We start from the raw sequence: 144179 nt of genomic DNA on the forward strand, positions 1-144179 counted from the left end.
TGAATCTGACTGCCTCTCATTCTCCAAGATCTGAATCTGACTGCCTCTCATTCTCCATGGTCTGAATCTGACTGCCTCTTATTCTCCATGATCTGAATCTGACTGCCTCTCATTCTCCATGGTCTGAATCTGACTGCCTCTCATTCTCCATGGTCTGAATCTGACTGCCTCTCATTCTCCAAGATCTGAATCTGACTGCCTCTCATTCTCCATGGTCTGAATCTGAATGCCTCTCATTCTCCATGGTCTGAATCTGACTGCCTCTCATTCTCCAAGATCTGAATCTGACTGCCTCTCATTCTCCATGGTCTGAATCTGACTGCCTCTTATTCTCCATGATCTGAATCTGACTGCCTCTCATTCTCCATGGTCTGAATCTGACTGCCTCTCATTCTCCATGGTCTGAATCTGACTGCCTCTCATTCTCCATGGTCTGAATCTGACTGCCTCTCATTCTCCAAGATCTGAATCTGACTGCCTCTCATTCTCCAAGATCTGAATCTGACTGCCTCTCATTCTCCATGGTCTGAATCTGACTGCCTCTTATTCTCCATGATCTGAATCTGACTGCCTCTCATTCTCCATGGTCTGAATCTGACTGCCTCTCATTCTCCATGGTCTGAATCTGACTGCCTCTCATTCTCCATGGTCTGAATCTGACTGCCTCTCATTCTCCATGGTCTGAATCTGACTGCCTCTCATTCTCCATGGTCTGAATCTGACTGCCTCTCATTCTCCATGGTCTGAATCTGACTGCCTCTCATTCTCCATGGTCTGAATCTGACTGCCTCTCATTCTCCATGGTCTGAATCTGACTGCCTCTCATTCTCCATGGTCTGAATCTGACTGCCTCTCATTCTCCATGATCTGAATCTGACTGCCTCTCATTCTCCAAGATCTGAATCTGACTGCCTCTCATTCTCCATGGTCTGAATCTGACTGCCTCTTATTCTCCATGATCTGAATCTGACTGCCTCTCATTCTCCATGGTCTGAATCTGACTGCCTCTCATTCTCCATGGTCTGAATCTGACTGCCTCTCATTCTCCATGGTCTGAATCTGACTGCCTCTCATTCTCCAAGATCTGAATCTGACTGCCTCTCATTCTCCATGGTCTGAATCTGACTGCCTCTTATTCTCCATGATCTGAATCTGACTGCCTCTCATTCTCCATGGTCTGAATCTGACTGCCTCTCATTCTCCATGGTCTGAATCTGACTGCCTCTCATTCTCCATGGTCTGAATCTGACTGCCTCTCATTCTCCATGGTCTGAATCTGACTGCCTCTCATTCTCCATGGTCTGAATCTGACTGCCTCTCATTCTCCATGGTCTGAATCTGACTGCCTCTCATTCTCCAGCCACTGTGGGATATAATAGATAAAACATTCTCCTGGGGGGGGATTAGGTCTTAAAAATATAAAAACCAACATAAGAAACACTGCAACAAGGTTATTGGCACTTACTAGGCAGGTTTGTAAGCACTCTTACGTCTTTTTTCCTTATATTAACCTTAGAACGCATCATCTGGTCGCGTTTAAACTTGTTATTCTCAAACGAAGCGTTTCCTCGATTTTCCGAAGTACAAGTTTTAATTTAGTAATGTTAACAAAGTAGTTTCCACGAAGCACTTGAGTATGTCTCTCATCAGAATAAATAACATTGTTCGGCTTTATTGGGTTATTCTATTTTAAAATTGTAAAATTAAATTTTATTTACCCCTAAGAGTTGTTTAATTTACCCCTAAGAGCTGTTTAATTTACCCCTAAGAACTGTTTAATTTTCCCCTAAGAGCTGTTTAATTTACCCCTAAGAGCTGTTTAATTTACCCCTAAGAGCTGTTTAATTTACCCCTAAGAGCTGTTTAATTTACCCCTAAGAACTGTTTAATTTTCCCCTAAGAACTGTTTAATTTTCCCCTAAGAGCTGTTTAATTTACCCCTAAGAGTTGTTTAATTTTCCCCTAACACCTATTTAATTTTCCCCTAACACCTATTTAATTTTACCCTAACAGCTGTTTAATTTTCCCCTAACAGCTGTTTGCTCTAAACAGACCATAGTAAACTATTTTAATGTTATATACCCAAAGCCTAAATAGAAATTAATTATTGACTTATGCCTTAAACAAGTCACGACTCACGAAATTGTAATAACACGATTGGAAAAGACTCACGGTACGGGATGGGTTAGAATTATTATAATCAAAAAGAAGCGCTAAGCCACAAGGGCTATACAGCGCTGGGATGGGTTAGAAGCCTCGTCCTGGCCTGCAGTTTTACGACTCACTTGTCGTGGGCTCTAAACCCACCCATACCGTTTTTTTTAACTAGTCACTCCTCCTTAGAGAAGAGTTTGGATTAATTTTTGTCAGTGTAGGTCCCAATTTGCATTTTTATGGAAGAAATTGGGAAAACTGAAATGTCGACATTCAAACATTAAAATTTGAGTGCGTTATTCAAGTGCCTTCAACACTTCAGTGCTGATTACTTGATAATGCAACTTCCGAGCGGCTTCAAATCTGAACACTTTTAAGAGTCACTTTTTATTTGCTTCAAATAAAAAGTCCATGGTTGACAGAAATATAATTGAATCTTGTTTCATAAAAAGCAGTTTTGAAAATAATATGAATATTTCCTTAGGTTTATATAAATTAGATTCATTTATAATTAATAAAATTTGGTTAGAGTTTAATAATACATTGGACAAGTAGAATATTTTGTTAGTGGGATGTCGTGAGGGCCTGTCTAGTTGGACCAGCGGACCTACTGCAGTGTTCCTCTTTTCTTATGAGTCCGGTATTGTCGCGCGTCAGGGGTTTGTTGTGGGAGTTGACTGTGAGGTGTGGTCTTAGCCCTTTAATTGCCTTCCTTTGATGTATTACTTTCATACTTCCTTGACAATGTGAGTAGTCACGAAAGCTCTTGGAATTTCATTACTCTTTCACAGTGGTTGTTTTTCATATATATATATATATATATATATATATATATATATATATATATATATATATATATATATATATATATATATATATATATATATATATATATATATATGGTACCACCTCTAGAACTGGACTGGGGACCCTCATCCTCAGATAAGACAATAAACGTACTTCAGGGAAAACTCAAGGTTCTCCCCGGAGCTGTTTGAATATTTTCTTCTCCTACCACCCCCTATATTTTAAAGGTACAAGTGAACTTTATACAGAATACATTGATAGAAAGCACAAACATGAATACCTTGGTACAATATATCAAAGGTTATTAATCTCCTCCAGCTCCTCCGAAGCTGGACGCGAGCCCAGTATGCAGCATGCATATACTGTTGAAGATTGAGACACTTATGCAGCATATGGGAATCTTTATTCAGGAAACGTTTCGCCACACAGTGGCTTCATCAGTCCAATACAAAGAGGTGGGGGGGGGGACCCCATGATGCTGCCGTGTCTGACAGTTGTGATGAATGGTTTGAAAAACCGACAAGTTGAAGATTGTCGGTTTTTCAAACCATTCATCACATGCATATACTGTGTATGTCTTGTGCATAGCGAATGCAAAGCATTCTTAGTATTTAACTCTTTATTATATGTATGCACAGAGACAGCACACTATATAGATCATCCTACATTTGGTCTTGACAACTATATATAATATATCAGGAACACATTGTATCTCCAGCGAGACCACTCTGCTCTTTGACGACCATGCTTGTATTATATCTCGGAGATACAGTGTCTCTTCTCTCCTTTTATGTGTAGACGTTTTTTTAATACCTGCAGTTATTTATCGGTGGCCTGGTGGCCTGGAGGCTAAAGCTTCCGCTTCACACACGGAGGGCCCGGGTTCGATTCCCGGCGGGTGGAAACATTTCGACACATTTCCTTACACCTGTTGTCCTGTTCACCTAGCAGCAAATAGGTACCTGGGTGTTAGTCGACTGGTGTGGGTCGCATCCTGGGGGACAAGATTAAGGACCCCAATGGAAATAAGTTAGACAGTCCTCGATGACGCACTGACTTTCTTGGGTTATCCTGGGTGGCTAACCCTCCGGGGTTAAAAATCCGAACGAAATCTTATCTTATCATTCTGGGCTTTACAGCAGCCTAGGGAGCTCATGGGGCTAGAAATCGCAAATCACAGTAAAATGCTCTTGTTCAGAATAATAGATGCGAATTTTTGCTGTTTTTGTTGTTTTTCTAATATTGTTTTTGGTCTCTGCCGTAGCTTGTTTACCTGTCTTCAGCACTATATTGTCCTTGGATTGTGTTAATTATTTGTGCTTTTTTATTTCACGTTAGGTCTATAGTGTTCCTGTTCAGCGAAACAAAATCTATTGTGAATATTTTATTATCGTTGATGTTTAATTTTTATTTGTTCGAATTAGTTGTTTGTGCACCTACCAGTTTTTGGCTGTTACTGTCGATAGGTAGCTCCTGGCCTCGCCTCTTAACCGATCCAGTACGGGTGGAAACGTTAGGAATTGTTTCCTTAAGATACCTGCTGTTCCTATTCTCACAGTAGTAAAATAGGTACTTGGATGTTAGCCAACTGGTGTGGGTCGCATCCTGGGAACAAAATTGACTTAATATGCCCGAAATGCTCTGTATAACAAAGGGTTTTCTTTACTGTAATACAGTGGACCCCCGCATAACGATTACCTCCAAATGCGACCAATTACGTAAGTGTATTTATGTAAGTGCGTTTGTACGTGTATGTTTGGGGGTCTGAAATGGACTAATCTACTTCACAATATTCCTTATGGGAATAAATTCGGTCAGTACTGGCACCTGAACATACTTATGGAGTGAAAAAATATCGTTAACCGGGGGTCCACTGTATGTCACTGATGTCAGCTAGGCCTGTATACCACGTACATGTACTTTTAGAAATAAAGATTAATGATAATAATAATAATATTATTATTATTATTATTATAAATGAGATAGTCTTAATGGTGTGCAGCGTCAATGGCACTGCAAGACCTCTTCTCAAAACTGATAATGGTACTTTGATGTTTCTTTTCAACGTCTCCCCATTTCCTGACGTACTTCATGAAACCTTTGCCTCATATGTTCTTTTAACTTTCAGCTACGCCACCTCGTCTCTAATATCCGCCTCTTAAATAACATTCATGATTATTTTTCTCTGATTAGCGACATTTCGTTTTGACGCTGATTTTAGTTATTTGATGTCATACGCAGTCGAGTTTCCTATCTTATTATTATTATTAAATATTAGCCGGTATTCTCCCGGCCCGGGCCTTTTCCAAGTGGTGGCCCGGCCTTGGCTCCCTCTTTAGGGAGTGTCTGAGACCTAAGTCTCCCATGGGAGGAGGCACAAGTACCTCCTCATCTTTGGGACCAACTGTCCCCAGGCCTAGCCACAAGCTAGGCCTCTCTGGTCTACCATCCCCGCCCCAAGGGGGCAAATGGGAATGACAGTCTTATGAGCTAAAGGCTCGGGCTCAGGCACCTACCCTACCCTAGAAGGGTTAGGCATGGTGACGATGAGTTTCCTATCTTATGACCGTAGACTTTCATGGAATTCGCTCCTCAGAAAAAATAAATAAATATGCATCTATGTATCCATATATATATATATATATATATATATATATATATATATATATATATATATATATATATATATATATATATATATATATATATATAATTAGAATATGTATTAGACATGAGAATATTAGACATGAATATTAGACGTGAGAATATTAGACATGTCTCCCCTATCGCCGGGAACATTCAGGGAGTAGTAAACTCAGACTGTTTTTCTTGTCCTCCCGTTTGAATACAAATCTCACGAGCAGTCCACAAATCAATGCTTCCACGGAAGCCTCTTCCTCAGTTGAAAGTATTGTGTCCAACGCTCCCTGTTGCACTCTATCACTTCAGCTCGCTGGTAACTTTTCTGTTTCCTCTGAGAATACGCCCTTATATTTCTTGCTAAGCTGCTCACAGACTTCAGTGTCGTTACTTGTCAGGTCTTCTCCGTCCTTCATCACCTTGAATGCCTTGTCCCTTACTGTTGATTTTCTTTTGGGTTAGGTTTGGTTTTCGATGCTGTTATTCACCAATTGCCATCGATCTACCCTTTTTATGTACGTGTATTAGTGTTAGGTTCTTTGGATCAGTTCCTTGTTTTCTTAACTTATTTGTCATTTATCTTATTTTCATTCTCAAGCTTTGGCTTCCGCACATCTTCGTAACCCGAGATCTCATTTTTTTTCCATCCCTTCTTTTGTTCCTTGATAAGAATTTGTCGTCTGCCTCCCTGCACTTTCCAGCCACATATCCCATCATCTCATTCATGTCTTTCTCTCTAGTTCCCATTCCCACTGCACCTTATTCAGGAATTATCTCATGTTTGTGTAGTCCCCTCTTTAAAAATTTCACTTGTCACTTTCTTCTCGTAATGCTTTCTCTCTTTCTCTCTCTCTCTCTCTCCACGTTTATTTCCACAAGGAATTTAAAACTCAGGACCATGTAGTCACCACTAACACCGAGGTGCCAACCATATGTAACATCCTGTATGTCAGAATGACTCAGAGAGAATATAATATCTAGCCTTGTTGGTTCATCATTTCATCTCTTTCTTGTTGTATATTTAACAAGTTGGTGCACGATGTTTTGCATTACCGCATTGCCAGCTCCTGCATCTTAAGCTTCACGTTTCTGGCCTCCCTGTCTGGTTATAATTACCTATGATATGCATCTCTACCATGCTGTTGATTACTGTGTGTGTGTGTGTGTGTGTGTGTGTGTGTGTGTCATCCAAGCACCTTTACTGAAAAGGTTGATAGAGTAGAGCTGCAGTTCATGTTATTTAAATTTTATGAGGTATATTATTAAAGCGACCCAGAAGCTGTGACAGTCAGTCTTTGTCTGCCCAGTCAGGTTCTCTCTTCATTTTATACCTCCAGTTTCTGAATATTGCTTTCTGTATGATTAATTACCACTTTATTCGGATTGCTCGTTTAAGTATGATTAATTATACTTTCTGTATGATAAATAATGATTTCTGTTTGATTCATAATTCATTCTCTATTTTAAATAATGTTTTGCATATGATAATTTAATCTTACAGAATGATGAATGATTTCTGTACGTCTCCCTGAGAGCCCAACAAAATTCCGAGATGCCCTTGTCCAGTCGGCTTTCAGTGCTTCAAACATCAGGTCCCAAGTACGACATGCCACCCCTTATGCGAGCATATACGTGGCCAAGAAAGCTTCAGGGCTAATTTAATTTTTATCCCGTTTGGAATACCAGTCTACGAGAGTAGTGCACATATTAATGTATCCAAGAACGAGTGATTTTAAGCAAATAACAATACTTCGACTGACCAGGAGTCGAACCTCCGATATTTTTGGGGGAGAAAACTTTTTTTTTAGTATCGCAATTGCATTTTAAGAATTTCTTTTCCTAAAAAGATCGATTTTTTTGTAATACGAATAATTACGAAAATGTGTGGAGACCCATATGACTAAGAAAACTTAACTTTCTTTAATTAACTGGGACCACTAGTGAGGTAAGAAATAAATGGTAATTTACGAAGTCCAGTGAAAAGGGAAGGTGAAGCAAGTGACAAATAACGAGGCCCAGTACAGGAGTAAAAAGAGACAAGTGTCAATTAATGAGGTTCATTAAAAGGGTAAAAAGATTTAAGAAACACTAAACGAAACCCAGTAAAGAGAGGCATGCAACAGTTAAAGCCCAGTAACGAGGTAAGTAGCAACAAGGGATAAGGAACGAGGGATTAGAATGAGGTAAAGAGAAGCATATGGTAGGTAAAGTGCACCATTAACAAGGCAACGAATGCCAGATGTAAGTTAACAAGGCCCGGTAACGAGGTAAGGAGAGACGAGTGGTAACTAAAGAGATCCATTAACAATGTGATGAGTGACATGTGATAAATAACGAGAACAAGTAACGAGGTATGAAGACACAAAGGAAGGTAACAATGCTCAGTAACGAGGTAAACAGAGGCAAGTATCAACTGATGATGCCCTTAAAAAACAAGACCTTTTCATTATTATTATTCTACCATTATTATTATTATTATTATTGTTGTTGTGTTGTTGTTGTTGTTGTTGTTGTTGTTGTTGTTGTTGTTGTTGTTGTTGTTGTTGTTGTTGTTGTTGTTGTTGTTGTTGTTGTTGTTGTTATACCTATGATGGTGACGACTAACGATGACTCCTACTAAGGTAAGGCGTGGAAAGTGACAGGAAATTATTAGCAACGAAATGTTAATCCAAGACACTTGACGTCTAGCAGTGATACAACGTTAGTGGTTACTTGTTCTCGTTATTTGTCACATGTCACTCATTAAACTATGACACAATTTAAGGTAATGAGAGGAATTTGACCTACAGTAACGTAAGTAGAATCACTTGACATCTAACAGTAACAGTCACTCAAAATAAGTTAAGGAGAGGAATATGTCATCGAATTATGTCCCAAATTCAGATTATGCGGGGATTTTGCCCTATTACAGTGACTCAGATTTAGGTAACGAGAAGTACATTACATCTGACAGTGACACAAATTAAGGTAAGGTAAGGAAAGGTACATCTAACAGTGGCACAAATTAAGGTAAGATAACGAGAGGTACATGACAGCTAACAGTGACACAAATATTCGTAACGAGAAGCACTTTACTTCTAACAGTGACCCAAACTAAAATAAAAAATGTATACCTGAGGCAATTAGTGGCGAACTTAAAATATGGAAATCATGTTGGACTAAATAGAAAGCAAACCGCAGAGGAAGAGGGTAGAAAGCAGGCAGGAATAAATGCAGTGAAGAAACGGAAAGAAAAGAGGCATAGAGGGAGAAAAGAAGACTGGAAGGCAAGTAGTGAAGAAATGATAAAGCGATGTTAGTAGGTAGAAAGAGAGGGTAGTAGGGGGTTAGGAAGACAGAGGAAGGAAGGAAAGAGGAAAGCAAACAGACGGGAGGGGAGAAAGGTGAACAGGAAAGCTGGGGAGGATGATGGTAGGCAAAAAGGGAGGAAGAGGGAATAAGGAAACTGGGAGAGAGAAAGCCAGAGAGAGTGGAGGTAGGAGGGATAGAGGAAGAAAGACAGGTAGAAAATCAAGTAGAAGAACGGGAAAGGTAAGAAGACTGGTAGAGAGGAAGGAAAAGATGGAAAGAAGAAAGCCGAACAAGCAAAGAGAATAAAGGCAAAATATCGTGACTGGAACAATTCACAGATAACCCACACATAGGAGACTGAAATCTACGACTAAGATTCTATCCGAATTGGAGCACTAACTATCCTGTGTGACTAGTTAATGGTCCAAGTCGGACCGAAACGTCGTCATAAGTTTCAGTCTTCTACGTCCGAGTTATCTGGGAAGTGAGCAAGCAGAGAAAAGGGAAGGAAGGTGAAGGGCGACAGAAAATTAATTAAGCAAGGACACGTGGAGAGAGGCATGGATGTAGGAAGCTAGAGAGACGGAAAGAAGAAAAATAGGAGATAGGGAGGGAGAGAAACTGGCTAGGAGGAAGGGAGAAAGTAAGTTAGGGTGAGGGAGGAGGAAAGCAGGGATGCAGGCACCAAAACGTTCACCCTCTCCCTCATTTTAAAGAACAAAGATGGTACACCCTCATCCCGCCCATACTAGTTATTCATCACATTTACTCTCATAAATTTCAGAGTAAGACATTCATCGTGGCAGCTGTTACAGCTGTCTGTTGCTTGACATTACAAGATTTCATTTATATATTTTGTGGAGTTAGGAAAATAAGGCTGTTCTCACAAGCCTTGGACCTGACGTATCAATTATTTGTGGCTTGCAACCAGTACAAGGATAAAGCCATCCTGTAAATCCATATAGTCAAAAATAATATGGAGGGTGTAAATTAAACTGAGATTACAGGAGAAAAGAAGACAGGAGAAGTGATCACTACTATCTCACTTCCAAGTATTACAAAACCTTCCTCTCTCTCTCTCTCTCTCTCTCTCTCTCTCCCACGATTGAGGAAACGTTTACCCTATTTTGTTAAGACCTCATTTATCACCCATTCAAACACATTAGTCATCAGTACCTAAAACTAATTTACACTTGACCAAACCATCAATAAGTCATCCCCCATCCCACCACTGACGCAATTTCAGTGCTTACCATAGGCGGTTTTCCATTCTGTGTCCCTGGGCTCATTGTTCTTATTAGCAACAGATCCTCGATGTAAGTGTTTTTATCGGGTTATGAAGAAGACTGGACCTGTGAGTATGCTACTCATCTGTTTAAGAATAATTATTGCATAGAGAAATAAAAATACTTCACCCAGAATATAATTTAAACACTGGACTGTATTTAGTAACTGAAAATCTTCAAGAAACGTCACACAGATAAGGAATTAAGTCATTTTTATAGAACTCCCATGGCTAGGGCTCATGACTAGGGCTCATGACTAGGGATCATGGCTAATGCTCATGACTAGGGCTCATGACTAGAGCTCATGACTAGGGATCATGACTTTGGTTCATGACTAGGGATCATGACTTTGGTTCATGACTAGGTATCATGACTATGGTTCTTGACTAGGGATCATGACTATGGTTCATGACTAGGGATCATGACTATGGTTCATGACTAGGGATCATGACTATGGTTCATGACTAGGGATCATGACTATGGTTCATGACTAGGGATCATGACTATGGTTCATGACTAGGGATCATGACTATGGTTCATGACTAGGGATCATGACTATGGTTCATGACTAGGGCTCATGACTATGATTCATGACTAGGTATCATGACTATGGTTCATGACTAGGGATCATGACTATGATTCATGACTAGGGATCATGACTATGGTTCATGACTAGGGATCATGACTATGGTTCATGACTAGGGCTCATGACTATGATTCATGACTAGGGATCATGACTATGGTTCATGACTAGGGCTCATGACTATGATTCATGACTAGGTATCATGACTATGGTTCATGACTAGGGATCATGACTATGATTCATGACTAGGGATCATGACTATGGTTCATGACTAGGGATCATGACTATGGTTCATGACTAGGGCTCATGACTATGATTCATGACTAGGGATCATGACTATGGTTCATGACTAGGGCTCATGACTATGATTCATGACTAGGTATCATGACTATGGTTCATGACTAGGGATCATGACTATGATTCATGACTAGGGATCATGACTATGGTTCATGACTAGGGATCATGACTATGATTCATGACTAGGGATCATGACTATGGTTCATGACTAGGGATCATGACTAGGGCTCATGACTAGGGCTCATGACTATGGTTCATGACTAGGGCTCATGACTAGGGCTCATGACTATGATTCATGACTAGGTATCATGACTATGGTTCATGACTAGGGATCATGACTATGATTCATGACTAGGGATCATGACTATGGTTCATGACTAGGGATCATGACTATGGTTCATGACTAGGGATCATGACTATGATTCATGACTAGGGATCATGACTATGGTTCATGACTAGGGATCATGACTATGGTTCATGACTAGGGCTCATGACTATGATTCATGACTAGGGATCATGACTATGGTTCATGACTAGGGCTCATGACTATGATTCATGACTAGGTATCATGACTATGGTTCATGACTAGGGATCATGACTATGATTCATGACTAGGGATCATGACTATGGTTCATGACTAGGGATCATGACTATGGTTCATGACTAGGGCTCATGACTATGATTCATGACTAGGGATCATGACTATGGTTCATGACTAGGGCTCATGACTATGATTCATGACTAGGTATCATGACTATGGTTCATGACTAGGGATCATGACTATGATTCATGACTAGGGATCATGACTATGGTTCATGACTAGGGATCATGACTATGATTCATGACTAGGGATCATGACTATGGTTCATGACTAGGGATCATGACTAGGGCTCATGACTAGGGCTCATGACTATGGTTCATGACTAGGGCTCATGACTAGGGCTCATGACTATGATTCATGACTAGGTATCATGACTATGGTTCATGACTAGGGATCATGACTATGATTCATGACTAGGGATCATGACTATGGTTCATGACTAGGGATCATGACTATGGTTCATGACTAGGGATCATGACTATGATTCATGACTAGGGATCATGACTATGGTTCATGACTAGGGATCATGACTATGATTCATGACTAGGGATCATGACTATGATTCATGACTAGGGATCATGACTATGATTCATGACTAGGGATCATGACTATGGTTCATGACTAGGGATCATGACTATGATTCATGACTAGGGATCATGACTATGATTCATGACTAGGGATCATGACTATGGTTCATGACTAGGTATCATGACTATGGTTCATGACTAGGGATCATGACTAGGGATCATGACTATGGTTCATGACTAGGGATCATGACTATGGTTCATGACTAGGGATCATGACTATGGTTCATGACTAGGGATCATGACTATGGTTCATGACTAGAGACCACGACTAGAGGTCATGACTTTCTGCTTTATAATATAGCATATCCATATTATAGCATATTTATAAAATAGCATATCTATAGGAAATGAAAAAGGATGTACCAGTGATGATAACATCTTAGTATGTCATAACAGATATATTTTTTTCAATGTTATGCATTTTTAACTCTCATTACTATTTGTTACTCTTCCTGCTTGACTCTTCGTAGCATCTCTGAGGTAATATTGCACACACCCATTCTCTCTCTGATCTCGTAGCCGGAGACAACAGAGAATGATAGTGTTTTCCACCAGAGGAACGAGGTACGGCAGGTAGCAACAAACGAGTTCGGAAAAATGCTCACTGAAACTTTGGTCCCCCGCTAAAAGTTAGCCTGTACTTCATCATGCGCCATTAAGCACAAGACTCTTGATAACAGCCCTAGGGAGACAAGTCTTTATAATGGGATAATGTCTCCCACCCCCACCCCATCAACCTACTTGGAATCTCAACATCTTTTGCCAACTGGACATCTGTAAAAGATATATTTACTAAATTCGTTTCATTTCATTCCTGGCAAATAACTAATATCATGTGCTAAAATCAGTATTTTTCTTATTTAACTGTGAACATAAGAAAATGTATTTTAATACGATAATCAGCGAAAAAGTATCTTATCTGCACCTTAAAATAATTTAATAATCAAGAAACACAATGAAATATATTTTTTTCGTTACGTTCATAATTATTTTTGCGAAATTATTACATACACAAAATTTCGCTTGCCTTATATATATATATATATATATATATATATATATATATATATATATATATATATATATATATAGCCTAGAGGATTGAATATCTTGTAGTATATTAGTTAAATGTTAAGGTGAAAATCTTCAGGAAAACTGTAATTTCATCTTTTGAACGATAAATTTTTAATAATGTAAATGTTAATGGTCGGAACGAAACATCGTCATATGTTTGATTCATCTACTATATGGGAGGGTTGATAGATTATATATTTACATATTTTTAATATTAGCCGACGTTTGGTCACATATTTGATGGCACCCTGTTTATATATTTAATGATCAGATATTAGTTTATTAATTTATATCATGTTCTCTCTCAGATAAACACTTTACACTCAGTCTCGACTAGTGTGAGTTTGGGGATGGTAAGTGGAAGATATTTCTTTTTAATATCCTCAGCTGGAAAAGAACTTCTTCAAAGAGTTTGAACTTGGGTTCAAGTGGATTAGCCTCGGCTTTCCTACTTGCATTAAAAACCTCACCAGAGTTCTTATCGATCGTGTAGTGTATCGGTGAAGTGGTATTTCCTTAGGATATCTTGTGGATCAACACGTAAGTATAAATATTTTTTCTCTCGAAGCAATACAGGTAATAACTCAGTAACTAACCTAGATAAAAGAAATCATCAAATGCATTTGCAAGAAAACTTATAGGATGGATAATGAGAACATTCAAGACAAGAGATGCTAAGTCAGTGATCATCCTTTTTAAATCACTTGTTCTCTCTAGGTTGGAATACTGCTGTTCATTAACGTCTCCATTCAAGGCAGGTGAAACTGCAGATATAGAGAATGTACAGAGAACCTTTACTGCACATATAAGTTCCATCAAACACCTTAACTACTGAGAACGCTTGGAAGTACTTGACGCGTACTCACTGGAGCGCAGGCGAGAGAGATACATCATAATCTACACCTGAAAGATCCTGGAGGGACTGGTCCCTAATCTGCACACAAAAATCACTCCCTACGAAAGCAAAAGACTTAGCAGGCGCTGTAACATACCCCCAGTGAAAAGTAGGGCCTCCATAATACACTAAGAGAAAACACAATAAGTGTCTGGGGCCTAAGACTTTTCAACAGCCTCCTGCCAGCCATAAGGGGAATTACCAATAGACCCCAGGTTGTCTTCAAGAGGGAGTTGGACAGATACCTCAATTCAGCGCCGGATCAGCCGGGCTGTGGTTTGTACATTGGACTACGTGCGGCCAGTAGTAACAGCCTCGTTGATCAGGTCCTGATTCATCAGGAGGCCTGGTCATGGACCGGGCCTCGAGGCGTTGATCTCCGGAATACCCTCCACATAGACTCCAGGTAGGTATGCTTTAATAGGGTAGAATTTGACAGGTTCAATACCGGTTTGTGTATTCTCTGGCGAGTGGCACACGTCCTGTCATGAGCAATAACATTATACTCTTATCACTGGCCAATAAAAGTTCTTGGCTATTTTTGCCAACTGTTATGCGTGGCTCTCACCGCGTGGTGTTACAGGGGTAACGGGAACTTCAGGATATTTTTATTTACCTTCCATGGCTGACTTTCCTTATTACCAGGTTGTGTACCCTGAATAAGAATTGCAGAGGGAATCTTTAAATAAACTACATTCATATTTGCTAGGCTGTGAACTAGCTGATATAAGTGAATCGTCTTGTCATTGCTCTCTACCTACAGGTTGACATAGCTACAGAGGGTGAGGTTGATTTGAGACGCTGCTGCTCCAACACCTGATCAAACTGGCATCGAAGCTGATGTCACCGTCATGAACTGTAACCAGAATATTTCGCCGCAATGCGGCAAAATATTCTGGTTGATAGTTCCATATATATATTTCCCAACTTGTTTATCATTAACGGGGATTTCACATAAAATATGTGAAGTATATGTCTTTAATTAAAAGACTGTGCACAGGGACGCCCTAGATATGCATAACTAAATGACTTAAACGAAATATAAACTTCAGAATGAGTAAAAGATGTCACACTTAATTCTGAGGACTCGAGTAAATTACAATACGTCTCAAAATCCCTGAAGGAGATAACTTCAGTTAATTAAGCTCTCCTGTGAGAAAATGCGGCTCTCGCAGTATTATAAAACAGATGCATCGCTACGGCCTTAATTTTCTAACTAGATGTGTGTAACTAGTGGTGTCGATGACAGTTATTACCGAGAAAGATTTCACATGAGGCCTATATTTTATTTTGCTTGCCATATGAAGCAGAAGTGACATGTGGCTAAAGTACAGAGAAGTGTCTTTCACGGTACGATCTGCTCATTTTGCAGTTGAAAATATTACTGGTAAACATGAATCAGTCTCTTGCAGTAACTACAATAGAACCTCTGAGATGCCTGTGTTTGGGATCTATCATTGTTGATTCATGCATTTTGGCATAACTCTGAGACACCTGTCGTCTGGCAATACATACCTCAGCAGGCAGTGTTGCCTTCGGAATGTATGGCCTTTCATTCTTATTTGTGCAGCTGTGACGTTGACAGTCTATGGCTGGTACGAGAGGCGGATTGAATATTTTTATAGTCTTTAAAATTATTAGCGATTTCAGAGAAAACTTCGTCGACGTACTCTCTTGACTCTAACCCACATGGGTTAGGAGCAGCCCAGTACTGACTTGGACAATTCAAAACAGATGCCTGTTTCCGAAAATTATCAAGATATCTCTTCAGGATTGCTACGTGGTTGATAAAAATTAAGACACATGTGCAACATCTGGGTATCTTTATTGTAGACGTTTCGCCATCCAGTGGCTTTATCAATACAGATTATAGGACATAATTTGAAGACAGTAGAACTATATACAAAAGATGAGATAATAAGTCCCTCAGCCTTGGAGTTGGTGTGAAGAGCACCGTAGTCGTGAAGATTCTGGAGCAGAGGCAAGAAGGCTGGTGCTTATATACAAACGTCAGGTGGAAAGGAACGGGTAGCAGACGAGGGCTAGTCATTGGTAAGCGGAATTCCCCAGTGGAATTAGGTCATACCCAAAGAGATGGGTTAGCTGTAGTAGTAGTTGTAGTAGTAGTTGTAGTAGTTCATGATGCATTGTTCTTTGGGACCAGAGCTGCAGTATAGTGGATATTAATATTATTTTTGTTAGCATCACTACCTTCATTCAATCTACTTTCATACATTAACTCCCCAAGCTGCCACTATTCAGCTGCCACTATTCAGCTGCCACTATTCAGCTGCCAGTGATTGCCTGAGCGCTGCTACATAGTTTACGAGCCGCTGACAAGTAATTCTGTGATATCTCCTCTCATTCTACGTCTCTAAAGAGAGTGCAGATTCAAGTTTATCTTTATGTGGGAGATTTCGTATACAGTGGATGAACTTTGTCATCTTCTCTGTATGTTCTCCAATGAATTTATATCTATTCTGTGTTAAGGAGACCAAAACTGAACAGCATAATCTAAGTGAGGTCTTACTAGCGATGTACAGAGCTGTAAAATAACTTTTGGACTCATGTTACTTATGCTTCTTGATATAATTCCATGTAATCCGTTAGCCTTATTACGCACACTTATGCACTGTTGTCTTGGCTTTAGATCTCTGCTTACCACGACTCTCAAGACTTTTTCACATTCTATGTGATCAATCTCGACACTACCTAGTTTATAGCTACAACGGTTATTTCCTTTATAAAGGATTATGACTTTACACTTGTCCACACTGGACTGCATCTGTCACTTTTCAGACCATGACATTAATTTGCCCAAAACCTCCTGGAGTTCATTGGTATCCACCTCAGAATCTATCATTCGGCCTATTTTTGTCATCAGCGAATTTACTCATATCACTCGCAATTCCTTCATCAAGGTCAGTAATGTAAATCATGAAGAGTGATGGGCCTGGAACGCCACCAGTGACCGGTTCCCATTCACATTTGACTCCCGTTATTGCAAACTCTGTTTTCTATTCATAAGTCATGTCTCGATCCATATTAAAACTTTACCTCCTATACCATGAGCTGCCATTTTTCGTAAGAATCTTTTGTCAGGTGCTCTATTGAAGGCCTCACTGAAATCCAAACAAACAACATCATATTGTTCATCGTTGCCCACTGCCTCAGTTCTTTTATTAAAGAATATCAGTAAATTTGTTTCAGTTTATCTGCTTGTCTCATAGCCATTTCCTTCGTGACGGTAATATTTTTTAGTTTTCTTCAGGACCTGAATAATTATTAATTGCTGGGATATTATTTACGTTTTCTTCTGTAAAGATTGACAAAAAATAATCAATAAAAATAGAACACTTTTCCTGCTCATTATCAGTCAGCTGTCCATCTCCAGTTGTTAGTCGTCCTACTTTTTCCTCTTGTCTTTGTCCTATACACTTCAGAGAATCCATTTGGATTAGTCTTTGATTAATTAGCAACATTAATTACATAGCTATGTTTAGCCTTTCTTATTCTCTTATTTATCTCTCTTTTAAACTGAACATATTGGTCAATAAGGTTAACCTTTCTTTTGAAGCGCCTATGAATTCCTCTTTTCTCTCCCAATAGATGCTTTAGTCTCTGATTTATCCATTTGAAATCGTCTTTATTTGACAAATTCTCTCTGGGGAATATATATACTTTGAGCATGTACATTATTAAGAAAAAATAATGAACGCAGACCCATTCGTTATCGTCAATAAAATCATTAGTTAGATTACCCATGTCGAGACTAGACAGGTGTTCTCTAAGCCCATTATAATTGGTAGAACGAAAATCTGAAACATTTACCGTATTATTCTTATTCTCGCACTACCAAATTATATTAAAGGTAGTGATCTCTAGATTATTTACGAGGGTTTCCTTATTTGACAAGACTAAGTCAAGCAAATTATTACCTCTGGTAGGGTCTGTTACACACTGTTTCAAAAAGCAGTCCTGAACTAATTCCAGAAAGTCACTGGACTCCAGATTACAGGTCAAAGAAGTCCAATCAATTTGACTATACTTAAAATCCCATAATATTACTACGTTATCGTGTCTAGAAGCCCTAACAAAATTTCACCCTGAAGAAGTCTCCCTCTATTGTTTTCTAAGCCTGGATGTCGGTATATTACTCCTAAAATTAGTTTTTGTTTACATTCTAGAATTCTACCTAAACAAACTCTGTGACTAATCCATCTATTTTTATACCTTTTTTCCAATAATTTATATTTTCTCTTACAAATAATGCTACTCCACCTCCTTTCCCGTTATGTCTATTTACATGGCCTCTTATGTGGAAACGGAAATAAAGTCCCTCTTCTCAAAAAGAGCAGAGCGAAAATTACTAGCTTCTGACCCGTGTCACTCCTGTCAATTATTGGCAGATTTCTTGAGAAAATAACCTCACGGCAAATGACAGCGGTTTTTGACTTTCTTCAGGAAAGGTTCTAATGCGTGTCTGTGTCTGTTAAATCGCTACACAATACGGCACCAGCCTCTTGAGGGATGCGACGAGCTATGTAGTTGCACTGAACATTGTTGAGATCTGGTACGGCATTATACCTCCTTTCAAAGTAGATCTCATGTAGTGGTTCTCAAAGGGATAGAATCAACAAGTCACGCAATCTGTGCCAGTGTTCCACAGGGAAGTGTTCTTGGTCCGTTGTTATGAAATATTCATTTCAGTAACCTTTTTCATCTCATCCTTGAATCCCCTGCGTATGTAGACGATTCCAGCAAGGTCAGTTGGAAAGTATTTTTCCTTCACAACGGCAACGAAAAAGCATAGGTGCGGGTGTCTCATTCCGTAGGATTAAATGAAACATAGAGATCCAAGGAAATTCTGCTTAAATTAACAAAATACAACGATCACAGGTCGAATATATGTAGGACCTAAAAGTGATAAGGATAGCATTTGCTCTCTAACGTGGCTATACAGACTACAAATGATTCTCTGTTGAATAACTGACTATTCTAGCCACTACAAGATCAAAGAATTGTCGACAAGACAAGACTCTACCAGAAAAATTCAACACATAACGTATGCCACTGGTACATGATCAAGATATTTCTTTCAACAGTTGGGCCAGATAAAAAACTTTATAAAGGTTGTGGATGGTGAGGGAAAAAAATGGAGAAGTGTTAACGAAAGCACAACTTCAGACCGAAGTATTTGTTGGACCACAAATACTTAACCCAGTCTTCCTATCAAATCTGACCCCATTGGAGTTGGATGCATGTGAAGCTTTCAAGCAACCTCCACAACGTCCTAGGAAGTCGCAGAGTGGACAATTACACCAAGTTCTTAGAAAACAGAGCCCTGGGTTGTCTTATATCCCTGAAAAGGCATTTTCTTCACTCACATCTCGACTACTTTCCTTCCAGCCCTGGTGCTGCTAGTGATGATCATAGTTAAATGTTTCCTGAGGATATCAGGATATCAGTATAATGAAGGTACACTATCTGGGACATTTCAGTAACAACATGATGGGGACTACTGTTGATTTCTTAAGAAAGTCACCACTGATAGTCATAAGACACCACTGTTAGTCTTAAGACATCACTGTTAGTCATAAGACATCACTGCTAGTTATCAGACATCACTGTTAGATCATAGGACACCACTGTCAGTCATAAGACACCACTGTCAGTCGTAAGACACCACTGTCAGTCGTAAGACACCACTGTCAGTCGTAAGACACCACTGTCAGTCGTAAGACACCACTGTCAGTCGTAAGACACCACTGTCAGTCACAAGACACCACTGTCAGTCGTAAGACACCACTGTCAGTCGTAAGACACCACTGTCAATCGTAAGACACCACTGTTAGTCATAAGACACCACTGTTAGTCATAAGACACCACTGTCACTCATAAGACACCACTGTCACTCATAAGACACCACTGTCACTCATAAGACACCACTGTCAGTCGTAAGACACCACTGTCAGTCGTAAGACACCACTGTCAGTCGTAAGACACCACTGTCAGTCGTAAGACACCACTGTCAGTCGTTAGACACCACTGTCAGTCGTAAGACACCACTGTCAGTCGTTAGACACCACTGTCAGTCGTTAGACACCACTGTCAGTCGTAAGACACCACTGTCAGTCATAAGACACCACTGTTAGTCATAAGACATCACTGTCAGTCATAAGACACCACTGTCAGTCATAAGACACTATTGTCAGTCGTAAGACACCACTGTCAGTCATAAGACACCACTGTCAGTCATAAGACACCACTGTCAGTCGTAAGACACCACTGTCAGTCGTAAGACACCACTGTCAGTCATAAGACACCACTGTCAGTCGTAAGACACCACTGTCAGTCGTAAGACACCACTGTCAGTCGTAAGACACCACTGTCGGTCGTAAGACACCACTGTCAGTCGTAAGACACCACTGTCAGTCATAAGACACCACTGTCAGTCATAAGACACCACTGTCAGTCGTAAGACACCACTGTCAGTCGTAAGACACCACTGTCAGTCATAAGACATCACTGTCAGTCATAAGACACCACTGTCAGTCATAAGACACCACTGTCAGTCATAAGACACCGCTGTCAGTCATAAGACACCACTGTCAGTCGTAAGACACCACTGTCAGTCGTAAGACACCACTGTCAGTCGTAAGACACCACTGTCAGTCATAAGACACCACTGTCAGTCGTAAGACACCACTGTCAGTCGTAAGACACCACTGTCAGTCGTGAGACACCACTGTCGGTCGTAAGACACCACTGTCAGTCGTAAGACACCACTGTCAGTCATAAGACACCACTGTCAGTCATAAGACACCACTGTCAATCGTAAGACACCACTGTCAGTCGTAAGACACCACTGTCAGTCATAAGACATCACTGTCAGTCATAAGACACCACTGTCAGTCATAAGACACCACTGTCAGTCATAAGACACCACTGTCAGTCATAAGACACCACTGTCAGTCGTGAGACACCACTGTCAGTCGTAAGACACCACTGTCAGTCATAAGACACCACTGTCAGTCGTAAGACACCACTTTCAGTCGTAAGACACCACTGTCAGTCGTAAGACACCACTGTTAGTCATAAGACACTATTGTTAGTCGTAAGACACCACTGCCAGTCATAAGACACCACTGTCAGTCATAAGACACCACTGTCAGTCATAAGACACTATTATCAGTCGTAAGACACCACTGTCAGTCGTAAGACACCACTGTCAGTCGTAAGACACCACTGTCAGTCGTTAGACACCACTGTCAGTCGTAAGACACCACTGTCAGTCGTTAGACACCACTGTCAGTCGTTAGACACCACTGTCAGTCGTAAGACACCACTGTCAGTCATAAGACACCACTGTTAGTCATAAGACATCACTGTCAGTCATAAGACACCACTGTCAGTCATAAGACACTATTGTCAGTCGTAAGACACCACTGTCAGTCATAAGACACCACTGTCAGTCATAAGACACCACTGTCAGTCGTAAGACACCACTGTCAGTCGTAAGACACCACTGTCAGTCATAAGACACCACTGTCAGTCGTAAGACACCACTGTCAGTCGTAAGACACCACTGTCAGTCGTGAGACACCACTGTCGGTCGTAAGACACCACTGTCAGTCGTAAGACACCACTGTCAGTCATAAGACACCACTGTCAGTCATAAGACACCACTGTCAGTCGTAAGACACCACTGTCAGTCGTAAGACACCACTGTCAGTCATAAGACATCACTGTCAGTCATAAGACACCACTGTCAGTCATAAGACACCACTGTCAGTCATAAGACACCACTGTCAGTCATAAGACACCACTGTCAGTCGTAAGACACCACTGTCAGTCGTAAGACACCACTGTCAGTCATAAGACACCACTGTCAGTCGTAAGACACCACTGTCAGTCGTAAGACACCACTGTCAGTCGTGAGACACCACTGTCGGTCGTAAGACACCACTGTCAATCGTAAGACACCACTGTCAGTCATAAGACACCACTGTCAGTCATAAGACACCACTGTCAGTCGTAAGACACCACTGTCAGTCGTAAGACACCACTGTCAGTCATAAGACATCACTGTCAGTCATAAGACACCACTGTCAGTCATAAGACACCACTGTCAGTCATAAGACACCACTGTCAGTCATAAGACACCACTGTCAGTCGTGAGACACCACTGTCAGTCGTAAGACACCACTGTCAGTCGTAAGACACCACTGTCAGTCATAAGACACCACTGTCAGTCGTAAGACACCACTTTCAGTCGTAAGACACCACTGTCAGTCGTAAGACACCACTGTTAGTCATAAGACACTATTGTTAGTCGTAAGACACCACTGCCAGTCATAAGACACCACTGTCAGTCATAAGACACCACTGTCAGTCATAAGACACTATTATCAGTCGTAAGACACCACTGTCAGTCGTAAGACACCACTGTCAGTCGTAAGACACCACTGTCAGTCATAAGACACCACTGTTAGTCTTAAGACATCACTGTTAGTCATAAGACACTATTGTCAGTCGTAAGACACTATTTTCAGTCGTAAGACACTATTGTCAGTCGTAAGACACCACTGTCAGTCGTAAGACACCACTGTCAGTCGTAAGACACCACTGTCAGTCGTAAGACACCACTGTCAGTCGTAAGACACCACTGTCAGTCGTAAGACACCATTGTCAGTCATAAGACACCACTGTCAGTCATAAGACACCACTGTCAGTCATAAGACACCACTGTCAGTCATAAGACACCACTGTCAGTCATAAGACACCACTGTCAGTCATAAGACACCACTGTCAGTCATAAGACACCACTGTCAGTCATAAGACACCACTGTCAGTCATAAGACACTATTGTCAGTCGTAAGACACTATTTTCAGTCGTAAGACACTATTGTCAGTCGTAAGACACCACTGTCAGTCGTAAGACACCACTGTCAGTCGTAAGACACCACTGTCAGTCGTAAGACACCACTGTCAGTCGTAAGACACCACTGTCAGTCGTAAGACACCACTGTCAGTCGTAAGACACCATTGTCAGTCATAAGACACCACTGTCAGTCATAAGACACCACTGTCAGTCATAAGACACCACTGTCAGTCATAAGACACCACTGTCAGTCATAAGACACCACTGTCAGTCATAAGACACCACTGTCAGTCATAAGACACCACTGTCAGTCATAAGACACCACTGTCAGTCATAAGACACCACTGTTAGTCATAAGCGAAAAGCCAAAAAGTTAAGACATTCTTTACCAACTAATTTTCAATAAAGAAAAAGATTTATTAATTACTCATTACATTACCTAAGTTGTAAATTATGAGAGAACGATATATTCATATAAATAATTTTTGAAATTATGTGATTTCCAATGACTAAAATTTCTAACATGTTGGACAATTTTCGACATCTAATTTACATAAGAACATTACACAAAATAACCCGCACATAGGAGAGAAGCTTACGACGACGTTTCGGTCGGACTTGAACAGAAACGTTGTCGTTAGCATCTCCCTCGTATGTGCCGGTTATTTGTTGTTCCAGTCAGGGTATTGAGCCCTGTTATTTACTACGTAAGAACACATTAATCTCAGTAGCAGATTGAACATTTATTTGATACTCTCTGTTGTCCACAAATTTGTGGGACCATCACGATATATTCTTAAGAATAATATGACTTTCATTTAATATACCTGCTATTTTACATTGTATTATTACCTCCATGAAGAAAAATATGTGACTTGCATTATATATTATATATATTACTGCTCTTGAAATATCTTTCCCGTAGCTCGATTGTTAGAGCACTTAGCCTACACGTTGAGGTTCGATCCCCGGTACGAGTGCAAACATCAAGACGTGTTTCCTTAAGACACCTGCTGTCCCTGTTTACCTATCAGTAAAATAGGTACCTGGATTAGCCGACTGATGTAGGTCACATCCTGGGGACATAATTGACCAAATTTGTCCGAAATGCTCTCCATTAGGAGAGTCTTTCTACATAGTACGTCAGTGACGTCAGCTAAGTCTGTATAAGATGTATCATGTACTAGAAGAAATAATGATTTGTCATTATTATTATTAATTTCATTATTATTATTATTAATTTCATCATTATTATTATTAATTTCATTATTATTATTATTACTAATAATTTCATTATTATTATTAATAATTTAATTATTATTAATTTCAATTATGACTATTATTATGACTATCATAATTATTATTATTATTATTAGGGCTATTATGTTATTATTGTTATTATTATTATTATTATTATTATTATTATTATTATTATTAATATTATAATATTGAAGAGAGAAGTGGCGAGGCGTCAGTAACTTCAGTGGAGTTCCCAAGATTAATTATTCCCGGAGGATTCGAACCTTCACATCTTCGTTCCTCGGAAAAATTCTCAAAGGATTCCACTCTTTTATTTTCTGTGATTTTTTGTTTGGTGGGAACCTGAAACTTTCTATTTCCCGCGGAGCCCCAATATCTTGCATTTTCACCAATTTGTCACCAGATCTGCCACCAGAATCACCAGCGTAATTTCCTGCAGTAAACCGGCTCACCAGCCTTCCTCGTAGTCCCTTTTATCCTAACTCATCTCTCTCTCTCTCTTTCCCTCTCTCTCTCTCTCTCTCTCTTTCCCTATCTCTCTATATATGTATCTCATATACAGACTACAAACGCACACGCGCGAGCACACACACACACACGTACACACACACACGTACACACACACACATACACACACACGTACACACACACACGTACACACACACACGTACACACACACACGTACACACACACACGTACACACACACACGTACACACACACACACGTACACACACACACGTACACACACACACGTACACACACACGTACACACACACACGTGGGAATGGAGGAGACAGACAGGAGAGCCAAGACCCAGGAAGAAGATCAAATACAGCCTCCCTCACAACTTCCTATAGAAGCCCCCCAACCAGGTCGACCCCAGTGCAACCAAACACTAAACCAAAACACCCTGCCATATGCAATGCCCCCACCCACTGAATTACAAACTCCACCCCCACAGGAACCACCCATAGTTCCTTATCAGGTCTCCCACTTCCCCAACCCCAATATACCTCCCAGACCACAGTCTTAGAAAAGAAGTTGAAGGTGTGGTACACAAATGCAGATGGAGTAACAAATAAGTATGAGGAGTGGCATGAAAGAATAAAGGAGAGATCCCCAGACATAATAGCACTCACAGAAACGAAACTCACCAGAATAATAACAGATTCAATCTTTCCATCCGGATACCAAATCCTCACGAAAGACAGAGGGAGGAGAGGGAAAGGAGGAGTTGTACTGTTCATTAAAAACCAGTGGGGGTTTGAGAAAATGGAAGGAATGGATGGCACGGGCGAAAGGGACTACTTAGTAGGAACAATCCAGTCTGAGGGATATAAGGTGATAATTGCAGTAATGTACAACCCACCACATAACTGCAGGAGGCCAAGAGAAGAATACGATGAGAGCAACAGAGCAATGGTCAACACACTAGCCGAGGTGGCCAGGAGAGCACACATGGGGGGAGCAAAGTTACTAGTTATGGGTGATTTCAATCACAAGGAGATTGACTGGGAAAACCTGGAGCCCCATGGGGGTCCCGAAACATGGAGAGCCAAGATGATGGATATGGTACTGGAAAACCTCATGCATCAACATGTTAGAGACACTACCAGAGAGAGAGGAGAGGATGAACCAGCAAGACTGGACCTTGTATTCACCTTGAGTGGTTCGGACATCGAGGACATCATGCACGAAAGGCCCCTGGGAGCTAGTGATCATGTGGTTCTGTGCTTCGACTACATAGTTGAGCTTCAAGTGGAGAGAGTAGCAGGAATAGGTTGGTTAAAACCAAACTACAAAAGGGTGAACTACCCAGGCATGAGGAACTTCCTGCATGACATTCAGTGGGAGAGGGAACTGACAGGAAAACCAGTACAAGAAATGATGGACTATGTGGCAACAAAATGCAAGGAGGCAGAGGAGAGGTTTGTTCCCAAGGGAAACAGAAATAATGGGACGAACAGAACGAGTCCTTGCTTCACCCAAAGGTGTAGGGAGGCAAAAACTAGGTGAACTACAGAATGGAAAAGGTACGGAAGACAGAGAACTCAAGAAAATAAAGAGATTAGCAGAAGACCCAGAAACGAATATGCACAGATAAGAAGGGAGGCTCAGCGACAATATGAAAATGACATAGCATCGAAAGTCAAGTCTGACCCGAAGCTGTTGTATAGCCACATCAGGAGGAAAACAACAGTCAAGGACCAGGTAATCAGACTTAGGATGATGGGGAGTTGACAAGAAACGACCGAAAGGAATGTCAGGAGCTCAATACGAGATTTAAAGAAGTATTTACAGTGGAAACCAGTAGGGCTCCAGGAAATCAGAACAGGAGGGTACACCAGCAAGTGCTGGATGAGGTACATATAACCAAGGAGGAGGTGAAGAAGCTGCTATGCGAACTTGAGACCTCAAAGGAAGTGGGACCAGATATCATCTCTCCGTGGGCCCTTAAAGAGGGAGCAGAGATACTGTGCGTGCCATTAACAAAGATCTTCAACACATCAATTGAAACTGGGCAACTCCCTGAGGTATGGAAGATGGCAAATGTAGTCCCAATTTTTGAAAAGGGAGACAGACATGAGGCACTAAACTACAGACCTGTATCACTAACGTGTATAGTATGCAAGGTCATGGAGAAGATCATCAGGAGGAGAGTGGTGGAGCACCTGGAAAAAAACAAGTGTATAATTGACAACCAGCACGGTTTTAGGGAAGGTAAATCCTGTGTCACAAACCTACTGGAGTTTTATGAAAAGGTGACAGAAGTAAGACAAGAGAGAGATGGGTGGATCGACTGCATTTTTTTGGACTGCAAGAAGGCCTTTGACAGTCCCTCACAAGAGGTTACTGCAAAAGCTAGAGGATCAGGCACACATAACAGGAAAGGCACTGCAATGGATCAGAGAATACTTGACAGGGAGGCAACAACGAGCCATGGTACGTGACGAGGTGTCAGAATGGGCGCCTGTGACAAGCGGGGTTCCACAGGGGTCAGTCCTAGGATCTGTGCTGTTCTTGGAATATGTGAATGACATAACGGAAGGGATAGACTCAGAAGTGTCCTTGATTGCAGATGATGTGAAGTTAATGAGAAGAATCAAATCGGATGAGGATCAGGCAGGACTACAAAGAGACCTGGACAGGCTACAAGCCTGGTCCAGCAACTGGCTCCTTGAGTTTAACCCTGCCAAATGCAAAGTCATGAAGATTGGGGAAGGGCAAAGAAGACCGCAGACACAATATAGTTTAGATGACCAAAGACTGCAAACCTCACTCAAGGAAAAAGATCTGGGGGTGAGTATAACACCGAGCATATCTCCTGAGGCACACATCAATCAGATAACTGCTGCAGCATACGGGCGCCTGGCAAACCTACGGATAGCGTTCCGATACCTCAGTAAGGATTCGTTCAAGACTCTGTATACTATTTACGTCAGGCCCATGCTGGAGTATGCAGCACCAGTTTGGAATCCACACCTAGACAAGCACGTCAAGAAGTAAGAGAAAGTGCAAAGGTTTGCAACAAGACTAGTCCCAGAGCTACGGGGATTGTCCTACGAAGAAAGGTTGGGCGAAATCGGCCTGATGACACTGGAGGACAGGAGGGTCAGGGGAGGCATGATAACGGCATATAAAATCGACAAGGTGGACAAAGACGGGATGTTCCAGAGAAGGGACAAAGACACAAAAGGTCACAATTGGAAGTTGAAGACTCAGATGAATCAAAGGGATGTTAGGAAGTATTTTTTCAGTCATAGAGTAGTCATGCCATGGAATAGCCTAGAAAGTGACGTAGTGGAGGCGGGAACCATACATAGTTTTAAGGCGAGGTATGATAAAGCTCATGGGGCAGGGAGAGAGGACCCAGCAGCAATCAACGAAGAGGCGGGGCCAGGAGCTTTGACTCGACCCCTGCAACCACAAATACAAATAGGTGAATACACGTACATACACACACGCACACACACACACACACACACACACACACACACAAACACACACACACACACACACACACACACACACACACACGGAAATAGGTGAAGAGATGGACGAGATTGTAAATTTTCACAGAATAGGGGGGTACTCGAAGGGGAGAAACCAACTAATCAAGCTGATTCTCAGGACGGAAACAGGATCCTCCAAGAGAAACCACGGTTGAAATACTCGGAAGAGTACAAGAAGGTGTTCCTAGACAGAGACAGAACACAATTAGAATGACAGCAACTGAGGGAGAGGACAAAAAAACGAAAGGAGCTAGGAAAAGAGACAAGGATGGAACCAGCAGAGGTCAGTCAGAGCAGAACAGAACAGCAAGGGCAAGCACACACACAACTATTCTCAGAACCATACAACCTATCACACCATCCCAACACACACACTACAATCCATACACACAGCCTCCACCCAACACCGAGCTATAGAATCCCACAGTATGCTACCAGGTCTCCCACCCTCACAGGCCCCCCAAACCACAGTGTTGGAAAGGAAACTGAAGGTATGGTACACAAACGCTTATGGAATAACAAATAAGTGGGAGGAGTGGCATGAAAGAGTCAAAGAGGCATCACCGGACATCATAGCTCTCACAGAAACCAACCTTACAGGTATGATAACAGATGCCATCTTTCCAACGGGATACCAAATCCTGAGGAAAGACAGAGGGAACAGGGAGGGGTGGAGGAGTGCCATTGCTGATCAAAAATCGCTGGAATTTTGATGAGCTGGAGAGAGGAGACAGCGGAGAAGGAAGTGATTACATAGCGGGAACGCTTCACTCTGGAGGTCCCAAGGTGGTAATAGCAGTGATGTATAACCCACCACAGTACAGCAGGAGGCCAAGGCAAGAGAACGACGAGAGCAATAGAGCGATGGTTGACACACTGGCTACAGTGGCCAGAAGAGCTCATGCATGCAGGGCAAAGCTCCTGATCATGGGTGACTTTAACCACAAGGAGATCGATTGGGAGAACTTGGTCCCACATGGGGGCCAAGATACATGGAGGGCTAAGATGATGGAGGTGGTACTGGAAAACTTTATGTACCAACACGTAAGGGACACTACAAGAGAGAGAGGAGAGGATGAACCAGCAAGGCTGGACTTGGTATTCACCTTGAGTAGTGCAGATATCGAGGACATCACATATGAAAGACCCCTTGGGGCCAGTGACCATGTGGTTTTAAGCTTCAAATACACAGTAGAGCTACAAGTGGAGGGAGAAGCAGGAAGGCCAGGACGAATGAAGCCAAACTACAAGAAAGGGGATTACACAGGAATGAGGAACTTCCTGAACGGGGTTCAGTGGGACAGAGAACTGGCAGGGAAGCCAGTTAATGAGATGATGGAATATGTAGCAGCAAAATGCAAGGAGGCTGAGGAGAGGTTTGTACCCAAGGGTAACAGGAATAATGAAAAAGCCAGGATGAGCCCATGGTTTACCCAAAGGTGCAGGGAGGCAAAAACCAAGTGTGCTAGGGAATGGAAGAAATATAGAAGGCAAAGGACCCAGGAGAATAAGGAGAGCAGTCGTAGAGCCAGAAACGAATATGCCCCAATAAGAAGGGAGGCCCAAACACAATATGAAAATGACATAGCAGCGAAAGCCAAATCTGACCCGAAACTGTTGTACAGCCACATCAGGAGGAAAACAACAGTGAAGGACCAGGTAATCAGGCTAAGGAAGGAAAGAGGAGACACAACAAGAAATGACCGTGAAGTATGTGAGGAACTCAACAAGAGATTCAAAGAAGTGTTCACAGAGGAGACAGAAGGGGCTCCAGAAAGACGGAGAGGTGGGGCACACCACCATGTGCTGGACACAGTGCACACAACCGAGGAAGAAGTGAAGAGGCTTCTGAGTGAGCTAGATACCTCAAAGGCAATGGGGCCAGATAACATCTCCCCATGGGTATTGAGAGAGGGAGCAGAGGCGCAATGTGTACCCCTAACAACAATATTCAATACATCTATCGAAACAGGGAGATTGCCTGAGGCATGGAAGACAGCAAATGTAGTCCCAATCTTTAAAAAAGGAGACAGACATGAAGCATTAAACTACAGACCAGTGTCACTGACATGTATAGTATGCAAAATCATGGAGAAGATTATCAGGAGAAGAGTGGTGGAACACCTAGAAAGGAATGATCTCATCAACAGCAGCCAACATGGTTTCAGGGACGGGAAATCCTGTGTCACAAACCTACTGGAGTTCTATGACATGGTGACAGCAGTAAGACAAGAGAGAGAAGGGTGGGTGGATTGCATATTCTTGGACTGCAAGAAGGCGTTTGACACAGTTCCACACAAGAGATTGGTGCAAAAACTGGAAGACAAAGCAGGGATAACAGGGAAGGCACTACAATGGATCAGGGAATACTTATCAGGAAGACAGCAGCGAGTCATGGTACGTGGCGAGGTGTCAGAGTGGGCACCTGTGACCAGCGGGGTCCCACAGGGGTCAGTCCTAGGACCAGTGCTGTTTCTGGTATTTGTGAACGACATGACGGAAAGAATAGACTCTGAGGTGTCCCTGTTTGCAGATGACGTGAAGTTGATGAGAATAATTCACTCGATCGAAGACCAGGCAGAACTACAAAGGGATCTGCACAGGCTGCAGGCCTGGTCCAGCAATTGGCTCCTGGAGTTCAATCCCACAAAATGCAAAGTCATGAAGATTGGGGAAGGGCAAAGAAGACCGCAGACGTAGTACAGTCTAGGGGGCCAGAGACTACAAACCTCGCTCAAGGAAAAAAATCTTGGGGTGAGTATAACACCAGGCACATCTCCTGAAGCGCACATCAACCAAATAACTGCTGCAGCATATGGGCGCCTAGCAAACCTCAGAACAGCATTCCGACATCTTAATAAGGAATCATTCAGGCCCCTGTACACCGTGTACGTTAGGCCCATATTGGAGTATGCGGCACCAGTTTGGAACCCACACCTAGTCAAGCACGTAAAGAAACTAGAGAAAGTGCAAAGGTTTGCAACAAGACTAGTCCCAGAGCTAAGAGGTATGTCCTACAAGGAGAGGTTAAGGGAAATCAACCTGACGACACTGGAGGACAGGAGAGATAGGGGGGACATGATAACGACATACAAAATACTGAGAGGAATTGATAAAATGGACAAAGACAGGCTGTTCCAGAGATTGGGCACAGTAACAAGGGGACACAGTTGGAAGTTGAAGACACAGATGAATCACAGGGATGTTAGGAAGCATTTCTTCAGCCACAGAGTAGTCAGTAAGTGGAATAGTTTCGGAAGCGATGTAGTGGAGGCAGGATCCATACATAGCTTTAAGCAGAGGTATGATAAAGCTCACGGCTCAGGGAGAGTGACCTAGTAGCGATCAGTGAAGAGGCGGGGCTAGGAGCTCGGACTCGACCCCCGCAACCTCAACTAGGTGAGTACAACTAGGTGAGTACACACACACACACACACACACACACACACACTGATATCAAAAGCTTTATCTGACCCTGAGTCGTTTTTCAGTCAGAACAGGAAGAAAACAATGGTTAAGAACTAGATAATTAGACTGAGGAAGGAATGGGGGCTCACAAACAGTGACCAGGAAGTAAATGCAGAGCTTAATACAAGATTTAAAGAAGTATTAACAGTGGAGAGAGGCGGTAGGGTGCACCACCAAGTGCTGGACACACTGCACATAACCAAGGAAGAGTTGAAGAAACTGCTAGGTGAGCTAGAGACCTCGAAGGCGGTGGGACCAGATAACATATCTCCATGGGTCCTGAGAGAGGAAGCGGAGGAACGGGTGTGTCACTAGCAGCAATCTTCAATAAATCTATCGAAACAGGGCAACTGCTTGAGGTGTGGAAGACAGCAAATGTAGTTTCAATTTTTAAGAAAGGAGACAGACAGGCAGCATTAAAATACAGACCAGCATCACTGACTAGCACAGTTTGCAAAGTCATGGAGAAGATTATCAGAAGAGTGGTAGAGCACGTAGAAAGGATTGGGCTTATACATGACAATCAGCACGTCTTCACAGATGGGAAATCCTGTGTCACTTGAGTTCTACGACAAGGTAACGGAAGTAAGACAGGAGAGGGATGGGTAGATTGCATCTTTTTGAACTGTAAGAAGGCTTTTGACACAGTACCACACAAGAGACTGGTTCAAAAACTAGAGGAGCAGGCAGGAATAGTTACGAAAGCACCAAGGAATACCTGACAGGAACGAAACAACGAGTGGTGGGACGTGCTGAGGTGTCAGAATGGGCAATGTGTCGAGTTGGGTTCCACAAGGGTCAATTCTATGTCCGGTGTTGTTTTTTTGTATAAGTGTATGATATGACAGGACGAATAAATTCAGAGGTGTCTCTGTTCGCTGATGATGTGAAACTAACGAGGGAAATACAAACGGAAGAGGATCAGGTAAGATTAAAAACGAAGCTGGACAAGCTGCAAGACTCGTCCGACAATTCGCTTCTGGAGTTTAACCCATGTAAGTGCATAGTTATGAAGCTTGGGGAAGGGCAAAGAAGACCGCAGACTAAGTACAGATTCGGTGGTCAAAGGCTGCAAGTCTAAATCAAGGAAAAGGATCTTGGGGTGAGCATTACACCGAGCACGTCCCCTGAAGCGACAATCATATGGGCAAATCTGAGAATAGCATTCGCGACATATAAGTAAGGTGTCACACACGTCAATGTACACCGTGTACGTCAGGCCCATATTGAAATATGCAGCACTAATGTGGAACACACACCTGCTCAAACACGTCAAGAAATTGAGGAAAGTGCAAAAGTTTGCAACAAGACTAATCCCGGGGCTTATGGGAACTCAACCTGATGACACTAACGGATAGGAAGGATAGGGGGGACATGATAACGACACATAAAATACTGAGGGCAACTGACAAGTTGGGCAGCGCTAGAATGTTTCTGAGATGGGACACATTAACAAGGGGCCACAACTAGAAGTTGAAAACTGAGATGAGCCATAGGGATCCTAGAAGTACTTCTTTAGCCTTCGAGTTGTCAGGAAGTGGAATAATCTGGAGAGTAAAATAGTGGAGGCAATATCTATACTTAATTTTAAGATGAATAGGGCTCACAAACCACGGTACGGGCTAGGTTTGAATTCACGGCTAGCGAGTCGTAAAACTAAAGGCCGACTCGTTAGCCACTGGGCCAGCTGGCTACAATAAGATTCGTCTGGCCCACTGGCTAACGAGTTGGTCTTGAGATTTACGACTCACTAGCCGCAGGTTCAATACCCACCCGTTCCGCGGTTTATTTACAGTCGTGTCATTACGATTTCGTGAGTCATGAATAGGCCTTGGAGAGTGACCTAGTAGTGACTAGAAAAGAGGCGGGACCACGAGTTGTGAATCGACCCCCGCAACCACTTATAGGTGAGTACACACACACACACACACACACACACACACACACACACACACACACACACACACACATGTTAGGAAGTATTTCTTCAGCAACAGAGTAGTCAGGAAGTGGAATGCTTTGGGAAGCGATGTAGTGGAGGCAGGATCCATACATAGCTTTAAGCAGAGGTACGATAAAGCTCATGGTTCAGGGAGAGTGACCTAGTGGCGACCAGTGAAGAGGCGGGGCCAGGAGCTTGGACTCGACCCCTGCAACCTCAACTAGGCGAGTACAACTAGGTGAGTATACACACACACACACACACACACACACACACACACACACACACACACACACACACACACACACACACACACACAAAGCTTCAAACTCAAGGCAGTAACCCTGGCCTGGGTGAGTATAAGTGCGTTTATTTTGCAAGCGAAGAACAGTTAACTTACTGTGAGAGGAAACTTGTGCCTCGTAGATAGTTTTCAAGTATTTTCTGTCGAGGAAGTTCTAGATACGTCTGAACTTTGTAAATTTCTTGCCTCTTCTTGCTAACAAGGCTCACAACTTGCTTAATTTTTTATAATCACTGCAGACTTAACTTTCAAAACTTCTGGGTATCATTAACATCACTAAATATTTTGTCTCTATTATTTATTCACACTTCACGATTCGGAGCATAAACGAGTATTATTTAAAGAAGAGAAGGAAGGCTTGTTCAGGTAGCTTGGCCATTTAAAGTGAATGGAACAGTGTAGGAAATCCAAGTGGTTGTATAAATCTGGGGCTAAGTGTAGGAAATGCAAGTAGATGTATAAATCTGGGGTTTAAGGAAATAGGAGTCAAGGACATTCCAAGAAAGTTTGGAGGCTATGAGGAAAGTTGTAAGTGGTAGAGTCAGAGCATCCAGCAGGCGAGTGTGACCATCTTCCAGGGAAGTAGAGACAACATCCAGCAGGCGAGTGTGACCATCTTCCAGGGAAGTAGAGACAACATCCAGCAGGCGAGTGTGACCATCTTCCAGGGAAGTAGAGACAACATCCAGCAGGCGAGTGTGACCATCTTCCAGGGAAGTAGAGACAACATCCAGCAGGCGAGTGTGACCATCTTCCAGGGAAGTAGAGACAACATCCAGCAGGCGAGTGTGACCATCTTCCAGGGAAGTAGAGACAACATCCAGCAGGCGAGTGTGACCATCTTCCAGGGAAGTAGAGACAACATCCAGCAGGCTAGTGTGACCATCTTCCAGGGAAGTAGAGACAACATCCAGCAGGCGAGTGTGACCATCTTCCTGGGAAGTAGAAACATCCAGCAGGCTAGTGTGACCATCTTCCAGGGAAGTAGAGACAACATCCAGCAGGCTAGTGTGACCATCTTCCAGGGAAGTAGAGACAATTGCTTCGAAAAGCTTCAAGCGCAGTTATAATAAACAACCTAACATGTAATGAAAAGATTCATTAAACCGAGTAACACAGTTTGAGTCCTGGAAAAGGGTATTACAATGCCTGAACTCTGTACGAGTGATGCATAGGTTACAATTTAGAGGGTCAATTGAGTTGTAGTATCTGCTCGATACTGGCAAGATAGCTAATAAATTCATCATTAGGGAATATTTACGTTTTTTCTGGCCATGCTGTATTGGTAGGAGTCGACTGGTTAGGTAAACTAGACGTATTTCAGTCCCTGCGCGATCCAACAAATGTATTAGAGAGTGGTCATAAAGTTTACAAATTTAACCGCCTATATTAATACGTGTGTGTATGTTTGTGCATATGAGTATCAGTATAAGTAAACTTTTATATACATAAAGTACTTGTCTGTAAGAGTTTACGAGAAATTTAATGCTTATTGTAATACATAAATGTATATGTAATTTTTTAACTTGTACGCGTCTGCAGATGCATGCTTATGCATACGTGGACATGCGCACACACACACACACACACACACACACACACACACACACACACATATACAGGATTTTACACCTTCCTGTGAAGTGACCCTATAACCCTTCCTTTCCCCCCCATCTCTCTCCCTCTCCTCTCCTCTCTCTTCCTCTCTCTCTCTCTCTCTCTCTCTCTCTCTCTCTCTCTCTCTCTCTCTCTCTCTCCCCCTTTCTCTCATCCTCTCTCTCTCTCTCCCCCTTTCTCTCATCCTCTCTCTCTCCCTCTCCCTCTCTCTCTTCCTCTCTTACTCTCTCTCTTCCTCTTCTTTTATCTCTCTCTCTCTTCCCTTGTCACTCCCCCCTCTCTCTTACCTTTTCCCTCTCTCTCACTTTCTCCCCCTTTTTCCCTTCTTTTCCCCTCCTTCTAGGCTCCCCTTCTCTCTCTCCCTATCTCTCACTCTCTCCCCCTTTTTATTTTTCTCTTTCTCTCTCTCTTTCACTAAAAAAAAATGGTTGGGACTCGCAGGAATCAGGGATCAGATGACAATGGTACTGGTAGGGAGGAATGGATGGAGGAACAGTGGAAAAGGATAGAGCAAGAATGGGAGAGAAAATTAGGAGAGCTTTCTGAAAAAATGGAGAAAGAGCTCTCTGTGAAATGGGAAAAGAGGTTGGAGAAGGAGACGAAGAATTGGGAGGCACAAGTCGAAACTGCAGTAGCCAGCATAAAGGTCCTAGAATTTGAGGTAAACAGGCTGAAGCAAGTCTCAGGGGTAGTGACCAGAGAAAACACACCATACGAAGATGAGAGGCTGAACAGGAAGGAAGGAGATATGAATTATGCTAAGGTCATATCAGCCTGCAAAGAAGGGCCAGGGAGTGGAAGGGAAGAGCAGATGGGTGCAGATGGAGAGGTCGAATGCTGAGGCACAACCATTCTACCAAGAGCCACTGGAAAAATCAAGGGAGAAAATGACCACATACAGACAGGAACCAGAGTCACAGAGGGAGAGGCAATGGGAGAAGGAAAGGGCAAAATCAGTGATTATCCATGGGCTTCGGGAGAGAGAGGAAAGGACACACACTGAAAGACGGCAGGAAGAAAGAAAGGAGATTGAGAAAATCATCACAGAAATAGGGGGAGAAGACATGGATGAGATTGTAAATTTTCAGAGAATAGGGGGGTACTTGAAGAGGAGAAACCGACCGATCAAGCTGATTCTCAGGACAGAAACAGTGCGGAACAGGATCCTCCAAGAGAAACCACGGTTGAAAACCTTGGAAGAGTACAAGAAGGTGTTCCTAGACAGAGACAGAACACAAACAGAGAGACGGCAGCTGAGGGACAGGACAAAAAAGCGAAAGGAGCTAGGAAAGGAGACAAGGATGGAACCAGCAGAGGTCAGTCAGAGCAGAACAGAGAAGCAAGGGCAAGCACACACACAACTATCCTCAGAACCCCACAACCTATCACACCATCCCAACACACAATACAATCCATACCCACAGCTTCCACCCAACCCCCAACCATAGAATCCCATAGTATGGTACCAGGTCTCCCACCCCCACAGGCCCCCCAAACCACATTGTTGGAAAGAAAACTGAAGGTATGGTACACAAACGCTGATGGAATATCAAACAAGTGGGAGGAGAGGCACGAAAGAGTCAAAGAGGCATCACCAGACATCATAGCGATCACAGAAACCAAGCTTACAGGTATGATATCAGATGCCATCTTTCCAGCGGGATACCAGATCCCGAGAAAAGACAGAAGGAACAGGGGGGGGTGGAGGAGTGGCATTGCTGATCAAACACCGATGGAATTTTGATGAGCTGGAGAGAGGAGACAGCGGAGAAGAAAGTGATTACATAGCGGGAACGCTTCACTCTGGTGGTCCCAAGGTGATAATTGCAGTGATGTACAACCCACCTCAAAACAGCAGGAGGCCAAAGCAATAGTATGACGAGAGCAATAGAGCGATGGTTGACACACTGGCTGCAGTGTCGAGAAGAGCTCATGCATGCAGGGCAAAGCTCCTGATCATGGGCGACTTTAACCACAAGGAGATCGAATGGGAGAACTTGGAGCCACATGGGGGCCAAGATACATGGAGGGCTAAAATGATGGAGGTGGTATTGGAAAACTTCGTGTACCAACACGTAAGGGACACTACAAGAGAGAGAGGAGAGGATGAACCAGCAAGACTGGACTTAGTATTCACCTTGAGTAGTGCAGATATTGAGGACATCACATATGAAAGACCCCTTGGGGCCAGCGATCATGTGGTTTTGAGCTTCGAATACACAGTAGAGCTACAAGTGGAGGGGGAAGCAGGAAGGCCAGGACAAATGAAACCAAACTACAGGAAAGGGGACGACACAGGAATGAGGAACTTCCTGAATGAGGTTCAGTGGGACAGAGAACTGGCAGGGAAGCCAGTTAATGAGATGATGGAATATGTAGCAACAATGTGCAAGGAGGCTGAGGAGAGATTTGTACCCAAGGGTAACAGGAATAATGGAAAAGCCAGGATGAGCCCATGGTTCACCCAAAGATGCAAGGAGGCAAAAACTAAGTGTGCTAGGGAATGGAAGAAATATAGAAGGCAAAGGACCCAGGAGAATAAGGAGAGCAGCCGTAGAGCCAGAAACGAATATGCACAGATAAGAAGGGAGGCCCAACGTCAATATGAAAACGACATAGCAGCAAAAGCCAAATCTGACCCGAAACTGTTATACAGCCACATCAGGAAGAAAACAACCGTCAAGGACCAGGTCATCAGGCTAAGGAAGGAAGGAGGAGAGACAACAAGAAATGACCGTGAAGTATGTGAGGAACTCAACAAGAGATTCAAAGAAGTGTTCACAGAGGAGACAGAAGGGGCTCCAGAAAGACGGAGAGGTGGGGTACACCACCATGTGCTAGACACAGTACACACAACCAAGGAAGAAGTGAAGAGGCTTCTGAGTGAGCTAGATACCTCAAAGGCAATGGGGCCAGATAACATCTCTCCATGGGTCCTCAGAGAGGGAGCAGAGGCGCTATGTGTACCCCTAACAACAATATTCAATACATCTATCGAAACAGGGAGATTGCCTGAGGCATGGAAGACAGCAAATGTGGTCCCAATCTTTAAAAAAGGAGACAGACATGAAGCACTAAACTACAGACCAGTGTCACTGACATGTATAGCATGCAAAATCATGGAAAAGATTGTCAGGAGAAGAATGGTGGAACATCTAGAAAGGAATGATCTCATCACCAGCAGCCAACATGGTTTCAGAGACGGGAAATCCTGTGTCACAAACCTACTGGAGTTCTATGACATGGTGACAGCAGTAAGACATGAGAGAGATGGGTGGGTGGATTGCATTTTCTTGGACCGCAAGAAGGCGTTTGACACAGTACCACAGAAGAGATTAGTGCAAAAACTGGAGGACCAAGCAGGGATAACAGGAAAGGCACTGCAATGGATCAGGGAATACTTGTCAGGAAGACAGCAGCGAGTAATAGTACGTGGCGAGGTGTCAGAGTGGGCACCTGTGACCAGCGGGGTCCCACAGGGGTCAGTCCTAGGACCAGTGCTGTTTCTGGTATTTGTGAACGACATGACGGAAGGAATAAACTCCGAGGTGTCCCTGTTTGCAGATGACGTGAAGTTGATGAGAAGAGTTCATTCGATCGAAGACCAGGCAGAAATACAAAGGGATCTGGACAGGCTGCAGAACTGGTCCAGCAACTGGCTCCTGGAGTTCAATCCCACCAAGTGCAAAGTCATGAGGATTGGGGAAGGGCAAAGAAGACCGCAGATGGAGTACAGTCTAGGGGGCCAGAGACTACAAACATCACTCAAGGGAAAAAGATCTTGGGGTGAGTATAACACCAGGCACATCTCCTGAAGCGCACATCAACCAAATAACTGCCGCAGCATATGGGCGCCTGGCAAACCTCAGAACAGCATTCCGACATCTTAATAAGGAATCGTTCAGGACCCTGTACACCGTGTACGTTAGGCCCATATTGGAGTATGCGGCACCAGTTTGGAACTCACACCTAGCCAAGCATGTAAAGAAACTAGAGAAAGTGCAAAGGTTTGCAACAAGACTAGTCCCAGAGTTAAGAGGTATGTCCTATGAGGAGAGGTTAAGGGAAATCAATCTGACGACACTGGAGGACAGGAGAGATAGGGGGGACATGATGATGACTTACAAAATACTGAGAGGAATTGACAAGGTGGACAAAGACAGGATCTTCCAGAGACTGGACACAGCAACACGGGGACACAGTTGGAAGCTGAAGACACAGATGAATCAAAGGAATGTTAGGAAGTATTTCTTCAGCCACAGAGTAGTTAGGAAGTGGAATAGTTTGGGAAGCGATGTATTGGAGACAGGATCCATACATAGATTTAAGCAGAGGTACGATAAAGTTCATGGTTCAGGGAGAGTGACCTAGTAGCGACCAGTGAAGAGGCGGGGCCAGGAGCTTGGACTCGACCCCTGCAACCTCAACTAGGTGAGTACAACTAGGTGAGTACACACACACACACAGGTCAGGTCAGGTATCCCGTGCAGACGTGGGCGCACAAGGCTCTGAGAACCTTAGTGTTTTAAGGCGTGCAGCAACTGCTAGCAGCAATCAGTGGTAGTGACAACGTCAGTGAACAATCCTATGAGTGATAACCAAAGTGATTAGTTAAAAAAAAGTCGAGAGGAAGCCTGAAATCAGTAATATTTCAAAGTGACAAACCGTTGTGGGTCTACTAGGCGCTGTTGCCACACAGTTTCAAATATACAAAGATCAAAGTGAATGTGGAAGCGGGAGTTCAAGAATTACCAGCGTTTGGTTAACAAGTGTAATGTGGGGCACCATACAGTGAGAGGGAAAAAGTTAAAAAGCAAAAGGAGAAAGGAAAAATAAAATATACAACAAGGGAAGGTGGCAGTCGTAGGCCTGCTGAGGCAGTGACGTCACAACAAGTTGCGTGCCATTATACACAAAGTGAAGTGTATATAATGTGAAGTGTATACTATCATAAGTGAAAAGTGATATCGAGTGATGAACGCGGGATGTATGAGCATATATGGTTATAAACATCACGGGTGAAGGATCTCCAAAATAGTGATAGAAGGCCTAAGTACGACGACTACGTCATCAGCATCTGGCAACTTGTCACCGCACCACTGCAGCGCAAGTATTCACTCACCTATTGTGGTTTGCATGTTGCAGGCCCTGGCTTCTGGCCTTGCATCACTGTTAGATACTGGTCACTCACTCCTGCAAGCTATTACCAGAATTAGTGTAGAAATAGCATAGTTAAAGTGAAGATAGTGTTGAGGAGAGTGTGAGGAAGACAGCAGTCTAGCGAGGGTTAACGTAGGGGTAAGGCAGTGTTACTACCGGTAGTTATTAGCAGTATGAATACTTAGGAAGCTAGGAAGTCCTCTCTCAATGTGAACAAGGAATAGGATAATAAAAAGCAATAATTGATACTTAAATCCAGAAAGGGCAATAAGTGGAGAGAGTAGCATTACTAGGAAAGATAGCTGAGACTAAATTTGACAGAGAGGTATAACGGATCTTTCAACCACACCACCTACCCCCCCCCCCCACTAACCATCCGTCCCTCACACACATGCACACACAAGGGTAGACACTCATAGAAGCTTTAGACCCTAGTAGCAAGTTCCGCTTTTTATAACCCAGAATTACTGGTATGTATTAGCAGTATCTCCCCCTCACACCTCCCCTATACACACGAACACACACATATACACACATACACACCTGCACTAGGACAATATTGTAACTAACTAGGCGAATACACACACACACACACACACACACACACACACACACACACACACACACACACACACACTAGGTGAGTACACACGCACATACACACACATATATACTGTCACGGTCACTTTACCCTTGACCCTCTTTTCCCCTCCCTCCCCTGCTAATCCCATACACACCTCCCCCTAATTCTAAGGGTCACTCATCCTTCTCCCCCCTCTGCCCCTTTATCCCACCCCTCTCTCTCCCACACATGCACACACACATACACAAGCACACATACACAAGCACAGACACTTGACACAAACATGTACCCCCCCTCCCCTAACCACCGCTCCCCCTTCCCTAACCACCTAACCTTAGCCACCTACCCCTCCCCCAAACCATCTAACCCCTCCCCCAAACCATTTAACCCCATCCCCCAACTACCTCCCCCCCTCCAATAACCACCCTCCCCCTCCCCTATAACAATCCATCCCCTCTCTCTCTCTCAAGCACGTACTCCCCCCACCCCTAACCACCTCTCCCCCTTCCCTAACCACCTCACCCTAGCCACCTACCCGTCCCCCAAACCATCTAACCCCTCCACCAAACCATCTAACCCCCTCCCCCAACTACCTCTCCCCCTCCAATAACCATCCTCCCCCTCCCCATAACCATCCACCCCCTCTCCCCCAACCATCTATTCCCCTCCCCCTAACCACTCCTCCCCCTTCTGTGGAGCACCGGGGGAACCTAGAACTAGGATGAGAACAAGGGGCTCGAAGGACGAATCTGGGAGGGGGAACTGGGAGGCAGAGCTCAAAAAAAGGAAGACTGGGGAAGGAGACTAGATGAGCTGGCAAGGAAGATGGAAGAGAGGTTAGCGGCAGAATGCAGAAGGTGGAAGCAACATGCCACAGCAGCAGAAAACAAGATAAACAGATTAGAAGAGGAGCTGAGACGTCTGAAACAGCATAGAGACAAAGATATTACAGAAGTAGCATCGGCAATGGCTACATCAGACACAGACAACGGGTATGAAGGGAGCATGGAAACTTTGTATGCAGAGGTCCTGTCAAACCCACATGGGGCCAAAACAAAGACAGGGAGTACACTAGGACAGAATGAGAGGTTGGAAGAAATTGAAGGAACTAGGACATGCACAGGGACCTTACCACACACCTGTGGGGGCCAGGAACAGGTGAGCAGGAAAGACAAACCAAGGAGCATAGGGGCCATAGCTAGGGAAGGGACTGAAGGAAGGAACACTCAACAGGAAGGGACTGAAGGAAGGAACACTCAACAGGAAGGGACTGAAGGAAGGAACACTCCACGGGAAGGAACTAAAACACATCAGAGGATGCAATGGGAGTCACAGTGGGAGGTGGAAAGGGAGAGATCGGTGTTTGTCTATGGGCTAGACGAAGCTAAAGGGGAAACTTATGATGAAAGAAAGCAGGAAGAGAAAAAAGCAATTGAAGGTATGAAGGTAATAGGCGAGGGGGACATGACCCAGGTGGCAAATTCTCGGAGAATCGGGTGGTTCACAAAGAAAAGGAATCGGCCTCTCGAAGTAATTTTCAAGGCAGAATCAACCCAAACCATGATCCTGCAGGAGAAAGCACGGCTGAGAGGCAGGCAGGAGTTCATGAGTGTGTACCTCGATCGAGAGAGAACACAGGAGGAAAGGAGGACGATGAAAGAGAGAGTTCAAAAACGAAAGGAGAAATGGGAGGAAATGAAAAAGGAGAGCAGAATAACCCAGGAACAAGTGGAAGGACAAGCACACCCCCAGAAACACCTGCAGAAGGACCCCAGCCACGACACCCCCAAGGCAACTGAACAATCCAAACCAACCATCACACACCGATCCCTCTGTTCCCACCCCCCGCACCACAGTTACAGTATTAGAACAGAAGTTGAAGGTTTGGTACACAAATGCAGATGGATTAACGAATAAACATGAGGAATGGCAAGAAAGAATGAGAAATCCCCAAACATCATAGCAGTTACAGAAACAAAACTCACGGAGACAATAACAGATGAAATCTTCCCACCAGGATACCAGATCATGAGGAAAGATAGAAGGGGCAGAGGGGGAGGTGGGGTTGCTCTGCTCGTAAAAAAACAGATGGAAATTCGAGAAAATGGAAGGCATAGATGAGATGGGAGAAAGAGACTACATAGTAGGTACACTTCAGTCTGGGGAACACAAGGTGGTCATTACAGTGATGTATAATCCACCACAGAACTGCAGGAGGCCAAGAGAGGAATATGAAGAGAGCAACAGAGCAATGGTGGACACGCTTGCTGAGGTGGCAAGAAGAGCTCACTCCAGCAGAGCAAAGTTGCTGGTTATGGGGGATTTCAACCACAGGGAGATTGACTGGGAAAACCTGGAGCCACATTGGGGTCCCACAACATGGAGAGCCAAGATGTTGGACGTGGTGCTGGAAAACCTCATGCACCAACATGGTAAGGACACTACCAGATAGGGGAAGATGAACCAGCAAGATTGGACCTTGTGTTCACCCTGGGCAGTTCAGACATAGAGGACATCATGTATAAGAGTCCCCTAGGAGCTAGCGACCACGTGGTTCTGTGCTTTGAATATATAGTAGAGCTGCAAGTGGAGAGAGTAACAGGAGTTGAATGGCAAAAGCCTGACTATAAAAGAGGGGACTACATAGGGTTGAGGAACTTCCTGCGGGAGGTCCCGTGGGACAGAGAACTGGCAGGAAAGTCAGTAAACGAAATGATGGAATATATAACAACAAAATGCAAGGAGGCAGTGGAAAGGTTTATTCCCAAGGGCAACAGAAACAACGGGAAGACCAGAACGAGCCCCTGGTTTACCCGACGGTGTAAGGAGGCAAAAACTAAGTGCAATAGAGAATGAAAAAAGTACAGAAGGCAGAGAACACACGAAAATAGGGAGATCAGTCGCAGAGCCAGGAACGAGTACGCACAGGTAAGGAGGGAGGCCCAGCGACAGCATGAAAATGACATAGCATCGAAAATCAAGACTGACCCGAAACTGTTGTATAGCCACATCAGGAGGAAGACAACAGTCAAAGACCAGGTGATCAGATTAAGGACAGAAGGTGGAGAACTCACAAGAAATTATCAGGAGGTATGTGAGGAGCTAAACAGGAGATTTAAGGAAGTTTTTACAGTAGAGACAGGTATAAAATACCGACAGGTTGTTAGGTAAGACACATATGCAACAGTTAGATATCTTTATTTCGAAACGTTTCGCCTACACAGTAGGCTTCTTCAGTCGACTACAGAAAAGTTGATAGAAGCAGAAGAGACTTGAAGACGATGTAATCAGTCCATCACCTACTAGTGAGAACGGCTGGATTTGAGAGGGACCTGACCTCCCAAAGTGACCTACGTCTCACCTCCTGGCGCTATATAAGGCTCCATCCTGTCACTTCAACTCCATATTGTTTCAGACTACGGAACAATGCTCTTCTCCAGACTGAGGGACTGACCACCTCAAAACTTTAAGGGTGATGGACTGATTACATCGTCTTCAAGTCTCTTCTGCTTCTATCAAATTTTCTGTACTCGACTGAAGAAGCCTACTGTGTAGGCGAAACGTTTCGAAATAAAGATACCTAACTATTGCATATGTGTCTTACCTAACAACAGAGACAGGAAGGGCTGTGGGAAGACAGCACAGAAGGGAACATCAAGAGGGAATATACCAACAAGTGTTGGATGACATTCGAACAACCGAGGAGGAGGTGAAGAAGCTACTAAGTGACCTTGATACCTCAAAGGCGATGGGACCGGACAACATCTCCCCATGGGTCCTTAGAGAAGGAGCAGAGATGCTGTGCGTGCCTCTAACCACAATCTTCAACACATCCCTTGAAACTGGGCAACTACCTGAGAAATGGAAGACAGCAAATGTAGTCCCCATATTTAAGAAAGGAAACAGAAACGAGGCGCTAAACTACAGACCTGTGTCTCTGACATGTATTGTGTGCAAAGTCATGGAGAAGATTATCAGGAGAGTGGTCGAAAACCTGGAACGGAACAAGATTATAAATGAAAACCAGCATGGGTTCATGGAAGGCAAATCTTGTATCACAAACCTCCTGGAGTTTTATGACAAGGTAACAGAAGTAAGACACGAGAGAGAGGGGTGGGTTGATTGCGTTTTCCTAGACTGCAGGAAGGCCTTTGATACAGTTCCCCACAAGAGACTAGTGCAGAAGCTGGAGGATCAGGCGCATGTAACAGGGAGGGCACTGCAATGGATCAGGGAATACCTGACAGGGAGGCAGCAACGAGTCATGGTACGTGAAGAGGTATCACAGTGGACGCCTGTGACGAACGGGGTCCCACAGGGGTCAGTTCTAGGACCAGTGCTATTTTTTATATATGCGAACGACATGATGGAAGGAATAGACTCTGAAGTGTCCCTATTCGCAGATGATGTGAAGTTGATGAGAAGAATTAAATCGGATGAGGATGAGGCAGGACTGCAAAGAGACCTGGACAGGTTGGACATGTGGTCCAGAAACTGGCTTCTCGAATTCAATCCTGCCAAATGCAAAGTCATGAAGATTGGGGAGGGGCAAAGATGACAGAGTATAGGCTAGGTGGACAAAGACTACAGATCTCACTCGGGGAGAAAGACCTCAGGGTGACCATAACACAGAGCACGTCACCGGAGGCACACATCAACCAAATAGCTGCTGCAGCATACGGGTGCCTGGTAAACCTGAGAATAGCGTTCCGATACCTTAATAAGGAATCGTTCAAAACACTGTACACTGTGTATGTTAGGCCCGTATTGGACTATGCAGCACCAGTCTGGAACCCACACCTGGTCAAGCACGTCAAGAAGTTAGAGAAAGTACAAAGGTTTGCAACAAGGCTAGTCCCAGAGCTCAGGGGAATGTCGTACGAGAAAAGGTTGAGAGAAATCGGACTGACGACACTGGAGGACAGAAGGGTCAGGGGAAACATGATAACGACATACAAAATACTGCGGGGAATAGACAAGGTGGACAGAGATAGGATGTTCCAGAGAGGGGACACAGGAACAAGGGGTCACAACTAGTTTTAAGAAGAGGCAGGAAGCAGAGAGAGAGAGGACCAAGTAGCAATTAGTGAAGAGGCGGGGCCAGGAGCTGAGTCTCGACCCCTGCAACCACAATTAGGTGAGTACAATTAGGTGAGTACACACACACACATTGAGGAAGGAAGATGGGGAGCTCATCTGAAACGATCAAGAAATATGTGAGGAGCTCAACATGAGATATATAGAAGTATTTACAGTGGAGACAGGAAGGACTCCAGGAAGTCAGAATAGGGAGGTACACCAACAAGTGCTGGATGAGGCACACACACCCGAGGAGGAGGAGAGGAAGCTATGTGAACTTGATACCACAGGGACGGTGAGACCAGATAACATCCTCCATAGGTCCTTAGAGAGGGAGCAGAGATGCTGTGTGTGCCACTAACAAAATTCTTCAACATATCCATTGAAACTGGGCAAGTACCTGACGTATTCAAGATGGCAAATGTAGTCCCAATTTTTAAGAAAGGAGACAGACACGAGGCATTAAGCTACAGACTTATGTCACTGAGGTGTATAGTATGCATAGTCATGGAGAAGATTATCAGAAGGAGAGTGGTGGTACAGCTAGAAAGAAACAAGCTTATAACGACAACCAGCACGGATTCACGAAAGGAAATTCCTGTGCCACAAACCTACTGGAGTCTTATGAGAAGGTAATGGAAGTAAGACACGAGAGGGGTTGATAGACTGTAGTTCTTGGACACTGTAGTTTTTTCGACACAGTTCCTCACAAGAGGTTAATGCAAAAGCCAGAGGATCAGGCTCGCACAACTGGAAAGGCACTGCAATGGATCAGAGAATATCTGACAGGAAGGCAACAACGAGTCATGTCATGGTACGCGACGAGGTGTCAGAGTGGGCGCCTGTGACGAGCGGGGTTTCCACAGGAGACAGTCTTAGGACCTGTGCTGTTTTGGTATATGTGAATGACATGATGGAAGGGATAGACTCAGAAGTGTCCCTGTTGGCAGATGATTTGAATTTAATGAGGAGATTTAAATCGAATGAGGATCAGGAAAGGTCTACAAAGAGACCTGGACAGGCTGCAAGCCTGAATTTAACCCCGTCAAATGCTAAGTCATGAAGATCGGGGAAGGGCAAAGAAGACCTCAGACAGAGTATAGTCTAGGTGGTCTAAGACAGCAAATCTTAATCAAGAAGAAAGCTCGTAGGGTGAGTATAATTTCGAGTACATCTGAGGCGTACATCAGTGAGATAACTGCTGCAACATATGGGCGTCTGGCAAACCTAAGAATAGCGTTCCAATACCTCAGTAAGGAATTGTTCAAGACTCTGCACATCATGCACATCAAGCCCATATTGGAGTATGCAGCACCAGTTTGGAATCCATACCTGGTCAAGCACCTCAAGAAATTGAAGAAAGTGCAAAGGTTTGCAACAAGACTAGTTCCAGAGCTAAGGGGATTGTCCAACGAAGAAAGGTTAAGGAGAGACTTGATAACGACGTATAAAATACTGCGAGGAATTGACATGGTGGACAAAGGCAGGATGTTCCAGAGATGGGACAGAGTTGAAGACTCCGATGAGTCAAAGGGATGTTAGGAAGTATTTCTTCAGTCATAGAGTTGCCAGGAAGTGGAATAGCCTAGAAAGTGACGTAGTGGACGCAGGAACCAAACATAGTTTTAAGACGAGGTTTGATATAGCTCATGGAGCAAGGAGAGAGAGGACCTAGTAGCGATCAGTGAATAGGCGGGGCCAGGAGCTATGAATCGACCCCTGCAATCACAAATAGGTGAGTACACACACATACATACACACACACACACACACACACACACACACACACACTCACAAGAGCTCAAGATCCTCTGCAATCTCTGTGCGTCGTCAGGAGCAAGGCTAGCAGCAGTTAATAAGAGGAAAAAATCTCTCTGAGGAAAGGCAGAAGCGTAATGCGTCAGGCCATGTCACACTGTGTCGGTGCCATCCTCTCATCAACTACCTCGAGGTAGTTGATGACTGTTGGCCAGAGGCTTGAAAGGGCCATTTGCCTCCTTTCCTCCGTCACGACTGTGCATCATTACATGTAGTTGTACAGGCCTGTTACCTCTGTTTTTAGTGATCTATATTTCTCTTTGTTTCCGTTCACTCATGTCAACATTCTAGAAACTTCTGAAAATGCCACGTTGCTCGAGGCTTTCCTGTCATGCTGCTAAAATATCTGGAGCTTGTCCTTGATCCTGCCTGAACGTGATGCTTCTCACGGCATTCGTCTCCAGGCTGCTTCTTTGCCTCAGTTTATCCTTTCTTGATTCTGTATGGCTGTAGATATTTAGGATGCTGAGTTAGAGTTAGATCTGGTTTCCTCGGGTATTTACCCTTCATGGATCGAATTTATGGTGTACTTAGTTTTGACTGTTGCAAGTTGTTTCTGCCTTGATTATGACCTCTCCACAGCCTTGCTCCAGAGTGTCGACGAAGTTGACTATCTGTGAACATTCAGTGGCATAGCTTTGAATCTGTGACACTGAGTGGTATTCGGATCTTTTATATTTCCACCTGAGAGTTTTTGTGATTTTTTTCGTTTATATTTCAACTGAATTTCCGTGATCTTGCAGTGGCACTGCAAAACAATTCATGCCTTGTGCAATGATGATTACGTATTAGTGTGTAACTGGGCTTGAAGGAAATCGAGTACACGAGGGTTCTTAAGTTTGTTCATTGGTCAAATTCTTGGCTACTGCTTCACAACCTTGTATCTCTCTTGGATAGGGTATTTAGAATGTCATAGATGTTAGGCTCATTTGTAATTGTACACCAATAACCATCAAATAGGAGAAAGAAATGACAACGTTTCGGTCCGACTTGGACTATTTATTAGTCACACTAACACAAGAAGGTGAGGGAGCCAGTATATAGGAGAGGAGAGAAGGGATGGGACAAAGAGAGGAGGAAAGAAGGAAGTGGAGAAAGTAGTGGAAGAGGTGAGGCTGGTAGTGGAAGCAGTAGTAGAGGGATTACTAGTAGCAGTAGAAGTAGTAGAGAAGTAAGTTAAAGAACATCAGCAGGAGCGCTAATGGCCCACAAGAATGGGACCAAAAATCTAGGCAGAAGAAAGGAAGACGTAGAAAATATGAGAAATGAGAAGAGGTAGGAAGCAGAGGAGAAGATATAATCAGGGCAAGTCACGAGTGTTCTGAAGGTTGGAGCATTTGACAATGTAATGAGAGAGAGACAAAGCTAGGACTAAGATTCATATTAAGAAAGCTGTGTATAAGGAATGCTTCAACAAGACGGAGACTGTGAAGGCTAGAAGGGTACAAAGTTCTCGCAAGGGACCAGTTAATAGGTTGCCTGTGAAATCGAACATGGCAAAAAAAAAAAAAAGTTTATTGGTGTTGGTAAGTCAAACACTTCTTTTGTGTTAAGTCTGTCAGAGAGCTGTCAGTTTCTTCAAAGTATTGGAAAGAACAAGAGGAACAGAAAATGGAGTATACTCCAAAGGCGTCAATAGCTGGAGGAGAGGTGCGAACTAATTTACTGCGAAGGGTATTCGTCTGGCGAAAAGTGAATTTGATGACTAAGGAAGGGAGAGAGTTGATGAAATTAGAAAGACTGGAGATATAGGTTAGTTAGAAAACAGATTTTATAGGAGAGCTTGGGAGAGAAGAAAGTCCGTTTAACATGTGAAAAGGCAGAGTTTATAAAACAGGAAGAGTAGGCAAGACGAGAGAACGAATTGCGAAGATTCAAAATTTCCGATTCAAAGAACTGAGAGTCACAAATGCGGAAGGGGCAGAGAAAGAGCGAAATAAGAACATTTGACAGAGGGAGCATGGTAAGAAAAATAGTGAATGTACATGCTACTGTGCATGCGATAAAGGGAAAAAGAAAAGCCTGCAGCCAAGCGAAGGACATGTACATCAAGGAAGCAAAGAGTGAGATTCCCATTCAGCTTTAAATTTGATGGAATAAGCAGTATTGTTAGGGGCATCGAGAAATGGTTGGAAGAGACTAGAGTCATGGCTCCCTCACCTTCGTGTCTTAGTGTGACTAGTAAATGGTCCCAGTCGGACCCTGTTGGTTTAGTCACGGTACTGTGCCTTTGTGTTCTACATGAATGTTTCCACACAATTTTGTCTTAAAATCTACATAAACTTATGTACATACACTTGCCTACTATATTACCCGAGTATAAAACAAGAGCATTGTTTGTTCTCCTGTGAGTATTGATTCGTTAAATGTGTCAACTGATTAACTGTAGTGCTGTCTTTGTTATATCCCTGTCTGTTCTTCTATCTTAATGTATGTTCCAGTCTCTTGTGAGATACTGTGCAAATGTTTTCTTTCAACCCAATAGTATGCACTCCAACATGTCTCTCTGTCTCTGTCTCTCTCTCTCTCTCTGTCTCTGTCTCTGTCTCTGTCTCGCTCTCTCCCTCTTGATACTCTTCTCCATAACTTTACATATTCCGCAAATCAATGACATTGGTCAGTAATTTAATGCTTTCTGGCTGTCCCCTTTTTCTTATATATTTAGACTTACATTTACTGATTTCTTCACCTCCTTCAGGTATCCCATTGTTGAAGATTAAACTAGTGGTTCACACATATCTTTTGTTTCCTCTCTCACAACTCATGGAGAGATGAGTTTCATCATCTCTACTCCCGTTGTTTGTACTATGTCCACCATTCATTGGTGCTCATTTCCTCCTCTCGGGAAATGCTCTTGTTTCCACTGATATAATCTCCCAAAATCTTTGGTTCAGCTCCTTGATTATTATAATCAAAAAGAAGCGCTAAACCAAAAGGGTTATACAGCGCTGCAGGGCAGGAAGGAAGCGAGGGTATCAGGTGGCAAAAGGGAGATGTATGAGTAATAGGTTACGGAGAACAGCGGGGCAGTGGATGGTGAAAGGGTAGAGGGCAGCAAGAGATTGAGGTAGAAAGGTAGATAAGACACATAGGCAACATTTAGGCAACTTTATTCCGAAACGTTTCGCCTACACAGTAGGCTTCTTCAGTCGAGTACAGAAAGTAGGCAGGAGCAGTAGAGATAAGAAGACGATGTAATCAGTCCATCGCCCTTGAGGTTGTCAGTCCCTCAGCCTGGAGAAGTTCTGTTCCAAAGTCTGGAACTAACTGAAGATCAAGCGACAGTGTGAGACTTAAATTACTGTCGGAAGGAGAGGTGCAGAGTAGTAGTAGTAGTGAGACTGTAGCCACTGGGAGGTCATGTCCCTCTCAGATCAAACGATTTTCACTTGAAAAGGTTGACCAAGGTGTTTTCTCTTCTGTACCAAGATGCCATTGTGTTGCAGTGTCTGACAGAGTCATTATCAAATGGTATACAATACCGACAAGTTGGTAGATAAGACACATAGGCAACATTTAGGCAACTTTATTCCGACTTTTTTACGACTTCAAGGGTGGACTGATTACATCGTCTTCTCATCTCTACTGCTCCTGCCTACTTTCTGTACTCGACTGAAGAAGCCTACTGTGTAGGCGAAACGTTTCGAAGTTACATTCACAAGTTCTTGGCTGTCGAAAGTTAATCTAGCCACACTGCAAGGGTATCGTCTCCGCCCGCGGGCAGGAATGACACAAGTGTCTACTTTATTACCTAAGAACCAGCATGCCTGTGGGAAGAATCCTACAGGCCAAAAAGAGGAAGGGAATAAGGGAGGGACAGGGAGGTGGAGGAGGAAAGGGAAAAGGGAGGGTTGGGAGGATGGGATAGGGAAGGGGGGATTGGGGGGTAATTAGGTTCGGTCTGAGGAAGGAGACCAACAGGTTTAATTCCTCAGACCAAGAGCCTCTTCACCACGCCAAGGAGCCCCCCTTGAAGAGGTCAGCTCCTTGAGTTTCCTGTTAATTTCATGTGACCTTCACTCCTTCATTCTTCAGCATTATTACCATTGTTTTTTCTTCTTATGTGGCTGTATAGCAACTTTGGTTCAGACTTGGGTTTTGCTGCTGTCATTTTCAAGTTGTCGTTCAGCCATTCTTTTAATCATCCATATTTGGTTTTAGCTCCTCTGTTCGCTTCCCTATCATCCAGCATTTCTTTTTTTTCTATTTTATATTTTTACACTTTGGCACATCAAAGTCAACTTTGTTGGTTCGTTTCCTCTGTTTCTAGATTTGTCGTTGACATTCTGTTGCATGAAAATTTCCATTGCCACCTCCAGCAGCTTAGCTTCTTCCTTTCCAGCCCCCCCCCCCTAGTGTGGATCCAGATTCTCCCAGTCTATTTCTTTGTGGTAAAATTCTCCTGTGATCAGAAGTTTTCCATTGCCTGTGTGGGTTCTTTTACCTACCTCCGTTAATATATTCACTATTGCTATGGTGTTGTCATTATAATCCTGACTTGGTCTCTTGCTGTTTAATGGTAAATTCTACATCACTGCTATCATTTATATGTTTATAGTATGTAATCATCTGATTCCTCTCCATTTCTCTCATTTTCTCTAAAATCCACTGATTCCTGGTTTTCTCTGTTCTTTCCCACTATATAATGTCGTGCTGGGAATATTGCATCCATTATCACTTCATTTCTGTGAGCTTTGTCTCGATTAGTGGTATGATCTCCTAGGATTTCACCACCATTCACTGTTCTCTTCATAACTAGTTTTCGTTATTTCACCTGTATTTGCTTACTCCACTTTCAGTTTCCTTTCTTTTACTTTGCTTAAATTTTTGGCAAGGGGAGTAGATGATGTATGGGGATAAAGGTGAGGGCTGGATGTGAGGAAAGTTCCTGCATTGAAGGAGAGTGGGTGGAGAAGGGCAGGTCTAGGACTGAGAGTTCAGGTGGGGAGGATGGGGCATAGGCTATAGTTTTCTTTGAGGCATTTTGTTTCAACTTGATGGATTGTGTTCGTCTGAACTTCGTGTACATAGTAAGGTTGAACTTCTATACAGTGAGGGTGAACGTGGTGTCTCACTGGATACGAAGCATCTTCTTTGGTCATTGTGTTTGCCGGTTGTCTTTCCTGTTTTTGACGTCTTCTTATTGTCTCATTTAGCAGTTGCCTCTCCTTATCTGTGAAATCCGTTTCATGGTCCTGTCTATTGCCATTTCTGTACCAGGGGTCAATTTGACTGATCATATTTTGTCCCATACGTACCTTCCAGTTTTCTGAAAATTTGATACTTTCTGCTCCCCAGCCTCACCACCTGTCTGTTCAATGATACATTGAATATTCCTTTCATCCACTGCTTATATTTCATCATTTGACCTCCATCTGGCCTCTTGATGGACAAGAATAATTAATCAACGATCGCCCTTTTTTCTCCCATTTCATATATATCCTGAATTTGTTGTCCTTTTTTTATTAGTTCCTTTTCTGCAGTCCTTACCATTTCCTTCGTCTCAAGGGTGCTTAAAAGCTTTTCCAGAACTCCCTTAATCTTCCGTTTTCCCTTCCTACTCACAATTTGTATTTGGTTTTGTCTCCACCCCTCAGTTCTTTCCCTTTATCTCCTCTAGGTCCATTGTCATTTTCTTTTGCAGCAAAAGCTGCTTTTTTTTCTTGCTTGCAGACAATGGAATTTTCTTCCGCGGTCTTCATCCATCATGTATTTGAATCCAGCCAACATTATTTCCTTCTATGTCCACTGATATCCTGAGCCTTCCTCCTCTAATTTTGCTGGAAGCTGCTGTGATGAATGTAGTATAACAGTGATGGTAGCATTGTGTTTGTGATGGTACACTTTGGAGATGAAGAAAATGTGTGAGAAAAGTGAAATTAGTGAGAGAAGAGCAGTGATTTAGGGCATATGAGCAAATTACAGAAGGGGAGTAAGAGCAGCATAGTGATGGTAGCAGAGATATATATAGAGAGAGATAGACTGAGTAAGAGTAAGAGACCGAAAGCATGAGAGAGAGAGAGTAGTGAGGGTGAAAGAAAACAAGGTAGAAATAAAAAGAAAGTATATTAAAAGAATCCTCACTGATCATTTGCTTCTTGCCTTAATGACAATTTTGGAATGCCATTTCAGAAGAAAATGATTTCTAGAAACGAACTGATATGGCCAATACAAAGCTCCGTCTCACTGATTGCTCCAGCCATCAATGAGAACCAAAACCAGTGCTAATAATCAATTTATATTGCTTGATTCTGCGCTGTAACGAGGTAGCGTCGAATCCTACAGATCTTGAAACCTATCAGGGAGAAAATACACAGAGGAGTGAAAGAGAAAACTTGTAAATAGAAGGAAGGAGAGAGAAGTGGGGTATATGAATGAGAGAGGAAAAGAGAAAAGATATTGGAAAGGAATGATAGATTAACGATGGGAAATAAAAGAGCGACAGCTTGAAAATAAAGATAATAAAATGAGATAGAGAAACGTGAAGATAGTGGAAGACTATTGAACATAAAATATGAAAAATTAAAGAAAAAAAAGTAAATCATAGAGAGAAATAAAGGAAGGAAATTAGCAGAAAAAGAGGCATAGTAAAAATAATGAAAATAAAAAGACAATCTGGAAAAATGAAGAGCAACCTGAAACCGGGTTAAAGTTCAGGAAAGTATGACAAGACTTGTGGGAGAAATAACTTAGGGAAAAGAGGTCTTTTGTAGTGGTTATGGTGGTGATGGTGTAGACGAGATGGTAGTGGTGTAGATGGGATGGTAGTGGTGTAGATGGGATGGTAGTGTAGACGAGATGGTAGTGGTGTAGATGGGATGGTAGTGGTGTAGATGGGATGGTAGTGTAGACGAGATGGTAGTGGTGTAGACGGGATGGTAGTGGTGTAGATGGGATGGTAGTGTAGACGAGATGGTAGTGGTGAAGACGAGATGGTAGTGGTGAAGACGAGATGGTAGTGGTGAAGACGAGATGGTAGTGGTGAAGACGAGATGGTAGTGGTGAAGACGAGATGGTAGTGGTGTAGATGGGATGGTAGTGGTGTAGATGGGATGGTAGTGGTGTAGATGGGATGGTAGTGGTGTAGAAGGGATGGTAGTGGTGTAGACGGGATGGTAGTGGTGTAGACGGGATGGTAGTGGTGTAGACGGGATGGTAGTGGTGTAGACGGGATGGTAGTGGTGTAGATGGGATGGTAGTGGTGTAGACGGGATGGTAGTGTAGACGGGATGGTAGTGGTGTAGACGGGATGGTAGTGGTGTAGAGAGGATGGTAGTGGTGTAGAGAGGATGGTAGTGGTGTAGAGAGGATGGTAGTGGTGTAGACGGGATGGAAGTGGTGTAGACGGGATGCTAGTGGTGTTGTTGTGGTGGTAGTGGTGTTGTTGTGGTGGTAGTGTTGTTGTGGTGGTAGTGGTGTTGTTGTGGTGGTAGTGGTGTTGTGGTGGTAGTGGTGTTGTTGTGGTGGTAGTGGTGTTGTTGTGGTGGTAGTGGTGTTGTTGTGGTGGTAGTGGTGTTGTTGTTGTGGTAGTGTTGTTGTGGTGGTAGTGTTGTTGTGGTGGTAGTGTTGTTGTGGTGGTAGTGGTGTTGTTGTGGTAGTGTTGTTGTGGTGGTAGTGTTGTTGTGGTGGTAGTGGTGTTGTTGTGGTGGTAGTGGTGTTGTTGTGGTAGTGGTGTTGTGGTGGTAGTGGTGTTGTTGTGGTAGTGGTGTTGTTGTGGTAGTGGTGTTGTTGTTGTGGTGGTAGTGTTGTGGTGGTATTGGTATTGTTGTGGTCGTAGTGGTGTTCCTGTGGGGGTTAGGGGTGGTGATGTAGTGGTAGTGTTGTTGTTGCATTGGTAGTGGTGTTGTGGTGGTAGTGGTGTTGTGGTGGTAGTGGTGTTGTTGTGGTGGTAGTGGTGTTGGTGTGGTGGTAGTGTTGTTGTGGTGGTAGTGTTGCTGTGGTGGTAGTGTTGCTGTGGTGGTGTTGTTGTGGTGGTAGTGTTGCTGTGGTGGTAGTGTTGCTGTGGTGGTAGTGTTGCTGTGGTGGTAGTGTTGCTGTGGTGGTAGTGTTGCTGTGGTGGTAGTGTTGTTGTGGTGGTAGTGTTGTTGTGGTGGTAGTGTTGCTGTGGTGGTAGTGGTGTTGTTGTGGTGGTAGTGGTGTTGTTGTGGTAGTGGTGTTGTGGTGGTAGTTGTGTTGTTGTTGTGGTAGTGGTGTTGTGGTGTTAGTAGTGTTGTGGTGGTATTGGTATTGTTGTGGTCATAGTGGTGTTCCTGTGGGGTTTAGGGGTGGTGATGTAGTGGTAGTGGTGTTGGTGTGGTGGTAGTGTTGTTGTGGTGGTAGTGTTGTTGTTGTGGTGGCAGTGGTGTTGTTGTGGTGGTAGTGTTGTTGTGGTGGTAGTGGTGTTGTTGTGGTGGCAGTGGTGTTGTTGTGGTGGAAATGTTGTAATGGTGTTAGTGGCGTTGTTGTGGTGGTAGTAGTGTAGTTGTGGTGGAAATGTTGTAATGGTGTTAGTGGCGTTGTTGTGGTGGTAGTAGTGTTGCTGTGTTGGTAATGATGTTGTGGTGGTAATGGTGTTGTTGTGGTGGTAATGGTGTTGTTGTGGTGGTAATGTTGTTGTGGTGGTAATGGTGGTGTTGTGGTGGTAATGGTGTTGTGGTGGTAATGGTGGTGTTGTGGTGGTAATGGTGGTGTTGTGGTGGTATTGGTGGTGTTGTGGTGGTATTGGTGGTGTTGTGGTGGTATTGGTGGTGTTGTGGTGGTAGTGGAGCTGTTGTGGTGGTAGTGGAGCTGTTGTGGTGGTAGTTGAGCTGTTGTGGTGGTGGAAGAGGTGTTGTTGTGGTGGTGGTAGTGGTGGTGTTGTGGTGGTAGTGGTGTTTTTGTGGTGGTGGTCGTGGTGGTGTTGTGGTGGTAGTGGTGTTTTTGTGGTGGTGTTGTTGTGGTGGTAGTGGTGTTTTTGTTGTGGTGGTGGTAGTGGTGTTGTTGTGGTGGTAGTGTTGTTGTGGTGGTAGTGTTGTTGTGGTGGTAGTGTTGTTGTGGTGGTAGTGTTGTTCTGGTGGTAGTGGTGTTGTTGTGGTCGTAGAGGTATTTTTGTGTTGGTAGCGGTGTTGTTGTGTTGGTAGTTGTGTTGTTAATGGTGGTAGTTGTGTTGTTAATGGTGGTAGTGTTGCTGTGGTGGTAGTGTTGCTGTGGTGGTAGTGTTGCTGTGGTGGTAGTGTTGCTGTGGTGGTAGTGTTGCTGTGGTGGTAGTGTTGCTGTGGTGGTAGTGTTGCTGTGGTGGTAGTGTTGCTGTGGTGGTAGTGTTGCTGTGGTGGTGGTAGTGTTGTTGTAGTGGTAGCGTTGTTGTTGTGTTGGTAGTGGTGTTGTTGATGTTGGTAGTGGTGTTGTTTTGGTGGTAGTGGTGGTGCTGTAGTAGTAGTCGTGTTGGTGTGGTGGTAGTTGTGGTGCTGTAGTGGTAGTGGTGTTGCTGTAGTAGTAGTCGTGTTGGTGTGGTGGTAGTTGTGGTGCTGTAGTGGTAGTGGTGTGGTTGTAGTGGTAGTGCTGTTGTAGTGGTAGCGGTGTTTTTGTGGTGGTAGTGGTGTTCTTGTGGTGGTAGTGGTGTTATGGTGGTAATGGTTTTGTGGTGGTAATGGTGTTGTGGTGGCAATGGTGTTGTGGTGGTGGTAGCTGTGGTGTTCTAGTGGTTTTGGTGGTGGTGTGATGGTTTTGGTGGTATTGTAGTGTTAGTGGTGGTACTGTAGTGGTAGTGGTGTTGGTGTGGTGGTAGTGGTGATGCTGTAGTGGTAGTAGTGATCGTGTGGTGGTAGTTGCGATGTTGTAGCGGTAGTGGTGTTGATGTGTTTGTAGTGGTGATGCTGTAGTGGTAGTGGTGTTGGTGCGGTTGTAGTGATGCTGTAGTGGTAGTGGTGTTGGTGTGGTGGCAGTGGTGTTGTTGTGGTGGTAGTTGTTTGTGTGTGGTGGTAGTGGTATTGTTGTGGTGGTAGTAGTGCTGGTGTGGTGGTAATGGTGGTGCTGCAGTGGAAATGGTGTTGGTGTGGCCGTAGTGGTGGTGTGGTTGTAGTGGTGGTGTGGTCGTAGTGGTGGTGTTGTGGGGGTAGCGGTGTTATTGTGGTGGTCGTGGTGGTGCTGTAGTGGTGGTGGTGGTAGTGTTGTTGTGGTGGTAGTTGTGGTGCTGTAGTGGTAGTGGTGTTGGTGTGGTAGTAATGGTATTGTGGTGGTAGTGGTGTTTTTGTGGTGGTAGTGGTGTTGTGGTGGCGCTGAAGTGGTAGTAGTGTTGGTACTTGTGGTGCTGCAGTGGAAGTGGTGTTGGTGTGGTCCTAGTGTTGTTGTATATGTAGTGGTGATATTGTGGTGGTAGTGGTGATATTGTGGTGGTAGTGGTGATATTGTGGTGGTAGTGGTGATATTGTGGAGGTAGTGGTGATATTGTGGTGGTAGTGGTGATATTGTGGTGGTAGTGGTGATATTGTGGTGGTAGTGGTGATATTGTGGTGGTAGTGGTGGTATTGTGGTGGTAGTGGTGGTATTGTGGTGGTAGTGGTGGTATTGTGGTGGTAGTGGTGGTATTGTGGTGGTAGTGGTGATATTGTGGTGGTAGTGGTGATATTGTGGTGGTAGTGGTGATATTGTGGTGGTAGTGGTGGTATTGTGGTGGTAGTGGTGGTATTGTGGTGGTAGTGGTGGTATTGTGGTTGTAGTGGTGTTGTGGTTGTAGTGGTGGTGTTGTGGTTGTAGTGGTGGTGTTGTGGTTGTAGTAGTGTGGTTGTAGTGTTGTGGTTGTAATGGTGTTGTGGTTGTAGTGGTAGTGTTGTGGTTGTAGTGGTAGTGTTGTGGTTGTAGTGGTGGTGTTGTGGTTGTAGTGGTGGTGTTGTGGTTGTAGTGTTGTGGTTGTAGTGTTGTGGTTGTAGTGGTGGTGTTGTGGTTGTAGTAGTGGTGTTGTGGTGGTAGTGGTGGTGTTGTGGTGGTAGTGTTGTGGTGGCTGTGGTGGTGTTGTGGTGGTAGTGGTGGTGTTGTGGTGGTAATGGTGGTGTTGTGGTGGTTGTGGTGTTGTGGTGGTTGTGGTGGTGTTGTGGTGGTTGTGGTGGTGTTGTGGTGGTTGTGGTGGTGTGGTGGTAGTGGTGGTGTTGTGGTGGTAGTGGTGGTGTTGTGGTGGTAGTGGTTGTGTTGTGGTGGTAGTGGTGGTGTTGTGGTGGTAGTGTTGTGGTGGCTGTGGTGGTATTGCTGTGGTGGTGTTGTGGTGGTAGTGGTGGTGTTGTGGTGGTAGTGGTGGTGTTGTGGTGGTTGTGGTGGTGTTGTGGTGGTAGTGGTGGTGTTGTTGTGGTGGTAGTGGTGGTGTTGTTGTGGTGGTAGTGGTGTTGTGGTGGTTGTGGTGGTTGTGGTGGTTGTGGTGGTTGTGGTGGTATTGTGGTGGTTGTGGTGTTGTGGTGGTTGTGGTGGTGCTGTTGTGGTGGTAGTGGTGGTGTTGTGGTGGTAGTGGTGGTGTTGTGGTGGTTGTGGTGGTGTTGTGGTGATTGTGGTGTTGTGGTGATTGTGGTGGTGGTGTTGTGGTGGTGGTGGTGGTGGTGTTGCAGTGGTAGTGGTGTTGTTGTGGTGGTACTGTAGTGGTAGTGGTGTTATTGTGGTGGGTAGTGGTGTTATTGTGGTGGTATTGGTGTTGTGGTGGTAGTGATGTTTTGGTGGTGATAGAGTGTTGTGGCTGTGATAGTGGTCTTGAAGGGAAGGGCAGTGATTTTGAGGGGAGTGATTTCCAGCAGTAGAATGAAAATAAGGTAGTACTTGAGAGCATGGGAATGAGTTAGACCAGGGGTGTTCGAGCAAGAGAGTAAGAAATAAGTTAGATCCGGGGAGTGAGTACAGAGGAGTGACTGACAACAGGGTAGGACTTATAGAAGGAGGGGGGAAGACAGAGCAAAGGAATGAGAGCAGGGGAGTGAAAGTATGGGAATGAAAGCAAGAGAATGAGATGTGGGGTTCGAGAGCAAGGGAGTGAAAGTTGAGTGAAAGCAAGGAAGTAAGAGCAGAAAAGCGTGGGGAGTGAAAATATGGGAGAGAAAACAATGATATGAGAGGTGAGTGAGAGGGAAAGATGAATGAGAGTAGAGAAAGGATAACATGCGAGTTAGTGACAGCTGAGGTGAGAGTCAGCTTATTGGAGTGAAAGTTTGGAAGTGAGTTGAAGCAGATAGAGTACATGTGAATAAGATCGGGGAAGCCAGATCGGGGGACTGACCGAAAAATGGGGAGTGAGAACAAGGAAGTAAATGAGAACTCGGGAGTGTAAGCTGATGTGAGCTACAGCAATGAGTGAGAGCATCAGGGCGAGTATGATTAGGGAAACTAGAACAGGGCAAGGATAACGAGGCAGTGAGAACATGGGACGAGTGAGATTAGGGAAGCTGAAACAGGGCAAGGATAACAAGGCAGTGAGAACATGGGGCGAGTGAGATTAGGGAAACTAGAACAGGGCGAGGATAACAAGGCAGTGATAACATGGGGCGAGCGACATTAGGGAAGCTAGAATAGGGCGAGGATAACATGGGGCGAGCGAGTTTAGGGAAGCTGAAACAGGGCAAGGATAACATGGCAGTGAGAACATGGGGCGAGTAAGATTAAGGAAGCTAGAACAGGGCGAGGATAACAAGGCAGTGAGAACATGGGGCGAGTGAGATTAGGGAAACTAGAACTGGGCGAGGATAACAAGGCAGTGATAACATGGGGCGAGCGAGATTAGGGAAGCTAGAATAGGGCGAGGATAACATGGGGCGAGCGAGTTTAGGGAAACTAGAACAGGACGAGGATATCAAGGCAGTGACAACATGGAGCGAGCGAAATTAGGGAAACTACAATAAGACGAGGATATCAAGGCAGTGACAACATGGGGCGAACGAGATTAGGGAAGCTAGAACAGGGCAAGGATAACAAGTCAGTGACAACATGGGGCGAGCGAGATTAGTGAAACTAGAACAGGGCGAAGATAACAAGGCACTGAGAAAGGGGAAAGGAGAACATAGGAGTGAGAGCTCCACGGCGCACACATAAAATAGCCTCGCTCTTTGTCTTGGTGGTGATGCCAGGGCTCATTAAGGAGGAGATAAAACAGAGAGCACCCGAGAAGGAAAGAGGAGGAAGGGGTGAATACAGATCAAGAAAGATTAATAGAGAAGGGAGAGAGGAAATGTTGTAAATAGTAAGAGTAGAATAAAGAAAGAGAGGAAGGAACAGTGGAAGGAAGAGGAGGGAAAAGGGAAGAAGGAAAGGTGAGAGGAAGATTAGGGATGAAAGAATAGAGAGAAAAATAGAAATGATTGAGGAGGTGTGTGAAGAAAAAATAGGATGAAGACAGTATGGGAGAAATGGGGAAGAAGAGTGGGAGGAAAAAAATATAGATTAAGAGTGCAAGTACTAAGAATGAATGATAAGAGAAAAGAATGAGAAAGAAAATGAAGAAGTGAAAGTAAAAGGAAACATAAGAGAGTAAGAGTTGGAGGGTCTGGCAGGAGTAATAAATATCTTAAGTACGAATGACAGAAGATTGGGTACGAGTAACTCGTTCTTATTATTGAAGAGTTTGTGGGTTGATGCTTTAGACTGATGCAAGTGACACATCTATGAAGAATTAGACGCATGTGCAACATCTTTTCATTTTTACTTGTAGATGTTTCGCCCATCAAGTGTCTTTATCAATACAATACTTAGACGTACTCTGAAGACTAGAAATATGTACAGAAGACAGTGGAAAATAAGTTGATCAGACCCTCAGGTTAGGAGCATAAGCTGAAGAATCTGAACTACAGACAGGAAGATTCGCTCAATACTAGTCAGATAAGGTACAACAGATGAAGGTATTGACTCAGGAAATCGTAAAGACACGATTGCTAACAAACCATACCACGGGCGGGATTTGAACCCGCGGTCAGAGAGTCTCAAAACTCCAGACCGTCGCGTTAGCCACTGGACCAGCTAGCCACAATAAGATTCGTCCAACTAGGTATATTTCTACACCATAGGAAGGTTAGAATAGCCTATGGTGTAGAAATATACCTAGTTGGATGAATCTTATTGTGGCTAGCTGGTCCAATGGCTAACGCGACGGTCTGGAGTTTTGAGTTTGACCGCGGGTTCAGATCCCGCCCGTGGTATGGTTTGATGAAGGTATTGTCGGTGGTAGGCGGGATTTCCTAGTGGAAGTAGGTCATGCCCAAAAGTTGAACCAGGAGCTAGCAAGTAGGTTGTAGAAATGTCCTTTGTACTAAGATTCCATGATGCTGCTGTGTTTGATATGCAAGTTACCCTTCGCCAGGTGAACAACGTAATTACACTGAGTCCGCCTTTCGAACAGTCCTGGCAAGGTTGACCAATGCTCCCTCAAATCTTCACTGTAGTCAACCATGTCGCTTAGGTGAGTCTTTCCCTTTCAATTAAAAGACATCTCTCTGAAAGCAACTAAGAATCTATAGCTTATCTTTCATGGTCTTCAGGAAGCTTTGAAGCTGACAGTCATAAGGTTTGTTCATCTATCCTAAAGACTCGTGAAATTGTAATGGCACGATTGCAAACAAACCGAAAGGAATGACATTTATGGCCTTGTGAAACAGTGCCAATGAAAAGGCTTCCTAGCACTAAACTGAATCCCAGTTGCTCAGAAATAGGGAATTAAGCTCAACATGAGTAATTAAAAATATATAATTTGCTCTCTCCTAACTTGTTCACATGCCATAATATAGGAATTCTGAGATACGTCCATAAATATAATTTTCAGTTTAATTTTTACTACTTTTAAGTCGGCCTGAATATTCTTATATCAAATTGTCCATTTACAGTTTCATGAACCTAGCAATGTTTCGTCCTAGGAATTTAAATGATAGATTTGTACTGCAATGGAGTCTAATAACAAATTAAGACAGATGTCCAAATTTGGTCTTTGGACAGCTGGTATTTTGCATGAATCCAAGATGACCAATAGTTACCATCTTGAAAATCTAACTTTTGAGTTACTTTTCCTAGAATGATGTATAACTCCTTATTTTCTATGTTTTAAGACAATGCAGAATTCATTTCTATAGTTATTTGTTTTCGGTTCAAGGTTAAGATCAGATGGTAGAGGATAGGTCAGGGTCATATTTAATTTCTAGGTGGAAGATGTATGGAAAATTCTACTAAGTGGCAATTTATTTTATTCATAGAAGAAAATGGATGCACCTACCATATTTTATACCTTTGTTTGTGAGAAAAATATTAATGAGCGTTATCTGAAATATAATCATTGTTTTGATAGTGTAATACTATAAGCGGAATCTTCTATGCATCCTCCATTTCGGCAACCTATTCCTCTCTACAATGAACCTCTTGTCAGCGAACCAATTACAGCAACTGTTTCGACAGAGCAGTTGCAGTATGACGTGCACGTCTTGCCATGTGTCTTACACTGACAACGAATCACGTCAGTCAGTTCTGGAGGTATTGGGTCAGTAGGTCAATATCAGCAGTGACAGGATCCCAGGCACCATCTTGGTTCTTTCATCAGAAGTGAGTAATATCAGCAGACTCATCGGACGGGGCTTGCTTATCACGAACGTACGAAATAATTTCCTGGCTTGCTGTACCGTTTTCGTAGCTTAAGTCTTAAGACAAAAATCAGCCCAAGCAATCAAAAGCAAAAAAAAACGGTATTTTTTTTTTAACCTGTAAACATCCTTCATCTAATATGTACAGTATTTACAGAGCGAAAAACCCACTAATAACAGTATTTTTTTTTTTACCTCAGAATACACAAGAGAGTATGAGTATACGGCCAACTAATGTGAGCGTCTGACCCACAGCCAAGTGGTAATGCACAACCTGAATTCAGCTGGGGGCAGCTCTCACGCTGTTCATTGAATGAACTGGGCAATTCATAGAGTGATGGTTCCAGAGTTGTTCTATTCTGAACTGCCAGTTGACTGGTGGAAAGGGCATGCCAGCGGTTAGTGGGATGAAAGCCGCACACCGATCTTCCATCCTAAGTGAGTAATATCAGCAGACTCATCGGGCGAGGTTTGTTGGTCTGTTGCTCTCCACAGCATGACCTGCATATAGGCCCGCAACACGTGCAAGAACAGGTTGTTGAGCGTTGGAAGCAGGATAATGATTTTGGAATGTTTTTTCTTTGTGAAGAGCGTGAAGCTTTCAGATTCCATGGATACCCTCGCTGAAAGACCATAGAGACCACTGAAATTTTCTTCCACTTTCATGGTGTCCATTTCCTTTAGTACAACAGACAAACTTGATCTTGCATTTTGGGTAAAGATACGAGTTCCGTGTCACATCCACTGAGCGCATGTATGTCAAGCATCTGCAGACCTGCGGAGGTGGCACTGATGTCCGACACAGTCCCAGATGTGTAAACAAGTAGGACAAACACATGTATGTCATCGCTATGCACACGAATCGCGACCGCATCAGATATGGCAGCCTGAAGTACACTGGAGATGATAGTGATCGCCGTCTTATTATCAAAGGCACCATCATCCTGAGTCTAAATTGTTACATTCTCTCCTAGACGGAAGGTAGACAACTTACTTACCAATTTCTACTTGTTGTCTTTGCTCGTCATGATTTCATATCTTTCTCACAAAGAACTGGTAACTGACAGCTCGTAGTCTGGGATCTTCACCAGTCCGCCGCATTCACTCGTGATCCTTGTTACATCTTGGACATCTTGGTACTTGTCGAAGGCAATGAATGTCTGAGAACAATCTGGGTAATAACTCAAACGATGCATGATGGATGTGAACAGATCTGAGAGACTGATGCTGAGTGGTCTTACGAAATGGTAGAGCAGATGCTGAACAACAACGATGAGAGTGTCAGCAGATGTTGAAGAGATCTGCTCACCGATGACGTGTTGCCTTTCCGGACACAACCAGGATTATTAAATAGCGATGGAGACGCTGCATATAGCTCACAGGTGAAAAGAGGCCAAAGCTCCATTTATTCTCAAGGTTAAAGACAGGCTCAATGTTTTCACCCTCACCATGATTCTTGACAACCTCTGTCTTCTTGATGGGACAACTAATGGGGTCAGAGAACTAATTGATATGCATCTTCCGCCCAATCCCCAAATGGAATTAACCACATTCACTTTAGTAAGAGCTATTCAGCGGGAGTCAGGATTGTAGAGATGAGGGCAATGATCCTCCAGTGGGTGAGTGTAGATTTTATATTTCCGCAGCAATGAGATCCCGACCAAGTGGATCAGCAGTCTAATACGTGCACAATGAAGGGAAAGGTGTAACTTCACTCAGAAACTTAGAAACAAGCTCTGTAGACAGAGTCCTGCCTTCGAGAGCTCCACTGCCAGTCTGCTCGCCAAACTGGCCACTAGAGACAACATACCAGTATCCCGCGTGGTGACGACAGACACCATGACACCATATGCGTGGTGTAATACTAAGTGCTTCATTTTATTCTCTAGCCGTTCCACGTGTCCTGGTTAGCTGAACCAAAGAAGACAGAGAAACTACATTACACTGATATCACTCCGGTGCCAATTAAATTTCGAGAATTGAACCATTTCATTCAGGAGTAAAATATTCCAGAACTCTGATTTCTAGAGAGAAAGAAGTTAAGAAAGACGACCCCCACCCGGGAACACATTCAAACGCAGGTCCATGGATCTGAGGATCTCGTGCGTATCCGCAACTACTGAAGGTCTTATTCAATACACCCTTATTAATTTCATTTGCATGTAACCTCTTTAGGTTACCGCGGGTGCGCATTTGTGCTAATTAATATTTAGCTCCAGCACGGTGATATTTAGGGAGTAGAATTTATAACTCAATGTGTTTCTCGCACGCACGCACGCACACACACACACACACACACACACACACACACACACACACACACACACACACACACACACACACACACACTATTTTCGGAGAATAGGGGGGTTTGTAAAAAAAAAGAACCCGGCCAGTGAAAGTGACCTTCAAGGCAGAAGCGACTCGGACAAGGATCCTGCAGGAGAAAGCACGATTAAGGGACATGCCGGCATACAGGAAGGTGTATCTCGACCGCGACAGAACACAAGAAGAAAGGCAGAAACTGAGAGAGATGGTACAAAGGCGAAGTGAGGAAAGAGAGGGGATGGAGAAGACAGACAGGAGATCCCAGACCCAGGAAGAAGATCAAATACAGCCTCCCTCACAACTTCCTATAGAAGCCTCCCAACCAGGTCAACCCCAGTGCAACCAAACACTCTAAATCAAAACACCCATGCCACATCCAATGCCCCCACCCACTACATAACAAACTCCACCCCCACAGCAACAACCCATAGTTCCTTACCAGGTCTCCCACTTCCCCAACCCCAATATACCTCCCAGACCACAGTCTTAGAAAAGAAGTTGAAGGTGTGGTATACAAATGCATATGGAATAACAAACAAGTATGAGGAGTGGCACGAAAGAATCAAAGAGACATCCCCAGACATAATAGCACTCACAGAAACAAAACTCACCAGAATAATAACAGATTCAATCTTTCCATCCGGATACCAAATCCTCAGGAAAGACAGAGGGAGGAGAGGGGGAGGAGGAGTTGCACTACTCATTAAAAACCAGTGGGATTTTGAGAAAATGGAAGGAATGGATGGCATGGGCGAAAGGGACTACTTAGTAGGAACAATCCAGTCTGAGGGACATAAGGTGATAATTGCAGTAATGTACAACCCGCCACAGAACTGCAGGAGGCCAAGAGAAGAATACGATGAGAGCAACAGAGCAATGATCGACACACTAGCCGAGGTGGCCAGGAGAGCACACATGGGGGGAGCAAAGTTACTAGTTATGGGTGATTTCAATCACAAGGAGATTGACTGGGAAAACCTGGAGCCCCATGGGGGTCCCGAAACATGGAGAACCAAGATGATGGATGTGGTACTGGAAAACCTCATGCATCAACATGTTAGAGACACTACCAGAGAGAGAGGAGAGGATGAACCAGCAGGGCTGGACCTTGTATTCACCATGAGTAGTTCGGACATCGAGGGTATCATGTATGAAAGGCCCCTGGGAGCTAGTGATCATGTGGTTCTGTGCTTCGACTACATAGTTGAGCTCCAAGTGGAGAGAGTAGCAGGAATAGGCTGGGAAAAACCAAACTACAAAAGGGGGAACTACTCAGGCATGAGGAACTTCCTTCAAGACATTCAGTGGGAGAGGGAACTGACAGGAAAACCAGTACAAGAAATGATGGACTATGTAGCAACAAAATGCAAGGAGGCAGAGGAGAGGTTTGTTCCCAAGGGAAACAGAAATAATGGGAAGAACAGAACGAGTCCTTGGTTCACCCAAAGGTGTAGGGAGGCAAAAACTAGGTGTACTAGAGAATGGAAAAGGTACAGAAGACAGAGAACTCAGGAAAATAAAGAAATCAGCCGAAGAGCCAGAAACGAATATGCACAGATAAGAAGGGAGGCTCAGAGACAATATGAAAATGACATAGCATCAAAAGTAAAGACTGACCCGAAGCTGTTGTACAGCCACATCAGGAGGAAAACAACAGTCAAGGACCAGGTAATCAGACTGAGGAAGGGTGATGGGGAATTCACAAGAAACGACCAAGAGGTATGTCAGGAGCTCAACACAAGGTTTAAAGAGGTATTTACAAAGGAAAGCAGTAGTACTCCAGGAAATCAGAACAAGGGGGCACACCAGCAAGTGCTGGATGAGGTACATATAACCAAGGAGGAGGTGAAGAAGCTGCTATGCGAACTTGACACCTCAAAGGCGGTGGGACCAGACAATATCTCTCCATGGGTCCTTAAAGTGGGAGCAGAGATATTGTGTGAGCCATTAACAAAGATCTTCAACACACCATTTGAAACTGGGCAACTCCCTGAGGTATGGAAAATGGCAAATGTAGTCCCAATTTTTAAAAAGGGAGACAGACATGAGGCACTAAACTACAGACCTGTATCACTAACGTGTATAGTATGCAAGGTCATGGAGAAGATCATCAGGAGGAGAGTGGTGGGGCACCTGGAAAGAAACAAGTGTATAATTGACAACCAGCACGGTTTCAGGGAAGGAAAATCCTGTGTCGCAAACCTTTTATGACAAGGTGACAGAAGTAAGACAGGAGAGAGAGGGGTGGATCGACTGCATATTTTTGGACTGCAAGAAGGCCTTCGACACAGTTCCTCACAAGAGGTTACTGCAAAAGCTAGAGGATCAGGCACACATAACAGGAAAGGCACTGCAATGGATCAGAGAATACCTGACAGGGAGGCAACAACGAGTCATGGTACGCGACGAGGTGTCAGAGTGGGCGCCTGTGACAAGCGGGGTTCCACAAGCGTCAGTCCTAGGACCTGTGCTGTTCTTGGTATATGTGAACGACATAACGGAAGGGATAGACTCAGAAGTGTCCTTGTTTGCAGATGATGCAAAGTTAATGAGAAGAATCAAATCGGATGAGGATCAGGCAGGACTACAAAGAGACCTGGACAGGCTACAAGCCTGGTCCAGCAACTGGCTCCTTGAATTTAACCCTGCCAAATGCAAAGTCATGAAGATTGGGGAAGGGCAAAGAAGACCGCAGACACAATATAGTTTAGATGGCCAAAGACTGCAAACCTCACTCAAGGAAAAAGATCTGGGGGTGAGCATAACACCGAGCATATCTCCTGAGGCGCACATCAGTCAGATAACTGCTGCAGCATACGGGCGCCTGGCAAACCTACGGATAGCGTTCCGATACCTCAGTAAGGATTCGTTTAAGACTCTGTATACCATATACGTCAGGCCCATACTGGAGTATGCAGCACCAGTTTGGAATCCACACCTAGTCAACCACGTCAAGAAATTAGAGAAAGTGAAAAGGTTTGCAACAAGATTAGTCCCAGAGCTACGGGGATTGTCCTACGAAGAAAGGTTGAGGGAAATCGGCCTGACGACACTGGAGGACAGGAGGGTCAGGGGAGACATGATAATGACATATAAAATACTGCGCAGAATAGCCAAGGTGGACAAAGGCGGGATGTTCCAGAGAAGGGACACAGACACAAGAGGTCACAATTGGAAGTTGAAGACTCAGATGAATCAAAGGGATGTTAGGAAGTATTTCTTCAGTCATAGAGTAGTCAGGCCGTGGAATAGCCTAGAAAGTGACGTAGTGGAGGCGGGAACCATACATAGTTTTAAGGCGAGGTATGATAGAGCTCATGGGGCAGGGAGAGAGAGGACCTAGTAGCAATCAGCGAAGAGGCGGGGCCAGGAGCTGTGAATCGACCCCTGCAACCACAAATAGGTGAGTACAAATAGGTGAGTACACACACACAGAGGCTGCAGACCTGGTCCAGCAATTGGCTCTTGGAGTTCAATCCCACCAAGTGCAAAGTAATGAAGATTGGGGAAGGGCAAAGAAGACCGCAGACGGAGTACAGTCTAGGGGGCCAGAGACTACAAACCACACTCAAGGAAAAAGATCTTGGGGTGAGTATAACACCAGGCACATCTCCTGAGGCACACATCAACCAAATAACTGCTGCAGCATATGGGCGCCTAGCAAACCTCAGAACAGCATTCCGACATCTTAATAAGGAATCATTCAGGACACTGTACACCGTCTACGTTAGGCCCATATTGGAGTATGCGGCACCAGTTTGGAACCCACACCTAGCCAAGCACGTAAAGAAAAAGTTTGTTGCAAAGGTTTGCAACAAGACAAGTCCCAGAGCTGAGGGGCATGTCCTACGAGGAGAAGTTAAAGGAAATTGACCTGACGACACTGGAGGAAAGGAGAGATAGGGGGGACATGATAACGACATATAAAATACTGAGAGGAATTGACAAGGTGGACAAAGACAGGATGTTCCAGAGATGGGACACAGCAACAAGGGGGCACAGTTGGAAGTTGAAGACACAGATGAATCACAGGGATGTTAGGAAGTTTTTCTTCAGCCACAGAGTAGTCAGGAAGTGGAATAGTTTCGGAAGCGATGTAGTGGAGGCAGGATCCATACATAGCTTTAAGCAGAGGTATGATAAAGCTCACGGTTCAGGGAGAGTGACCTAGTAGCGACCAGTGAAGAGGCGGGGCCAGGAGCTCGGACTCGACCCCTGCAACCTCAACTAGGTGAGTACAACTAGGCGAGTGTACATACACATATATATGTACATATAAATATAAATAAATAAATATATATATATATATATATATATATATATATATATATATATATATATATATATATATATATATATATATATATATATATATGCAATAAGATCAGAGTAAGACTTTTAATATTAAAGTTGTATTCAAAAATCTTGATACAGTAAAAAAGCTTTTGATAAAGAATTCCCCCCAAAATGCTGATGGATGTGTCTATAAGATTCCTTGTAAAATTTGCGATAAAGTTTATTACGGTCAAACTGGTAAAAATCTCGAACTAAGATTAAAACAACATAAATATAGCATTAGAAGTGGACAAGATTCCAATGCTCTATTTATTCATGTAAGAGATTTTAACCATCCAATTGATTTTCAAAAAGTTGAGAAAGTAGTATCAAGCAAGTCCATGGTCGACGGGAATATAATTGAATCTTGTTTCATAAAAAGCAGTTTTGACAATAATATGAATATTTCCTTTGGTTTATATAAATTAGATCCATTTATAATTAATAGAATTTGGGAAGAATTTAATAATACACTGGACAAATAATAATTTTTAAATTTTCTTGGGTGGAATAGTTTGTGGGTGAGTTGTGCAAAGGACCTATCCAAGTTGGGTCTGCGCACGTCACGTGTTTAACCGTTGTGGGATCTGATAGTGAGGTGCTGGCCAGACCCCTTATATAGCTTCCTTGGATGCTTTACTTTCATAGTTCCTTGATAATGTGAGTAGTCACGAAAGCGCTTGGAATTTCTCTATTCTTTCAGAGTGGTTGTTTTGCATATATATGTATATATATATGCCATTGTATTCATGTTTATGTTTTTTTCTGTAAATGTATTTTGTTTATTAACAAATGTTCACTTAGAATATAAATATAGGGGGTGGTAGGAGAAGAAAATATTCAAACAGCTCCAGGGAGAACCTTGAGTTTTCCCTGAGGTACGTTTATTGTCTTCTCTGAGGATGAGGGTCCCCATTCCAGCTATAGAGGTGGTACTTCCCTATATTTTTTAAAAAAATAAAAAAATATATATATATATATATATATATATATATAAGTATATATATATATATATAAATATATATATATATATATATATATATATATATATATATAAATATAAATATATATATATATATATATATATATATATATATATATATATATATATATATAAATATATATATATATATATATATAAATATATATATAAATATATATATATATATATATATATATATATATGCAATAAGATCACAATAAACAGGTGATTTCAGAATATGCAAAACAACCACTCTGAAAGAATAGAGAAATTCCAAGCGCTTTCGTGACTACTCACTTGATAAAGTGAGTAGTCACGAAAGCGCTTGGAATTTCTCTATTCTTTCAGAGTGGTTGTTTTGCATATATATATATATATATATATATATATATATATATATATATATATATATATATATATATATATATATATATATATATATATGTTATATATATAACAGGATAACAGGTATATCTTGCTACTTCTACTTACACTTAGGTCACACTACACAGGCATGTACAGGCATATATATATATATATATATATATATATATATATATATATATATACATACGCACATCTAGGGTTTTCCTTCTTTTTCTTAATAGATTTTTTCCCCCTTAAGCCATGCGTGTCGTATGAGGCGACTAAAATGCCGGGAGCAATGAGCTAGTAACCCCTTCTGTACACATTTACTAAAAATGAGAAGAAGAAAAACTTTATAAAACTGGGATACTTGAATGTGCGTGGATGTAGTGCGGATGATAAGTGATAATTGCTGATGTTATGAGTGGAAAGAAGTTGGATGTCCTGGCCCTAAGCTAAACAAAGCTGAAGAGGGTAGGCGAGTTTCAGTGGGGAGAAATAAATGGGATCAAATCAGTAGTATCTGAGAGAGTTAGAGCTAGGGAAGGGGTAGCTTTAATGTTGAAGGACCAGTTATGGAAGGAGAAGAGGGAATATGTGTAAATTCAAGGGTTATGTGGATTAAAATAAGGGTCGAATGCGAAAAATGGATCATAATAAGTGTGTATGCACCTGGAGAAGAGAGGGGTGTAGAGGAGAGAGATTTTGGGAGATGTTAAGCGAGTGTATAGGAACCTTTGAACTAAGTGAGAGAGTAATTGAGGTAAGGGACATAAGTGCTGAAGTAGGAGAAACATTTAGAGAAGGTGTGGCAGTAAAGTTTGGGGTGCCAGGTATAAGTGATAATGGAAACCCTTTGAACTTTGTATAGGAAGGGGTTTAGTTATAGATAATACGTATTTTAAGGAAAAGAGGATAAATAATTATACAAGATACGATGTAGGGCGAAATGACAATAGTTTGTTGGACTATGTATTGGTTGTTGAGTAGACTTCAGGATGTACATGTTTATAAAGGGGCCACAGATAGATCAGATCATTTTCTAGTTGAAGCTACAGTGAGAGTAAAAGGTAGATGTGATACAAGGAAAATAGGTGCAGCAAGTAAGAGAGAGGTGAAGGTGTATAAACTAAAAGAGGAGGATCGATGGGCTAGAGAGTATAGGCAATGGGGTCGAACATGTATGGGGTAGGTTTAAGAATGTAGAGTTAGAGTGTTCAGCAGAAGTTTGTGGTTACAGGAAAGTGGGTGCGGGAGGGAAGAAGAGCTATTGGTGGAATGATGTAAGCTAGCATATGAGGGGTTTTTACAAAGTAGAAGTGATGCAAGGAGGAAAGAGTATATGGAGAGAAAAAGATAGGTTAAGAGAGTGGTGAAGCAATGCAAAAACAGTGCAAATGAGAGAGTGAATGAGATGTTATTAACAAATTTTGTTGAAAATAAGAAAAATTTTTGCAGTGAGATTAATAAGTTGTGGTAGCTTAGGGAACAAATGGATTTGTCAGTTAAAAATAGAGTTAGAGGTATCGGGAAGATGGAGGGAATATTTTGAGGAACTGTTAAAGGTTGATGAAGATAGGGAAGCTGTGATTTTGTGTATAGGGCAAGGAGGAATAACATCTTGTAGGAGTGAGGAAGAGCCAGTTGTGAGTGTGGGGGAAGTTCGTGAGGCAGTGAGTAGAATGAAAGGGAATAAAGCAGCTGGGATTGATGAGATAAAGATAGAAATGTTGAAAGCAGGTGGGGATATAGTTTTGGAGTGGTTGGTGCTACTATTTAATAAACGTATGGAAGAGGGAAAGGTACCTAGGGATTGGTAGAGAGCATGCATAGTTTCTTTGCATAAAGGCAAAGGGGATAAAAGAGAATGCAAAAATTATAGGGGGATCAGTCTGTTGAGTATACCTGGTAAAATGTATGATTGAGTTATTATTGAAAGAATTAAGAGTAAGATGGAGAGTAGAATAGCAGATGAACAAGGAGGCTTTAGGAAAGGTAGGGGGTGTGTAGACCAACTGTTCACAGTGAAACATATAGGTGAACAGTATGTAGATAAGGGTAAAGAGGTTTTTGTGGCATTCATGGATTAGGAAAAGGCATATGACATGATGGATAGGGGAGGCAATGTCGCAGATGTTTGAGATGTATGGTATAGAAGGTAGGGTACTGAAAGCAATGAAGAGTTTTTACGAGAATAATGAGGCTAAGGTTAGAGTATGTAGGAAAGAGGGAGATTATTTCTCAGTAAAAGTAGGCCTTAGACAAGGATGTGTGATGCCACCGCGGTTGTTCAATATATTTATAGATGGGGTTGTAACAGAAGTGAATGCGTGGGTCTTGGCAAGAGGTGTGGAGTTAAAAAGATAAAGAATCAAACACAAAGTGGGAGTTGTCACAGATGCTCTTTGCTGATGACACTGTGCTTTTAGGAGATTCTGAAGAGAAGTTGCAGAGGTTGGTGGATGAATTTGGTAGGGTATGTAAAAGAAGAAAATTCAAAGTAAATATTGGAAAGAGTAAGGTTATGAGGGTAACAAAAAGATTAGATGATGAAAGATTGGATATCAGATTGGAGGGAGAGAGTATGGAGGAGATGAATGTATTCAGATATTTAGGAGTGGACGTGTCAGCAGATGGGTCTATGAAGGATGAGGTGAATCATAGAATTGATGAGGGGAAAAGGGTGAGTGGTGCACTTAGGAGTCTGTGGAGACAAAGAATTGTTCATTGCCGGCTACTTGATAAGGTAGGGTAAGTCCAGCTCCCGCTATTCCCGCCTTTTTTCCCCCACCCCTAAAGTGATAGTTTGATTGCCGGCTGCTTGTTAAGGTAGGGTCAGTCTAGCTCCCGCTACCCCTTCCCCTCCTCCTTCCCCCCCCCCACCGAAAGATGAGGTATGGGGCTCTGGTCCAAACAGTAATCACTAGACTCGCAGCTCCCAGCACTACTGTAAGTACATGCCTGCCTTGTATTCTAGTGGATTTATTGGTTGAAAGCTTCACTTTTGACGAATAATAAACTTAGTCCTTTCAGTCTTGCTCTAGGTTGACTGTTGTAATGATCACCACGTCTTTTTAGGTATTGTACTTATCATGGAGAATGATTTCTTAAGCAGTGGGTAACCTGTCTATCTTTCTAGCTTGGAGGACAGAGAGGGTCACCTGCCAATCAACGAGTAGAATTGAAGACGGACTAACGTTCGGAGATGTCCCAAATTTTGACCCACTTACCTGTTTGTATATGCAAGTAGCAGGATATAACCCCTCATCATTGCAGTGGAGAAAACCTGCTTTCCTGTCATCTGGAAGGATTATTGAAAGCTAGAAAATCTGTGAAGAACGAGTCGGTGGGTTGTCATCAACATCTGCGACACCCCCCATCATCAGCAACACGCAGTGTCACCAACACCAGACACACACGTTTTATATACATTTATATTAGCGTTGAATTCAGTTATCATTTATATTTTTCATTTTTCATTTTCTTTAATGTAGGATTAATATTTCATATTTAAATGTTTTACATTTCATATTTTCTAAATAATAAAGTGTTTATGTTTGTCAGTTTTTATTCTTTTTCTATACATTAATTTTCCTGAGGAGGAGCCAGCCTTGGTAATACTGTCTGAAGTTGTTACAGGGCTGAGTAAGCCTTCACAAGTGGCGACCCTGCCAGGATCAACTCGACTGAATCAAGGTTCAACTCCTCGAATCTACCATTAGAACTTCAACGCCGCATACCACAGACGGTTACCACCACCCATGAGTAATCATTCTCTATGGTAGGACTGCAGTACAGGTATTTAAAAGATTTGGTGATTGTTATAGTCTCAATTTATTGTAAGTCAAGTCAAGGCAGGAATACTAGTTAATTCTGCCACCTCTTTGTTCCATCTTGAAACACTTTGGAGGATTAGACTATAGGGGCCCGAGATTTTCAAGTGACAATTTGTTTCATTGAGCTCTTTATTATATCAAGGGAACTGTCGTAGGACACTCTTGATTTGTTGGTGAGAAGATTGGATGGTCAAGTGACCCCATTCTACTTACTGTTTGCTCGGAGCCGGCATAGAACCCTTCGTTTTCATTAATACATATTGTTTAATTGAAGCAGGGATCGAGCCCTCTGGTTTATTTACAGTTTGAGCAGAGCAGGAATTGAACCCTCCATTTTCTTTAATACCCGTTTCATTTCCCCTGATAGTTTAAGTTATTCTTGCAAGTATGGAGGAATACCAGTTTTGGATGAATGCTGGAAGTAAGTTAGGAATAACAGGGAAAAATTTAGAATCTTTCATTAGTGCTAAGATCCAGGAAAGACTTGAAAGAGAGAGAATTGAGAGAGAAGAAAGACAGTTAGAAAGGGAAAGAGAAGAAGAAAAGGAGAGAGAGAGAGAATCGAAAGAGAAGAGAAAAAGAAGAGAGAGAGAATTGAGAGAGAAATCCAAGAAAGACAGAAAGAGAGAGAGAAGACAAAAAGGAGCGTGATAGACTTGATCGTGAGGAGAGAGCTAGAGTACGTGAAGAACAAGTTAAATTAAGAGTACTTGAGGAAAGAGCAAAGGATAGAGAAGTTGAGGAAAAAGCTAGAGAACGTGAGGAAAAAGCTAGAGAACTCGAGTTAATAGAGAGAGAGAAAAGGATAGCGAGCTCGAAAAAGCTCGCATTGAATTAGAGAATAAAAAGTTAACTCTTACACAACAACAATTAGAGGAAGGAGTAATTGAACATCATGCAGCTAGTGCACATATTCCAACACCTAATTTACCTACCTTCACAGAGGGTGAAGACATTACTTCATACATTATCAGGTTCCAAAATACCGCTACCCTCTGTGAATGGCCTGCTGACACCTGGGCTACCAGGTTAGGAATGTTATTTTCTGGTACCGCTTTGAATATCTATGCAACTTTGTGGCAGGATATCATATGTAATTATAACCTACTGAAGAAGGCAATCCTTAAAGCATATCAAAAAAACACTAATTCTTACAGGAAAGATTTCAGTATGCCACCTTACAGCCTGGCCAGAACTTTCAGCAGTTACAGGTAACACTCTTTCGTTTGCTCGACTTTTGGATAGAGAGTTCAGGAATTGACCACAGTTATGAATCTCTTAGAGACTTCATGGTTGCTGACCAGTTCCTGACAGCTCTTCCTCACCAGATACGAACATTCATCAGAGAACGTAACCTGATTAAAGCTGAGGAAGTTGCTGAGGCTGCTGACCTGTATGCTGAGGCTCACAATTCCTATAAAGACCTAAAGGGATCGAACCCTAAGGGCAAGGGTTCATAAGACCTAATCAAAGCCTCTATTGGAAAGTAAAATGACTTCTTTTAATCCTGTTTGTCATTTGTGTGGTGTTAAGGGACATAAACGTCCATATTGTCCTTCTAAGAAGGTCCAAAAAGTTGGAAGATGTTTTAAAGACTGTAATGACCAAGCACCCTTCTGTTCAGGAACAGTTAATGGACTTAATGTATCTACCATTTTACGAGACACTGGATGCACATGTACAGTCATATCTGATAAGCTGTTCCCTAACCTTAAAGAAACTCATTTCTCTGCTATACTTTCAGACTACTTGGGCCGTACGGACACTTTTCCTACCATCCGTTGTTACATTAGGTCTAAATGGTTCACAGGTTGGTCTGAAGCCGTGCTAGCTCCCATCACTTATTGCTCCGTACTAATAGGTAATGTAAAAGGTGCCATTCTTCCTTCTGAGGTTGACCTTTCATCACCAAAGGTGGACATAAGCTTTTCAGATCCTCTTCCTGTAGAGTCAGAGAAGCCCCTCGAAAGTTCAGAAGAGACAATGTCTCGTGAGATTCATGTGGGATTAAAAACCAGTGATGCTACTCTCGAAAGCGAGGTAGTAGGATCACCGGTTTACTTGTTAGATGAAAGTGAAGATATCACCTCCGATACCATAAATGTCTTGACTAGGGCTCAGACCAAAGCCCAGGCTTCTCCTACTATCCATCCTTTGATTTTCCCTGACTTGAAGCCTTTAGATATATCGAAGGACTCCTTGTCAATTTCCAACGTAATTGCCCTTCTCTTCAGAATTGCCATAATGCCGCTAACAAAATCAAGTTATCCAAAGGAAAAACTTTTCATGTAAATTTGAATATATAAAAGGTATCTTGTACAAGTCAGTATTCAAATTAAATTCAGATGAGATAGACTATTCCATCTTAGTTGTTCCAAGTCAATGCAGAGAGACTGTTCTTAAAATGGCTCATGACCTGCCAGTGGCCGAAAATTTCTCGCATCGTAAAACCTTAAATAAAATTAGGGAAACCTATTTTTGGTCAAAAATGTCCTCAGATGTCACTACCTATTGTACATCATATAAAGTTTGCCAACTGTCATCCTCCCGAGGTACCAGGCGAGTACCTATGGTCAAAATGCCAGTCTTTATGGTACCTTTTGAAAGAGTAGCTATTGACATCGTTGGTCCTTTATCTCCACTTTCATCTTGGGGACAGAGATATATATTAACATTAGTTGATTATGCTTCGAGTTTCCCTGAAGCCATACCCTTAAAGACCATAACCACTACAGAGGTGGCTGAAGCTTTTTTGTCCATCTTCTCCAGAGTGGGCATCCCTAGAGAGATTTTGTCTGACCGTGGGACACAATTCACATCTGACTTAATGCAACATCTATACCAACTTCTAGGAGTGAAGCCTCTCTTCACCACACCCTATCATCCCAGCTGTAATGGGAGGATTGAGCGCCAGCATTCGATTCTCAAGTCCATTTTAAGGAAACTCTGCTCCCTTAAACCTAAGGAGTGGCATCGTTACCTACCCTGTGCTTTGTTTGCCATGAGGGAAGTTCCCAGTGACTCTTTGGGGTTTTCACCTTTTGAAGTTCTGTATGGTAGACAGGCCAGAGGCACATTGTCCATCCTTCATGACTTATGGACTAATGAGGAGGTAAATGCTGAGGTTCAGTCTTCTTACCAGTTTCTCCTTGACCTTAGATCCAAACTTGAGGAGACCTCTGACATAGTTTCGAAAAACTAAAGCTTGTCAATGGACCAGTACAAAACATATTTTGATTCCAAAAGTCAGAGGAGAAGTTTTAAAGTAGGAGATGAAGTTCTGGTACTTTTGCCTATCAAGTCAAATAAATTATTAGTAGCATGGAAAGGTAAATAAAAAGTATTAAAAATTTGTGGGAAAGTTGATTACCTCATAGAAGTCAAGGGGAAACCTAAGCTTTATCATATCAACATCCTTAAGAAATGTTAGGTAAGACACATATGCAACAGTTAGGTATCTTTATTTCGAAACGTTTCGCCTACACAGTAGGCTTCTTCAGTCGAGTACAGAAAAGTTGATAGAAGCAGAAGAGACTTGAAGACTATGTAATCAGTCCATCACCCTTAAAGTTTTGAGGTGGTCAGTCCCTCAGTCTGGAGAAGAGCATTGTTCCAAAGTTTGAAACAATATGGAGTTGAAGTGACAGGATGGAGCCTTATATAGCGCCAGGAGGTGAGACGTAGGTCACTAGTAGAACGCAGATGTTGGGAGGTCAGGTCCCTCTCAAATCCAGCCGTTCTCGCTAGTAGAGCTAGTCGAAGTTGATTTCAGGTCTGTACCAGGAGTGTGAGCAAAGTAACATTTTTGAAGGGATTCAGGGAAACCGGCAGGTCAGACTTTAGTCCTGTAGATGAGAAGTACAGCGCCTGCACTCTGAAGGAAGGGTGTTAATGTTGCAGTTTTATAACTGTAGTGTAAAGCACCCTTCTGGCAAGACAGTGATGGAGTGAATGATGATGAAAGTTTTTCTTTTTCGGGCCACCCTGCCTTGCTGGGAATCGGCCGATGTGTTAATGAAAAAAATACTGTATATGTCGTGCCGAATAGGTAAAATTTACGAATTTGGCTTAAATAGCAACGCTCTTCTTGCCGAATAAGGCAAGTGAAAACTTGAGTATGCAATAATTTTTGATCCTAGCGAAAAAAATATATTTCATTGTGTTTTTTTATTATTAAATTATTGTAAACTTATCTTAAATATATTTAGTAGGATTAAATTTTGCTTGTTATAATAAGATTATAACAAGCGTTTAAGAGAAATTTTTAGAAAGATCTTAATTTTAAATGAGTTCTTGCTAATTGACCATTTTTACCTATTCTGCATAACATTATATACAACGACGAGACTACATCTCACTGCCACCCCACAACAACAACTAACTTTTTATGATGATGTATATTCAACCCAAAAATTTGTCTAATGTAACTTAATTTCTTCCCAAATTTTATTAATTATAAATGAATCCAATTTATATAAACCATAAGAAATATTCATATTATTTTCAAAACTGCTTTTTATGAAACATGATTCAGTTATATTCCTGTCGACCATGGACTTGCTTGATACTACTTTCTCAACTTTTTGAAAATCAATTGGATGGTTAAAATCTCTCGCATGAATAAACAGAGCATCAGAATCTTGTCTAGTTCTAATGCTATATTTATGTTGTTTTAATCTTAGTTCAAGACTTTTACCAGTTTGACCGTAATAAATTTTATCACACATTTGACAAGGAATCTTATAGAAACATCCTTCACCATTTTGGGGGTAATTGTTTATCAAATGTTTCTTAACTGTATCAAGATTTTTAAATACAACTTTAATATTAAAAGTCTTAAGAAGAGAAGGCATATCAACCAAGTTTTCATGGTAAGGGAGAACCGACATATTTTAAGTTGAATAAGGTTGGCTGCCCCTTTTTATGAATTGTAAAACGTATTTCTAGTTATTTTAAAGGATTTATCGATTAAGTTTCTTGGGTATTTTAGATCATTACCTATTTCATAAATATTTGAGATTTCTTCATCTATGAACTCTGGACTACAAATAAGTAAAGCTCCCAAAAACATTGATGAGAATACCGATAGTTTAACTCTATCTTGATGTGAAGGATAATAATGTACATAGGAACAGTCATTTGTTTGTTTTCTGTAAATTTAAAATCATTGTTACTCTTAATAATTAAAATATTTTGGAAAGGCAATGAATTAGTTCTTTCGAACTCAACAGTAAAATTTATAGACTGGGCTAAGCTATTTAATTAAACAAGGAAATGGTTTATATTTAAATTCTTAGGCATAAGACACAAAATATTATCAACATATCTATACCACATTGGTCTACTAGGAAGACTTGTGTTAACCAATTATTACAACCCAGGAGTCCCAAAGGCATGTTATCCTGGGTGTAAAGGGAGCAAAATAAACAAAGCAGAAAAACTTTTGACTTGTATTATCCTTCACCAATTTAGAACAGAAGTATGTACACTATATACACTATGTACAGCAATAGGTATTAGTGCACTCCACGGTAAGCAAAGCAGAGTAGAAGCCACTAGAGAGCAGACCGTGCTTCAACCAGCTCTAGAATGGGAATGACAAGGGCAGACAGGAAAGTGGTACCCACATAACCTCTGCGATTGCCAAAACCATCTTCTCATTGGCTGGAACCTGGGTACTGGTTGAACGACGGGGCCCCATCGTCAACCCTTAGTCCCTGGTTCACTGGTTGGGGGAGATAGCCTGTAAATGAGGGTGTGTACATGCGCCAAATAAAGGTTATGCACTCTTTGCATGCCACACCCCCACCCCGAGAAGGCTCAGGATTAGGCTCCCACCTCCCAGTGGTAACCGTGCCGCCATGGCACCAAATAATGGGACCACCTTTCCTCTCAACCATCCAACTCTTAGAGCTCAGCTTTTCTCGTGACAAAAAGCCAAACCATAAACTTAGCGCGAGACAGCAGACAGTCGGGCTAACTTAGGTCCAAGACACGGGCGGACGGTAGCCCGCATCCCCTCACTAAAAAAAAAAAAAAAAAAAAAAACATAACTCGTTATTTGCAGAACACGCTTAGCTATGCACAGTACGATTGAAGAATATGCATACGCTGACTGTAAAATCTTCACACCGACCAAGCTAGTAGCGAGCTGTTGAACGATCATACAATAGCAAGGCTGACCATAGCAAAGCAACTGACACGCAAAGTTTGTAAAGCGTTGGCAAAGCTAATGCAATGCCAGATAGCAAGCTACACAATGTTCCTGCTTCCAGCTTCACCCTAGGCTCAACCCATGCTCTAAGTCCAGCTCCAGCTCTTGGACAGGCTACTCATATTACAACCCAGGAGTCCCAAAGGCCTGTTATCCTGGGTGTAAAGGGACCAAATAAACAAAGCAGAAAAACTTTTGACTTGTATTATCCTTCACCAATTTAGAACAGAAGTATGTACACTATATACACTATGTACAGCAATAGGTATTAGTGCACTCCACGGTAAGCAAAGCAGAGTAGAAGCCACTAGAGAGCAGACTGTGCTTCAACCAGCTCTAGAATAGGAATGACAAGGGCAGACAGGAGAGTGGTACCCACATAACCTCTGCGATTGCCAAAACCATCTTCTCATTGGCTGGAACCTGGGTACTGGTTGAACGACGGGGCCCCATCGTCAACCCTTAGTCCCTGGTTCGCTGGTTGGGGGAGATAGCCTGTAAAATGAGGGTGTGTATATGCGCCGAATAAAGATTACGTACTCTTTGCATGCCACACCAATCCTGTTTCAAAAAATTCCATGTATATATTACAAAGAATAGGTGGAAGATGATTTCTCATTGTCATACCAAACTTCTGAGTGTAAAGTTCCTCATTAAATACAAATTTTGCATCAACAATGCAAAGTTTAATAGGTTTAATGATAGTAGGAACTGGCAATGGTAAATCGTAATTAACAAGGTCTTCAGATAAGTTAATAAATCATCAACTGGAACTTTTGTTAACAAGGAAGTAACATCAAAACTAACCATGTTGAAATCATTTTAGTCAGACAAGGAGCTTAATTTATCTATTTATCAAAGTTAGAATTTTTTCCAACAATAGGGCTCAAAATATCAACAAGCCATTTAGATAATTTATATGAAACTGAACCTATGGAGCTAATTATAATTAGTCTAACCGGATTACCTGGTTTGTGCGTTTTTATTAGTCCATACATATACGGTAAAGATGAATTAGTGGAAGTAAGTTTTTCAATTAATTAAACTTTGCCTTTCAGTAGAAGCTTTATTGTTTTATTGAAATTGCTGTTAACAGTTTCTAAGGCATTTTTTCTAAGTTTAGAATAGGTTTCAGTATCATCTTGGAGATTATTCATTTTATCCTGGTAATCAGTTTCCTTCAAAATTGCTATTGCATTTATTTTCTCTGTTTTAGTAAGATGCAATGTTTTATTAATTATAAATGTATCATAAGAATCTTTGAGGGCAATTGGGAATATTTTGTTTTAATATAGAGCTATATATCATCTCCTTACTAATATTAATTTCATCAGAGAATTTTTCTAAGCTACAAAAGGCTTTCGCAATTTCAACATTATTAAATTTTATTGAAGTTGCAAAACTCAGACCGATACCTAGAGTAGCAGTTGTATTTTTATCTAATATTTCTTCTGATAAGTTAATTACAAAATTGTTATCATCATCCTTTGTACAATCACTGTTTTCAATTAAGATGTCTAATTTTCTTTGTAGTTTTTGAGTTCATTACAAACTCTTATGAGTTTATTATAGCAATGATCCAACATAGTTTACATTCGGATCCCACCATTATTTTTTCCGCTGGAATACCCTGTTTCCGTTGTTCCTTGTTTTTTAAATTTCTAATGATGTAACACCATATTCCTTTCTTTTTTCCTCGTTTTTCCCTTCTTTTTATTGTTTGGCAGCTCTCTAGGAATACTAATAGTATTCCTGAGAGTTTCGTCTTTGTAATATTAATAATATCAGTTTCCCCCCCCCCCATTAATATTTCTTTCACGGTCAATTAATTGTTTGTGATTCCATCTCCGTTAGAGTATCACACTATGATTACTCTAATTCTTAATGTTTTCTTTCTTCTCTACTGGTGAAAGTGTTTGTGTGTCAGGGATGTGAAGGGAAGCACAAGCTGGTGAAGGATATGTCTGGTAATTTTTGGTGAAAGGTGTGTGTGATATTAGTTGTAAAAGACTGTGTACATTGTCCAAACTAGAGAGGGATATGTATGTGGTGTTCTAACAGGAAAAGGATTTGAGTATAGTGCTAACGTGAGTGGTAGTAACTATTTGTGTGAGGTACTAGCTGGGAAAACATGTGTGGAGTTCTTGCTAGTGAAGGAAATCTATACTTGGTAAATTGTTGTAAGAAAAGTGATTGAGTTCGGGAAAAGTGTCAACAAACTCTTGAGAAAGGCTGCTGCAACTTTTAAAATTGATCCTTGAGCAAAAGTTAAAACATGTTGCGAAGGTCATGGAAGGTTTTGTATGATTAAAAAATTCTCGAGCCAAAACATGTAATAATGTCTGGTTTTAACAAAAATAATTTAACAGTAGAGGAAAACCAAATACTCATTAAAACTAAATTAAAGTTAGAACAGAAAATACTATACAGATATACTGAGACTTCCTTAAAGAATAGAACTGGAACAATACACAAATAAACCGCGCATAGGAGAATGAAACCTATGACGACATAGAATTATGAACGAGTCACACAAATATACAGAGATAAAGATGGTGATAGTAGTAGTGTGACAGTGTCAGGTGGCAATATGGAGTAGTGGTATTAAAATAAGGATCAGCGATTAGAGTGTTAGCGAGCTAATCGTGGTAGTAGTAGTGGAGGTAGTCTAAGAAGAGAAGAAATGAATAAAAGAAGCACTGTAGTAGAACTAATTGACCGCGAGGGTAAGACACATCCCATAGGAAAAAATCAGAACCGAACCCACCTAGGCAAAAGTCAGGAAAGGCCAAGAAAATAAAGTAAACGAGGAGACGTAAGGAGAGGAGACCATTATCAGCGCGAGACTTGACCTGATTTATATCTAATCCTGAAGATATAAGTATCCTCAAACCTGAAAGGGAAGTTTATTTTCGCTCCTGGAACATAGAGTCCTATGAAGTACTGCAGAAGGTGAACGACCTCAAATCAACACTTGTTTACACAGAGCTAAAATTTAAAGAGAGGGGGCAAAAGGCGTACTAATGCATTGTCCGCTAGACATGCCTCTATGAAATCCAAAGTAACCAAAACATCCTGAAATCTGAGCAGCTCCATACCAAGAAGGACGACAATCTACCAACGAAGGAGATCTTGATCCAGCATATAGGACCTCTCCCAGCTCAAATGGGTCTAGGTTGCTGGGGAATATACCAGGTTAGGAGGTACAACCCCGAACTTTTGAATTGCTTCAAGGTGCCATAGAGACAGCCACCTCAGCGACCGAGGTCAATTTAAGTAAAAATGTAGTATCTGCAGTGGGTTCCACCCGACTGCTTGAGTAAACTAAGAGGTGAGGCTACGGAACCTCGTTGTCCGAACTATGACAAAAAGCATTATGCCTGGAACCTGCTAAGCCTGGAAATGGGTCCGTCAAGTGTGGCTAGCATGGAAAACGCTGGTTGTTTAGCCTCCACCAACAAGTAGAGCACCAATCACAGAACACCAGCATCGTCCTGAGGAAGCTACATTATCGCGGAACCCAGCGCAACTTCCCTTGCGACAGCGATGAAAGAAACCTAGGAAACATTAATTAAATACAATCACTGAACGCTGATGGCCTCGGTTCACTGCAGCGAATGAGTATTTTTGCAGTGGAATGAACAGGAACTACAGCAAGACCTTATCGACGGCCCAAAACCATCTGAATAAGAACGACGTCTACTCCATAAGTAAATCGCCGTACCCTCCATCTCTCCTTTCTGTTAGTGTGACTTTGTAAATGTGTCCAAATCGGACCGAAACGTCGTCGTAAGCTCCTCTCTCTCCTATGTGCGGATTATTTGTGTATAATGCACCTTTGAACCTTAGTGTGTGTGTGTGTATATATATATATATATATATATATATATATATATATATATACATATATATATATATATATATATATATATATATATATATACACATATATATATATGGTTGGTGCAATTATTTAATAAATGTATGGAAGAGGGTAAGGTACCTAGGGATTGGCAGAGAGCATGCATAGTTCCTTTGTATAAAGGCAAAGGGGATAAAAGAGAGTGCAAAAATTATAGGGGGATAAGTCTGTTGAGTGTACCTGGTAAAGTGTATGGTAGAGTTATAATTGAAAGAATTAAGAGTAAGACGGAGAATAGATAGCAGATGAACAAGGAGGCTTTAGGAAAGGTAGGGGGTGTGTGGACCAGGTGTTTACAGTGAAACATATAAGTGAACAGTATTTAGATAAGGCTAAAGAGGTCTTTGTGGCATTTATGGATTTGGAAAAGGCGTATGACAGGGTGGATAGGGGGGCAATGTGGCAGATGTTGCAAGTGTATGGTGTAGGAGGTAGGTTACTGAAAGCAGTGAAGAGTTTTTACGAGGATAGTGAGGCTCAAGTTAGAGTATGTAGGAAAGAGGGAAATTTTTTCCCAGTAAAAGTAGGCCTTAGACAAGGATGTGTGATGTCACCGTGGTTGTTTAATATATTTATAGATGGGGTTGTAAGAGAAGTAAATGCGAGGGTCTTGGCAAGAGGCGTGGAGTTAAAAGATAAAGAATCACACACAAAGTGGGAGTTGTCACAGCTGCTCTTTGCCGATGACACTGTGCTCTTGGGAGATTCTGAAGAGAAGTTGCAGAGATTGGTGGATGAATTTGGTAGGGTGTGCAAAAGAAGAAAATTAAAGGTGAATACAGGAAAGAGTAAGGTTATGAGGATAACAAAAAGATTAGGTGATGAAAGATTGAATATCAGATTGGAGGGAGAGAGTATGGAGGAGGTGAACGTATTCAGATATTTGGGAGTGGACGTGTCAGCGGATGGGTCTATGAAAGATGAGGTGAATCATAGAATTGATGAGGGAAAAAGAGTGAGTGGTGCACTTAGGAGTCTGTGGAGACAAAGAACTTTGTCCTTGGAGGCAAAGAGGGGAATGTATGAGAGTATAGTTTTACCAACGCTCTTATATGGGTGTGAAGCGTGGGTGATGAATGTTGCAGCGAGGAGAAGGCTGGAGGCAGTGGAGATGTCATGTCTGAGGGCAATGTGTGGTGTGAATATAATGCAGAGAATTCGTAGTTTGGAAGTTAGGAGGAGGTGCGGGATTACCAAAACTGTTGTCCAGAGGGCTGAGGAAGGGTTGTTGAGGTGGTTCGGACATGTAGAGAGAATGGAGCGAAACAGAATGACTTCAAGAGTGTATCAGTCTGTAGTGGAAGGAAGGCGGGGTAGGGGTCGGCCTAGGAAGGGTTGGAGGGAGGGGGTAAAGGAGGTTTTGTGTGCGAGGGGCTTGGACTTCCAGCAGGCATGCGTGAGCGTGTTTGATAGGAGTGAATGGAGACAAATGGTTTTTAATACTTGACGTGCTGTTGGAGTGTGAGCAAAGTAACATTTATGAAGGGATTCAGGGAAACCGGCAGGCCGGACTTGAGTCCTGGAGATGGGAAGTACAGTGCCTGCACTCTGAAGGAGGGGTGTTAATGTTGCAGTTTAAAAACTGTAGTGTAAAGCACCCTTCTGGCAAGACAGTGATGGAGTGAATGATGGTGAAAGTTTTTCTTTTTCGGGCCACCCTGCCTTGGTGGGAATCGGCCGGTGTGATAATAAAAAAAAAAAAAAAAAAAAATATATATATATATATATATATATATATATATATATATATATATAGTTCAAATCTCTAGTAAGGCTGATGCATGCAGGGGATGAGATGAAAAGCTGTAAGCCTTCTCCCTGAAAGCTGGCTGCCTTGGATCAAACGTGTAGCGGATGCTACACGCCAAGGTATTGTCCAGTGTGGGTAGATTGGTAAAGCACTGCGTACCTTGTCCTAAGGTTCGTAGGTTCGAGTCTCCTTCAGCCAGAGATCAGTGTTTGTGTATATTTCGCATGCTCTCGCGAATTCCTTGCATATATATATATATATATATATATATATATATATATATATATATATATATATATATATATATATATATATATATATATGACGTGCCGAATAGGCAGAACTTGCGATCTTGGCTTAAATAGCAACGCTCATCTTGCCATATAGGACAAGCAAAAATTTGTGTATGCTATAATTTCGCCAAAATCATTCTGAACCTAAAGAAAAAAATATATTTCACTGCGTTTGCTTAATATTAAATTATTGTAAACAAATCTAATATATATATATATATATATATATATATATATATATATATATATATATATATATATATATATATATATATATAGTTGGGTTAGGCTAAAATAAATTGTTCTTGTTATAATAAGGTTAGGTAAGTTCTCTAAGAATCTTTTGGTGCAAAATTAAAATTTTTTACATTAACATTAATGAAAAAAATGTATCTTTAAACGTATAAGAGAAAATTTTACAAAGAACTTAATTTTAAATGAGTTCTTGCTAATTGACCAGTTTTACATATTCGGCACGACATATATATATATATATATATATATATATATATATATATATATATATATATATATATATATTATTATATATATATATTATTATATATATATATGTATAATATATATAATATATATGTATAATATATATAATATATATGTATAATATATATAATATATATGTATAATATATATAATATATATGTATAATATATATAATATATATGTATAATATATATAATATATATGTATAATATATATAATATGAATGTATAATATATATATATATATATATATATATATATATATATATATATATATATATATATATATATATACTGCGGCAGGCCAGGATTCGACTCTCCGGCACATTGTCCTGCCTCAAGAAGCCACACAATGTACATGTCACACTACCATAAGAACATATGAACATAAGAAAGAAGGAACACGGCAGCAGGCCTAGTAGTCCATGCGAGGCAGGTCCAAGTCTACTACCAGGTTAAGCCAATGACCCAACCTAGTCAGGTCAGATCACATTCACTTAAGAAAGGAGCACAGTATCAGACCTTGTGGCACAAGCTATTCAGGTCCATCTCACACCCACCCACACCCACTCATATTTATTTAACCTATTTTTAAAATTACAGAACGTTTTAGCGTCTATGACGGTACTCGAAAGTTTATTCCACTCATCCACAACTCTATTACCAAACCAGTGCTTCTCTATATCCTTCCTGAATCTGTATTTTTCCAACTTAAAACCATTGCTGCGAGTCCTGTCTAGGCTAGATATTTTTAGCCCAGTATTTACATCCCCTTTATTTATTCTTGGTTTCCATTTATACACCTCAATCATATCCCCCCTAATTCTACGTCTTTCTAGAGAGTGCAGATTCCGGACCCTCAGTCTATCCTCATAGGGAAGATTTCTGATACATGGGATCAACTTTGTCATTCTCCTTTGTACGTTTTCCAGAGCATTTATATCCATTCTGTAATACGGTAACCAGAACTGTGCAGCATTATCTATATATTGAGTTGAAGAACAACCAGAGGACTCCTATTATTTATGCTTCTTGATATGAAGCCAAGGATTCTGTTCGCTTTATTGCGAACACTTATGCACTGTTGTCTTGGCTTTAGATTACTGCTAACCAGAACTCCTAAATCCTTTTTGCAATCAGTAATATTAAGATCTACATTATTTAGTTTATATGTGGCATGGTTATTTTCCTGTCCAATGTTTAGAACGTTGCATTTGTCGGTATTAAACTGCATCTGCCACTTCTCCGACAATTGCATCAATCTTTTCAAATCTTCCTGGAGTGCTCTGATGTCCTCGTCAGAATGAATTCGTCGGGCTATTTTGGTGTCATCGACAAACTTGCTTATATCGCTATTTATTCCCTCATCTTTGTCGTTTATGTAGATTGTGTACAAGGAGCCCAACACTAACCTCTGGAAAACCGCTCGTGACGGTTCCCCACTTTGATTTCTCCCCATTTATGCAAGCCCTCTGCTGTCTATCTGTCAACCACTCCTCTGTCCGTGTGCCTTAATTTTCCTTAATAGTCTCTTACTGAAGTCCATATACACACTATCATATTCATTACCATGAACTACCTCCTCAAATACCTTAGTGAAAAAAGTTAATAAATTCGTAAGGCAGGAACGCCCTTTTGTAAAACCGTGCTGAGATAGATGCGAGCAAGGCTTGTTTCATTTTGCGAGGACACTCGAGGCAATGAATGCTCAAGGATTAATTTCAGCCTCATCCTGTTTAAATACCCGCCTCAACAAGCAGTCTATACAAAAGTGAAACCGCTTCTGTCAGGTTTCTCTTTCATTGCTGAATTTAATTGCTACCTGTGTGTTCGTATTAGTCACAAAGAGATAATGTCTAAGTAGAAACACCTAGAGGAAAACATACAATCCCATACAAATCTCTCTGGTATCAAATATTCTAAGTCCTCAAGCGAACCCAAGCAACAATTCCAACCTGACTGGTAATCGCAAAATCCACAAACAATCTGCAGATTATGAAAAAAATATTGTAAATCTCTTTACATCTAAATACTGTCTCGTGAATGAAGTTAGGAAATAGCCTCAAACATAAAACTTTCCTAAGTCCTTTACAAAATAGCTTTTGGCTGACCCAGTAATAATGGAAGAATTCAGATAAAAGTCTTAAAACTTAGAAATAATGACTATATCTACACAATATCTATCTAATGTCTAATAAAGGGCGTAGGAAAAATCAACTTCTCTCAGGTTTGTGAAATCTTGAAGTCAACAAGTGATCATAAGCAACATATACTATGTCCGAACATTACACAAAATCAGACACACACACACACACACACACACCTGTGTGTGTGTGTGTGTGTGTGTGTGTGTGTGTGTGTGTGTGTGTGTGTGTGTGTGTGTGTGTGTGTGTGTGTGTGTGTGTGTGTGTGTGAGTACGTGCAGGCGTGCATGTGTGCGTGTGGCAACACATCCCAACCTGATTCTGCGGCCAAATTTCCCTGGTTCCGGCGCCTCCCTGATGGAGGAGCTGTCACGCCCACCAGTCTCAAGTGTCAGGGATTTTGGAAAGGTCGGAGATGGAGGTCATTCAGCATGATACGAGCAGGTTTATCTCCGCTGCTGAGAAGTGGACGTATTTTCTGGTCAGCGATAAGTTGTCCTTGGTCATCTTTCTTCCCTCTTTCATTGCTTCTCTTTGCCTTTGTTTATGTATCTCTCTCTCTCTCTCTCTCTCTCTCTCTCTCTCTCTCTCTCTCTCTCTCTCTCTCTCTCTCTCTCTCTCTCTCTCTCTCTCCTTATCTTTCCTCAATCTGTGTGTCTCTCCCTCTGTGTGTCTGTCCATCTCTCCCTCTCTGTCTATCTCCCTCTCTCTCATCAGTCTGTCTCTCCCTCTCTCTGTCTATCTCTCTCCGTCTCACTGTATCTCCCTCTCTCTCCTCAGTTTGTGTCTGTGTCTGTATCTCTCTTTCTCTCTTTCTCCTCACTCTGTGTTTCCCTCTTTGTCTGTCTATGTGTGTGTGTCTCTCTCTCTCCTCAGTCTGTCTCTCTCTACACTCTGTCTGTCTGTCTGTCTGTCTCTCTCTCTCTCTTTCATCTCCGATTCCCTAATTGCTCTGTTGCCTGTAAGAAATTGCGAAGTTAATGAGGAATTAAGACTTAGCTACCACTTCCTGCTTAAGTTTAAATTTCAAAGTTTGTTTAGTGTTCATCTCCTGTCTCTGCCACCTTCCCGGTGGTTGGCTCTTGATCCAGAAAAATGGATTACATATGGTTACCTTCCTCCACCTAGGCAATGCACAAACCCTAAAATATTAACAATAATCAAACTAGTAATAAATAGAAGAACAAGAACAACAAGAACAAGAACAACAAGAACAACAAGAACAAGAACAACAAGAACAACAAGAACAAGAACAAGAACAACACGAACAAGAACAACAAGAACAAGAACAACAAGAACAAGAACAACAAGAACAACAAGAACAATAATATGTTAGAGATCAAGGTAACATAATAAACAGGACCACACAACAAACTCATACTGAAAGATCAAGCGGATATTAGACGGGCAACGAAATTAATCTTGACGATACAAATAAACAAAACCAGACTGGCAAGAAGGAAAAACAATAGTTGGCCACTAAACCAAACTGGACGATAAACCAAAGCAAATTATACCACAAAACAGGCTGAACGATCTTACAAAAAAAATACGACTGAGCAAAGAAATGATATCAAGCCAAATAACCAACAAAAGCACATTAGATTATGGAATTAGACTAGTGAACAATAGACAGAAGTGGCAAACAGTCTCCATTGTTAAAAGAACACAAGATAAATGCATTTTGGTAATCTTCCTGGTGAAAAAGTCAAGTTGATTAAGTGAGGTAAATGAGCTTTTGTTGAGAATAATTACACGAGATTATTTATTTTCTTTCATCCTTCTGTTGCTGTTCTTATCTTTTGTTTATTTTTCATAATTCTGTTGCTCTTTCATTCTTCGTTAACCGTTCCAACCTTAGTTACTGGTACGTATTTCTGAAGCTTTTTTATTTTACTGTTTGTGTTCCATATTACTGAAACTGTTAATTTTACTGTTTATATTCCATTCTGTTGGTACTGTTCCTTTTCACTGTTTCTCTTACATATTTCTGGTACTGTTTCTTTTTACTGTTTCTCTTACATATTTCTGGTACTGTTCCTTTTTCCTGTTTGTTACATATTTCTGGTACTGTTCCTTTTAACTGTTTGTTACATATTACTGTAACTGTTCCCTGTAACTGTTTGTTCCATCCTACAGTTACTGTTCTATATTAATATTACTGTTCCATCACACAATTATTACTCAATATAACAGTTACTGTTCCCAGTAGCTCTTATTGTTCCACGGAAATATTACTGTTTACTCCTGTACCTTTTCCAGCCTACTGTTTAGTGTTCAGTAAGACTGTTATTGCTTCATGCAAATGTTACTGTTCTATCTTACTGTATCAGTACTTTCCCGCTGTTACTGTTCCACCCAAATACTACATTTCCAGCCAACGGTTATTTTGTAATTCTTTCAGTTACTGTTTCATTCTACTTTTACTGTTCCATTCATTATTACTGTTCAATCGAAATGATAATGTTCACTCGAACAGTACTGTTGGATATATTTTTATTGTTCCATCAATAAAAATATATTCAATTCAATGATACTGTTTTATACACGGTTGCCACTAAAACAGCCCCTGATTTCAAACAGGTATAACATGTAACTTCATTGTAATAATCTTTCAGTGTTAGTAGCTTCAGATGCAAGATTTCATTCAATTTCATGTGGTATAGGGTAGCATTAATTAAAGGCACTCAATGTGCACCCCTCTGGTTGCTCGGTAAACATCGATGTGATAGTCCAGTTCGGTCCAGACGCTCTGCAGCATATTATGGTGTTATCATGCGAACTGCGTCAGTGATCGAAATTTTCAGCTCCTCCAGGGTTGCAGGTAGTGGAGGTACGTAAAATGTGCTCTTCACATACCCCCAAAGAAAGAAGTCACAAACAGTTAGGTCCGGTGACCTCTGCAAGTGGCCTGCGAGGTCACCGAACCCAACTGTTTGTGACCTCTTTCTTTGGGGGTGCAGGAAGAGCATAGTTTGCGTCTGTCCGGGTGGACGTATTCACAGGGCCCAGATTTTTGTGTGGCCTCTCCTATTATTACTTCCTCTTGTATATACCGATATTAAAACACTTAGGTTCTATTATCATACATGGGCAGTGCTTCGTGGGGTTGCCACATTAAAAAAGTTCCACTCTGATGAAATGATGTGCTTACGATTTACAACTCCGAACGTCCACCTCAAATCATAATGTCAATTTTCACTTTATAATTACAATATCTTGCTAGTCGCACGCGCGCGCGCGCGCGTGTGTGTGTGTGTGTGTGTGTGTGTGTGTGTGTGTGTGTGTGTGTGTGTGTGTGTGTGTGTGTGCGCGCAGCACATTATTACATATTGTAAGGAGTTTTTTTTTATTTTTATTAAAAACGAAACTACATACAAAATTTTTAATATAAACTGTAAATCATACAAAGTGAACTCCACACCGTAACCATTATACATATGTCCTCCTGCGGACGGTTATACCTTCAAACATTGCCTAAAAACCCTAAAGGTATTCCCTCCATCTTACAACATACAGTATGACCTAAGAATTTGTAGATGAATGGCTCAGAGAACCGACATGTTGATAAATTAGACACATATACAACTCTTGGGAATCTTCATTGAGTTGTATATGTGTCTAATTTATCAACATGACCTAAGAATATTACAACATTTCATGTATCAACGAAAGTTTCCTCAATGTTCGCATTTCGCCTCCTTTACCAAACCCATCACACACAAAGCCTGCTTTGACACTAAAATTCCCATTACAAACCTATAAACTAACTCCTTTACCCTCGGCATTAATCTAAGCTTCTGGAAATCATGCCAAATCGTACCCCAATCATACAAAGGGTATACCGCCACCCCTTGCATGACTTCTGGTTTCCTACTCATCTCTACCAACCTTCCCACCTTGAGCTTTTTCACCTCACCTATTACTAACATAACCCTTAGCATATTCTCACATTCCATTAAGTCCTGTCCTCCCCACCATCGTCGTACATCCCCCATCACCCTCCCGACCCTCACCCCTTTTACCCCCCCTCCCTTACGTACTTTTGTTTAACATACATGGCCTTTACCCTCGGCCCTAGCATCAAAAGCCCTACTCCCCCTCTGCGCACATTCGTCATAACCACCTCTTTACTTAGCCATGCTCGTCCAAAACCCCATATATAACGAAGCACCCTTCTCTATCTCCTTTATCTCCTGTTCCCGTAAAGGATACACCACTGCCTCGTTCCACACTTTACTATACACCAATGAATTTATTATTATTGCCCTTTGCATTAAAGTAACATCCTTCGCTCTAAGGTTCCTAATCCGTTGTACAACTCTCTCTCCCCCCAATTCCGAATTCCTCCGTCTAGCCTCTTGCTCATCTGCCATATAGATAATCCCACAAATTTTCAGCTGTTCAGTCACATCCCATCCAAACTCCACCCCCATGCTACCCCCCACCCAATCTCCTATCTCTAATAATTTCGATTTAGCTCTGTTGACACGCATGCTTGACGCCTCTCCAAAAAACCTCATTACTCTCTCCACCTTTCGCAAACCTTCGACATCATTGACCAATATTGTTGTGTCATCTACATAACCAACTACCTCTGTGAACCCCGTCCCTTCCCCGTGTAATGTTGTTGCTTCCTCAACCATTCCATAAAACGGGTGTTGCATACATGCAAACAGAGTTTGAGACACAGGACACCCCTGTCTCAAACCTTTCTCCATTTTCAACAGGCTACCCAACCTACCATTAATTTGCACCTGAATCATGGCTTCTGCATACAAGGTCTTCACCCATTTTACTATTCCCTCCCCAAAACCCATATGCCTTAAATTGTCAACCATGTACTCCCTATTCACACCGTCATAAGCATTCTCTCAATCAATGCCCAAAATTCCACCCCCCTTACAACCCTGCAAAAATTCCCTAATACGACTATGTCCATCCCTCATACTACGACCCGGAATCCCCAACTGACCCTTGTGCACAATACCACCTATCACCCTCTTCAGCCTGTTCCCTAGAAACTTCGCAAAAATCTTATAATCCGTACACATTAAAGATATGGCCCTGTACGTGCTCAGTGTTCTCCCCTCCCTCTTTTTCTTTACAAGCACGACCACACCCGTCCTCTGTGACGTTCACAATTTCCCTTCCTTCAGCATACTATTCAATACCTGAACCAAACATACCTTTATGGTTTCCCAATGCACTCTATAAAAATCATTGGAAAGCCCATCGATTCCCGGTGCTTTCCCCTTACTTAAATTGAACACCGCCGCTTTCACTTCTTCCATACTTATTATTCCATCCAATCCCCCTCTGTCCTCCCCACCTTTTCCCAAGGCCCCCACCCCGTCTCTCTCTTTATTAACTATCCCCACATTACCCTTTTCCCATTTCCTTTTAAACCAATAATCCGCATAATGACTTATCCCCTCAGTTGTCACCAACATTTGCCCCTTAGTATAACCTTCCAAATAGTCACTAACCTCTAAAAGTATTATAGTGGACTCCTGTTGTCTAATGCGAAAACTTCTTAACACACTACCAGACGGCTTATCTCCCCATAGCACGGCATCCATACCTGCCCTTACCCTTATTTCATCAAATCTTTCATTATGTATTTCCCTTAATCTCTCTCTTAGCCCTGATATTTCTTCAAAAGACTTCCCCTCCTCACCCGCATAACACTCATTGAGCTGCTGTTCCAAATAATTCTGTAAACCGTACCTCCACCTCGCCTCCTCCCTTCCGGCGATACCAGGTTTAGCCCTATTTTCCCACCAATCTTTGTAAGGAGTAGAGAGATTCATCGTATTTCTTTGTACCCCTTTTCTGCAACATTGCAATCTGCTGATGTGTTTATTGCAACAAGAAAGGTCTGGAGCTATTGTTCAACTCCCCCCCCTGGTTCTTTTGCAATATATATATATATATATATATATATATATATATATATATATATATATATATATATATATATATATATATATAGATATATAATGCCGTGCCGAATAGGCAAAACTTGCGATCTTGGCTTAAATAGCAACGCTCATCTTGCCATATAGGACAAGTGAAAATTTGTGTATGGAATAATTTCGCCAAAATCATTTTTAAAATAACGAAAAAAAATATATTTCACTGTGTTTGTTTAGGATTAAATTATTGTAAACAAATCTAAAATATATTTAGTTGGGTTAGGCTAAAATAAATTGTTCTTGATATAATAAGGTTAGATAAGTTTTCTAAGATTCTTTTGGTGCAAAAGTATAAATTTTTAAATCAATATTAATGAAAAAAAATATATCTTTAAACGTATAAGAGAAAATTTCAGAAACGACTTAATTTTAAATGAGTTCTTGCTAATTGACCAGTTTTACATATTCGGCACGACATGATATATATATATATATATATATATATATATATATATATATATATAATATATATATATAGATCGACACCATGCCTAACCCTTCTAGGGTAGGGTAAGTGCCTGAGTCCGAGCCTTTAGCTCATAAGACTGTCATTCCCATTTGCTCCCTTGGGGCGGGGATGGCAGACCAGAGAGGCCTAGCTTGTGGCTAGGCCTGGGGACAGTTGGTCCCAAAGATGAGGAAGTACTTGTGCCTCCTCCCATGGGATACTTAGGTCTCAGACACTCCCTAAAGAGGGAGCCAAGGCCGGGCCACCACTTGGAAAAGGCCCGGGCCGGGAGAATACCGGCTAATCTTTAATAATAATAATAATAATAATAATAATAATAATAATAAATATATATATATATATATATATATATATATATATATATATATATATATATATATATATATATATATATATGCAATAAGATCACAGTAAACAGGTGATTTCACTATATGCAAAACAACCACTGTGAAAGAATAGAGAAATTCCAAGCGTTTTCGTGACTACTCACATTATCAAGGAATATGAGTAGTCACGAAAGCGCTTGGAATTTCTCTATTTCAGAGTGGTTGTTTTGCATCATATATATATATATATATATATATATATATATATATATATATATATATATATATATATATATATATATATATATATAACACTGATCTCGAACCTACGAACTTGAAACAAGGTAAGCAGTGATTTACTATCCTCACCACAATGGACCAACACCTTGGCGCCCAGCTCACGCTAGACGTTGATTCAAGGCAGCCAGCTTTCAGGCAGGAGGCTTACAGATTTTCATCTCATCCCCTTCGGCCAGAGTTCAGTGTTCGTGTATATTTCGCCTGCTCTTGCGAATTCCTTGCATTGTTAAAATCCCTAGTTAGTCGATGCTTGCAGGGGATGAGATGAAAAGCTTTAAGCCTCCCGCCTGAAAGCCTTGGATCAACGTCTAGCTGCATAACAAGCGCCTTTCTATATAGTAATATGTCATTGATGTCAGCTAGGCCTGTAGGCCTTGTACATGTACTTGTAGAAATAATGATTATATATATATATATATATATATATATATATATATATATATATATATATATATATATATATATATATATATATATATATATATTATTGGGTGCATTCTCAGTTTGTGCAGTTTCTAGAACTGAACTACTATCTTCAGTAATCATACCAGAAACACAACCCCCAGTTGTTTCAAGAAGACCAACATTTCTCCCCGAAGCAGACTCTTCCTCTACTACATCAATAGTAGAGGAAGGCTTTGGTTTTTTGTAATGATGGCTGTTTCATTGATCCTGTAGTGATGGCTCTGCTAGTGTCTTTACCTGAGTCTGGATCAAGACTAGACCTGGAGCCTGAGCTAGCTCACGTTTTTGTTTCATATGCTTTTTCCTATGGGTGCTTATTTCTTTTCGAGTCAGCTGTTGTAAATGGGTAATTTTGTATGTAAACTTCGCTACTCTCCCTTCCTCCCATGTTTTATATATCTTGGGTAGACTATCCAAGTGGGCCTCTTTGTTTTCCTGCTATTGTTTATCTTCCTGAGTACTTTCCTGAAGCCTATCCATAGCCCAGTATACTTATTGCATATCCAGAAACACTTGTCTAGTTCAGTGTCATTTTTGGAAGCAATGTTTATTCTTGCACACGAGACATGGTGTTTTAAAACACATAGGTTGTATGTGATCCTGGATTTTTTGCAAGGACCTTTTCACATGCCCCACAAGTATGCGGTACTGCCATTCTGCCCGTATCCTACTTGCAATCTCGATGCCACGAAACTTGATTTCCACTTTACCTTTCTGCTCTGTACTCAGGGACGTGGCGGTGGGGTGTTGGAAGGTGACAGTGATACGAGTATTTATTGTAAAAAACACCACATAAAGTCTCCCAAATCAGGATCATTTCCAGATCCGCAAACATAGCACAAGTCAAGCACTTGATTTCTTCCTATAGTTACTTTATTGTGGTGTGGGGTATATGGTATTTCTACGTGTTTGATACAGTCAGAGAGGCATATGAGGGTCCCCGGGTGGGTAAAGATGCCTGGCATATGATGGTAACAAAATGCAGATGTAGTATACACAGATTTTGCAAAAGCACATAATGTGTGCTGAAGGGGATAACTGGCAAAGTAGGCAGATGGATCTTCACGTTCTAAAATATCAAACAATAGAGTAGTGAAAAATAGAGTAAAGTTGGAGGCTGCCAAAGTGAAAATCTCTGTTCCACAAGGCACAGTACTCACCCCAGTCTTGTTCTTCATTCTCATATCAGATATAGACTGTCATACACTGAGGACATGGTAAGTCTCAAAGTAGATATAAACCAAATTTTTCAATGGGCAACGGGAAACAATATGACGGTCAAACAAACACTAATCACACAATAGAGTGGAATATTAGTGTGGGCTTGAGAGTGTTAAAGTTAGAGGATCTCACCTTCAAGGATCACAACAGTGTCATTATCATATATGCGAGGAACTTGATGAGGTGGATAATGATAAACTTCAAAACAAAGGATGCCAAGCCAGTGACGATCCTTTTCAAATCACTGGTTCTTTCTAGGCTGGAATACTGTTATCAGCTAGCAGCTCCATTCAAGGCAGGTGAAATCGCAGATCTAGAGAATGTACAGAGAAACTTTACTGCACATGTAATTTCCGTCAAACACCTAAATTACTGGGGACGCATGGAGTCTCTTGACCTGTACTCACTGGAACGCAGGCGAGAGAGATGCATCATAATCTACACCTGGAAAATCCTAGAGGAACTGGTCCCAAAAATGCACACAAAAAACACTCCCTACCAAAGCAGAAGACTGAGCAGACGATGCAACATAACCCAAATGAAAAGTAGGGGCGCCATTAGTACACTAAGAGAAAACGCAATAAGTATCTGGGGCCCAAGACTGTTCAACAGCTTCCCATCAGGCATAAGGGAAATTACCAATAGACCCCTGGCAGCCTTCAAGAGGGAGCTGGACAGATACCTAAAGTCAGTACCCGATCAGACGGGCTGCGGTTCGTACGTTGGACTACGTGCAGCCAGCAATAACAGCCTGGATGATCAGGCCCTGACCCACCCGAAGGTATACTCCAGGTAGTCTTCATAAAGCTCCTGCATGGGAAATTGATGGTGTACATTAACAACTTCATAAACTCGTGCATAGGTCATACGTTGCCGTTAATAAAGACGTCTACTGCATCTGCTCGTTAAGTATTGAAACTCTGACTGATGCGTTTTACTGTGACTGTCTAATTCGTCACGACGGGGACTAATGGCATCATTCGTGCACTATTAAATGAACCATTTGTTTTGAAAAATAACTCCCCATTGTCACTTCTACCAAATGAAATTCCCATGTCACCTGCCCCATTTTTCTAATATATTCCTTCAAATTCTGAACAAGCACCTAAATCCTGGTACTTCATTATTTTTTGTGAGACGTTACGTCATCTAGTTTAGCGCTTTTACACGCCAATATTTTTAAGTTTTATTCCAATACGAATGTGATGAATGTTTTTACCCATTCAACAGTTAAGAGTTCATATTATAGATGTTAAATATGTTAATAACTCTTCTCCACTTTTATTTTTTTTTTTTTTTGGGCTAATCATGGAACTAAGTCCAAAATAATATACTTTATTAAGGATACCTCGAGCTACTGCTGGTTTAAACTAGTTCCCTCCTCCAATTCGTTAATATCTGTAAATTTTGGTTTATATTTGGAAGTCATTTCTGCAATGTTTCTTTTGCATTGAGAAATTGCAATGCTTGATTGCTATCGCTTGAGCAAGAGCTGGTTTCCCTGTTATCTCGAAGGCGAGACCGAATTTCATTAAATAAATAAATATACGTTTTAGACGCTTAGACGTGTGTTATTTGAGATTGGTTTAGTCGACAGCTGAAGACAACAAAACTGAATAGTATAAAGTGGCATCAGATTGGAGGAAAATTTAAAGCTGGATGGTGTTTCGTGATTCGGTTGGTAGCGCTCTCGGTTCACATACCGAGTATCCCAGGTTCGATTCCAGGCCGGGTGGATACGTTGGGCATGTTTCCTAATTCCTGCTGCTTCTGTTCACTAGCAGTAAGTAGGTACCTCGGTGTTCGTCGACTGATGTAGGTGGCATCCTGGGGCTGGTAGTATGCCTCAGTGCTGGGCTTTGAAATAAGCTGAGGTAAGTTAACAGCTCGTAGCCTGTAAAGTTGATCCGTGTAGAAAAAAAAAGCTACTTTCCTGAAAGATGGCGATATTTTGTTAATAAAAGTAAACGAATACAAGTGAGTTTTGTGACCTTTTCATTCCCGGTCTGTGAGAAACAAACGAAGAATTTGCGATAAGTTGTTAGGGAATATCTGGGCAGTCAGGAGAGAACCCTGAATCAATGGTACAAATTGGATTAGTTTGGTAGATGTTGATATGCCTAGCAGATATTAATATACTGGGATAATATTAAGTCTTCAACAACTCCTAAAAGTTTACCTGTAAAAAGACATATTATTTTATGATGATGTTCGTAAACATTACGTAGTAATCTGACAAACCCAATTTTTTTCATGAACTTAAATTTTAATGGTATATAATTATTTTCAGCATAATTAGATTTTTTCGGCTCTAGATGAAAAATCCAATGAATGCTACTCTATCACATTTTAGGACTTTCAAAAATCCAGGATGGCTGCTGAAGCAGTCACTGATTATCCATGAACTGCCTGATTCACTATTTTTCAAGCATAAAATAAAATTGTTCTTGTTGTTCTTGTTCGAATCATGATCAATTGAGTTAATGTAAAAAAAAAAAGAAGCAAGCTGTTTCCGTCGTACTTACTTTAATAATCAGTGAAGAGAGACGTCATATTTTGCATTACGTCCGGTTAAAGTGTTACCATTAATGTATTTTTTTAACCATAATGTATTTTACCATAATGTATTTTTTTTAGTGAGGTAGAGGAAGACATAAGATGTACAATTTTTAATTTTATTTTGAAGATGGTAAACTCGGCTTTTTCTGTTTTGTGTTGTAGGAGACTTTCTGGCAGATATTTTATAAACTGGAGGAAGTAATCAAATCTGCCTTTGCTTGTGCACCACCAAATATTTTAGCAACACTCAGCCGAGCACTGAGTGTTGTATGAGATTTTCTGTGCGAGAGTCTGAATGAAGTCACCTTCATTCTTATGTATAGTTTCATTTATCTCAGATCAATGCATAATCTGCATACAGAAACACTGGAGAGCATACTAAACGAGGAGCACCTCTCAGACCGAGCCTCGGGGGCGTTGACCCCCGAAACCCTCTCCAGGTAAACTCCAGGTAAACAAGGGCTGTGAAATAGTATATGGAGCGAAATGTTTATCGAAACGACAATACATAGAAGATATGTTTTGGACGGTTGAGATGACTTAAAACAATTATATAAATACGTATACGATATATGATATAGGGCGTAATGACAGTAGTTTGTTGGACTATGTATTGGTGGAATAAATATTTATGGATAGACTTCAAGATGTACATGTTTACAGAAATTCAAGAGAGATATCAGAAAATATTTTAGTTGTAGGTGCAGTGAGAGTACAAGGTAGATGGGGTACAAGGAAAATGGTATCAGAAAGTACAGACAGGTGAAGGATTGTAAATTGGAAGAGGAGGTAGTTAAGGTGGAAAGATGGTCTCGTGAGAGTAGAGGCGATGAGGTTGAAGAGGTTGAAATGCTCAGCAGAAGTTTATGGATATAGAAGGGTGCGTGGTGGAAGGAAGAGAAGCGATCTGTGGAATGAGGCGACAAGAATAGAAAGAGAATTTTTTTTACAAAGTAGAAGTGATATAAGAAGGGAGGAGTATATGGAGAAAAAATATTTAAGGGAATGGTGAAGGAATGTAAAATGAGAGCAAATGAGAGAGTGAGAGAGATTGATAAGATGTGGAAAAAGACACTTATGTACAGTTCAGGACATTTATTAAAGGAAACGTTTCGCCACGAGTGGCTTCTTCAGTCCTAATACAGAGAAAACTAGGAAAGCGCATATATGTAGTGGCAGGAGTCAGGTGAAGTGACGCGTATGTAGAGGTGGTAGTAGTAGTAGTAGTGGAACTAAGGAGGTGAGGCTAAAGAGGGACCTGCTGACATCATATAATAGCAGTTCTCAGGACAGTACAGACTACGTTAGTAAGATGCAAGATTTATTGAACGACGCCAACACATACGTTTCCATCCCCGAATATGCATGGAAGAAAGAAACAGATTCCTTTCTCAGTAAGACTCGCAGCATACTCAGGAAATCAGAAGAAGGTAAAAAGCTCTTGCGCCTCATCCCTACCAACCCCAAGTCAGCTAGACTTTATGGTTTACCAAAGACCCACAAACCAAATGCGCCTATGAGACCCATTACATCTGGAATCGGCAGCGCCCCACACAGTCTGGCAGGAGTTTTGGCGAAATATTTGTCTAAGCTCCTGGGTACAATCAGTCAGGCTCACCTAAAGCATTCGGGTGACCTCCTTAACCGTATCAGGGATCTCGACACGAGTGATAAGAAGCTTGCAAATTTTGACGTGACTGCCTTATTCACCAATGTCCCAGTTGATCAAGCCTTTGATCATCTTCGCAGGGTGATTAACGATGATACAGAGTTACCTGTACCCCGCCAAGATTTTGTGAGCCTTGTCGAACTTTGTGTTCGTTTTAACTGTTTTAGGTTTGAGGACAAGAAGTACAAACAACTTTTCGGACTAGCCATGAGATCCCCCCTTAGTGCAGTTCTTGCCAATTTATACATGGAGGACCTGGAATCCAGACGGATCCTCAGTAACATCCCTCGTTCAGTTACATGGATGCGGTACGTTGATGATATTTTGGTTATTGTACCCAAAAATCTAGACGTACGTGGCATCCTCAACACGATCAACACACTGGAACCTACTATTAAATTTACACTAGAGTTGGAGAAGGACAACCAATTACCTTTTCTCGACGTTCTCCTACGCACAGGGGAAAACAGACTTTCTTTTAAAGTCTACCGGAAACCTACCTACAAGAACGATCTTCTACTTTCTTCTCTCACCAATACACAAGAACTAAAAGAGGGGTAGTTATTGGTTTCTTTCTGAGAGCCCACAGAATTTCCAGTCCCCAATTCCTCGAAGAAGAATGCACATACATCAACAACTCTTTTAGTTCACTACACTTTCCCCTACACTTCATAGGTGACTGCAGGAAACGTGCGACACGTATCCTCAGCAAGACCAACACCATTCAAGTTGAAGAAAAGCCTCCAAGTTACATCGTTTTACCGGTCAGCAACGTTGCCACTAATGTTTCATCAATGTTTGACAGAAAACTGGCTAAAATATCTACCAGCTCTTCAACTACTATTAGGAACCTGATACAAAAACCCAAGCATGATTCTGGCACAAGTGCAGGAATTTACACTATACCATGTGGGGGTGTGACAAAGTATATGTAGGGGAAACAGCCAGATCTCTGGACATTAGGATCGCAGAACACAAAAATGCTTGCAGAAATGATGACCGTAAAAACGCATGTGTTCACATAGGAACGATGTTGGACACCTCATGAAATTCAATGAAGCTAAACTAGTGATTAAAGAAGACGACTTAAGACGGAGAAAATGCATTGAAGCTGCACTAATCACTGTCAGTAACACTATAAAGCAAAAATCCGATAGTTACAGTATTTCAAAATTACTAATCAAGAGGATATTACCCATCCTGGGAACTGCTGTTACTTGATGCCAGCAGGTCCCTCTCTAGCCTCACCTCCTTAGTTCCATTACTACTACTACTACCACCTCTACATACGCGTCACTTCACCTGACTCCTGCCACTATATATAGGCGTTTTCTTAGTTTTCTCTGTATTAGGACTGAAGAAGCCACTCGTGGCGAAACGTTTCCTTTAATAAATGTCCTGAACTGTATATAAGTGTCTTTTTCCACATCTTGTCGGTATCACCATACCATTTCCTCAGAGACTAATTAGTTGAGAAGGTCTAGGGAACGAATGTATTTGACAGTTAAATATAGAAGAGGAGAGTTATTAGATGGGGAGTTGGAGATATCAGGAAGATGGAGAGATTATTTTGAGGAACTCTTAAATGTTGAGGAGGTATAGCATCCTTTAGAAGTGAGAAAGAGCCAAATGTGAGTGTGGGGAATGTGCGTCAGGCTGTAGGTAGAAGGAAGAGGGTAAAGCAGCTGGGAATGATGAGATTATGACAGAAATATTACAAGCAGGTGGGGATATAGTTTTGTAATGGTTGGAGAAGAATTTACCTAGGGATTGGCAGAGAGCATGTATAGCTCCTTAGTATAAAGGCAAAAAGGACAAAAAAACGTGTAAGAATTATAGGGAAATTAGGTTATTATTTAAAGAATTAAGGGTAAGGAGAGTGGTATCACATATGAACAAGAAAGCTTTAGGAAGGGTAGGCGATGTGTGGCCTAAGTGTTTACAGTTAAGCATATATGTGGACAGCGTTGAGATTAGGGCAAAGGGGTTTTTGATACAGTTATGGATTTGCAAAAGGCATATGATGGAGTGGATAGGGGAGCGACGTGGCGGAAGTTGCAAGTTTATGGAATAGGTGGTAAGTTACTGAAAGAAGTTAAGAGTTTTACGAGGATAATGAGGCTGAGGTTAGATTATGTAGGAGAGATGGAGATTATTTCCCATTATTTCTCCCAGAGAGGGAGATTATTTCCCATGATGACATCCATCCCTTAGACAAGGATGATGTCATAGATAGGGTTGTAAGAGAAGTGAATGCCCAGGCATAGGGAAGAGGTGTGTGACTGAAAGATAAAGAATGTAATGCAAAGTGGGACTTGTGGCAGTTGTTTTTTGCTGATGACACTGTGGCTTTGGGAGATTCTAAAGAGAAGTTGCAGAGGATGATGGACGAGTTTGGTTGGGTATATAAAAGTAGGAAATTTAAAAGTGAGCATAAGAAAGTGATGAGGTTAACAAAAATATAAGGAAATGAAAGACTTGATGTCAGATTGGAGGGAGGGAGTATGGAAGAAGTGAATGTACTCAGATATTTGGGAGTGGACTTGCCAGCACATGGGTCTATGAAAGACGAGTAGTGCACTAAGGAGTCTGCGAAGAAAAAGAATGTTATCTATGGAAGTAAAGAAGGGAATGCAGAGTAAAGTGGTGCCAATGTTCTTATGTTGGTTGGAAGCGTGAGGGGTGAATGTTGCAACGAGAAGGCTGGAGGCAGTGAAGATGCCGTGTCTGAGGGCTGTGTGGTGTGAATATTATACAGGGAATCCACAGCTTCGAGATTAGGAGGAAGTGTGGTGTTACTACAAGTATTATCCAGAGGGCTGAGGAGGGGTTGTTGAGGTGGTTCAGACGTTTAGAGAGGTTGGAACAAAATAGAATGACTTGGAGGGCTTATACATCTGTAGTGGAAGGAAGGCGGGGTAGAGTTCGTCCCAGAAAAGGTTGAAGGGAGCAGCTAAAGGTGGTTGTGTGTACAACGGGCCTGGACTTCCAGCACAGGAACGAGTGGAGGCAAATTATTTTTATGACTTGACGTGCTGATGGGTTGTGTGCATGGTAAGATGTGTGAAGAGATCCAGAGAAACTGATTAGCCGGACTTGAGTCCTGAAGGAGGTAAGTACAGTGCCTGCACTCTGAAGGAAGGTTGTAGATATAATGCAGTTTTTGAACTAAGTATCTGCACTCCTCTGGTAAGACAGCGATGGAGTCACCCTTCCCTGTGGGAAACTGCCAATATGTTAAAAAAATATAGATCTGACAAAGTTAATATGTTACACGGATGAGGACTCCATGTGAAACATACTTTTGGCTGCGCAGAATTTCTGAGCTCGTTGAATGATACAGTAGAAGTTCTAGGTATTAAATAGAAAATAGTAATCTGGTAATTATTCTTGTACATAAACCACCATCAGCAACAACTGAGGAATTCACAGATCTTAGATAAGGAAGACAGCTATCTTGAAAGGCTGCAAAATCCTACACCAAATATTATCCTCCTCCTTGGAGATTTCAGTCTCCCAAATGTAAATAGGAAGATGGTTCAAAACAACATTATTCCAGAAATAGTTCCTGTAAGCACATTTGCTCAATAGGTACATACCAGGTAACTAATGAGGTTTTGTGAAATGTTCGCATTGAACCAACAGTTAACTGATCCTACTAGAAACGAAAATACACTGGATCTCATATTCACAATCAACGAGGACCTAATCAGAGAAATAATCACGAAAACAATATACACTGACCACATCATCAGAGAGGTACAAACAAAGCCAGGGTGAGGAAACTTCAGCAACCATAGAACTGACTGGGACAAATTCAATCAAAAACTATGGGACATATCCTGGGAAACAGTCACGAGCACTCAAAATCCTCACCAGTGTCTGGAACAGCTTAACACAAAAGCATACAATGTTTGTATTAAATATGTACCATTAGAAGAAGATCAGATAAAGAAAGAGAGCTTAGAAGATGGTACAAAAACAAAAGGTTCTCGAATTGCTTAAAAACATTAATATTCCATAACAAAGAAAAGATAGTCTTAGCTGAGATCACAGATTTAGAGTGAAAATTTAAGATGTCGTACCAAACAGAAGATACACAAGGAAACGAAATTCCATCCAGGATATTGCAAGACGCCCCAAATATTTTTATTCGTTTATAAAATCCCTTAATAAAATAAATCTCATATACTGACGATGAACAGGAAATGAGCGAAATTCTAAATGAACAGTATGAGTCGGTGTTCAGCAGTCCACTAAATGACAGAGATAAGATAAGATAAGATAAGATTTCGTTCGGATTTTTAACCCCGGAGGGTTAGCCACCCAGGATAACCCAAGAAAGTCAGTGCGTCATCGAGGACTGTCTAACTTATTTCCATTGGGGTCCTTAATCTTGTCCCCCAGGATGCGACCCACACCAGTCGACTAACACCCAGGTACCTATTTTGCTGCTAGGTGAACAGGACAACAGGTGTAAGGAAAAGTGTCGAATGTTTCCACCCGCCGGGAATCGAACCCGGGCCCTCCGTGTGTGAAGCGGGAGCTTTAGCCACCAGGCCACCGGATGGAGAATGCAGAAACATTTTATATTCCATAGGAAGGCTGCGCTGACCAACTAATAATAATACTAATCCCATAGAATTAAAAAAAGGAAATTGAAATCATGTCCGCTCTCTCAGCGCGAACCATCAGTATTCTATGGAGAAAGAGCCTAGATCAATGAGAACTACCAGAGACCTGAATGAGTGCAGACACTGCTTCTTTGCATAAGGTAGGTAGTAGAGCAGTAACTAAAAGTTACAGACCATTAGACCTAACCTCCCACCTCATAAAAAAATCTTCGAGAGAGTGACGAGATGCCTGTCAAAGCTGCTGAACCACGGTGACAGAATTATAAGAGGCGTTGGAAGAAAACCAAAATGCAGATTTGATATATGCAGGTTTTGCAAAGGCGTTTACCAAATGCGATCCTTGGGTGACTGCATACAAAATGATAGCCATAGGTACAAAGGGAAGAGTTTCTAACACATAGAACACAAAGGGTAGTAGTAAACAGAGCAAAATCCAGGTTCAGCAAGGCACAAAGCTCAGTACCCCAAGGTTCAGTCTTGGTACCGCTGTTTTTTTTTTTTTCATAGCACAAATCTATATAAACACACCCATCACAATTTTGCATCATCATTTGCAGATGACATTAAAATAAGCATGAAAGCCACCTCGGTACAAGACACTGAAAAATTGTATGAAGATATAAACTGAAAATTCTCTTCTTTTCGGTGGAAAACAACATGACGCTCATTGGTGATAAGTTCCAACTGCTTAGAAATGGATAGAAGGAAGATCTCAAAAGAATCGTCAAAGAACACGTGAAAGACTTGGGAATAATTATTGTTTGCTGACCTTTCTTTCAAAGATCACAATAAAACCAAGGTCATGAAGGCCAGGAAGGTGACGGGGAGGATAATAAGAACTTTCAAAACAAAGGAAAAAATGTCAAAGATGACACTTTGAAATCGCTTTTGATCTCTCTCTCTCTCTCTCTCTCTCTCTCTCTCTCTGGAATATTGCTCAGTGCTGACAGCCGTGTTCAGGGCTAGGGAAATATCAGAGCTGGAACAGATACAGAGATTGTTTACGGCCCACATAAAGTCAATATAGTATTTAAATCACTGGAAATGCTCCATAGTTTTAAATGTGCTCACTGGAGCGGATGATGAAGAGATACACGATAATATATACATGGAAAGCACTTGAGGGTCTTGTCCCAAATCTTTGCACTGCCATATCTAAATACTGGAGCGAGAGATATGGGAGAGAGTGCGAAATAAACCCTGTGAAAAGCAAGGTGCGGTGGGCACAATAAGATTCATTATATCAACGTTTGTGGCCCCGGGGTGTTCAGTATTCTAAAAGAAGATATCAGAAACACTGCTGGGACAAGTGTAGAAGTCTACATGAGGAAACTGGACAAGTACCTCTATCAAGTGCCAGATTAACCAGCCTGTGTTGGATATATTAATCAACGGGCCACTAGCAGCAACAGCCTGGTTGAGCAGGCAAGCACCAGATACTCCTGGCCTAGGGCCGAGCTCTGAGAGTAGAAAAACTCTTGGAACTTATCAAAGGTACACCAACGGTATTAAGGAGCTACATACATAATCCAGATGCTCTCATTAGTATAAATTGAAGGGTGATACTAACAGTAAAGGGAGTCCTTTATTATCAAGGTGTTTTGCCTATGGGACATATTAGTAATTATAAAGAATATCACAACTAGTGACATAAACATAGTTTGAGAAGTTGCACTTATGTAATGCTGAGCTTTACAGTCAGGTTTTGGGTGAGGTTGAAATTAAGATGGCACATACGGTGGAGGTGAGGCGATCTGTAAGGCCGGTAACGCTGAATGTGAGCTAAATCACGAGGTCGAGTCCTAGAATTGTGTTCATGCTTCAGAATAGATTTAGCGACCATTTATGTTAAAATGCATTTGCCCTTGTTAATCAGATAGTTCTAGAGTCAAGTATAGCTACTGGTTAAAGACATACCCGTCTTTGTTGTTTTCCTGGATTAAAAGGGCTTGCTTGACGTTCATGAGATGTGCATGTATGTTTCTGTGTATCACGTGCCCTCATGATCTCTAGCAGTGTACACCTACGTTGAAAAAAAATACCTTGAAAGATCGTTTTACGCCTTGAAATTTCTTAGACACTTTACCAACTGAAAGACGGAAGCCCTCAACATATTTTCTAGTCCTGGGGAGGATGTTATCGACTGCAGGTTTATTCTATCCACAAGACAGATAACAACTACCATCACCCCTATTCTACATTTAACTGACATTGAAGTAGCAGTTCTCACAGTAAAACTACATAAGAAATCACCAGGATCCGCCCATCCCACAGAGAACATAGTCGTGGCAGGCGTGTACAGACTTTCATTAGGGAGATGCAATTGCGATTGTATAGGAGAAATATCGAAGGACTTGTAAATCCAACTGCAAGAACACAGATACGACACTGAGATGGACGACACATGGCAGACGTATGTGCTACACAGACTCTCCATTTATATTGTGAACTTCAAGCAAGCACACCTCTTATACCGAGAAAGCAACACAGACAAGCGATTATGTTGTATCAGCAACTATATTTATCTCTAATATCATCACACAGAATACAGGCAAATGCAATTTAGCATGGCACGTCGATAAAACTGTTCTGAAGCAACATGATAAACATAAATTATCTAGGTAAGATATGTTGTAAAATACCGACAGAAGTAAAATAAGATAAAAAGTCAGTATTAAGGTATTTTAACAAATGACTTCGTCACCCTTGCAGATACCAACTGTCAAATAAGGAGAGAGCAGGAAGGATGGGATAGGCGAGGAATATCGTCGGAGAGGAGTGTCTTCAGATCTTGAAACCAAAACAAGGATTATTCGAGCAGAAGAACGAAAGTAGCATTCAGGCTGGGAACAATTGGTATGATAAATTAGACACATGTGCAACACTTGGGTATCTTTAATGAGGAAACGTTTCGCCACACAGTGGCTTCATCAGTCCATACAAAGGAGAACGGTGAAGAACTGGACTGACCACATCAACTCAAGACTGAGGGGCTGATTACCTCAAACTCCTCCTGTTCTTCACCGTTCTCCTTTGTGTGGACTGATGAAGCCACTGTGTGGCGAAATGTTTCCTCATTAAAGATACCCAAGTGTTGCACATGTGTCTAATTTATCAACTTGCCGGTTCTCTGAACCATTCATAAAAGAAATTTAGGAATTCAGCTTTGGAACGACTAATTCCTAATTTTTTTTTTAAAAGTTTTATGTTGCGTACGTACGTTGTGCTTAGTTGTTGAAGTCTTCGATGACATGTTTCACAAAATCTTCAGCTAGTCGTGGTATGAAGTTGTATGGGGCAACGAAGGATGAAGTTCTTAGGCGAATATGATGTTCGTGTTCGAGGATATAGTAAAGAATCGTCTATTTTTCCAGGTGAGGCCGGGGGGTGTGGTCATCGACTTCAATTTCTTTCTACGGTCATGGAGGTGGTGGCAGGCAGGGCCTGTGGAGATTCTTGGAGTTCTTGAGAGTCTGCAGTTCGTAGGTCTGGAGTGGGTTGGGCAGTAGCTGTTGGAGGATCTGTTGCAACAGAGATCCGTTCTGTACTGTGGTTTATTTTTTGTATGCCTGTGGACTTTTCAGTATCAGAAAACTTGAGACTAGGGAAGTCGTTGAAGTGAAAAGTTCGTTGATAGTCGAGTTGAAAATCTCACGAAAACTCGTGTTTTACAAGTAAACGTAGATCATACACCAAATGATCTTGATGGAAGCGTCGTGGTAGATTGTTGAAATACAATTAATTACCGAGACCGGTTATTGGGTTCGGTGGAGAATCTTATGAGTATCAGCCTGGAGTCGAGTAATGGCAGTTATGCTGAAGCTCGGTGTCTAGGCAGAGCTACGTTTCTTTTTTTCCTCAACTTTCTTATTTATGATTTCTTTTCTGAGTGGGCATTTGGCTGCAAGAGTGTGATAGTCCCTCTTGTAGTTAAGGCATGGTGGCTGAGTGGTTGAGCTGCAGTCGATTTGTGTTTGACCTTCGTTGCACAGTGAACAGTCCTTAACGAGCTGTGTGTAAGAGTAGCGGTTCCAGTAAGGGGTAGTGTGGTGGTACCTCTCTGGTTTGAAAAAATCCTTGGGTCACTATGACAACAGGAGAGTTGAAGACCGTCACCAAGTGCTTAAACGGACGTGGAGATCTCCAGATTTCGCTGTTTAGTTAGTCTTACCTAATGACGAGTTTTTCCTCGGTGAGTTTCACAGGTTGGTTGTGAGTATTATGATGCTTGACGGAGGCACTGCACGTTGCTCCAGGCATCCAGGTATTTCTCCAACACAAACCTTTTTGTATTCTCCGTAAGGTGTCATACTTGATGTACAGTCGGATGGTCTGTCGCTTTTCTTCTTGTCAAGGTCTTGGATCATGATGAACTCCATCGTGGTTACCTTAATAGAGCTCCTGGAAAGTGTGCTTGTGTCGTTGGTAATTACTACAACTTGTAGAACTACGAATCTACCTGTAAACTATCCTAGGTTGTTTGAATAATTCGTAGTGTTTTTTCAGTCATTACTAATACAATGGGAAGGAAACTGGAGTTGTGTGAACGTATGAATATAACTTCAATAATCGAGAAAAGCATGGCTGGAAATCCAGTATATTGTGATGTAATAGGTTAAAACCGATGATTACACCTTTCTTGATCCTGCTGTCGGGATACTCCAGGATCTTGAATAGTAGTACGTCAAGGAAGGGAAGATGTTAGTTTTGTTCGTCTTCCACGCGAAAATGAATAGAGGGTTCTTCAGAGCTGAGCTTTGACAGTAGATCAAGAGTGTCGAGTCGTCTGGACGTAATTACGAGTTGATGGTCTTGAACATTCCTCCTCTAATTGTCCCATTTAGTGACTAGCTAAAAGGGCACTGATTATCGTCGCCTGGCCACCCCAAAGTTTATACATGCAGTCACAAAAGGTAAAACAATTAAGGATGACGCACACCTCAGACAAGACAGAATGGATATATATGCACGGGAAAACGTACAAAGGAGGATGACAAAGTTGATCCCATGTATCAGAAATCTTCCCAATGAGGACAGACTGAGGGCCCCGAACCTGCACTCTCTAGAAAGGCGTAGAATTAGGGGGGATATGATTGAGGTGTATAAATGGAAAACAGGAATTAATAAAGGGGATGTAAATAACGTGCTAAAAATATATAACAGACAGGACTCACAGCAATGGCTTTAAACTGGAAAAATTCAGATTCAGGAAGGATATAGGAAAGCACTGGTTTGGTAATAGAGTTGCGGATGAGCGGAACAAACTCCCGAGTACCGTCATAGACTCTTAGACGTTGTGTAGTTTTAACAAAAGGTTGGATAAATACATGAGTGGGTGTGGGTGGGTGTGAGTTGGACCTGACTAGCTTGTGCTACTAGGTTGGATGCACTGCTCCTCCCTTAAGTAACGTGTCTGACCTCACTAGGTCAAGGCATTGGCTTAAGCCGGTACGAGAATTGGAGCTGCCTCGCATAGGCCAGCAGGCCTGTTGCAGTGTTCTTTCTTTCCTATATTCTTAAATCTGTGATGGTAATAAGAATTTCAAGTCGTCGGTGACCCAGCGGCGAAGTGGGACCATATCTTGTGCGGTAGAAATCCTGGTGAATGACGATTAACTTCTAAACATACAACTTTTTTGTTCTTAACGTAAATATCGCGTGTGCAGATGGTGAGTTGTCCTGAATGCTGAATCTGGGTTAATCATGCCCAATAGTTTGTTAAATGTTTGGCTAATATTATTCCAGTTAATGGACCAGATGTAACGGCTTAATTATGTTCATCCCGAGCTTATTGATTTTCCGCAGCTCATACACACGTGCAGGTTTAGGATCACTGGGAGCAAAACAGAGCAATTTTTTACTAAGTTCAGAATGTTGTATGATCTGGCGAAACTTGGAGAGGAATTGTTGTGGTAGTTCTTGCAGTGTTTCGGTCATCCAGTAATTCCTGCATATTGTGTATACTGTGTTTATAATCATCACTTTTATCTGCTCTTGGGACCAAATATGAAATCATTCTAAGCAAGGTTTCTGAGAGGGTTAGGGCAACGTCCATGAATAAGAGAGATGGAGGAGTCAGTGACTGTTGTCTCACAAATATAGTAAGTCTTGCACCCTCCACAGTGGATACTGTAGACCACTTTTGTACCTATGGTATGCCTATAGGTTTAGTTTAGAACTTTTCAGTGGTTTTCACATAAACGATTGCTGCACCCATGTTAGATTTATGAAGTATTGGAACAGTTTCATGTGCCGTGGGTCTCATGAGTGCCGTGCGTGCAGTGGGTGCTGTAAGTGCCACGGGTCCTATGAGTGACGTGGGTTCTATGAGTGGCGGTGGATACATTGTGTCAATGTCTGTTCTGAAAGTTGTGCAAAGGAAAGGTTTTCAGTTTAAAATATAGATAAAATTAGATGTAATTTTCTTGGAATTGAGAACATCTTCAGTGTTCTTCTGTTCTTTTTCCACTTATTCATCACTTCTGAATACGTGTGACCTACTTCCACAGTGGAAATAGGTCATGCTCAATAATTGGGCCAGAGGTCAGCAAGTAGGTTGTGAAGATGGCCTACCTGTAACTATGCTTTCATCTGGTGCACCACAGCTAACTCCTATTTATATGCGCCCATCTGCCAGCCTCTCCTTCAGATCCATCAAAACTACGATGCTCAACACCTGCTCCTGGGCTGAGGGAATAATTATCTCTTTTTCTACAGTCTTGCTTTAATGTTCCTGTTTTGTAATAATAAAAGCCACTAGATCGCGAAACGTCTACAAAATAAAAATACCCAGATGTTGTGCAGGTGTCTAATTCATCACACTAGAAAGGCAGCTAATCATCCTTAGTTTCTTCCAAAGGCAGACATCAATAGCATCCTTCGTGGCAGGTGCCAAAAATAAAAAGCTGGTAAGACAGCTTACGATCTACAAACAGGAATACAAATATGCATATTGAATAGATGTCACTAACTATGATTTGTCGTATTATGGATGACACTGACAGTTTTCCTTCGTGGGTTAAAAGAACTTTAACCTAGTATATATCATGACGACAACATAACGAAGATGCCATGAAACAGCCACCATTCACCTCACAGAAACTATTGAATGGAACACACTGAGAAAGCCAGTCGTTCACATTTTCCAAGATCAACACAAAAGGAGAAAACCTCTCAACAATCAGCCCACATCAGATGGAATCTGACGTCATCCCCCTGTGTTATGACTTATCACTAAGTTTGTATCGTTAGATCCTGTTCAGCTAAGGTATCAATTTCCGAATCATCCTCCAACTCAATTTCTCACAGTTCAGTAGTGCGAACTTACTGTTTAGTCTCGATACACAAATAACCCGCTATGATGCTTTCCAGGGCATAGTTCTAGCTGCTCAGTCAAATTATGTTCCAAATAGGGAAATCAGATCAAACAAAAATGATCCTAAATGGATGAACAATAGATTAAAATATCTGATTGGTCAAAAGAGAGGCATAAATAGGCAAATCAAAAGAGGAGAGGGGCAATTAAGAAATCGATATATTCAGTTAAAGAGAGAAATAAAAAAGGGAATTAGAAAAGCAAAAAGAGATTATGAGGTTAAAGTTGCAAGAGAATCGAAGACTAACCCAAAAGGATTCTTTCAGGTATACAGAAGTAAGATCAGGGACAAGATAGGCCCACTCAAAAGTTCCTCGGGTCAGCTCACTGACAGTGATAAGGAAATGTGTAGAATTTTTAACACATACTTCCTCTCAGTTTTTACACAGGAGGATACCAGTGATATTCCAGTAATGATAAATTATGTAGAACAGGACGATAATAAACTGTGCACGATTAGAGTCACAAGTGACATGGTCCTTAGGCAAATAGATAAATTAAAACCTAACAAATCCCCAGGCCCTGATGAACTGTATGCAAGGGTTCTAAAGGAATGTAAAGAGGAGCTTGGCACACCTTTGGCTAATCTTTTCAACATATCACTACAAACTGGCATGGTGCCAGATAAGTGGAAAATGGCAAATGTGATACCTATTTTCAAAACAGGTGACAGGTCCTTAGCTTCGAACTATAGACCAATAAGCCTAACCTCCATAGTGGGAAAATTTATGGAATCAATAATTGCCGAGGCAGTTCGTAGCCACCTTGAAAAGCATAAATTAATCAACGAATCCCAGCATGGTTTTACAAAGGGGCGTTCCTGCCTTACGAATTTATTAACTTTTTTCACTAAGGTATTTGAGGAGGTAGATCATGGTAATGAATATGATATTGTGTATATGGACTTCAGTAAGGCTTTTGACAAGGTCCCACATCAGAGACTATTGAGGAAAATTAAGGCACATGGAATAGGAGGAGAAATTTTTTCCTGGATAGAGGCATGGTTGACAAATAGGCAGCAGAGAGTTTGCATAAATGGGGAGAAATCAAAGTGGGGAAGCGTCACGAGCGGTGTTCCACAGGGGTCAGTGTTGGGCCACCTGCTGTTCACAATATACATAAACGACATAGATGAGGGCATAAAGAGCGACATCGGCAAGTTTGCCGATGACACCAAAATAGGCCGTCGAATTCATTCTGACGAGGACATTCGAGCACTCCAGGAAGATTTGAATAGACTGATGCAATGGTCGGAGAAGTGGCAGATGCAGTTTAATATAGACAAATGCAAAGTTCTAAATGTTGGACAGGACAATAACCATGCCACATATAAACTAAATAATGTAGATCTTAATATTACGGATTGCGAAAAAGATTTAGGAGTTCTGGTTAGCAGTAATCTGAAACCAAGACAACAGTGCATAAGTGTTCGCAATAAAGCTAATAGAATCCTTGGCTTCATATCAAGAAGCATAAATAATAGGAGTCCTCAGGTTGTTCTTCAACTCTATACATCCTTGGTTAGCCCTCATTTAGATTATGCTGCACAGTTTTGGTCACCGTATTACAGAATGGATATAAATTCTCTGGAAAATGTACAAAGGAGGATGACAAAGTTGATCCCATGTATCAGAAACCTTCCCTATGAGGATAGACTAAGGGCCCTGAATCTGCACTCTCTAGAAAGACGTAGAATTAGGGGGGATATGATTGAGGTGTATAAATGGAAGACAGTAATAAATAAAGGGGATGTAAATAGTGTGCTGAAAATATCTAGCCTAGATAGGACTCGCAGCAATGGTTTTAAGTTGGAAAAATTCAGATTCAGGAAGGATATAGGAAAGTACTGGTTTGGTAACAGAGTTGTGGATGAGTGGAACAAACTCCCGAGTACAGTTATAGAAGCCAGAACGTTGTGTAGCTTTAAAAATAGGTTGGATAAATACATGAGTGGATGTGGGTGGGTGTGAGTTGGACCTGATAGCTTGTGCTACCAGGTCGGTTGCCGTGTTACTCCCTTAAGTCAATGTGACCTGACCTGACTAGGTTGGGTGCATTGGCTTAAGCCGGTAGGAGATTTGGACCTGCCTCACATGGGCCAGTAGGCCTTCTGCAGTGTTCCTTCGTTCTTATGTTCTTATAAAAGAGAGAAGCTTACGACGACGTTTCGGTCCGACTTGGACCATTGACAAAGTCACACTATTGACAAAGTCACGGACCGAAACGTCGTCGTAAGCTTCTCTCTCTTATGTGCGGGTTATTTGTGTATCGTTCCAGTCACGGTATTGTGCCTTTTTTGTTATTTAGTTGTTTAGTTTCGGTATGGAAGGAAGCGAAGCAGCGTGTTCACCAGAGTGTAAGTTATGGAAGCACCTCACGTTCAGAACTAATCAAAAGACATCTGTTTCATTAACACTTTCATAAATTATAAATCTAACTTTTTCTCGATGGAGCTTTATTTTGCTCTATTCTTTTTTAACTTTGGCTGAACTGTGAGTTCTAATCTGATGCAGTCCAGCTTCTGAATGATCCATCACAGGGCGCGTCTTCCCCTGAATAACCCACACTGGTTTAACACTTCATGAAATACAATCTACGATCCACTGCGAGAATAGAAAATGTCCCCCAAAAATACCTGAACCTTTTAGGTTTAGCTACTTCTGTTAAGTAAAAGGACACAAATGCAACTAATGTGATATTTTACTGTGGCAACGTTTCGCTCACAAGGAGCTTTATCAAGCCGTTACTTCTGTGCATTCTGACAAACACTTGTGTTCTTAGTGTTTCTTTCCATTATTGTAATACCATAATATAATGTATGAACTTCCATTGTTTTGCGACGATTCTGTGGTAACGTTGGTGTTGCCTTCCCAGTACACGAGTAATGTAATGGCAATACTAACTATTCCAACTTTTTCAACATGTATTAATTTTACGTTAAGCGAGGCATATTTTTTCCTCTGAATTTTGTGATGAATAGTCATATCTGACTAGTTAGTAATCACATGCGATTAAAAATATATAAATTAACGCTCTAACCTCACGAATATGAAGGTCTCTCTCTCTCTCTCTCTCTCTCTCTCTCTCTCTCTCTCTCTCTCTCTCTCTCTCTCTCTCTCTCTCTCTCGGAGCCAGGTTACAGATAAGTAAGGTTTTTTGTACTGTAATACGCTGTAGGCTGTATTTTGGGTTATTTTTTGCGGTTATGTAGGCCATGGAAAGAGCCTGGCACTTCTTGGTATTGTAAATGTATTATATTCTTTTTCGAGCAATATAGTTGAGAACCCATTACTGATCTAGACATTTTTGCGTTCTTCTGAACTGGTTATTGTTCTTCCAAACTGTGCGACATTATCCTGAAATTACTTGAAGGAGAAACACCCAAGTTCTCTTGAGATGCATAACATTTCTTAATGATGTATCGCTCACCAGGAACTTAATTGATATAGGTCCTGGTGGTCTAAATGTCTCTTAAACATAGGTATGTTTTTTTATCTCATCGGCATTGTACACTTATAATCAACGACGTTCCGGTCCGACTTGGACCATTTACAAAGTCACACTAACGAACAGGAGAGAAGGAGGGGTATATATAGGCAGGTGGTGGTGGTAGTAGTAGTAGTAGAGGTAGAATGCAGTAGTAGTGGGGAAGGTAGTAAGACGGAGGAGGAGCACTGGCTCTTAGTATTTGATTGGCTCCTCCTCTCCCTTACTACATTCTACCTCCACTACTACTACCACCTCCTGCTTATATATACCCCTCCTTCTCTCCTTTTTATTAGTGTCACTTATAATGAAGAAGAAATACTTCACTCCGTAATATTTCTGGTGAGCGGGGAGCTGAGTTAGTGCTTGTACGAATGACAAGACCTGGACGTTGACAAAAAATCATTTTAAGTTATGTTTTGTATGTTCCATTTATTTGCAAGACAGAAAACGAATAATCATGTTTAAAAAAACTAGCAATCAGTCATCTCAAGCATATCTCACAATTAACAATTCCTACAAAAAAATCTACAAATGTGTAAAATGAATATCGTCCCCCTGACCCATCTGTAAAAAAAATCCTATGAAGTTGCAACAGTGATATACTGTGTCAGGAGAGGCAGTGATATACTGTGTCAGGAGAAGCAGTGATATACTGTGTCAGGAGAGGCAGTGATATACTGTGTCAGGAGAGGCAGTGATATACTGTGTCAGGAGAGGCAGTGATATACTGTGTCAGGAGAGGCAGTGATATACTGTGTCAGGAGAGGCAGTGATATACTGTGTCAGGAGAGGCAGTGATATACTGTGTCAGGAGAGGCAGTGATATACTGTGTCAGGAGAGGCAGTGATATACTGTGTCAGGAGAGGCAGTGATATACTGTGTCAGGAGAGGCAGTGATATACTGTGTCAGGAGAGGCAGTGATATACTGTGTCAGGAGAGGCAGTGATATACTGTGTCAAGAGAGGCAGTGATATACTGTGTCAGGAGAGGCAGTGATATGCTGTGTCAGGAGAGGCGGTGATATACTGTGTCAGGAGAGGCAGTGATATACTGTGTCAGGAGAGGCGGTGATATACTGTGTCAGGAGAGGCAGTGATATACTGTGTCAGGAGAGGCAGTGATATACTGTGTCAGGAGAGGCAGTGATATACTGTGTCAGGAGAGGCAGTGATATACTGTGTCAGGAGAGGCAGTGATATACTGTGTCAGGAGAGGCAGTGATATACTGTGTCAGGAGAGGCAGTGATATACTGTGTCAGGAGAGGCAGTGATATACTGTGTCAGGAGAGGCAGTGATATACTGTGTCAGGAGAGGCAGTGATATACTGTGTCAGGAGAGGCAGTGATATACTGTGTCAGGAGAGGCAGTGATATACTGTGTCAGGAGAGGCAGTGATATACTGTGTCAGGAGAAGCAGTGATATACTGTGTCAGGACAAGCAGTGATATACTGTGTCAGGACAGGCAGTGATATACTGTGTCAGGAGAAGCAGTGATATACTGTGTCAGGACAGGCAGTGATATACTGTGTCAGGAGAAGCAGTGATATACTGTGTCAGGACAGGCAGTGATGTAGAACAGCAGTGACGGTATAGAGGGATATTGGGATAGAGTAAGTTGTGCAGCTCTGGCTCTGGGAGTTTCCATTTCCTCGATGCTTCGCCGTAGGAAATTGTGTTTGTTGCAGAGATTGCGAACTTTAAAGTTACCTTACGTATTCTCTGAATAAGGACTATGTAACTGCTGGGTCCAGACATGCTGGTTAAAGGACTCATTGCTGGCACGTTGAAGGACTCACTGCTGCCAAGTTGAAGGACTCACTGCTGCCAAGTTGAAGGACTCACTGCTGCCAAGTTGAAGGACTCACTGCTGCCAAGTTGAAGGACTCACTGCTGCCAAGTTGAAGGACTCACTGCTGCCAAGTTGAAGGGTGTATTGAACAGATCACAATGGTGACTGAACACATGACACTACTGACAGGTTCCATCACACTACTGACTGGTTACATCACACTACTGACAGGTTCCATCACACTACTGACTGGTTACATCACACTACTGACTGGTTCCATCTCAATACTGACTGGTTCCATCTCACTACTGACTGGTTCCATCTCACTACTGACTGGTTCCATCTCACTACTGACTGGTTCCATCTCACTACTGACTGGTTCCATCTCACTACTGACTGGTTCCATCTCACTACTGACTGGTTCCATCTCACTACTGACTGGTTCCATCTCACTACTGACTGGTTCCATCTCACTACTGACTGGTTCCATCTCACTACTGACTGGTTCCATCTCACTACTGACTGGTTCCATCTCACTATTGACTGGTTCCATCTCACTACCGACTGGTTCCATCTCACTACCGACTGGATCCATCTCACTACCGACTTGTTCCATCTCACTACCGACTGGTTCCATCTCACTACCGACTGGTTCCATCTCACTACCGACTGGTTCCATCTCACTACCGACTGGTTCCATCTCACTACCGACTGGTTCCATCTCACTACCGACTCGTTCCATCTCACTGCCGACTCGTTCCGTCTCACTGCTGACTCGTTCCGTCTCACTACTGACTCGTTCCATCTCACTACTGACTCGTTCCATCTCACTACTGACTCGTTCCATCTCACTACTGACTCGTTCCATCTCACTACTGACTCGTTACATCTCACTACTGACTCGTTACATCTCACTACTGACTCGTTACATCTCACTACTGACTCGTTACATCTCACTACTGACTCGTTACATCTCACTACTGACTCGTTACATCTCACTACTGACTCGTTACATCCTACATCTGACTGGTTACGTCTTCACTCTTGCTAGCAGTATGCGTTCCATGACGTCTCTATTTTATCAGGACGTGCTTCATCAAGTCTCGTTATCATCAGTCTTGTTATCAACACGAGCGTCAACAATGCAACAAGTTATTCATCAACAATCAAGAATCATTCATCCAAATTGATATTGTTTAAAACTATTGCTGCTTTATCCCTCTGTTGCTGTGTCATCCCTCTGTTGCTGTGTCATCCCTCTGTTGCTGTGTCATCCCTCTGTTGCTGTGTCATCCCTCTGTTGCTGTGTCATCCCTCTGTTGCTGTGTCATCCCTCTGTTGCTGTGTCATCCCTCTGTTGCTGTGTCATCCCTCTGTTGCTGTGTCATCCCTCTGTTGCCGTGTCATCCCTCTGTTGCTGTGTCATCCCTCTGTTGCTGTGTCATCCCTCTGTTGCTGTGTCATCCCTCTGTTGCTGTGTCATCCCTCTGTTGCTGTGTCATCCCTCTGTTGCTGTGTCATCCCTCTGTTGCTGTGTCATCCCTCTGTTGCTGTGTCATCCCTCTGTTGCTGTTTCATCCCTCTGTTGCTGCTTCATCCCTCTGTTGCTGCTTCATCCCTCTGTTGCTGTGTCATCCCTCTGTTGCTGCTTCATCCCTCTGTTGCTGCTTCATCCCTCTGTTGCTGCTTCATCCCTCTGTTGCTGCTTCATCCCTCTGTTGCTGCTTCATCCCTCTGTTGCTGCTTCATCCCTCTGTTGCTGCTTCATCCCTCTGTTGCTGTGTCATCCCTCTGTTGCTGTGTCATCCCTCTGTTGCTGCTTCATCCCTCTGTTGCTGCTTCATGTTACTTTTCCATTCAAATTTTACTCTCTCACCCTTTCCATCTATGGATTCTGTTTCATATAACTGTTGCAGCTCACTCCATCTGTTACAGCTGCTCCATCTGTTAGTGACCCATCTTTTATCTCCTCATTCAACTGTTACTATTCCATCCCATTAACACTGTTAGAGTTCGGGTATCTACATACATGTCGTTGCATGGAATAAGCAGGTATGAGTCTTGGCAACAGCATTGTGCAGAACTGACCTTGTAACATCTTCAGTGTTTTTGAGATCTATAACTCGGCCAATAGGTGAAGTTAAATTCATTATCGTGAAGCAACTACTGGATTTGTTCCCCCAACACTTCACCTCTTCTCCTGGATTTGTCCACCCAACACTTCACCTCTTCTCCTGGATTTGTCCCCCCAACACTTCACCTCTTCTCCTGGATTTGTCCACCCAACACTTCACCTCTTCTCCTGGATTTGTCCCCCCAACACTTCACCTCTTCTCCTGGATTTGTCCCCCCAACACTTCACCTCTTCTCCTGGATTTGTCCCCCCAACACTTCACCTCTTCTCCTGGATTTGTCCCCCCAACACTTCACCTCTTCTCCTGGATTTGTCCCCCCAACACTTCACCTCTTCTCCTGGATTTGTCCCCCCAACACTTCACCTCTTCTCCTGGATTTGTCCCCCCAACACTTCACCTCTTCTCCTGGATTTGTCCCCCCAACACTTCACCTCTTCTCCTGGATTTGTCCCCCCAACACTTCACCTCTTCTCCTGGATTTGTCCCCCCAACACTTCACCTCTTCTCCTGGATTTGTTCCCCCAACACTTCACCTCTTCTCCTGGATTTGTCCCCCCAACACTTCACCTCTTCTCCTGGATTTGTCCACCCAACACTTCACCTCTTCTCCTGGATTTGTCCCCCCAACACTTCACCTCTTCTCCTGGATTTGTCCCCCCAACACTTCACCTCTTCTCCTGGATTTGTCCCCCCAACACTTCACCTCTTCTCCTGGATTTGTCCCCCCAACACTTCACCTCTTCTCCTGGATTTGTCCCCCCAACACTTCACCTCTTCTCCTGGATTTGTCCCCCCAACACTTCACCTCTTCTCCTGGATTTGTCCCCCCAACACTTCACCTCTTCTCCTGGATTTGTCCCCCCAACACTTCACCTCTTCTCCTGGATTTGTCCCCCCAACACTTCACCTCTTCTCCTGGATTTGTCCCCCCAACACTTCACCTCTTCTCCTGGATTTGTCCCCCCAACACTTCACCTCTTCTCCTGGATTTGTCCCCCCAACACTTCACCTCTTCTCCTGGATTTGTTCCCCCAACACTTCACCTCTTCTCCTGGATTTGTCCCCCCAACACTTCACCTCTTCTCCTGGATTTGTCCACCCAACACTTCACCTCTTCTCCTGGATTTGTCCACCCAACACTTCACCTCTTCTCCTGGATTTGTCCCCCCAACACTTCACCTCTTCTCCTGGATTTGTCCCCCCAACACTTCACCTCTTCTCCTGGATTTGTCCCCCCAACACTTCACCTCTTCTCCTGGATTTGTCCACCCAACACTTCACCTCTTCTCCTGGATTTGTCCCCCCAACACTTCACCTCTTCTCCTGGATTTGTCCACCCAACACTTCACCTCTTCTCCTGGATTTGTCCACCCAACACTTCACCTCTTCTCCTGGATTTGTCCACCCAACACTTCACCTCTTCTCCTGGATTTGTCCCCCCAACACTTCACCTCTTCTCCTGGATTTGTCCCCCCAACACTTCACCTCTTCTCCTGGATTTGTCCCCCCAACACTTCACCTCTTCTCCTGGATTTGTCCCCCCAACACTTCACCTCTTCTCCTGGATTTGTCCCCCCAACACTTCACCTCTTCTCCTGAATTTGTCCACCCAACACTTCACCTCTTCTCCTGGATTTGTCCCCCCAACACTTCACCTCTTCTCCTGGATTTGTCCCCCCAACACTTCACCTCTTCTCCTGGATTTGTCCCCCCAACGCTTCACCTCTTCTCCTGGATTTGTCCACCCAACACTTCACCTCTTCTCCTGGATTTGTTCCCCCAACACTTCACCTCTTCTCCTGGATTTGTCCCCCCAACACTTCACCTCTTCTCCTGGATTTGTCCCCCCAACACTTCACCTCTTCTCCTGGATTTGTCCCCCCAACACTTCACCTCTTCTCCTGGATTTGTTCCCCCAACACTTCACCTCTTCTCCTGGATTTGTCCCCCCAACACTTCACCTCTTCTCCACTTTGCCATCTATATTCGTGCTTTTTGTAACTTCTAGGGATTATTATTATTATAATCAAGGGGGAAGCGCTAAACCCGGAGGATTATACAGCACCTGGGGGGGGGGATGTGGAAGACATTCAGGCTTAATTCGGGGAACTGGAGCACAGATCCAATTCCCTAAATCAAGAGCCCCTCACCAACATCAAGGAACCTTCCTTGAGGGGAACTTCTAGGGAGATAAACATAGTCTAATTAACCCTTACTAACGTTACACAATTATTTATTTTATACTCATGCATTTTTTGGTAAACTCATATATACGTTTTCGATCATTTCACCTTCGAAAAACAATGTTCACCGAAACTCGTGATATTCCATTTGATCCAGATGTATAACAATTTTGAATCACGAAACAATTCCGTGTGAGGAATCCACGTGTGAATTAATTAGTTACTTTATTCCCGTATCTCTATTCTGAATATTTTTGTTATTATACCAAAAATAATGGTTATAATCATATTATTTTTTAAGGGGCGGATCCGGTAAGCCAGTGGAAGGTCTCAATCAGATGACCAAAATCTCCAGTGGCAGGTCATCACATGATTAACTCCAGTGTCAGGTAGCACTTGCCCTGTTTCCTAACAGACCTTACACGGCACAAGTGCAACTAATATGACATTTTATTGAGGCAAGAATAAAAATAAATACGGCCTATTAATTCCCGAAACTTTCCACCTACACAGTAGGCTTCTTCAGTCATGTACTGAGGTGAGTTAGGTAAGACACATATGCAATAGTTAGGTATCTTTATTTCGAAACGTTTCGCCTACACAGTAGGCTTCTTCAGTCGAGTACAGAAAAGTTGATAGAAGCAGAAGATACTTGAAGACGATGTAATCAGTCCATCACCCTTAAAGTTTTGAGGTGGTCAGTCCCTCAGTCTGGAGAAGAGCATTGTTCCGTTGTCTGAAACAACATATTTACTCACTGAGGTGAGTAAATATGGAGACAGTCTATCAGCCTTGATGAGGTGTTCGGTCTAGTATAATGTATCCATACACAGATTTCATTATCCTTACCACTCCACTGCTTCTGTTGCCTCCAAATATAGTTAATATCATTCTTTAACTTCTAGGTTTTCTTAATTATTTACATTAATTCGACAGCATAAACTTATTAAGTAACGGAGATATATTGCTGTTGCGTCAGTGTCTTAATCATCAAGTTGTCGATACTGAATTCCATTATTATAATTCAATACAGAAATCACTTGATTCATATCCATCCAGCTGTGACCTGGTCAGGGGTGGCCTGCCTGTATAACCAACTGTGACCTGGTCAGGGGTGGCCTACCTGTATAACCAACTGTGACCTGGTCAGGGGTGGCCTGCCTGTATAACCAACTGTGACCTGCTCAGGGGTGGCCTGCCTGTATAACCAACTGTGACATTACACAAATAACCCGCACATAGAAGAGAGGAGCTTACGACGACGTTTCGGTGTGACTGTAAATGGTCCAAGTCGGACCGAAACGTCATCGTAAGCTCCTCTCTGTTCTATGTGCGGGTTATTTGTGTATCGTTCCAGTCACGGTATTGTGCCTTTCTTTTATGAACTGTGACCTGGCCAGGGGTGGCCCGCCCATACAACCAATTGTGACCTGGTCAGGGGTGAACCGCCCATATATCCAACTATGACATGGTCAGGGGTGAACCTCCCCTATAACCAGCTGTGACCTGGTCAGGGGTTAATCGCCCATATAACCAGCTGTGACCTGATCAGGGGTGAATCGCCCATATAACCAGCTGTGACCTGGTCAGGGGTGAACCGCCCATATAACCCGCTGTGACCTGGTCAGGGGTGAACCGCCCATATAACCCGCTGTGACCTGGTCAGGGGTGAACCGCCCATATAACCAACTGTGACCTGATCAGGGGTGAACCTCCCCTATAACCAGCTGTGACCTGGTCAGGGGTTAATCGCCCATATAACCAGCTGTGACCTGGTCAGGGGTGAACCTCCCCTATAACCAGCTGTGACCTGGTCAGGGGTGAACCTCCCCTATAACCAGCTGTGACCTGGTCAGGGGTTAATCGCCCATATAACCAGCTGTGACCTGATCAGGGGTGAAACACCCATATTACCAGCTGTGACCTGGTCAGGGGTGAACCGCCCATATAACCAGCTGTGACCTGGTCAGGGGTGAATCGCCCATATAACCAACTGTGACCTGGTCAGAGGTGAACCTCCCCTATAACCAGCTGTGACCTGGTCAGGGGTTAATCGCCCATATAACCAGCTGTGACCTGGTCAGGGGTGAACCGCCCATATAACCAGCTGTGACCTGGTCAGGGGTGAACCGCCCATATAACCAGCTGTGACCTGATCAGGGGTGAACCGCCCATATAACCAGCTGTGACCTTGTCAGGGGTGAACCGCCCATATAACTTGCTGTGACCTGGTCAGGGGTTAATCGCCCATATAACCAGCTGTGACCTGATCAGGGGTGAGCCGCCCATATAACCAGCTGTGACCTGATCAGGGGTGAACCGCCCATATAACCAGCTGTGACCTGGTCAGGGGTGAACCGCCCATATAACCAGCTGTGACCTGGTCAGGGGTGAACCGCCCATATAACCAGCTGTGACCTGGTCAGGGGTGAACCGCCCATATAACCAGCTGTGACCTGGTCAGGGGTGAACCGCCCATATAACCAGCTGTGACCTGATCAGGGGTGAACCGCCCATATAACCAGCTGTGACCTGGTCAGGGGTGAACCGCCCATATAACCAGCTGTGACCTGGTCAGGGGTGAACCGCCCATATAACCAGCTGTGACCTGGTCAGGGGTGAACCTCCCCTATAACCAGCTGTGACCTGGTCAGGGGTTAATCGCCCATATAACCAGCTGTGACCTGATCAGGGGTGAACCGCCCATATAACTAGCTGTGACCTGGTCAGGGGTGAACCGCCCATATAACCAGCTGTGACCTGGTCAGGGGTGAACGTCCCCTATAACCAGCTGTGACCTGGTCAGGGGTGAACCGCCCATATAACCAGCTGTGACCTGATCAGGGGTGAACCGCCCATATAACCAGCTATGACCTGATCAGGGGTGAACCGCCCATATAACCAGCTGTGACCTGGTCAGGGGTGAACCGCCCATATAACCAGCTGTGACCTGGTCAGGGGTGAACCCCCCATATAACCAGCTGTGACCTGATCAGGGGTGAACCGCCCATATAACCAGCTGTGACCTGGTCAGGGGTGAACCGCCCATATAACCAGCTGTGACCTGGTCAGGAGTTAATCGCCCATATAACCAGCTGTGACCTGGTCAGGGGTGAACCGCCCATATAACCAGCTGTGACCTGGTCAGGGGTGAACCGCCCATATAACCAGCTGTGACCTGGTCAGGGGTGAACCGCCCATATAACCAGCTGTGACCTGGTCAGGGGTGAACCGCCCATATAACCAGCTGTGACCTGGTCAGGGGTGAACCGCCCATATAACCAGCTGTGACCTGGTCAGGGGTTAATCGCCCATATAACCAGCTGTGACCTGGTCAGGGGTGAACCGCCCATATAACCAGCTGTGACCTGGTCAGGGGTGAACCGCCCATATAACCAGCTGTGACCTGGTCAGGGGTTAATCGCCCATATAACCAGCTGTGACCTGGTCAGGGGTGAACCGCCCATATAACCAGTTGTGACCTGGTCAGGGGTGAACCGCCCATATAACCAGCTGTGACCTGGTCAGGAGTTAATCGCCCATATAACCAGCTGTGACCTGGTCAGGGGTGAACCGCCCATATAACCAGCTGTGACCTGGTCAGGGGTGACCCGCCCATATAACCAACTGTGACCTGGTCAGGGGTGAACCGCCCATATAACCAGCTGTGACCTGGTCAGGGGTGAACCGCCCATATAACCAGCTGTGACCTGGTCAGGTGTGAACCGCCCATATAACCAACTGTGACCTGGTCAGGGGTGAACCGCCCATATAACCAGCTGTGACCTGGTCAGGGGTGAACCGCCCATATAACCAGCTGTGACCTGGTCAGGGGTGAACCGCCCATATAACCAGCTGTGACCTGGTCAGGGGTGAACCGCCCATATAACCAGCTGTGACCTGGTCAGGGGTGAACCTCCCCCATAACCAGCTGTGACCTGGTCAGGGGTGAACCTCCCCTATAACCAGCTGTGACCTGGTCAGGGGTGAACCGCCCATATAACCAGCTGTGACCTGATCAGGGGTGAACCGCCCATATAACCAGCTATGACCTGATCAGGGGTGAACCGCCCATATAACCAGCTGTGACCTGGTCAGGGGTGAACCGCCCATATAACCAGCTGTGACCTGGTCAGGGGTGAACCCCCCATATAACCAGCTGTGACCTGATCAGGGGTGAACCGCCCATATAACCAGCTGTGACCTGGTCAGGGGTGAACCGCCCATATAACCAGCTGTGACCTGGTCAGGAGTTAATCGCCCATATAACCAGCTGTGACCTGGTCAGGGGTGAACCGCCCATATAACCAGCTGTGACCTGGTCAGGGGTGAACCGCCCATATAACCAGCTGTGACCTGGTCAGGGGTGAACCGCCCATATAACCAGCTGTGACCTGGTCAGGGGTGAACCGCCCATATAACCAGCTGTGACCTGGTCAGGGGTGAACCGCCCATATAACCAGCTGTGACCTGGTCAGGGGTTAATCGCCCATATAACCAGCTGTGACCTGGTCAGGGGTGAACCGCCCATATAACCAGCTGTGACCTGGTCAGGGGTGAACCGCCCATATAACCAGCTGTGACCTGGTCAGGGGTTAATCGCCCATATAACCAGCTGTGACCTGGTCAGGGGTGAACCGCCCATATAACCAGCTGTGACCTGGTCAGGGGTGAACCGCCCATATAACCAGCTGTGACCTGGTCAGGGGTGGACCGCCCATATAACCAGCTGTGACCTGGCCAGGGGTGAACCGCCCATATAACCAGCTGTGACCTGGTCAGGAGTTAATCGCCCATATAACCAGCTGTGACCTGGTCAGGGGTGAACCGCCCATATAACCAGCTGTGACCTGGTCAGGGGTGAACCGCCCATATAACCAACTGTGACCTGGTCAGGGGTGAACCGCCCATATAACCAGCTGTGACCTGGTCAGGGGTGAACCGCCCATATAACCAGCTGTGACCTGGTCAGGTGTGAACCGCCCATATAACCAACTGTGACCTGGTCAGGGGTGAACCGCCCATATAACCAGCTGTGACCTGGTCAGGGGTGAACCGCCCATATAACCAGCTGTGACCTGGTCAGGGGTGAACCGCCCATATAACCAGCTGTGACCTGGTCAGGGGTGAACCGCCCATATAACCAGCTGTGACCTGGTCAGGGGTGAACCTCCCCCATAACCAGCTGTGACCTGGTCAGGGGTGAACCTCCCCCATAACCAGCTGTGACCTGGTCAGGGGTTAATCCCCCATATAACCAGCTGTGACCTGATCAGGGGTGAATCGCCCATATAACCAGCTGTGACCTGGTCAGGGGTGAACCGCCCATATAACCTTAGAAACAATCACCTGTTACCCCAAATTTTATGGGGCGCTAAAATCGAGTAAAAAATCAATTAATAAGTTAAAAATTCAGTTAAAAACAAGGATGATATTAATTGAAGTTCTCTAAAAGACCACAAAAAAAATTTAATTATATTTTATTGTTTTACACACATGAAAATATTGTATTAACAAATATTGTATTTTCTCCCCCCAAAAATAAAAATATTTTAGATTTTTTAAAAACAAACTCCGCGGATTTAATAAAGAATTAAATAGAGGATTTTATTTTTCCAGATTTCTAACAACTTCAGCATAAATCACGGCACAACTCACGGTTCACTCAGGCAGACAGTTGCTGGTAGCAGGTTTAAAGCTGTATGTACCAACTTCCGGTATCTCGGCTCAGATATAGTTTCCGGCGAAGTGACATCGATGAATAACCAAATTTGTTGTCACTTGCAGTCTAGCTGATACAGCCCTGACTCTGCTTCGTTTTGGTAGAGTTATCGGAAATAATATCGTTAAAGTAGGTCGTGAATGTGTTTTATTCTGGCAGAGTAATCGGTAATGAGTAATCAGTGGGTCGTGAATCTGTTTCGTTTTGGCAGAGTAATCGGTAATAAAATCGTTACAGTAGGTCGTGGATCTGTTTCGTTCTGGCAGAGTAATCGGTGATGAGTAATCAGTGGATCGTGAATCTGTTTCGTTCTGGGAGAGTAATCGGTAATGAGTAATCAATGGGTCTTGAATCTGTTTCGTTGTGGCAGAGTAATCGGTAATAAGATCGTTACAGTGGGTCGTGAATCTGTTTCGTTGTGGCAGAGTAATCGGTAATAACATCGTTACAGTGGGTCATGAATCTGTTTCGTTGTGGCAGAGTAACCGGTAATAAAATCGGTACAGTAGGTGGTAAATCTGCTTCGTTGTGGCAGAGTAATCGGTAATAAAATCGGTACAGTAGGTCGTAAATCTGTTGCGTTGTGGCAGAGTAATCGGTAACAATATCGATACAGATCATTTCCATATTTATTTTTTAAATAAATCGTTTTACTTACTAATAAACAGAAATGACAAGGTAAAAATGGTGGGAGGTACATTAAGACATGTGTGGGGACAATGAACTATATAAACCATACCACGGGCGGGGATAGAACCCGCGATCCGAGAGTCTCAAAACTCCAGACCGTCGCGTTAGCCACTGGACCAGCTAGCCACAATAATATTCGTCCAACTAGGTACATTTCTACACCATAGGAAGGTTAGCATAGGCACCACTGTGACCACAAGTGCAAGTTTTTACAGACGAATCTCCAGCTAGCGTGGCTGTGACTGTGAGGGAAAAGTTCAATAGATAGGAGTAGCGAGGGAGTGTATAGTAACAATAGTTTCATTGCCGGCTACTTGTTAAGGTAGGGTAAGTCCAGCTCCCGCTATTCCCCCCCCCCCCTTTTTTTTTCCCCCTCCCCGAAAGTGATAGTTTGATTGCCGGCTGCTTAATTAAGGTTGGGTCAGTCTAGCTCCCGCTATCCGTTCCCCTCCCTCTTACCCCCCCCCCCCCGAAAGGTGACGTGTGGGGCTCCGGTCAAACAGTAAATCACTCGACTTACAGCTCCCAACACTACTGTAAGTACACGCCTGATCATATTTTAGTGGACTTATTGGTTGAAAGCTTCACTTTTGACCAATAATTTACTTAGTCCTTTCAGTCTTTATCTGTTAAATGTTTTAATAATCACCACATCTTTTAGGTATTGTACTTATCATGGAGAGTGATTTTTTAAGCAGTGGGTAATCTGTCTCTCTTTACAGCTTGGAATGACAGAGGGTCACCTGCCAACCAACAAGAAGAATAGAAGGAGACGGACTAACGTCCTGAGACGTCCCATGTTTAACCTATTTACCTGTTATGTAAGCCAAGACAGGACCTAACCCCTCATCATAGCAGTGGTAACGAACCTGTGTTCCTGTCATCAGAAGTAATTATTCACGGCTACACTCTGTGAAGTACGAGCCGGTGGAGGTAACCAACACCTGCTACCCTCCCCCCCTTCCACATCAGCAACGGCTACGGTTTCAACAACACAGTGTCACTAACACCTGACACCCCATTACCACGATATACCTATATTAGCGTTGAGTTCAAATGTAATTTTTTTTCATTTCCTTTTTCATTTTTCTTTCAATTAGGATACCCATTCATGTTTTATTGTTTTACATATTCCGTTTCTAAATAATAAAGCGTTTATCATTGTCTGTTATTATTTCTTTCTCTATTCATTAATTTTCCTGAGGAGGAGCCAGCCTTGGTAATACTGACTGAAGTTGTTACAGGGCTGAGTAGCCTTCACATGTGGCGACCTTGCCAGGATCAACTCTACTGAATCAAGATTCAATTCCATCTCGAATCTACCATTGGAACTTCAACGCCGCATACCACAGACGGTTACCACCAGCCATGAGTAATCATTCTCTATGGTAGGACTACGGTACAGGTATTTAAATGATTTGGTGATAGTTATAGTCTCAATTTATTGTAAGTCAAGTCAGGCAGGCTATAATATTTAATTCTGCCACCTTTTCGAGCTTGAACCACTTTGGAGGATTAGACTCTAGGGACCCGAGATTTTCCAGTGACAATTTGTTTCATTGAGCTCTTTATTTTATCAAGGGAACTGTCGTAGGACACTCTTGATTTGTTCGTGAGAAGATTGGATGGTCAAGTGACCCCATTCTACTTACTGTTTGCTCGGAGCCGGCATAGAATCCTTCGTTTTCATTAATACATATTGTTTAATTGAAGCAGGGATCGAACCCTCTGGTTTATTTACAGTTTCAGCAGAGCAGGAATTGAACACTCTTTTCTTTGATTCCCGTTTCATTTTTTCCCTGGTAGTTTAAGTTATTCTTGCAAGTATGGAGGAATACCAGTTTTGGATGAATGCTGGAAGTAAGTTAGGAATAACAGGGAAAAATTTAGAATCTTTCATTAGTGCTAAGATCCAGGAAAGACTTAAAAGAGAGAGAATTGAGAGAGAAGAGAGACAGTTAGAAAGGGAAAGAGAAGAGAATAAGGAGAGAGAAAGAATAGAGATAGAGAATCAAGACAGAAAGAGAGAGGATAAAAAGGAGAGAGATCGAATTGAAAGAGAAAACCAAGATAGACAGTTAGAAAGGGAGAGAGAAGACAAAAAGGAGTGTGATAAACTTGATCACGAGGAAAGAGCTAGAGTACGTGAAGAACAAGCTAAAGTACGTGAGGAACAAGTTAAATTAAGAGAACTTGAGGAAAGAGCAAAGGATAGTGTTAAGGCTTACTCAGCCCTGTAACAACTTAAGACAGTATTATGCAGGCTGGCTCCTCCTCAGGAAAATTAATGAATAGAAAAAGAAATAATAACAAACAAACACTTTATTATATAGAAAATATAAAGCACTTAAATATGAAATATTAATCCTACATTAAAAAAATGAAAAATGAAAAATATAAATGATAACTGAATTCAATGCTAATATATATAGGGGTGTCTGGTGTTGGTGACTCTGTGTTGTTGAAATCGTAGCCGTTGCTGATGATGGAGGGGGGGGGGTCGCAGGTGTTGGTTACAACCCACCGGTTCATTCTTCACAGTATAGCCGTGAGTATATAACGATGACAGGAAAGCAGGTTCTTTACCACTGCAAGGATGAGGGGTTACATCCTGCAATTTCATACAGGTGCACAGGAAATTAAATCCAAAAAGGGGAAGTCTCAGGAAGTTAGTCCATCTCCATCAGTTCTGCTCATTGATTAGCAGGTGACCCTCTCTGTCATCTAAGCTGGAAAGATAGACAGGTTACCCACTGCTTAAGAAATCACTCTCCATGATAAGTACAATACCTAAAAGATGTGGTGATTATTACAACAGTCAACCTAGAGCAAAACTGAAAGGACTAAGTTTATTATTGGTCAAAAGTGAAGCTTTCAACCAATAAATCCACTAGAATACAAGGCAGGCATGCACTTACAGTAGTGCTGGGAGCTGTGAGTCTAGTGATTACTGTTTGGAATGGAGCCCCACACGTCACCTTTCGGGGGGAGGGGGGAAGAAGGAGGGGAAGGGATAGCGGGAGCTAGACTGACCCTACCTTAACAAGCAGCCGGCAGCCAAACTATCACTTTCGAGGAGGGGGAAAAAAGGCAGGAATAGCGGGAGCTTGACTGACCCTACCTTAACAAGTAGCCGGCAATGAAACTATTGTTACTATATAATCCATCGCTACTCCTATCTATTGAACTTTTCCCCTCACACTCCCCCATACCAAGACTTATAGTCAAGGAGTATAAGAATAGGCGAGGAAAAAGTTCTAACATGTGGAAGTCGCGTAAGGCAACAAATCTTCTACTGACTGTCACGACTTAACCAGTCAGAGAAATAATTGGATGAACCATTGATATACACAATATGGAACTTAAAAGCCTGGAGTGCCAATATCCACCTCAAGAGGCGACTGTTGGTTCCCTTAAAAGTTTCTAGGTATATCAAAGGTTTGTGGTCCATTTCTAAAATGAATTCTTTTCCCAGCAAATAAAATTTAAGTTTGGAGATACCCCACACAAGGGCTAAACATTCCTTTTCTATTGTGGAATATCTCATTTCTGCAGGAAGATGTTTCTGGCTTAGGAAGCATACAGGGAAGGGAGTACCATCATGGTATTGTAGTAACACCGCACCTAAGCCAGTATTGGATGCATCAGTTCTTAAACAACATGTTTTATTAATATCTGGAATCTTAAGTATAGGGTCTTTTGAGAAGATATTTTTAATCTCATTAAACTTTTCCTGAGCTACGTCGGAAAGTTCAAGAGGTTCCTTCACAGACTTTCAGGAAGTCGGATAAGATGCCTGTAAGATCAGTAAGGTTTGGGATAAACCGTGCATAAAAATTTACAGAACCAAGAAAGCTACGCATGAGCTTCTTGGTTTTGGGGAATTTAAATTCTAATAAAGCTTTGATCTTACTGGGGAGAGGCTGCAGAGAGTTATTAGAAAGTATCAGTCCAAGATATCTAATCTTGTTATACCCAAGGAAGCATTTCTTCGGCTTGGCAGTGAGGCCATGTGAGCATAACCTATGCAAAACTGATGTTGATGTTTGGATATGTTCGCCCCACGTGGATGTCATTACGTAAATGTTATCAAAATAAACTGAAACGTTTGGCATATTACCCAAGACCTTTCTCATCAGTCTCACATAGGTAGCACAGGCAGTTACCAAACCGAAGGGCATAGTTCTATATTGCATCAGTCCTTGGTGTGTAGGAAAAGCGGTGTACTGCTTAGACGAAGGATCTAACATTACTTGATAATATGTCTGTGCAATATCAATCTCTGAAAAGAAGGAAGTGTCATAAAATTTGTGTTAAGGGCAAAGGCTCAGCATCCCACCGAGTTATAGCATTAAGGCCTCTGAAGTTAATAGCAAGTCTATATGACTTATCCTCCTCCTTAACCATGACTACTGGTGAGCAATATGCAGATACTGAAGTTTCAATGATCTTTAGTTTTAATAATTTGTCTACCTCTCGGTCAAATGCATCCCTAAGGTGAACTGGAACTGGGTATAATTTTCGTTTGATAGGATTGTCCGTCACTAAGTCAATCTTATGGACTACCGTGGAGGTAACAACTGGAATATCAGTAAAGACGTCTGAAAAGTTACTCACACATTGTAGTAGTTCATGTCTCTTATGGTCATCCAAAGATTCATTAATATTAATGTTGGTTGCGCCCGAGTGGTCAAGAGTCACCAAGTCATGTAGTTTTCTGGCGCGAGAAATGTCCGGCCACTGAAAAGTCATGTGCCATTTTAAGAACAGTCTCTCTGCATTGACTTGGAACAACTAAGATGGAATAGTCTATCTCATCTGAATTTAATTTGAATACTGACTTATACAAAGAATCCTTTATATATTCAAATTTATATGAAAAGTTTTTCCTTTTAATAACTTGATTTTGTTTAGCTGCATTATGGCAATTCTGAAGAGAAGGGCAATTACGTTGTAACTTGACAAAAGAGTCCTTCGATATATCTAAAGGCTTAAAGTCAGGGAAAATTAAAGGATGGACAGTAGGAGAAGCCTGGGCTTTGGTCTGAGCCCTAGTCAAGACATTTATAGTATCAGAGGTGATATCTTCACTTTCATCTAACAAGTGAACCGGTGATCCTACTACCTCGCTTTCGTGAGTAGCATCACTGGTTTTTAATCCCACATGAATCTCGCGAGACATTGTCTCATCTGAACTTTCGAGGGGCTTCTCTGACTCTACAGGAAGAGGATCTGAAACACTTGTGTCCATTTTTGGTGATGAAAGGTCAACCTCAGAAGGAAGAATGGCACCTTTTACATTACCTATTAGAACGGAGCAAGAAGTGATGGGAGCTAGTACGGCTTCAGACCAACCTGTGAACCATTTAGACCTAATGTAACGACGGATGGTAGGAAAAGTGTCCGTATGGCCCAAGTATTCTGAAAGTTTAGCAGAGGAATGAGTTTCTTTAAGATTAGGGAACAGCTTATCAGAAATGACTATACATGTGCATCCAGTGTCTCGTAAAATGGTAGATACATTAAGTCCATTAACTGTTCCTGAACAGAAGGGTGCTTGGTCATTACAGTTTTTAAAACATTTCCAACTGTTTGGACCTTCTTAGAAGGACAATCTGGACATTTATGTCCATTAACACCACACAAATGACAAACAGGAATAAAAGAAGTCATTTTACTTTCCACTAGGGGCTTTGATTTCTTAAGGTCTGATGAACCCTTGCCCTTAGGTTTCGATCCCTTTAGCATACAAGTCAGCGGCCTCAGCAACTTCCTCAGCTTTAATCAGGATACGTTCTCTAATGAATGTTCTTTATATATATATATATATATATATATATATATATATATATATATATATATATATATATATATATATTATATATATATATATATATATATTATATATTTATATATATATATATATATATATATATATATATATATATATTATATATGTATATATATATATATATATATATATATACATACATACACGCCAAGGTATTGGTCCAGTGTGGTGAGAATGGTATAGCACTGTGTTCCTTGTTCCAAGGTTCGTAGATTCGAGTCTCCGTCAGCCAGAGATCAGTGTTTGTGTATATTTCGTCTGCTCTTGCGAATTCCTTGCATTGTTAAAATCTCTAGTAAGGTGATGCATGCAGGGGATGAGATGAAAAGCTGTAAGCTGTAAGCCTTCTCCCTGAAAGCTGGCTGCCTTGGATCAACGTCTAGCATTTTGCTAGGCGCCAAGGTATTGGTCCAGTGTGGTGAGAATGGTATAGCACTGCGTACCTTGTTCCAAAGTTCGTAGGTTCGAGTCTCCTTCAGCCAGAGATCAGTGTTTGTGTATATTTCGCCTGCTCTTGCAAATTCCTTGTATGTATGTATGCATGTATGTATATATATATATATATATATATTTATTTATATTTATATTTTTTTTTTTTTTTTTTTTTTTTTATTATCACACCGGCCGATTCCCACCAAGGCAGGGTGGCCCGAAAAAGAAAAACTTTCACCATCATTCACTCCATCACTGTCTTGCCAGAAGGGTGCTTTACACTACAGTTTTTAAACTGCAACATTAACACCCCTCCTTCAGAGTGCAGGCACTGTACTTCCCATCTCCAGGACTCAAGTCCGGCCTGCCGGTTTCCCTGAATCCCTTCATAAATGTTACTTTGCTCACACTCCAACAGCACGTCAAGTATTAAAAACCATTTGTCTCCATTCACTCCTATCAAACACGCTCACGCATGCCTGCTGGAAGTCCAAGCCCCTCGCACACAAAACCTCCTTTACCCCCTCCCTCCAACCCTTCCTAGGCCGACCCCTACCCCGCCTTCCTTCCACTACAGACTGATACACTCTTGAAGTCATTCTGTTTCGCTCCATTCTCTCTACATGTCCGAACCACCTCAACAACCCTTCCTCAGCCCTCTGGACAACAGTTTTGGTAATCCCGCACCTCCTCCTAACTTCCAAACTACGAATTCTCTGCATTATATTCACACCACACATTGCCCTCAGACATGACATCTCCACTGCCTCCAGCCTTCTCCTCGCTGCAACATTCATCACCCACGCTTCACACCCATATAAGAGCGTTGGTAAAACTATACTCTCATACATTCCCCTCTTTGCCTCCAAGGACAAAGTTCTTTGTCTCCACAGACTCCTAAGTGCACCACTCACTCTTTTTCCCTCATCAATTCTATGATTCACCTCATCTTTCATAGACCCATCCGCTGACACGTCCACTCCCAAATATCTGAATACGTTCACCTCCTCCATACTCTCTCCCTCCAATCTGATATTCAATCTTTCATCACCTAATCTTTTTGTTATCCTCATAACCTTACTCTTTCCTGTATTCACCTTTAATTTTCTTCTTTTGCACACCCTACCAAATTCATCCACCAATCTCTGCAACTTCTCTTCAGAATCTCCCAAGAGCACAGTGTCATCAGCAAAGAGCAGCTGTGACAACTCCCACTTTGTGTGTGATTCTTTATCTTTTAACTCCACGCCTCTTGCCAAGACCCTCGCATTTACTTCTCTTACAACCCCATCTATAAATATATTAAACAACCACGGTGACATCACACATCCTTGTCTAAGGCCTACTTTTACTGGGAAAAAATTTCCCTCTTTCCTACATACTCTAACTTGAGCCTCACTATCCTCGTAAAAACTCTTCACTGCTTTCAGTAACCTACCTCCTACACCATACACTTGCAACATCTGCCACATTGCCCCCCTATCCACCCTGTCATACGCCTTTTCCAAATCCATAAATGCCACAAAGACCTCTTTAGCCTTATCTAAATACTGTTCACTTATATGTTTCACTGTAAACACCTGGTCCACACACCCCCTACCTTTCCTAAAGCCTCCTTGTTCATCTGCTATCCTATTCTCCGTCTTACTCTTAATTCTTTCAATTATAACTCTACCATACACTTTACCAGGTACACTCAACAGACTTATCCCCCTATAATTTTTGCACTCTCTTTTTTCCCCTTTGCCTTTATACAAAGGAACTATGCATGCTCTCTGCCAATCCCTAGGTACCTTACCCTCTTCCATACATTTATTAAACAATTGCACCAACCACTCCAAAACTATATCCCCACCTGCTTTTAACATTTCTATCTTTATCCCATCAATCCCGGCTGCCTTACCCCCTTTCATTTTACCTACTGCCTCACGAACTTCCCCCACACTCACAACTGGCTCTTCCTCACTCCTACAAGATGTTATTCCTCCTTGCCCTATACACGAAATCACAGCTTCCCTATCTTCATCAACATTTAACAATTCCTCAAAATATTCCTTCCATCTTCCCAATACCTCTAACTCTCCATTTAATAACTCTCCTCTCCTATTTTTAACTGACAAATCCATTTGTTCTCTAGGCTTTCTTAACTTGTTAATCTCACTCCAAAACTTTTTCTTATTTTCAACAAAATTTGTTGATAACATCTCACCCACTCTCTCATTTGCTCTCTTTTTACATTGCTTCACCACTCTCTTAACCTCTCTCTTTTTCTCCATATACTCTTCCCTCCTTGCATCACTTCTACTTTGTAAAAACTTCTCATATGCTAACTTTTTCTCCCTTACTACTCTCTTTACATCATCATTCCACCAATCGCTCCTCTTCCCTCCTGCACCCACTTTCCTGTAACCACAAACTTCTGCTGAACACTCTAACACTACATTTTTAAACCTACCCCATACCTCTTCGACCCCATTGCCTATGCTCTCATTAGCCCATCTATCCTCCAATAGCTGTTTATATCTTACCCTAACTGCCTCCTCTTTTAGTTTATAAACCTTCACCTCTCTCTTCCCTGATGCTTCTATTCTCCTTGTATCCCATCTACCTTTTACTCTCATATATATATATATATATTACCTATTTTCTGAGATGCTCCCCAGCCTTCAGCAGTCCAGAACTCAAGGAATATGACTCTCTCCTGAAGGCCATGCTAGAGAGTGTATTGAATCTTTCCCTTGACGATGGACAGTGGTTGCAAGCCTCACTTCCGGTCATCCTTGGAGGGCTGGGAGTACGCAGATCCTCCCAGATTGCTCTTCCAGCTTTCCTATCCTCTTCCATAGCATCAAACGAGTTGAAAAGACAAATTCTTCCTGACACCCTCAGTGACTCAGCAGGAATAGAAGACCCTAGCTATGCCAGTGCCATCACCGAATGGGAGACTCTTGCTGCTCCAGCACCAAACCCTAGTGCAGCACTGGCTCACAAACAGTCAAGCTGGGATGCCCCGATTGCTGAAAAGGTGCTTGCCAACATGCTCAGGACTGCAACATCAGATAGGGAGATTGCCCGTCTCCAGGGTGTGAGTGCACCTCACTCCGGGGACTTCCTCCAAATAGTTCCCATATCGGCAATGGGAACGCGACTCGACCCTAAGACCCTCCATATTGCAGTGGCTCTGCGCCTTGCTGCCCCAATTCACACAGAATATATGTGTATTTGCGGCGAACTGCAAGCAGACCAATACGGTCTACATGGTATTAACGGTTCCAAAACCAAGGGCTGGCATGCAAAACACAATGAGGTCAACGACATCATTAAGAGAGCCCTTGCTACAGCTGGATGCCTTGCCGAGAGGGAGCCCCGATCACTAGCAGCCAACAATACCCACAATCCAGCAAACCGCCCCGACGGGATCACCATCTATCCTTGGAAGAATGGCAAGCTCTTAGCATGGGACTATACCTGTGTGTCCACACTGGCTGGCACCTATATCCATCACAGTGTGGGGCTACAGGGAGGAGTTGCTGACCACAGGGAGAAGTACAAGATCAGCAAGTACAGAGACATTAGCCAACAATATCAATTTGTCCCAGTGGGATCAGAGACCTTGGGATCATGGGGAAAAAATGTCACGCGTTTCCTTAAAGAATTGGGTTCCAGACTCATCGACACCACCAGGGACCCAAGGGCAGCCACTTTCATGTTCCAGCGCCTCAGCGTCGCCATCCAGAGGGGAAATGCTTGCTGCATACTTGGCTCGCGTCCAGCCTCGGAGGAGCTGGAGGAAATTCATGATCTTTGATACATTGCGCCATTGTATTCATCTTTATGTTTTTTTCTGTAAATGTATTTTGTTTATTAATAAATGTTCACATACAATATATATATATATATATATATATATATATATATATATATATATATATATATATATATATATATATATATATATATCACTTTAGCTTACCAACAGTAGCTTTTTCTCGTGATAATAAAAAATTATGCCTCTGTTTAGCAAAAATATTTACTTCATATGCTACTGTCACTCTAGCTTCAATTTAGAAAAAAAATGCTTTGATTCCCAGGGATAATTCAAGAGGAACTGCTCCCCGTTGCCAGATATACTTATGCACGAGTTTCGACTAGGAGTGGGAAGAGTGAAAAAAAAAATCTGACTAAGGTTCGTGCCAAAGACTCGTTCAGGCAAAAATTGAAGGGTTCCACTTCCTAAATTATAAAATTAGGGTATGAATCAAAGGATAGCGGAATTTCCATTATTTTTAAGATGGATTCATGAGAAGGCTGAACCTACATTCTTGGTTATCTCATGCAGTCACTTAGCTTGTCGAGGAGGAAAGTGCAGCAATCATTTTCCACAAATAGGAAGTAATTGGGGCTTACAAAAAATATTTAATGAAGATATAGCTTATTCTTTGTCCTTAAATATGGAAGACTAAACATGCCACAGTTTGTCTTAGTGTAACTGTCAGTAAATTGTTGGTTCCAACTACCTGCTAGAGAAACCCGTTCACTCAATAGCTTATTATATCTAAGAGAATTACATTGATTGAATATGAATATTTTTGCATAGATTAACATCCTGGCCAATTTAACCAATTATAAAGTGTACCTTTATAAAAAATATTCCATAGTTTATCTGAAAATTATATATGAGAGTCTGGAAACATTACAGCATTCAATATTTTTGAGTTTCAATTTAGTTCTTGCATATTGTTATAGGTAAATTTTCAAATCAAGGAATTATTACTGATTTTATTCTGAATTGTTAACTTAAGTCATTTCATATTCACCGCCACGACTATTGATTGGCGTCAGACAGGTGAAATGCGTTATAAAACGTAGAGAACAGTCATTATTACGTATACCTTCAAATCGTATACCAGTATTGGTCTGATGTAAAGGCGTCACACCGACGGTAATGAAAATAACGATACAATATGCAGTATAATCTTTCATCAGTACTACGTTTCTTTCAGAATTCAGCTTTATTACGTCGTGAAGAGGAAACGTTTTCACATTACGTATTTTCGCGGATAGCGAAGTAAAAATCGCATTACGGGTACTTCAGGTTTCAAATGTTGATTATGGGCCGAGTGATTCCAAAGAAATATGTGCGCTAAATGTTAATCTAGGCAGAAAGCCTCCTCGTTCTGTCTGTTGTGCTGATGATAGCTGATTCTATGTCTTTTCTTTAAATGTATGTTTGCATCTCTCCACGCCTTAAGAAGTGAAGTTTTATCCAGATGAGTGACTTGTACATGGTTTTTTTGAGTTCTAAAAGCATTCCGGAGTTGCTTAATTCTAGTGCCTAATTGGTGACGTTTCATCTCAGTATTACACATGGTGTCAGTATATATGGTGTCAGTACATATATTATAACCCAGGAGTCCCAAAGGCCTGTTATCCTGGGTATAAAGGAAGCAAAATAAATACAGCAGAAAAACTTTTGACTTATATTATCCTTCACCAAGTTAGAGCAGAGGTATGTACACTATATACAGTATGTACAACAATAGGTATTAGTGCACTCCACGGTAAGCAAGGCAGAATAGAAGCCACTAGAGAGCAGACCGTGCTTCAACCAGCTCTAGAATGGGAATGACAAGGGCAGACAGGTTAGTGGTACCCACATCACCTCTGCGATTGCCAAAACCATCTTCTCATTGGTTGGAACCTGGGTACTGATTGAACGACGGGGCCCCATCGTCAACCCTTAGTCCCTGGTTCACTGGTTAGGGGAGATAGCCTGTCAATGTGGGTGTGTACATGCTCTGAATAAAGGTTACGTACTCTTTGCATGATACAATATATAGTGTCAGTATATATAGTATCAGTATATATAGTATCAGTATATATAGTGTCAGTATATATAGTGTCAGTATATACAGTGTCAGTATATATAGTGTCAGTACATATAGTGTCAGTACATATAGTGTCAGTATATATAGTGTCAGTATATATAGTGTCAGTACATATAGTGTCATATATAGTGTCAGTATATATAGTATCAGTATATATAGTATCAGTATATATAGTGTCAGTATATAGTGTCAGTATATATATAGTGTCAATATATATATAGTGTCAGTATATACAGTGTCAGTATATATAGTGTCAGTACATATAGTGTCAGTACATATAGTGTCAGCATACATAATGTCAGTATATATGGTGTCAGTACATATGGTGTCAGTACATATGGTGTCAGTACATATGGTGTCAGTACATATGGTGTCAGTACATATGGTGTCAGTACATATGGTATCAGTACATATGGTATCAGTACATATGGTGTCAGTACATATGGT

This window comes from Cherax quadricarinatus, chromosome 72, assembly GCF_038502225.1.
Source record: "Cherax quadricarinatus isolate ZL_2023a chromosome 72, ASM3850222v1, whole genome shotgun sequence".
Classification (NCBI taxonomy): Eukaryota; Metazoa; Arthropoda; class Malacostraca; order Decapoda; family Parastacidae; genus Cherax; species Cherax quadricarinatus.